Source organism: Fundulus heteroclitus, chromosome 23, assembly GCF_011125445.2.
Source record: "Fundulus heteroclitus isolate FHET01 chromosome 23, MU-UCD_Fhet_4.1, whole genome shotgun sequence".
In the NCBI taxonomy this organism is placed as follows: domain Eukaryota; kingdom Metazoa; phylum Chordata; class Actinopteri; order Cyprinodontiformes; family Fundulidae; genus Fundulus; species Fundulus heteroclitus.
The window spans coordinates 9,360,929-9,505,107 of record NC_046383.1 but is presented as its reverse complement, the minus strand read 5'-3'; the positions used below and the strand labels follow the sequence as shown (position 1 = coordinate 9,505,107).

Sequence of the window (144,179 nt, the reverse complement as noted above, 5' to 3'; positions counted from 1 at the left end):
AGCTCAGTTTAATTAAAACTCACACTACATTTCATCAGCATTACATAATGTTCATTACCGTCATTCTTTCCTTCACTGTCACACCAGTTAATATTCATGAATGTTTCCTCTAAGACTAGAGGAGATCGCTCCTTCCAGGCAGTAGCGCCAAGGCGCTGGAACGATCTCCCGCTCTCACAACCTTCTCGTGATTCTGTGAATGCTTTTAAGAGCAAACTTAAAACGTAGTGTTTTTGTAAAGCTATTTAACAACTCCAGTGAAAAAAAAGAAAAGAAACAAAAGGGGAAAAAAGAAACAAGGGGTAGGGTTATAACAACTCCAGTGTGTCGGCTGTTGTCCTATGACTATAATATCTAACTCTACTTCTGTAGTGATGGTTTTATTTTTCCTCTGATGTTTAATTGTTTTATCTAATTGTGCCACTAAAACATCAATTTAGATATTACTGTAAACAATATACCCTGTGATTGACTGGGGGTCTGTCTAGCCCATTGACTGCTGGAGATATAGACACCAGACCCCCAGCAATTGGCTAGATGGATGGATGTAAAGAATATATACGTTGCACCCTCTGGCTCAGCAGTGTTTTCCGCCTTATTGCTGCTATGTATAAGTCCATCATCATTATAAATGTCTTTACAGATAACAGTGACCCCCAAAAGGTGAGGTCATGCTGTTTAAAAGTAGAGACTGGCTTGGATGTGTCATCCAAAGTAGTAATATTACTCTGTACGAATGGAGATCTGCAAATACATGTAGGAAATGCATGTGGGTCATCTGGTAACTAACCCAACTATAAATACTTGAAGCGCAACTGACCATTCATGTTAGATTACGATTTGACTAAATTTAGGTAACAGTTGTGTGGAATGGAAAAATGCATAATCATCTGTTGTAATAGTTTAATCTTATATAATAAATCACAAAACTCTTTCAAATATTATTAGTATTATTATTATTAATGACTTGGTCCAGAAATCCTTTTCCCAAAAATAGAAATCTCTTTGGTAACAGTAAAAAACTCAATAATATTGAGTTTCGAGAGACTGCAAGCTCATTAGCCACATAAAAGCTTCAAGAGCATCTACTTAAAGAAGGGAAGACAAAGCCTTCTCTAGGTGTGTTACTATTTCGATCTTCATTCATAGAGGAAGACTGGAAGACAAAGGGAAAATCTTTTGTTCAGGAAGCTTAGTGAATCCCGGACCCTCTTGGTAATGTCGGTGAAATCGAAATTTTAAAAACTTCTACAGATAAGAGAAGCAAAAGTACAACTGCAATCCTTCCTGGTTGATGACTCCTGAGAGAGCTGACATTGCAGCAGATTGCAGCTTGTTGTCACCACGAATCACAATGTCTCTATGCTGCAGCACCTTTTGTCAGTATTACAAAACTGTTTGGTCTTCCCTTTCAGAGCAAATTCTCTTCACATCCAAAATATTACATATTTATGTGGATAACATATGAATATATATATATATATATATATATATATATATATATATATATATATATATATATATAAACATAACAGCAAAAAGGCTTAAATCGTAAGCAACCACACTTTCGTTCAGTTCTTTCTGAAAGTATTTCGAAAGAACTGAATGTCAATCCTGGTGGCTCGCACTAGAGCAACCTGTAGTAGGTGCGCTGCTGTTTTTAAGGACATGGTGGTCTGTCCTCCTAACATAATGTGTGTCTGTCCTCCTCTCCCCCTGACACGAGGATTCCTGTGGATAGCCAAAGGTCAGTAAATGTTAGACTATTAAATGGACACGCGATCATAAGTGTCAAAAACTCAACCACACAATAACCAGGGCACACTTTCATCAAAACACAGAGACATTTGGAAAGTATACACCAGCTCACTACAGATCCAGAATGTCAGGCGATGGAAATACGAAAGCAGAATGTAGAAGCTGAAATGTTGTTGTTTTTATAGAAAAACATCACAAGAGGTGTCTTAAAATGCTTAAATATGTATAAAACATGTGTGCTCAGAATCATTATCCAATATATGACAAAATATCTCTTGGATGAATAACGTGATCCATAAACTGTGACTTTTTGTGGCATTAGACAACGGGAATGCAATTTACATAGCTCTAAAGAAGACAACAGATGACACTAGTTTTGATAAGAAGCTCAAAAGTTACCTAATTGTCACCTTATTTGCATAAAAGTGACAGAACATATCACCGCCGTGCCTTTTCGTTGTCGGTTTGTTTGGTTCAGGAGGAGCACAAAATGATCCTTAAAGTACATTTGAATTGGCAAAGTGGAGTCTCATTAATCTTTGTTTTCTTGGCAGATAAGTCTGGTTTAGAATCATGTTGGTTTTTAATGTTGATGGTGATGTTTTTTGTATTTAATGAGAAAAACAGAATAAAAGAAGTTAAAATAAAAGTATTACAGCAGGGATTACTTTCATTTGAAGATTATCAAGACTTGCAATACTATTAATTCACACACCTTAAAATCTCATTTTGAAACTCAAGAAACCACCAAATTAAATGTAATTTATTGAGATTTTGTGTGATAGATCAACTCAAAGCAGATGCTCCAGAAGGCCTCAAACTGGGGTGGAGGTTCACCTTTCAGCAGGATAACAACTCTAAACATAAAACCCCAACTTCATGGTAATAGAACATACATGTTCTTGAATGGCTTAGAGACAAATAAAACTGAGGATATTTGGCACAATTTGAAAACTGATGTTAACAGATGCTCACTGTCCTGACAGGCAGAGCTTGAGTTATTTTTGAAAAGACAATTTCAGTCCCTTTATCTGAAAGCTGTTTGCCAAGCAAGGCAAAACCAACTTTATTTACAAAGCACTTTAAAAACAGCAGGCACTGACCAAAGTGCTAAACAAAAATAATGAGACATTCATCAATAGGCTCGCAACTGTAACTGCTGCAAAAGGTGTTTTCCAATGTATTCAATCAGGAGGCTGAATAGACATGCAGAATGCATTGAGATATTTATTTTTCAAGAGTTAAAAAATAATGTAGAATTTTCCTTCCACTTCCCAATCATGCAATAATTTGTGTAAGACGTTCAGTAAAAAAAGAAAGAAAAGAAAAGCGAAGAATCCTAATATTTGTACCTACTGAGTCAAAATTATGCATTGTAAATGTTTATTATTTTTTGTATTTTACAAACCTCAGTTAAAGCATCTTTTTTCAACTTAATTCCAATAATTTTGTTCCAGTGAAAGGGGGCCCTTTGTTTCAGTTTCAGTTTCAAAACAAGGCAAGGCAAGGCAAACTTATTTGTATAGCACAATTCAGTACAAGGACAAAGCAAAGTGCTTTGCAGGATTAAACAGGAAAATAAAAACAATATAAAAGCAAGTTGAAATAAAAATGTAGAACAACTGAAACAAAAAAAACATGGGAAAATGAAAACTAAAAGCAAATATTAATGATTTTAAAAACATTTGCTCTACAAACATAAACTAATGATGTTTCAGTTAACAGTTTAACCAGAAAAGTCAAAGGCAGTCCTAAACTAATGTGTTTTTAATCTTGATTTAAAGGAACTCAGGCTTTCAGCACTTTTGCAGTTTTCTGGAAGTTTGTTCCAGATAAGTGTAGCATAGGAACTAAATGCTGCTTCTCCATGTTTGGTTCTGATTCTGGTTCTGCAGGGTAGGCTGGAGCCAGAAGACCTGAGTGGTCTGGAGGGTTGATGCCCTGATAACAAGTCTGTGATGTATTTAGGTGCTAAGCCATTCAGGGATTTATAGACTAACAGAAGGATTTTAAAGTCTATTCTCTGAGATACAGGGAGCCAGAGGAAGGACTTTAGAACTGAGGTCCATGTGCTCTACTTTCTTAGTCTTAGTGAGGACGCGGGCAGCAGCGTTCTGGATCAGCTGCAGCTGTCTGATCCACTTTTTAGGCAGACCTGTGAAAACACCGTTGCAGTAATCAGTTCTACTAAAGATAAACGCATGGATTAATTTTTCCAGATCCTGCTGAGACATCAGTCCTTAAATCCCGGAAATGTTCTTCAGGTGTTAGAAGGTCGACCTGGTAATTGTCTTTAGATACTTTTGGAGGTTCAGTCCATTACTACACCCGGTAGTAACATGTTCAAACTATTTGATTTATTCTTCAGTTACATATGACAACTGTAAAAATAAATTATGTGTAATAAATTTATGCCAGATACCTTTAGTAAATAATCTTTCCCTTCAGTATCACAGATCTGTGGTTATTTCATTTTACTTTTATTTTTTGATAATTGTAAGAATCTGGAAAACATTCCTACGGTAGCTTCATGGTCACAGCACCCCAGCAGCCTTTCGTGTCAAAAACAACTGTTTCAATTGAGGTAAACTGCCTTGCAAGGAAGCCTTTTTGTCACAAAGCCAAAACAGATTGCAGGCCCCCATGCCTCAGTGGACCCCTCATTTCGTCACTGCTGTCAAAGGCAAATAGTGATAGGAGAACCCAGGCTTTAGACAGCTGCTGACAGAGATCAGTGCTCAAGGCTGACACCCAGTCGTGTTTAATTCAAAGACCTTTGTAAGAGCGCTGCCTCAAAGTCTGAGGGCTTTAACAAGTTTGAAAACTTCTCAGCCTTCAATTGGGACTATTTTTTTGCCACAGTCTTTGTCTTGCTTGGTGATCTGGTGAGATGCCTTAAATGAAGTGTGGGTGCTTTTAAAATCCTTTTCGGCATTTTAGCATGACTCATTGTATTATCAGCTTCTGCTCACACATTCACACCCGTGGGCTTGCTGCTATTTCATACATATTCAGTAGACAGTGTCTGTGTTTTTAGTGATACACTGCATTGAAAAGCATTTGGCCCCTTAAAGTTTGTAAGCATTTCTGTTTTTTATGTCATTCTTATATGTTTTCTTTCAAACTAAGTTCAATATCAGACGATGAAAGAAAAGAAAACACATCACATCATGCTCTGATTAAAAGAAATTCACGAACAGAAGAGAAAAAAAAGTCGGTGCCATCTACATCTATCAGTCTAGAAAAGGTTACAAACTTCTGTAATGGTCTGGGAAGTCAACAAACCACAGTGAGAGCCATTATCACAAATGGAGTAAACATGGAGCAGCAGTGAACCCTTCTGTGAGTCTACCAAATTCCTCCAAAAGTGCACTGACTAATCCAGGAAATCACAAAACATCCAAATCAATGTAGACATCAGTTGCATCAGTGTGATGGACTGAGATTTAAAATATTTTTTTTAATACTAATAATGTCTCAGAGCCATTTAAAGAGGTCAAATTAACTGAATAAAGTTTAAAAACCCACCTACTTTACAAGAGATAAAAGGGAATTGAAATTAGCAGATCAAAGCAGTTTGGCAAAAAAGGGGGAAAAAAAAATAGAAATCACTTAACAAAATAAACCAAAAAACACTAACAGAATATGATTAAGCAAAGTAAATTAAAAACTCATATGTTAAATAAAATAAACAACATTTAGGGCAATAAGCCCCCCCCCACCCCAACCTATCGGCACTTCCTGTCTGTAGTAAAGCTGAACATCTGGGTGCATCTGTCAGTGACCTCCTGCAGATGTCCAGAGGGACCCATCAGCATTGGGAAAATCAATAATGACTTTTAAGAATAACATGTTTTTATTTGCCTTCACCAATGACTTGCACTGTAATACAATAAAAAAAAAAAATAATAAATTTTCTCTGATGCTGTTGCTTAAAACTGTATGAGCTAATCTGGTTAATTTAAAGATTGCTGGGAAGCAGCAAATTTTAACAATCTTAAAAAAAAATTAGTAAATGTCACGCACATAAATTATAATTACATTGATCATGAGAAAACTGACTTTACACCCTGTTGACATTTGATTACCTATACCGCAGATCTCAGCTTCCTAGCCTCTCCTCAGTAATCTCACTTATTACCGTAATTTGTTGGCAGTTGACTCCTAAAATTATGTATTTGAAAAAGAAAAAAGAAAAAGATTATATTGTAATACCTCAGATCCTAAACTGCTGTTATATGTTAATTGATTTTCCCACAATTTATTAGAGCAAAACTGAATTCTCAGCTCAATGAGGATATTGATCAGTGGTATTCCATGAGCTGAGAAAGACAGAGAGGCCAGTCTGATGAAACATGATGTCAGTGGGACGCAATTACATCTGTCTGTCAAACACTAAAGACATTAACACAGATAACCTAACATCTTGATCCTTTTTTGGATCAATATCTCCATATTGATATGTATTAATTTGCTTTTATGTATTATTTTATACACAGTGATAGTGAGCGTTAGTTTGTTAATGAGCGATGTGGCTCTCTATACAGGGTGCCATGTTCTGGGAGTAATGGGCTCGACACACGGAACGCAACAGCGCTGTTGGATCGCCATGGTTTACAAGGATGAAACGTGAGAAGATTTTTCTGGAATCGACTGAAATCTTGCTTTTATGTCTAACTCCACAAAAGAAAAATACAACCAGGTTCATATATCATTTGATAGGGGACCTCACGGCTGATCCACATAAATGGCTGTAGTGCCATGCGGCTGCAACAAAAGTAGAACATTTTTCTTCTTTCCTGTGTCTCATCGCAAGTCGCTTGTCTACGTGTTTGAGCTCAAAATTTAACAAGCACGAATCTTGCCGGTTGCTTGGCTGGATGAGGTCAATCTATTGTCCTCATCTTCTAAGTTCCAAAGGAAATGAATGAAGAGGGAGCAACGTTGCTCCCTCTGTGTCGAGCCCGTACGGGTGGGAGTATAACGGCAGTGTTTTCTGTTCCATATGTAAACATTGTTTGAGCACAGTAAGAAAATGGGATCAAATCGGATACACCATGATTGGGTACTGATTGACAATTCACCAAATCAGAATGATTCCCAGCTTCCAGTGTGGTGTTGGAGTCATTAAACGAACCTTGACAGCATTTGATCATCTTTTTCGAGTCTTAAATTTAATGTCAAACCACAATCTTAGACCATACATATGTGTGTGTGTGTGTGTGTATGTATATATATATATATATATTCAGGTATATTATATATATATATATTATATATATATATATATATATATATATATATATATATATATATATATATATATATATATAATATACCTTTCTTATCTATTTATATAGTTATTTTATTTATGTTGTTAACGGACCATGAGTCCGGAATAAAGTTTTATCTATCTATCTATCTATCTATCTATCTATCTATCTATCTATCTATCTATCTATCTATCTATCTATCTATCTATCTATCTATCTATCTATCTATCTATCTATCTATCTATCTATCTATCTATCTATCTATCTATCCATCTATCTATCTATCTATCTATCTATCTATCTATCTATCTATCTATCTATCTATCTATCTATCTATCTATCTATCTATCTATGCTCTAAAACTTTTTTTTCCCCCCATCACGTCATTCTTGTATTTTTTTAACACTTAATGCAATTTGGTTATTTTTGGGCTACAGCAAAATATCAACAAATTGTTATTGGGAAGCCTTGTGATAAACTGCAGATCTCTCCAGGGTGTACCCTGCCTCTCGCCCACTGATTGCTGGACATAGGCACAATCCCTCCCACAACCCTGCATGGATAAGCAGGTGTAGAAAATGGATGGACAGATGGATGTTATCAGGAAAGTGGGAAACCAATATTGTGATGTGATTTTTCTTTTGTCCATACCTAACACCCCTAATTAAACAAGCAGGCTATTTAGGACTTAGAGGACTTCTAAAAGGCAGATGGCTGCATTGTATTTTTATATAATTTTATCAGCATATAATTTATAAATTTCAGCATAATTAAATTTTCAGAAAATATATTTATTTTCATTGTTATGCTGACAGCACTCAGATCTGTCTTCAACTAAAGGGTAACTATATTAATACCATTGTGTTTGGACCAAGAGGTAACCACAGTGCTTCCAAGTTCTTATCTGGATAACCTGGAGCCTTCTGCTAAGTTATACTTTAAACATTTGAAGGTGACATTTGACTAGAGATTTTACTTTTGAAAAACAGATTTATTTACTTGTGTACCAATCATTTTTTAACAGTTGTTTAAAATGGAAGGATTTTTATCTTTAAAAAAAGACGCTTAACGGGTGATCCTGTACAAGATATTTGAATTTGTCCAACTACAAAATAACCATTCAACCATTAGAGCACACATCAGTTTTATTGGTAAAATGCAAAAAAACAAACTGAGAACAAAAACATCTGGAAAACAAACCACCATGAATTTTTTAATTAGGTCCAAACACCAGGGGCTGCCCCGTTGACAGGATGCTCCATCGGATCGGCTGTAGGCTTTGATGAACCACTGAGAGTCAGACACATCGCTCTCATCTCTCCGAGACATCTAATTAAAGCTGAGATGTGCGACCACTTGCTGAGATGAATGACATGTTTCTACTTAAGCCTGAAAGGCAGTTCAGGCTTGGAGTTTCCTAGAACGTAAAGAGAAAACATACTCCAGAGAAGGTTTGCCATCAATTTTACTCTGCACGTCATGCAGTTAGGCTTTGATAATACAGTAGGTGTGGTAGGTGGGACTCTTTTCTATACTATACTGGCTGTAAATAATAGATTTTTTTTTACCGCAGAGTTGCCTTTTTCAGAAACACATCGGGGAGTTATTCCCAGCTGAAGGCGCCTTACACCGCTGACTTTCACTAATTATATCCCGAGACACACGGCATGGATAGTCCAACTGCATGTTGTTCCTGGTCGCCCCCCCCCCCCCCCCCCCCCCCAAATAACAATGAGAAATTACAGGCTGTTAGAGAAATCACAGCCTGTTGAGCCAATAATAAGAACGAGCCATTTGTGGCATGCTGTGTCATTCATTTCATGTCATTTCTCATCATTACTAAGGTCTGCAGCACACAATCACTCAGTCATTATGTGAGCAGGAAAGTGTCTCTGAAAGCCACCGAACAACCCAGGATGCTAGAGTTGAGGGTGGCGGTTATTTATGTAATGAGACCTTAATTTTTTTAGGAGATCTTCACTGTTATTTTAGCCTCAACCTGTTTTCAGGGAGCCTTGGTATTTGTGTGGACTCTGCTAGAGCTGGTGGGGGAAATACTGAGAGCAGGTGGAGGCAGTTCTACTTTGAATAGAGTCATGTAATTATTTTCTATTGCCCTGTGTTTCTAAAAAAAAAATCTCTTGATATAATCACTGTTGTATTTTTATTTAATTTTTCATGAATCCTGCACCTGTTGAAGCAACACTGTTCAATTAAAGGGGTGTATTTGGTCTTAGCTTTAGTCCAGAAAAACAACACATATTGATAGTGCTAACAAAAAATCTTAGTCTTTTTTCCCCCCATTCTGTCAAAGCCAATAAGTTACTTTAAGGCTCACTTATCAATTATCCTTAAATATTAGGCATTCAGGCTACATGTTTATTGTGAGTTATTTTTGGGAAATTATTTTCATCACTCCTCGCCTCTCGCCCATTGACAGCTGGAGATAGGCACCAGCACTCCTCGCGACCCCACAAGGGATAGACGTGTTAGAAAAACAGATGGATGGATGGATTTTCATCACTTTGCCGTGTAGATTACGAAAGCTGTTAGTGAAATAAGTTAAACCCATTTCGCTTCTGAAAGCGGAACTATTTTTAGAAAGTAGCAACTAATGTGAATATTTCACAAAAAAATATGCCGTTTTACATCTGAACTATGTATGTGAATAATTGCTGACTGTTTGCAACAAACATCATGCTCACCGTCATGATCATATTTAAATCAGGGAAACCTTGTGCTCCAAGCCAAGTGATCTGCAAGCTGTTTTTTTTTTTTTTTTTTTTGGACACTGGGACCGTTCAACAGGAGAAGTATACGTTCAAATACAGGCCTCACTGGCGTGTTGGTTTGGTGAAACAATGTGGAGAAGGCTCTGCCTTAGACCAACTGGAATAATATTGGAGAAAATGGTGACATTTCTTTTGCAATTCTGCACAAAGTTTGGTTTATTTTGATGCTCTGGATTGGAAAGAACTGATACGGATCAGATGGCTATCAGACAGTTTGGACTTCTTTTGAACAGGGCTACGCCAGAAACTGAATTGCACTACAGAAGCGTTCAGTATCTCATCAGCATGGCACTTTTTAGGGTGCCTTTTAACTCTCAGTCTGACCTTGTCACTAAATAATAACTTTGCTGTATAATTAAACGTTAATTATATCACATTTTAGAAGTATAACCTTTTGACTCCACACTAAAACTGGTAGGAAATACTTGAAGCAGTAAAACGAATCAGAGGTAACTCCCAGCTACTACAGAAGTGCTCTTGATGAATCCACACAAAGCTCAGAAGGTTGCATTTTAACCTAGCAGTGCCGTGGCATGAATCTGAAGCAACATGTTATTGTAGTTGAATCACCTGTTCCAGGCTAAATGGAGGTGAAAATACCTGACATTTTCCTCCCACTTGACGCCTTGGTAGCTGGCATGTGGTGTTACAGGGAAATGTCACAGCAAGCGGCGACAGTGTGTGAGCTCTTTGACACGAGATGCAAACCCACACTGCAGCTGTGCGTGATGTTTTTTTTTCATGGTGTCATATGTTGTGACTGTTCAGGGACATGACAGCCCATTCATTGTCCAATCTCAACGCACTGAAGGTAATACATATATATATAAGAAGGTTGCTTCAAATCACAAAAAAAACAGTTTTTTAGTGACGTGACAGACATTCTAAACATCAAGAAAGGTGACGCTGTTGTCTTTGTGACACAGAGTGTCTAGCATTGGAGCAGATTCAGGAGAGCAGAAGAAAATAGTTTTTTTTCAAACGATCCATCACATCTAGGAGACAAGATCTAGCTATGGTGACAAATCATCAGGATTGGTCTGTGTTTTAGGTCAACAGAGACACATGATATCTGGTAGTATAATCTAGCCTCACAACACTAATGAAAATAATTTAATTTAAACTTTTTATTTTAACTACACTTTTCCTTTCTTCATAGTCACCAGCAATGAGACATACACAAATTATCTTATTCAGCCTTTATGTTAATTTATGTTGTATACCATGAGTTGCCAGCTGACAACTGTTCCAAACTTTAAAAAAAAAAGCATTTTGACAGAGAAATGTGGCTGTTTCTATGTAGTCACCGTGCCCACACAGACACATACATGTTTGTGTTAAAGCTATTGGTAATCATGTTCAGAAACACTTTTTGTTATACTGGGTAAAATCGTCCTTCCGTCCTGAAAGTAGTAAATACATTATGTATTCACAAAAAGGAAGTTAATAAAATTCCCTGTGGGAGCTGCAGGCCTGAAAAATCTCTTCCTTTTGGGCCAAAGAGCGGGGATTTGTCATAATTTTGTTCCTGCTCTCATTCTCCTCTGTCCCTCAAGTTCTGGGGGCATCTCCTTATCTATTGGTTTTCCCACATGCCAATCATTCTGACGTGCTCACGTAACCCCAGCGTCCGTGCTCTTTCCTTCCTGGCTTCCACTTGCTGGCTGTGCATGCACACTTCTAGTGTTTATGTATCTTATTAGCTTAGCTGCTAGGTTAGCAGTTCGCCATTCATTTTAGCTCCACTGTTCTCACCGTATACTTTGAACATGACTGAGAGTCGCAAGAAGAGAACCGCGAAATAAGACCAGAGTGGATTTGGGAGATTTTTTTCACACAATCCCCCTGAAGAGTGAAAGAGCAAGGTAGGACGGTGTTGTGCATGTGCAGTTATTCAAAAACCCGACCTTCAACCTGAGCTTTAATGCTAACAGGCTCTACCCTGCCAAAGGAGCTGAATTCAGTGTATCAGTGATAACTGAGACACAAACCCAAAAGCCCTCCAAGTCCCAATTTTTAATATAAACTTACCACCACACTGACAAATACAGATTTGTACCAAATTAATGCACATCTATCGTACTAGTCTGTCACCGTACAGGCGTCAAACTGTCAAATAATATGTTTGTCACATTTTTTATGTGCTACATTTTTTGTGCTACTAACACTCAGACTGAAATGCTGTGTAAGCAGAACTGCAGGTCAGCTACGATTCCTGAACTTGCTGGCGGGATGGAATAGAGCTTGGAAAAGTTGGAAGCTCAGCTTTGGCAGAATGACAACAGATTTGGCTGTTTAGAATCGCAATTGAGGAGATCCAGTGAGACTTTAAGGCAAACAGGGGCGAAAAAAAGAGTCTGCCTGCTCGAAAACAAATGCTAATATCAGAATCTGGATTCCCCGTTTGGCCTTAAAAGGCTGAATATCTTAATTTCTCCTGGATGATATGTAAACAAGATGCTCTGTGACATCTGTGACCTGGAACAGAGCTCTACTGAACTGCCTGATAATGTTCCATCACTATCAATGACTTTGGCTGCAAGTGCTATCTGCACAGCTCACAGACCTACACTAACAAACACCCGCAGGCACACACACAATCTAAATTAACACACACCACTTTTGCTGTGCTTTTTTTTCTTTACTCAGCTTGCCTCCTATTTTAGCTGTAGTGTCAGAACTTAAGGTCTCTGATCTGACCTTAAGTTGTAGCTTCAAGGACTTTGTTTATGTATGAATAGAAACAACGAAGCTTTAAAATGTTGGTGATGAAGCTTGTTACAGTGAAACTAAAGAATTCTAGTCAAGTATTTACTTGGCTTAATGTAATGCTTGTGATGAAGCTTGTTCCAGTGAAACAACAAAACAAGTTATTCTAGTTGTAGCCATTCCAAGTAATTTTGGAGTGGTGCTCCAGCCACAGGTGTTTCCCATCCCCGCCAATTAAGAGGAGCATTTAAGGTGACTGGAGAGGGATGGAAGGCATTAGCATTAGCTCTTGTGTCGTACATATGTGGGAATATTTGGAAAATTAACATGAACATTCAGTGGGTCTTCAGTGCTCTTTCAGTGCTCTTTCTGAGCAGTACCTGACCAGATCCTAGCTCCTAGTTCTTCCATGGTTCCATGTTCTCTTCGGGTAATTCTCTGTATTCTTCTCTCAGGTACATCCTCACCAAAGTCTGGTTCTCTGAAACTCCTCCTGAAGATCACCAATTCCGCAGTCAGTTCTGAGTCCCAAGAGCCCTCCAGGCACTCCAATCGACCGCTGCTCTTCTGTTCCCACTGGTGTCCTTGGCTATGATCTCTACCAGGCCTGGAGGCAATTCCTCCACGTTGGAGGTCTCCAGCTGCACTTCACCCACAACACCAGCACAGACTGCTACTTGCCAGCCACCTCCATTTCACCATAGACAATCCTCTCTGTAGGTCTGTCTCTGCTACATCATCTTGCCTTCCTACTTGTTGCCTCAGCTCACCACCATCATTTCCCAGAGTCTCCAACCAGAGCTATTCCAGTCAGCCAGTTCCCTGTTCCATCCTCTCCATCTGTCCATTACTCATCTTTTAATAAATCCTTAGAACACTACACTGCCATCCCTGTGTTTGTTGCTTCTGGGTCAATCATGGAAATTTCAAACATGACAAATTGGATTGTTCCTTAATTTGGCGATGAAGGAGAGAGAGTGGGTCTGTCGATGGTGACGTTTGGAGTATGTGAAACCATTAAATAACATAACATATTTGCTCAATCAGTTGGACGTGAACAGAACGTAGCAAGAGGATGTGAAATCTGGGGTAGAGGGCCATTTTTGATACGGTACTACTTGACGAATCACTCCTCAGCAGCATTTCTTTGTGTGTCCGCTCAGTTGACATGGCAAATCTTGAGTTACTAAACTAACTTTAGCTGTTAGCCTCGAGTAGCAGAAGCTAGTGTGTGAGTCACATGACACGTGGAATCCTGACCAGATTGCGCTGACTTTAACTGAACTAAGAGATTAACGAATCAGCTAATAGATTTATCCGACTTAGTTTGTTCACACAAATGACTCATTCGTTTGAACGAAACACTAGCGGGAAACAGAGGCAGATGCAGAAGTGACTGCCTGAGAGAGAGGAGCTATCTATTTCTGTCAAGCACAAATAACTGACCTCTTCAGGTAAGTAGTTACTCAAAACAAATGACAGGTAACACATTTTATTTATTTTATTTACTTCCATTTCTCAATAGAATAAAAGATATTAACATCCGTGAACCAGACCGCATGTTATTTACTAATAGAGCCGCCATCTAAAATGTGGTATGGAGGGAGTGGAGAGAAATGCGAGAGAGTGACTTGGAGCAGAGCTGTGTGTGTGGAAAAAGAGAGAAACAACAGCAGATAAAGAAATAAAAGGAAAAAAAAAGTCAAAACAAATTTAGTCTTTCACTGAATAACTTGATCAGATATTTTCCAGTTCTGATTCTGATGTTAATGATTAACCACTTGTTAAAAGGCAATTTTTTGAGTAGGGAATTCTAATTATGCCACTATTCAAGAATCTTTATTGTCACAATGTTACTGTAAAGAATATTTTTGAAACACACACCAGCTCAGTATGTAAACAGATAACATATAACACAACAAGACATAATAATGCCACACAATTTTTTTATATATATAAAAAATGAAATTAGTTGCACTGACCAAACACACTTCTTGAGAAATTAAAATATGCAAATAGTCTTTAGTATTTGATAAGATTTGTATCCGAGTACAAAAAGTCCAATATCAGTCCCTTTGCAAATGAAATGAATTACTGTGCTGTTGCATAAATTAATCACTCAACACTCCCTCAATGATACACACGCAGTAAATTCTGTGTGTAAATTCATTTACAGAAATGTGCAATCAGACATTCCCAGAGAAATTAGTGTGCAAATAGGCATATTAGTATTAATATTAGTATAATTGGTAAACACACATATTGTAATGCAGTTTTGGAAAGGTCAACTGTCTGTTGTTCAGCACACTGTTTACATGTTTAGATTCTATCTCTACATTTGACAACTTCACTGTAACTTAGCCAACCCCCAAGAAATTGCTATTGAGAAATCTTTATTGTCCCCCCCAAAAATGAAAGGGAATTTTCTGAAAAGAAGATCAAATTTAAAAGCGACCTACTTCCACTGTGGGAGAACTTAAACGTGAGTCTCACCCTTTGAGAAAGACTTCAGTTCATTGTGTGAAACTGCAGGAGCAGCTTTATAGAGATAGATAGATATGAAAGCTTTATGTCAAGGTGAAACAGAATGACAAATGGATGAGCAGAAAGGATGGAGCTGACCCCCTTTTCATTGTTGTCAGCTCAATCTCTCTTCATCAAAGACTTGCCCAGGCAGTCAGCTAGTATTAGTGTGTAATTTCCAGGCCTGCCAAACAGGTTTGCAGTTATTTGGGACCACGGTCACCTGAAAAAAACAGAATTATTCTGTGTCACAATGGCGTAAAATACTCACCATTTAAGATGGTTTGTGCTGTGACTATGGATTTCAGTCTCTCCATTTACTTTTTCATTAAAGATTTTAATGCAAAAGGCAAAAATTAAACATAGAGACAATTAGACACTTGCCCGTCTATTACAGCAGCCCCAAATAAGTTTTTACCGAAGTATTGGCTCAATTTCAAATATATTTAATTATTTTTCAGGTCAATATAAAGCACTTGACACACATGGATGCTCAGTGCAGGCTGCCCTTCTCAGAAACTCACCTAACTTAAGAGGGTTGAATCCTGACATGCTGCTACTATTCTAATGCAATGTGCTTGCCTCTGTAATGTTCTCCCTCTGTCTCTGGAATGCTTTTCTTTCCTCTGTTTTTTGTTTTGTTTATATACAGCACTTTGAATCTCCTTGTCACCGAAAAGTGCTTCATAAATAAACTTGCCTTGCCTCCAGCAACGGCACAGTGTAAAACAAGTCGGACCGCAAAATTCAACATTAATATTTAAAGGCAACTCTAAACAAATAGGTTTTTAACCTTGATTTAAAGGAACTCAGGGTTTCAGCATTTTTACAGTTCCCTAGGAGTTTATTTCAGATAAGTGGAGCATAAAAACTAAATGCTGCTTCTCCGTGTTTGGTTATGGTTCTGGGTATGCAGAAGTATTGGGTGTGTCACTAATACCAGCTTTATAGCCTGAGCTCTATGTTCACAATAATCAATGGGAGAGGATCGTTCTTTTTAGAGTTATATTGTAAAAAAAAACACACAGATTCCCTTACCAATAAAGTTCTATTCGAAACATTTGTGCCTATATATCTAAGTCTGCCAGAATACTGACAAGCTCAGTAGGCTAAATCCTCATGAGGCTCCTTGATATTGGTGCCGGCCCACCAATGTTTGTTTAAATGACGAACATCTAAAATCGCTGTGCACATGTCTAACACCTATCCAGATGTCTTTATCAATTCTGATGGCTCGCACTTGAGCAACCTGCAATTGGTGCACTGCTGTTTTTAAAGGACATGAAGTCCCATCCTCTTAGCCGCATTCTGAGTGTGTGGGTGACACTTGGGTGAAAATCCAAACCAAAGAAGTTGAGGCATTCACCAACCACATCAACTCAGTGGACAGCAACAAAAGGTTTACCAGAGAGGATACCGAGAACAACATGCTGCCTTTTCTGGACTGTGCGGTACACATTGAGGAAGATGGAAGCACAAACTCTCTGTTATCAGAACTCTTTGTTTCTCCTCTGTGACAGAAAGAATGTTGTCAGACCGATAACTCAAAGAACATGAGCACATCAGGAAATTACTGCAAGCTTGTGGTTACCCGAAATGGGCCTTTGTCAAAACAGCCAATAAAGCTGGCAGAAGAAACAACACTGCCTCGAACACAGAGAAGAAAACAAAGACGCAAAACATTTTCATTCCACATGTGTCAGCAGTTTCTGAGAAACTCAGGAGAATTTTCTCCAAACACAACATACCAGTAAATTTCAAACCTAATAAAACTCTCAGACAAAAACTGGTTCATCTCAAAGACAGAACACCCAAACCACAACTGAGCGGCGTTGTGTCTGAGGTCCAATGCAGCGAGGACTTCTCAGACTCATACATTGGAGAAACTAAACAACAGCTACATAAACACCTGGAGCAGCACAGGAGGACCAGCAGCTGGGGACCAGATTCAACAGTCCATTTGTACCTCAAGAACAAAGGAGACACTTTTGACAACAATGATGTCCAGATTGTTTGAGAGAAGGGTGAAAGAAGCCATCTTGGTCAAAAGAGAAAAGCCATTACTAACCAGAGGGGGAAGATTGCACTTCCAACTCCCTAGTGTTTACAGCTCGGTCCTCCACTATATTCCAAAGATCGTAAATGGCTTGTAGTTGTACAGTGCTTCAACTAGTCCAACGACCCCAAAGCACTTTCCATTACAGTCAGTCATTCACACATTCACACCCGGATGATGGTGAGCTAGGTTGGAGAATTTGTCCAGTTAAACATTGATTAGACTCATATTGAAACAGCTGATCACAACACCAACATAGAAATCAGCACCTCCCTGACAGCATTACATTTTTTACTCAACTGTATGGCCAAGTCTATAACAAGAGCCACACATGACATCAGCGGCGTGTGATGTGCCGGACCCCAAAGCTCCGTCTTTGTCACGCAGGGAAGCTCCACTTCAGCCAGAGTTTTCAGAATCATTAATTTTTAGAGACATAAAATAGCGTTTTTGAGTGGATGAAAGGTGTAACTGCATAACAATGTGTCCGTTTTCCCAGATATCCGGCTACGTGTGGGCTAGGCCTCAATTACAACTCCTACACTGCAGTGTTTAGATATTAAACAACTCAAAAAGATCTGAACATTTGATAATCAAATGTTGACAGTCTTTTTCAAAAACTTCTAAACAACAGCACTGAATGTTTTCTGTTTATTTTACAGTTGTATATTGATTTTATTAGGTGGCAAAACCAAATTAAGTTCTATACTTGGCATTTTTTGAAATCCAAAGGGAGTGTTACCTTAATCCAAGTAGTGAATATTTTAACATACTTTGTTCAATCTGGAATAAATGAATATATGCTTACATGTGTTTACATATGTGTGCATGTAAAACAGTTCAGTCTTAAGTAATAATCAAAAGCCAGATATTAATTTGGAATGACAAAAATTTTATCTTTTCTTAACACTACTTAAAGTAAAAACAAAAACGATAAGGTTGAAAACCGAACATTTTCCTGACAACGATTAAAGCAGAACTGTATTTGTTTGGCCTTGAGGCTAATGTGCACCTCTCAGATTCAGCAGTCCCTGTGCCTCTGAATAAGAAGGCACCTTTAATCCTCTGTAGGCAAATCAATACATGAAAGCATGTGAATCTGTGAACTCATGACCCTTTTTAAAGCATTTCCAGCTCATTTTTCACTGTGAAATTGCACGATGTCATCATATGTTCAGTATGTAAAATTTCCACGAGAACAAAATTCATGAAACTGCAGTGAAAAGCCAAATGAATTTCATAGCATTGCTCTTAACCTTGCAGCAAGATAAAGTGGCACTTACACAGCGAACACAATCAGCTTTCTGGCAACCCTTCAGAGAGGAACACTCTTATCTGAGGCATCCACCAGAGACCAGCTGCATATGATCACACTATCAGGTAACTGTTCAATGGTTAGATTTTATTGCCATATGACATGAGCAGACAGGGGATGCCGAGGCGTTCTGGTGATCCTTGGGGAGTGACTTGCTGCAGTGAGGAAAATGGTGACTGAGAAAGCATTGCAACATTTTGAAATGTGAATAATTCACTTGCAAAGCAATGCAAACAATTTCTCCCATGAACACATATAACCAAACATATAAACAACCCACAGACCAATACAGCAGCCTCTAATGGATTAATGGAACAATATAAGAACAATCTTGTGCAGAGTGTTTGAAGATGACTCAGGTTTTCAGGGGGAGATTCTATATCTCCCATTTATTTCCACTGTATCTAGGGTAAAAGAAAATAAGCATTTATCCTGAAGTCTCTTAAATAGGTAGTATATTTGACATTACTCTGGATTGTGTAAAGCCCATTCAAATTTGGAAATATTGTCAGTGTTATGTTTAAGTCCCCCACTTTAAACTCCTCTGCTGTTCATATTTTCTGTTGACTTTCGCCGGTATAAACTTTGAATAACAGGCCTGCTTTTAGCCAACTGTGGAATCAAATGGGGTAAATTCTGTTGTCAAAGTAATATTTCACGAATGAAAAGTTATTGAGCATTTTTTATTCCAAGAAAACCCCCAAAAACCATGCATGATGGTCAATCATTAACAGGTTTTAAGCTTAAAAAAACACAGCAGACTGTTTGCTGGATTTTATTAAACATCGGTAGATATTACACTCCTCATCCCTGGAGTAATTTTAACTGTGTTCTGGAGTTTAAATGTTGTAAAAGAGTTGTAAATGCAAAATAAGTTATAAATGTAAAACACCAGGTTGTAATTTCAAATAAAGTTTTCATTCATTTATCCTCTGCAACAAATTCAGCAAAACCAGAAATTTGCATCTCTTTTATACTTGTTGTAGTTATATCTTTGTATAGAGTTTGCAGGGATGCACACATGTAATGATAAATGGCTTGTACAGCACTTTCTCAAGTCTGCTGACCCTGAAGTGCTTTACACTACATCATCCATAGCTCAACACCCTGACGGTGGTGAACTATGTTAATAGCCACAGCTGCCCTGGTGCAGACTGACGGAGGCTAGGCTGCCATACATCAGCACCTCCAGGGCCCTCCGACCACCACCAGCAGGTAATTTGGGTGAAGTATCTTACCCAAGGACTCAACAACTGAGATGCTGGGAGCAAGGGATCAAACCAGCAACCCGCCAATTGCAGGACAAACTCCCTAACTCCTGCGCAACTGTCACCATGTAATAGATTGACTGACTACTTTTATGGATGAAAATGCCTATTTATTATTTTCAGACTTTCTTTACTTCCAAAAGCAAATGCTGATCTCTCCCTTAAGCTGTAGACTAGGAAGGAGAAGTGAACTGGGCAACCATTTACATAGACACCATGGCAGTACAAATGCAGGCAACAAACATCCCAGAGGAGACAGAGGTTTAAGCGTAATTAGGCGTGTAGACACACTGAATGTTCAAGTTAATTTTACAAATATTCCCACATATGTACGGAACAAGTTGGAAGAATCCAGTAGAGGACTATGACGTCATGGCTGAGATGAAGTAAATTTAAAACAAACATGTTGACATTATTTTTTTTAATATATATTGCAATAAATGACCTACTCTACGTTGCCGGATATAGTACAGTTGGTCCAACAGTGCCCAGTTTTGTATCTATAAACGTCATTACCTGACCAACTGCCCAGGATTTTATACACAGAAGACACACAAAAAAAGACAAGTCATGAGATGGTATAAATGTTTCTACAGGGACTTTCACCTGAGGTGTTTGATTTTGAGGCGTCAAAGAACCTGTTTGTTCATGACAATGATATTGGTGGGTATCTAGCAAGCCTCAAAAGCTGTAAATGTGACTTGCTGTAAGGAAAGGATTTGTCTCTAAAGCCTGCTGCAGCTGTAAAGCTTGGCAAGTTACATTGCAGAGTTATTTAGCCAGTAGATTTAGCTGTTAATGAATTTATTGGCAAACTGAGCTTTAAATAGTTCCTCGGCCCACCAATAAGTCAACATTATATAAGATTTCTAACCACAGAGTAATCATGTGTTGATGTTGTGGGATGAAGTTACGTTGTACTTTCAAACAATCTCAGATTGCCATTTTGATGCTTTCTGCCTTATACCTCATTTTTTTCTGAGTTTATTCTAAATGCAAAGCATTCACACTTAAATACATTTTCCCTCCAATAAAGACTTTCCACTTATTCCACTGAAATAATCCCAGGCTGTACAGTGGCACCATTGGTAGCACTGCTGCCTTACACCAAGGGGGTATGAATTCAAATCTTTTCTATATGAAGTTTGCATGTTCTCCCTGTGCATGCATGGGTTCTCTCTGGGTACTCAAGCTTCCTCCTACAGTCCAAAAACATGACTGCTATGTTAAATGGTCTCTCCTTAGGCATGATTGTGTGTCTATGTGATGGACTGGCAACCCAGGTTTTCCCCCTTCTCTCACCCCATGACCACTGGAGATAGGCATGTAACCTTTCATGGATAAGCAGGTATACTAGATGGGTGAATGGAAGTATTCCTAAGTAAATCTGAAGGTTTCTATTACACCCTCTGGCATAGACCTAAAACTGACTTTTAAGATTCTTTTTACCCAAGTGTAACGATGAACACTATCAGCAATTGAACACTATCATAATTTACCACGAGCCAAAGCACAGCCTTCAAAACCCTATTGATTTTTGTCAGAGGAACTACTTTAAGTCTTATTGACTACTGCAGATAAAGTGCAGAGTGAAACGTATGTTTCCATCATGAGGTGCCTTTCAACGAGATGGATATTAGAAGTGTTTCATTAACGGTAATGGAGCTGAGGTTGTGAAGTAACGGTGCAGCCAAGACTGATTGCTCTGTAGGGCTATGAAAGGTTTCCTGTTTTGACTCAAACTAATTTTATTTCGCTATTGAGGGCGCAATAATTCATGAACATCCAACCATAACATTCCCAGGACAGGAGATTGATGTGTTTGAGACTTAACTTGCTGGAAAGGGGGGTTAAAGACTCATTGCCTTCCAGCAAAAAACGAAGGGAAGGGATGGAAAAAAAAATACAGAACAAAATAAGATGACCTTTAATATCATACTGAATCTGCTTTTGAATTCCCCTGAGTCATTCATATTGTGTTTGTGTTTTTGCTGCCCGGCAGCAGAAATGCCGCCTTCCCAGGAATGAGTTTGGGAGTGTATATAAAAGAACCAAGATTATGAGATTTTGCTGCTTTTGGCAAAAACTAAAGAAGGCAATTTGTCACCTGATGCTGCAGGGTTTATTCACACCATTTGAAAATCTTTTCTTTGAGGCTTGTGTGTATTTTATTCCAATTCAATTTTCTAATATATGCCATCTTTCGTTGATGTTACACTGTCTTGTGTATCTGTGAATGAAGTTATAGATCTATCAATCTATAACTTTAGATATTACACTGGCAGATAAACAGGGAGAGACTTCCGGTCATGCCATGCTGCAGGCAACAGAATAAAAGCTAGGCTTCGTCCACTGAATGTAATATTCAAGCAGAAAAAACTGCATGTCTTTGTGACTTGTTACGGCCCCTGGCCTCTGGAGGCTGTGCAGGCTTCGTTATGCAAATTCAGCTGTGTTACAACACCTACCTGATTGGCTGCCGGGAGGCTGCAGAGGAGCTGAAACCTCATTGGACCAGCAGAGGACTGCCACGCCAATCAGACTGCAGAGACCCACCTGCACCAGTATAAAAGACTCCAGAACTCATTCCTTCTTTGGGGACAGCTAGTAGGAAGTGGCTTTTGTTAAACTGGTCCCCCACCGTTGGTGGTTTCAATTGTTTTGGGCCCATTTTGAATTAGTTGTGCTTCCTAGTTTGGTTAAACACATAGTAATTTAATTTACACTAAGCACTGTTAAGATTATCAGACCTTTATTTTGTGTTAAACTGGGTTGTATTGTTTTGTGTTTGTTAAAACCCGTCATTTTTGTAATAAATCACCTTTTTATTATACTAATTTCTCTGGACACATTTTTATGTTGCCGCCCCTGAACCTCTAGACCTTGGGGTGCGTAACAGACTCTTTTGACAAAAACAATATAGCATCATCTGTCAGAAGCAAAGGCCCAAACAAACAGGACCAAATTAAGGACAAAGGATACATTTTGAAATGGCTATTGCAACCTTGGATGGGGCCGCAGATGCTGACCTACATGAACCCGCATCTAAAATAATGGAAATAATGAGAAAACATCATTCGGATGGCTGCACTAAAACCAAGGATTTCTTGTCATGTTTCGATACCTCTATTACAGTGCTGGGAGACAAATGATGACACTAGAATACAGCACTTTGAATTGTGTTGTTACTGAAATGTGCTATATAAATAAACTTGCCTTGCCTAGAAAACAGGACCAGAGAGGCGACCCTCCACTTCTGGTAGAGGAAGAGGGTCCTGCCGCTGGTCCTGTTTTCTAGTGTTGGAGAGGCGGAGGGTTGCCTTAGTGCCAATGAAGAGGCACCACAAATGTGTTCTTCACTACCTACTTCATAGTGAGATGGATCTGTAGAAATAGGAAGAGCTGGAACAAGTTAAGAATATATCGTCTGACTGAAAGACGCAAAGGATGGGATGTCAAAACATTTGTGATGGAGCTACTCCAAAATGCTTTCTGACTTCCACGTAAACTTAACATAAATTTTGAGAGGGCACATCAAACCCTTGCTGCAAAACCCAAGAATCCAGACATTTCCCACGCTCACTGTTCATCAGGTTCACAAACTATTCTGTTAGAGAAAACATCCTACGACAGGCCTGGGCTCAGGGAAAAGTTCTGTTTGAAGGAGATCAGATTTTCTTTGACCATGGTTACTCTCCGGAGTTAGAGATGAAGAGAGCATTAGTGCAGGCTGCAATTAAACAATTAAAACAATAAATAAAACAATACATAAAACAAAATGCCTATACCCTGCACAACTTAAGGTATTGATGGATAACAGGGAGAAGACCTACCTGACTACTGTTCTTCCTGCTCTTCAGGAGCTGGATGTCCACATAAAGGTGAAGGAAAGTGAGTGGACAGAGGCAGAGCTACAAAAACACCACAAGCAGATGACAGGGAAAAAGCCCAGAAAGCTCTTACACACTGAGATCAATGCCTTCTTGAGCGCAGATGATTGAATTCTATATACACTAAGTTTATGTTATTGTGCAAAACATTATTAGTTAGGAGAAACTATTAAATTTTGTGGGTTATTTTGATCTTGTGTGGATGAAACATCTGGCTGGTGCTTCCCAACGTTCATAGTAGCAACTCACCACTCTACGTGAGAGGTGAGAGCGGTGTCAACACAGTGTGAGTTTTTTGATGGAGGACTGCTCACCATCCTTCACCGAGGCTACAACGGGGACTACTTAAGTCAGGTTTGAAAGTAGTACCTAAATAAGACTGCTTAACCCTTTACTGCTATCCTAGACATACTTTGGACCTTGTGCTGACATATGGCATTGTTTGTGACGAATTAACATTATTTCCTCACAACCCTGTCCTATCCGATAATTTTTATTAACCTTTGAGTTCAATTTAACTGAGTTCTCCACCACCAAAAGAAGGTTTCATTATAGTAGATCTTTATCAGATAATAATGTATCAAACTTTAAAGAGTCTGCTCCCCTTTTAATTTCCTCAGTATCACAGAAAAACACAGCAGAAAGCAGAAATTGTATTTTTCCCCTTCAAAATGTATGCTTTTGTTGATTGTGTTACTTCCTCGTTGCATTTTGCATTAGACAATGTAGCCACCTTGAAAAAGAAGCAAAATTTTCACAGGAAGTTGGCTCCTTAGTTGGATTTAGAGCTGCGTACTTTGAAGTACAACTTTACAAAGTTGGAGAGAAAATGGCACTCCTAAGTGTGTGTAAATTTGCTATCTGCCTCTCAGCCTGTTCGGACGCTTTTTTCTCTGCTCTCTGCTTGCTTGCATTTTCCTGCCTTTTACTTTTTATCTCCTTTTTATCTCCTAACCTAAACCACAGAAAGTTGGATTTAGTTTTTATTTATTTATTTTCTTTTTATTTTCTTTTACTTATTTTTTGATTTGGATTTTGAAAAGATGCCTTCCTTCAACACAATGGACTTTGACAAGCTTTTACAGAAGATAGCTGTTATGGAACTGAAAATCTGTCGACTTGAAGTGAATTATGATGTAAACGCCGCGAATGGAAATGATACGACCCTGCCCGTGATTCCGAGCGGTGACCACCAGCCCAGCGACTCAGCGAACAAACAGTTCCCTGAGGAAAATGAGAATCCCTGGACCACTCTGGGTGCAAGACCAAAGGACCAACGAACCCCACGCCTAGACAAAGAAAACTGGCCGAGACTACAGAGAGATGTCCCAGGACAAGTAAAACAACAGCGGGCTGTTCCCACAACAAATGATAGGAGTAAACCTGCTGGAAATGCTGGAATTCCTTTACGAAACAGATTCGCTCCGCTCCAAAATGTGACCCAGGAGGACAAAAACCAGAGGTATGTCAACGATTTTCGTTCTAAGACATCAGAGAAAAGACATGCCACAGGGCCAAGGACCCTGATATTATGCAATGGTTCTGTAAGGGGGATTAAACATTTCTGTAACAAGAAAAATACAGAGGTGTTGATTTATAACGATGGGAACTGTGGCCTGGTGTCTGATTTAACAGACATCCTTCAGACAGACCTTCCAAGGATCTTGAGAAAACGTCCGACCTTGGAAAACCTCATAATACAAGCTGAAGCCCTGAAGGACGTCAACCGGATAAGAAAATCAGAAGTATTAAAAGAGGATTACATTTGTTTGTTGAAACTTGTTGATGGCCTGAATGTCAAGGTTCTTCTTAGCGGGCCTCACCCACCCGCTAACTGCGGAGACGAGATTTTTTCCAGAATTCTGATGCTAAACAAATGGCTGGAAAAAACATGCAAAGAAACAACTGTAACCTTCATAGACAACTTTAACATATTTTGGGAAAGAAGACATCTGTTCAACAGAGATCGTTTCTCTCTAAATAGGTCAGGTGCAAAACGGCTGATTTCAAACATCTTCTATTCTGTGAACCATGCGTCATCAGCTTTGTCCCAAAACAAGGAACATCCAGTGCCAAAACAAAAGATAAGCCCAGTGCAGCCCGAACAAGCCAAGATAAAGATGGCCAGAAAGATGACACAGAATGAGGCGTTGTCAGAGCTACAGGACGATTCATCCCAGATCTCAGCAGGACAACGAAAGGACCAAGAACCTCCATCTTCACAAACACCGGTCCAGACTGGACCCGCCTCCCCTTCTTCTCCACAAAGCCCAGAAGTTCCTTTTCTGGAATTTTCTCATAACATGAACAAAGTATTTAAGATTGGCCTACAGATGACATCCTCTCCACATAGCCATTCTGCTGTGAATAAACCAGGATTCTCCAAAGGCCTCAGAGCCTCAGATCCTTCTCCTCCGCGTATCACAGAACACTCTGGTACTGAGGAACTCCAAATTACTTCGCTGTGATACAGATTGGGCCCTGGCCACACGTTTATCAGACATGAGAGTTCCCAGCATCAGCCGGGGCCTTTCGCCGGAGATTATGGAATATCTGTGATAATACGTGGCAGAAATAAGAAAAACAAAAGGATAAACAGGAACAAATACTTAAAAATCATAAACTGTCAGATGCAACCTGTCACAGAGACATCATCAACCACTAAGTCATATAAACTGGGTTTATTAAATATTAGATCTCTGTCAGGAAAATCCCTTTTAATTAATGACTTCATTATTGACAATGATCTTGATGTAATGTTTTTAACAGAAACATGGCTGCATGAATTTAGTGAAGCAGCTATACTGATGGAGTCGACTCCTCCAAACTACAATTTTCTTTGTGAAAGCAGACAGCAAAGGAAAGGTGGAGGAGTAGCAACATTGTTTAATGATTCACTAAAGTGTAAAAAGGTGTTTTTAGGAAAATTTGACTCTTTTGAACATTTGGCTCTCCAGGTAAAGGGCCCGGTACGAACTATGTTTCTGAATGTGTACAGGCCTCCTAAGTCCACATCAAACTTTTTTAATGATTTTAGTGACCTGCTGTCTGTGATATGTGTTGATTATGACTGTTTAATTATTGTTGGAGACTTCAACTTTCACGTTGACAACCCTGAAGACAGAAGTGCAAAAGAACTGTGTGACACACTTAGAAACTTTGGTTTAAGTCAACACGTTAAACAGCCAACACACAAACAGGGACATATTTTAGACTTAATCATCACTAAAGGTCTAAAGATTTCACAGGTCAATGTAACTGATGTTGCCTTATCCGATCACTTTTCTGTTACCTTTGAAAGCATAATTACCAGCGACTCATTTAGCCAAAGGGACATCGTAAGAAAACGCACCTTTAAGGACAATGCCGCGGAAACTTTTATTCAAGCTTACTCTGCTACTTCAACCTTGGGCTGGAACTCAGTAGATGAGCTAGTAGATAACTTTCAGTCTAAAGTCTCAGACATCATTGACTGCATTGCTCCAGTTAAAGTGAAAGTTGTTTCCGGGAAGAAAAAATCTCCTTGGAGAAATGCTCCAGCAGTTAGAAGTGAAAAAAGGGAATGTCGAAAAGCTGAACGCAGGTGGAGAAAGAATAGACTCCTAGTTCACTACGACATCTATAAAGAGAGACTTTACAGATATAACTTACAACTGAAAAATGCAAGAGAATCTTTCTTCTCTGAGATCATCAAGAAAAACATTAATAATGCTCGTGTCTTATTTTCCACAGTTGACAGGCTAACAAATCCTCCTGTGTCCGTGACTTCCGAACTCCACTCCACCAGGGCCTGCAACGAATTTGCTAACTTCTTTACTGAAAAAATCCTAAAAATTAGAGGATCACTTTGTACCAGAGGTGGGGACTCGAGTCACATGACTTAGACTCGAGTCAGACTTGAGTCGTTAAAATCACGACTTGAGACTTGACTTGAAAAAATGCTCAAAGACTCGGACTTGACTTTGACTTTCATGCCATTGACTTCGGACTTGACTCGACTTGAAGCTGTTTACTTCAAAAGACTTGATATTTTTTACTCAAAGTCTTAAAATTTAAAACACATTATTTATAAAGTGGCGTCATTAATTAATTTCACTCATTCTGTATCAATATGCACAGACCGTCACTATGTTTTTCCTCTCTCCTTATGTATGTATGTGTACGTAGATGCAGCAGAACCAATCAAATGTACAGGATTTGGACGTTTAAAAAAACGCGGCGAAGCTACAGGGCTCAGGGAACGAAATAACCGCTCGAATATGCTTCTGCGAGTAATTTCTTTTGGCTACGTAGGTTATGAACTTTCGAATAAAAAACGAACTGCAACTTGTAAAACATGCAAGAAGAGAATATCGGATGGAGATGCCACGACGTCCAACTTTGTCCGGCATTTAAAGCTTCACAAAGATCGGTAGGTGGCACTTTTCTTTTGATGTAAGATAGTTGACTTTAACTAACTTCGTGTTAGCATGTGTACTCCCGGTTAAATTGGTGATGATTTACATAAATCCGGTCCTTCAAATGCCTCCACAAATAATGTGCACCGTGTTAGCTCAGTAAGCCGGTGGATAGTGAGCGGGGCTCCGGAACAGAAAGCCGGCTGCGCCACCGAGAGGCTGCGGCTGCGTACAGTTCCGTACCAACTCGCGGACTTTTTCACAAAAAATGCCGCCAAACTCGCTGGAAACCACTCATCTACCGAGTCGTATAGTGCATGACCGCCAACGCCTGCTGGAATTATGGTCATGCAGTGTTTTTGGACTTGTAACCACTTCTACGCTCGACTGTTTACGCTGCTTTGGAGCGCTCCGCTCTCAAGACCCAGAGGCCTAGGAGGCCGCGGCCACTTCCGGCAACTCGCGCCGGAGTAGAGTGAAGAGGAAGCGGCTGAGCCGGCCAAGGAAGCGCGGCTGCCGTGGAGGGCTAGCAGCTAAGCTAAAGGCTAACCCATTTAGATCGCCGCTTCCATCCATCTTGCTCTCCTACGTACGCTCACTGGACAACAAAACGGACCATCTACAACTCGAGCTCTCTGCAAAGAGGGAGTTTAGAGACTGCTGCACTCTCATCCTGACAGAAACATGGCTTTCATCGTCCACACCTGATAGCGCCGTTAGCCTGGAGGGGCTAGCCACCTTCTGCGCCGATCGTTGATATATTTGTTTTGTTTCTTATGTCACTCATGTCACTTATGTCACTCAAAACATGGACACATAAAAATACATGTTCACTCAGTGATCAGGTCAGAGAAAAGAGGAAAAAACTGCTGTTATAGTTTTTTGTATTGTGCTGTGGAAATGTCAGCATTTTTGTCTTTTTTTATTGAATATCAAGTTTAACAGAACTGCGCAGTAAAGTGGTCCAATTTAAAAATGTTTTTTATACTTTGTGTTCAGCTACACATGTTCTATCATTTGAGATAAATACATATTTTAAAAAGAACAAATGGTCTATTATTTGAATTTTATGTATAATTGCGAATTATATATCCATCCATCCATCCATTTTCCAAACCGCTTATTCCCTCATGGGGTCGCGGGGATTGCTGGTGCCTATTTCCAGCGTTCACTGGGCGAGAGGCAGGGTACACCCTGGACAGGTTGCCAGTCTGTCGCAGGGCAACACAGAGAGACAAACAGGACAAACAACCATTCTCACACACACTCAAACCTAAGGACAATTTGGAGAAGCCAATTAACCTAACAGTCATGTTTTTGGACTGTGGGAGGAAGCCGGAGTACCCGGAGAGAACCCACGCATGCACAGGGAGAACATGCAAACTCCATGCAGAAAGACCCAGGGGTGTACTCGAACCCAGGACCTTCTTGCTGCAAGGCAACAGCGCTACCCACTGCGCCACTGTGCAGCCCGAATTATATATAAAAAAAAATATAAAAAAAAAAAATAAGAACGACTCGAAATGACTTGAAATTAAAGGTTCCTGACTTGAGACTTGACTCGACTTTACCTGTCTTTACTTGAGACTTGACTCGACTTTACCTGTCTTTACTTGAGACTTGACTCGGACTTGAGGACAGAGACTTGAGACTTACTTGAGACTTGCAACACAGTGACTTGGTCACACCTCTGCTTTGTACTACCATATCAACACCAGAACCAATGCTTTATTCAGCTGGAACTATTTCTGACAAAATGTCCCATTTCAGCGAAATAAACCACAAAAGCTTAGAGCAGATCATTCAGCAGCTAAGTTCCTCCTCCAGCTGCCTTGATGTTCTACCCACAGCTTTCTTTAAAAAAGTTTTTCCTGGCATAGCGTCTGATTTGACTCAGATAATAAACGCGTCCCTTCTGTCAGGTGTTTTCCCCCAGTCCCTAAAAACAGCAATTATCAAACCACTGCTGAAAAAGAACAATTTAGACAAACTTCTACTCCAGAACTACAGGCCCATCTCAAACCTCCCCTTTATCAGTAAAATTATTGAAAAAGCTGTATTTCCACAATTAAACACCTTTTTAACAACGACCAGCCGCTTTGACGTATTCCAGTCAGGTTTCCGCGCTCACCACAGTACAGAGACCGCCCTTATCAAGGTGTTTAATGACATCCATATAAATACAGACTGTGGAAGAACCACCGTGCTGGTACTATTGGACCTTAGTGCAGCATTTGATACTGTTGATCACTCCATTCTGTTAGAGCGCCTGGAGAACTGGGTCGGCCTCTCTGCTACAGCTCTCCACTGGTTTAAATCCTACTTAAAGGACAGGGACTTTTTTGTATCAGTAGGTAACTTTACATCGAAGATTACAAAAATCACATGTGGGGTTCCCCAAGGGTCCATCCTGGGTCCCCTCCTCTTCAATATCTACATGCTCCCTCTAGCCCAGATAATAAAAAATAACAACATCAGCTACCATAACTATGCAGACGACACACAGCTCTACATCACCATGTCACCAGGTGACTATGAACCAATTCAAGCACTGAGTAAATGCCTAGAAGAAATCAATGCATGGATGTGTCAAAATTTTCTTCAGTTGAACAAAAACAAAACAGAGGTAATAATATTTGGACCAATAGAGGAGAGATCAAAAGTTAGGTCACAGCTTCAGTCGCTTCAGCTAAAAACCACTGATCAGGCCCGAAATCTGGGAGTAGTGATGGACTCAGACCTGAACCTCCAAAAGCATCTAAAGACAATTACAAGGTCAGCTTTCTACCACCTGAAGAACATTTCTAGGATTAAAGGACTGATGTCTCAGCAGGATCTGGAAAAACTAATCCATGCGTTTATTTTTAGTAGAATTGATTACTGCAACGGTGTTTTTACGGGTCTGCCTAAAAAGTGGATCAGACAGCTGCAGCTGATCCAGAACGCTGCTGCCCGCGTCCTCACTAAGACTAAGAAAGTAGAGCACATAACACCAGTTCTAAAGTCCTTACACTGGCTCCCTGTATCTCAGAGAATAGACTTTAAAATACTTCTGTTAGTCTATAAATCTCTAAATGGCTTAGCACCTAAATACATCACAGACTTGTTATCAGCGTATAAACCCTCCAGACCACTCAGGTCTTCTGGCTCCAGCCTACTCTGCATACCTAGAACCAGAACTAAACAAGGAGAAGCAGCATTTAGTTCCTATGCTCCACTTATCTGGAACAAACTTCCAGAAAACTGTAAAAGTGCAGAAAGCCTGAGTTCCTTTAAATCGAGATTAAAAACACATTTGTTTAGAATTGCCTTTGAATGTTCAAGTTAAAATGTTTTACTGTTTTCAAATGTTCTTTTTTGTTTCTACACTATCCCTACTTGCTTTTATTCTGTTTTATTTTCCAATATTTTAATCATGTAAAGCACTTTGCATTGTCTCTGTACTGAATTGTGCTATATAAATAAATTTGCCTTGCCTTGCCTTGCCTTGCCTTAAGTAATATGAAAGTACAGGCTACTGTTGTATAAAAAGAGCATATTTTTCATCATCCTATTTTTTTTTAGTTCAGTTGCCAAATTTACACACAGTCATAACTCTGTTAATTCATTCATTCCTTCATCTCTAAGTATTACTGACTTTATTTGATTCTTTTAAAAATAAAATAGATTTTACTAAACATAAAATCATTGCCATCCTCCCAAACATGATTACTTAATTAGGCTGGTTTAAATTTTATTTGTTTGACAGTTTGTTCATGTAAATAATAAATGTTCTTCAAACTCCAGGATTACTTGTGGAGTACCACAGTGTTGAGTGCCTTCGTTCTCTATTATATGCTTCCGATTGGTAAAATTATTTGACAGTACGGGATTAATTTCTGCTGTTTTGCTGATGACACTCAGTTATATTTGTCCAGAAATTCTTACAAATCCAATCAATTACTTACAGGCAGGTTTTGATGACGTCAAAACCTGGATGATTTTAAAATCTATGCTTTTATATTCTGACAAGACAAAAGTTGTCATCTTTGGACCAAAATCTTAAAAAAAAAAAAAAAACTTCTTAATTAATCACTTACTCTGTATGACATTAAATTGGCCTGTGGTAATAAAGTACTTTTATATTTGAATCCCATATTAAGTAGGTTTCTAGGGTTCCCCTTTTTCACCTCTGGAATATTGTAATTATTTACTATCAGAAAACCTACAGATTGCTGTTCAAAGCCTCCAGCTGATCCAAATGCTGCAGCAAAAGTTCTGATGAAAATTGAAAACAAAGATCATATTTCTCCAATTTTAGCTTCCCTGAATTGGCTTCCTGTGAAATCAAGAATATATTAAAAAATGATCCTTCTCACATATAAAGCCCTTAATAATCAAGCTCCATCATATATCAGAGCTCTGATTACCCCGTATGTTCCTAACAGAGCACTTTGCTCTCAGACTTCAGGTCTGCTGGTGGTTCCTAGAGTCTCTAAAAGTAGAATGGGAGGCAGATCCTTTAGCTACCAGGCTCCTCTCCTGTGGAACCAACTCCCAGTTTTGGTCCGTGAGGAAGACACCCTGTCTACTTTTAAGACTAGGCTTAAAGCTTTCCTTTTTGACAAAGCTTCTAGTTAGAGTGGCTTAGCTGACCCCGAGCTATCTCTGTAGTTGTGCTGCTACAGGCTTAGGCTGCTGGAGGACATCAAGATCTATTTCTCTCACTCTGCTGAGTTGGTGCTCTATAATTAAACTGAATTGAATTACAAGTGACCAGTGAAAAAGGTTGTTCTGTAAATTAAAATTCACATCCAATGTGTGAGTGCTTCCTTGGAAACACCTCAAGACCCTCTTCCTTCCTGATGCAGACTTTTCCACATTTTAAAACTGGTAAGTATTCAGTTTGTGACAGATTCCTAAAATTCCATGACAGGTTATGTCGGTTGCTATTTTGGTGCCAACACAAACATACATGTGACTTGTCTTATTAGCTTTGAAACCACTGGTGCATTTCTCTCCCCTCTCTGGAGAAACCAGCACTGACACCATACAGCATATACTTTAACATGCTATGTTATTCTATAGAGCTATCAGCTTCCCTGCCTTGGGCAGCTAGTGATTGTAGTACCCAGGAGCTTGTGCACGAAGGTGCTTGAAGCAGAGGATGTACTGTCATTCCCCCGGGCTCTTTTGAAGGTGTTGATTTTCCACTTCTGCCAGTGCAAGAAAAGCAAGGTCTTTTCCCACATGCCATCTGGCTATAGACTAACACCTGCCAGTCGTCCTCAGCCTTTCTCTAGTAAATTATTGCTCTTTGGCTCAGCTACCCTCTATATCCATTTCTTTTAGACCATCAGACCCATAAGGAGTTGAATCCTGTTTCTCATTTTGAGAACCTCACTAAGGATGGTAAAATCATTTATACTGTCCTGAAGTTTTTTGCACTGAAAAAAGTTGATGTATTTTGTTAGGATTTAATATGATACTAAAGTAATTGTAAAGTGAATGGAAAGCGATACAATATGAATATTGATTGTGATTCTATGGTTTCTTTGTTCAGACTGGTCCATAAACTGATTCCTTTCACAGAAACACAGTGCTCCATCACTTTTCATTTCAAATGTGGGTAATATATATATATATATATATATATATATATATATATATATGATCGTTGATAACTGATAAGCAGAAGAGAACAGTCCCTGATCGATGTGGCGAGGCCATCCCGAGCGATGGAAACATCAGGGGAAAAAAGAGAAACTGGAGGAATAGCAAGGTCTCAGGGAAGAACTAGAAAGAGCCTGGAAGGTGAAGACAACAGTAGTGTCCATGGTCATCGGGGCAGTAACCCCCACTCTGGAGAAGTGGCTCCATCAGATACCTGGAGAAACATCAGACATCTCAGTCCAGAAGAGCGCAATCTTAGGAACAGCCAAGATCCTAAGAAGAATCCTCAAGCTCCCAGGCCTCTGGTGAGAGATGGAGAGGCACCCACCTGCTCAGGAGTATGAGAGGAGGGTGAGAGAGCAGGTTTTAGATAGATAGATAGATAGATAGATAGATAGATAGATAGATAGATAGATAGATAGATAGATAGATAGATAGATAGATAGATAGATAGATAGATAGATAGATAGATAGATAGATAGATAGATAGATAGATAGATAGATAGATAGATAGATAGATAGATAGATAGATAGATAGATTTAAATACCATTCCCTCGTTTGTGTCCTGTCATTTCACCCTGTCTCTGATCACCTTTGTCCAACAGATCTCCTCTGTTTTCCACCTTGTCACTCCTCCTCAGCTGATCAGTGTGTTTCCCTCACTTATATGTCACCCTTGCTGCAGATTTCTGTAACGATTACAGTAAGCTCACTATGACTACTTTTAATGAAAGCTGTTATGCGCAGTCTTAATGGAGACTTCAACTTAAGACCGTCTGCATAAATGCATGCTTTCTACCTTAAAGTTTCTTCTGAAAAGCAGCCCCCAGCATTTGTTTGATACAATTTAAAGTGAAGGAAGCTTCATAAAAAGGTTAATGGCTTTAGGTTATCGTATTTTCTTTAAAGGATAATACATTGCTTCAGACGGGAAAGAAAAAACATGGTTACTATGGAGCAACTGTAGAGATCCACAGCTCAGCGGGAGGAATATGTTGACAAGATAACTATTAGTCATACACGCCGCAAATCTGGCCATAAGAAGCCCTGTTTGAGCTTTGCTAAAAGTACCGAAATTACACATGAGGGATTGCTGCAAAGCCATGGACAATGCAGACGACTGTCCCTGTGGCTCTACGCTTCTTTTGGAGGAGTGAATGTTGCTTGTCAAGACTTGATGCAATCAACTGGGTTCCCCTACATAGGACATTTTTTTGACTAATATGTATAATCTCACCCAATCTGTATAATCTGATTGAATATGACTTTGGAAAGTGCCTTGAGATGACATGTTTCATGAATTGGCGCTATATAAATAAAATTGAATTGAATTGAATTGGTGAACACAGAAAACATGTGGATGAAGGTGTTCTGTTCAGAGGAGAAAACAGTGTTTTAGTTTACACACAACATGGCCTTTGTGGTTTAATATTGACACAACCCACCACTTTGAGTAAACCGTGCCTGCGGGGCAACTGGTGGTGGCAGCAAAATGCTTTAGGAGGGTTCTTCTGTAGGGACATGAAAACCTTTTAAAGGGTGCAAAATACTGTGGCAGATGTTCACCTTACAACAGGACTAAGATCTCAAACATACAGCCAATAAAATGGATTAGATCAAAGCATACCAATGTGTTTGAATGACCTAATGTCCAGAACTAAATCCAACTGGGAATCTGTGACAAGTCTTGAAAAATGTTTCTCAATCTGACTGAGTTTGGGCTAGTACTTTGCAAAAAAAGGAATTGAATTTCAGTTGGTAGTTATGTAAAGCTTGTAAAGTTTTCATATGTTTATTTGTTAAATCTTCCACTTAACAATTTTGTTCTACTTTTATTGGTCTATCACAAGAAATGCATAAATATCTGTGGTTTTAACAAGACACATTTGTAGAAAGTTTAAAAAAGATTATTATTTTTTTGCAAAGGCACTTAAATCTCCAAACCTATTGATATTTAACATGTTGCTTTTTTAATCCATTTTGTTTATCTCAAAACTATATGTTTAAGAAAAATCATCAAAAAAGGCATGTGTTTCTTATAATTTCTCAATGATGTTATTTTTTATTGAGTTTGACATACAGTTTATTTTGATCCATTTTACATTGCAGGGCAAAGAGAAGCATTAACATGTCAGATGTCTTTTTTTTCAGCAGCTGCTCCAATGAAAAAGCTAGACATTTTTAGCCTGATCTTAAATTTTACAAACAACCATTGAAGCCAGTCTTGTCTATATAGATGACAACTAACATGTGGCACTGTGACAGTCCTTGGCACATTAGTTTAGCAGGAAACTATCCCACGATGGAAACTTCTGTAGAAGAGAAGCAATCCTTGAAGGTTTAAATGTCTAAGATTGAAATGTTTTATGCACTTTTTGTATGTTTGATAGGATCGCTCTTGCATATTTTGCTCAGCATAGATTTCATTATTCCTTTAATGGATTCTTCCTACCAGCGAGCTTCCCACAAGTATCTGAGTCCCTCTGCTCTTCACGCTGTGTTGTCGTAATGGGTCTTTGCAATATGAAGGTAATCCTTAACAAAACACAGGCAAGTTAAATCTGTGTGAATGTGTCCTTCTCTTTCCCTCTGAATGGCATTCTGTTCAGGGTGGACTGTAAGAAGATCTATTTACTTATTACCTTTTCTGCATATGCCAACCATCAAGTCCACAGGGCATGTATGATGGCTATTCTGTGAAAGAAAGTTTATAAATGGTGCAAAAGGAAAAAGGTAGTCTGGAAATTCTTATAATTTGCATATTTTCTGCTATACTAATTGTTCAAGTTACTAATAAATGACCATGTTAATCACCCGTAAATAGCCTCTCTTTGTTTTCTGCATTTAGCGAAACAACCTCATTTTAACCTGTCGGATTTGCCCACTGTGAGCTCTCATGAATGGATTTCTGAAAACAAACAGACATTAATTGTGGCCCTCTGAAGAATGGCTCTAATCCTTTGTGGTTTTACACTTTACAAGCCGTTTGAATGTATGGCGTGTAAGTGGTAAATACGCTTGTCAGCAACAGCCTTTTGACTCATTTTGAATAAAACTGTAAGAACATGGTTGAATTTCCACTGGTGGAACCCCACGCTTTTTGAATGTCTTAAATAATTATTTTACCTTAGTTTTTTATATTACTTATGCATACAACCATTGTAACTGACCATGATAACATGCTGTACTTGCATTCTTAACACAACTAAGATGTGAAACATTGGAGGACTAAACAAATGTCATTACTAATAAAACTGCATTTTATGCAGCAGATTAACCTTTTTACATTGTGTCTTTGAAACAAGGTGCAATTAATTAAAAGCGCCAAAAAGATCCAATCTATCATATTTTAGAAGCACTTCTATGCCTGAATCATGCATTGCACAGAATTAAGCGGCTTAAGAAGAAGAAAAACATCCCTCTGGAAGCAATCAAGTGCTACACTGAAACTGATTTAAAAAGTATTTAACGTCCAAATAAAAATGCTTTAGCAAATTGAGAAAATCTGAAGAAATATTGTTAAATATGAATGAAAAGGTTATCTGAAAAGTAAAGAACCTCTGGCTTTGCTGAAACTAAATATGAAAAAACGAGGAATGACTCAAGTCTTTTGCAAAATAAAAATACAAAAATAATTACCAAAGATAACATATTGGTTTGTGAACGTCAGTGGTTAAAATGTTTGCATTAGGAAAATGGAGTTGTTTTCTTTGTTTTATTGAGGTCACACAAACTGAATAATTTATGCTATTCCCTGCAGAAATATTAAAACCCCTAAACCTCCAAGATTTTTAAAGCCCCAACCATAAAATTAAATGTAATTTATTGAGATTACGTGTGATACTCCAACACATAGCAGTCCATAATTTTGAAAAGGTAGAAAGATTACTCAGTTTAAAAAAAACATTTATATAAAAAAATCTGGAGACTTTGGATTCAGGTACAGCTTTTGGAAGTATAAGTCTTCAACACATTTGAAAATGTCCATCCATTCTTCTTTGCAAAATAGGCTAAGCTCAGTGAGATTGACTAATGAGCATCTGTGAACTTCAGTTTTCAAAATTCTCTCGGCTTCTCAATTGGATTTAGATCTAGACTTAGAGCTACTCTAAATGATAAACATTCTCAGAATATTTGGCTGTGTTCAGGACAAAGAAAGGTGACATGTTGAAACATGGAGTGACCAGGCCACACTGGTGGTTTGGCCACAGGTTGGTCTTTCGAGGTGAAGGATTTTTCACCCGCCTCATCACCGGAGGTTGAGAGAGGCTTGCCGGTGCTGTCAAGGCAGTGGAGGACGGTTTCTGAGCAGTAATCAGAAGCATCACTGCTAACATGGGCTAGCTACTGTTAATAGCCGCTATTCACCCTAAGGATGCAGCACTAAGTTTTAAAGCCCCATTGTGCAAGATTTACACACTGGCTTAAAGAATTACAAACGACCTCACCGTCAAGTGCAAAATAACTACTATGGGAGCCGTGGAGGGTCATAAACGTGAAAATGTGCACATGTCCTCATTGTGTTTGGTACCAAGCTACTGCTAATAGCTACGGTCATCATGTTAAATGGTTTTTGGCACTCTTGCCAAGTCCGCTTGTTTTTTCTAAAGCAACTTTGGGGTCAGATAGATAACACCCGTATCACTAACAAGTTTGCCCCTTTTCAGCTACTGAAATCAGAAATAGCGTCACAACATGGCGCCTCCCAGTGGATGCACCGACACCTATGTATTTATAAATTTATAAAATACTAATTCTTTTTTTTTTTAAACTACTAATTCTAAGTTATGAGAACGCTTTCATTTTTGATGTGATGTTATTAGGCTTGGTCAGAATATGTATTTATAAAAGCAATACTTAATTTTCACTAATTAAAAGCCAAATTAGTTACACATTGTTCCCTTAGGACAAATATTGATTGATTGAATGAATGATTACATTTTTTTTTAAATATTGCAGAACTTATCAAGTTCAGATGGAAATGTAAAATAACTGCACTGTAACATTAAAGCAGCACCCTTAGGACCGGTTTACTGTAAACAGAGTTGACTTTGGGGTGAGAATCTACTCTTAAGTAGAGTTGGTAGCACTGTGGCCCTGTGACCAGATACAAGGTCTTGGAGTCTTTCACATGGAGTTTGCATGTTTTTCCAGTGCATGTATCCGTTCTTTCTGGGTACTTTAGCTTCATTCAACGGATCTTTGGAAGTTTGTCCTCTGTGTTTCTGAGTTGCCCTGTGATGGACTGGTAACCTGCACAAGTTGTACTCTGCCTCTCCCCAAATGGCCTTTGGAGATAGGCACCAATCCCACTGCGACCCTGCAAGGAGATGGATGGATGGATGGATGGATGGATGGATGGATGGATGGATGGATGGATGGATGGATGGATGGATGTGGATGAAAGGTTTAAACAACTTGACAATGGTGATAAAACACAATAACCTTTAAAAAACAATCTAAAATTCACAAACTATTAACAATAAAAAAGTCTTTGTCTCATCACTTCCTGACAATCTCTCTACTTGGTCAGAAGCCTGGTGCAGACATTATGGAGACTTCCTAAAACACATGTTTCATTGCTAAATTATTTTTTTTAATTTGTTGTCTGGAATGTTTATCAAGGACAAAATATGAGACCAGAGCAATTTTCAGCCTATTTTCATTTTGTTGGAAGAACAAAATGACCCTCAGTATTTTTATCCAAGTATTTCTTTTCAGACATTTTAAAATAAAAAAGATATTTTCTATAGACCATGTTTATGAGTGCCAACTCTTCTTTACAAATACCTTCTCTGTAAATTTTCCCCTGTACAATTTAATTTTATGTAAGTTAGGAATTTAGAAACTCAAAATAAGCATTGTGACCTAAAACCTGAAAAAGAAATATTAAAAGCCCGTCCGTCCGTCCGTCCGTCCGTCCGTCTTCTTCCGCTTATCCGGGGTCGGGTCGCGGGGGTAGCAGCTTCAGTAGGGAGGCCCTAAAAAAGGCCTGAATATTAAAAGCATTTTTTTTATTGGTTGCATGTGTTTAGAAATCTGCACAAAGCTTTGCAGCGGGTAGTTAAATGAGCTGGCCAATATGAGACCCCAGGTTATAGATTTACATGAGTTTAGATACTGGAACAAGCACACGGTGGGACGAGATAGGCCTGTCAATTCAAAGAGAAAGCTTAGCCCTCTCAGAACCATCCACTTGTGTCAGCCTCTTTTTCTCTGCGACAACAGAAAGAAGAAGCTGGAGCTATTCAGCTGAGCAGAGGCAGCAGCATTCACTCAGTGAGTGGATTTCTTCTGTTTACATCGTCGCTGGTGGAGACATGCCCTGCTGCTGCATATCGCTCTTATCCAGACTGCGTTGCACTGACACATATCGGTTCACATGTGAGCTGCCTGGTACACTGCCTTACAGCCACAATCCCATTTCAAGCTCCATGCTTTATCACCTTGATGACCTGTAATTTATCTCGCTTCAATGCAAGCTCCTGTGGGAGGAAAAATCCCTGCTCAGAGTCTTTGTGTGGGTTTGTTCGCCTTCCTTCCAATGAATTCAGCATCGCTCCTTTTTCTGCTTCTGCATCACAAGATGTGGATATTAAGTGTTCATCCCTTACAGCGGCTTATCTTAAAGGCTGGACTTTGATCCAGATCGGGACCGAACAGCGAATCAACTCAGACCCAGTCCACAATCTCTGCCAACGCTCAGCCGGCTGTCGTGTGGGAGAAGCCAGGATGCTTTAACCCTTGACATGTCGCACCCACAGGGCTGCGTATTGGTTTTGTTTGTGTGTTTGTGCATGTGTGCCTTACCTCGTCTCACTGCAGAGTGTGAAGGAAAGGTGTATCCTCACAGCTGGAGCTTATCATGGCCCAATCAGGAGTACCTTACATAGGACATGATTAATCTTGATCTTCAAGTGGTAATCAGGCCTCCTCCAACCTCATTAATGTATTTTTTCCTATGTTCAAAGCTTACCTTCTTAAATTAAACCATTATCCAGTCCTTATTTTGTCTGGGACTCCAGTCCTCTGCCTCCTTGTTTCTGAAGTTCATTGCAGAACTTATCTAAGGATCCCCACCACTAGTTTCCTAGCCACTCCTCTGGATCCGCTGCATGGTCACTTCCACAATCTACTATAACCACTGACCTGCCTTTCCACCCTCCAAAGTTCAACCATCCAGTCTTCCCTTGGAAAGAAAGAAGAATCATTATCAATCTGGACCGTACACCTCAGCCTCTGAGGGTATTGTTACCTCACCTTTGTGACAATAGTATTACTTCCACTTTTTCTCCACATTCATCATTAGCGATTAGATACCAGTTCCATCACTGACCACCAACCTATCCTGTTAAGTGTTGTCCTGAAATCATCCCCTGATCCTGATACAAGCATTGATTTATTCTTGCCTGTCAATAAACCATTTAAGCCTCTCACTGATGTCCATAGTTGTTGCATGCACGAGGGTCACATGTGCAAACAACATTACATTAATAATTATACAGTAAAAAAAGGACTTTGTTTATGAAGCAGAAGAACAACTCTTTCCATACATTTTTGCCCACTCATGATTAATTAGAATCCCAAAGAGATAACGTTATGTGCCAAATCACCATCCAGTCATATCGAAACAGATATATAACATCTTGAGTTAATTTAGCACCTGAATTAAAACCACTGTAAGCAAAGACCCTCAGTTAGTTTGCCAAAAATTTTAAAAGTCAAATCTGCCTAGTCATTGATATAGTTCACACATGATTAATAAAATGGCAAAGGTCTTTTTTGTAACATTATAGCAGCTAGCTAAACTTGTTTTTTTTTTTGTGCCTTTAAAGAAAGGCTTAAATTGTATATATTTTCCATATGATTAGATCATTTCCTAAGGTATTTCCTTTTTAAAATGCAAAATTCACAAGTTAAACATTTCTGGCAAAATTAGAGAGCTCATTTACCCTTGCTGTTCAAAATTATAGCATCATAGGCTCAGAAAAAAAATGTCAACATAACATGCTATTTCTATTGCTTCTAAGTTGTAATTAAATATACTAAACGTTTTTTCATCACTAATTGTTGCAATCTTTACCCTATCTTAAAATCAGACTGAAATTCACATAACAGTTTCCTTCTGACTTTCCAATAGATCCACTGAGAATAATGGACATCAATAACACGGATGCTTAGACTCAAGTTAAAAAAAAAAAAAAAAAACTCCCTGTGGGAAAATCAAGATTTACAACTTGGCCCTCTACCAGCTCTATGTTTATAGTTCTACGTCCTACCTACGCTAGCTGCCAGATCACCTCGACAAACTGCCACTTATGACTCAAGGGCCAACTGACTGGAGCAGAAATTCCCCATTAGCATGTAGCTACAAGGAGCTTCTTTGCAAAAAGAAATCAATGGATTCTGGCTCATTGTATTCTCCAGGTACACTCAAGGGCAAAGCTCTCACAGAGACACAAACAAAGTCCCACAAAGGAGCAATATTTTGTTCTCAAATGCTGATGTTTTCCATTCAGATTTCAGGGGCTCTCTGCAGGAGCTAGTTTCTTAGCTGGTTATAGAATGAGCAGTATTCTGAAAAGACATTAAAAATGTAAGTTGTATGCACTATACGAGTTCGCATTACAGAATCATGATAGAAATGGGAATATAAATAAAGCATGAGAGTGGGTTTAAATGTTTTCCTTCAAGCTCAACCAATCAGATTTTGAATCTCCAGCTCAAGATGTGATTACATTGCATTGCATCTTCTTTCTGCGGCCCCAGTGTGGTCCTTTTTTTATCTCTAAGAACTTTGCTGCCTCAAAAAAAAAAGTGTGGGTTTCATCTTTTACTCCTTATAATGATTTCTATGTAACAATTCCATATGAAAAATGCCTTAGGAAAAAAAACATGTTTCTTACAAAACTAATAACAGAAATTCAAACTTCACTGAACCACAAAGAAAAAAAAAACAATAATGTGAACAAATGTTATAGACCATATTCTAAGCATGCAATGTAATTTACCTCCAGCTTTAATATTACTGAGGAATATTCGTTTCTAACTTTGAAGTGTTTAGCATAACAAAATTGAATCCATGATGTTTAATACTTTTCTCTTAAGTGAAGTTCCTGTAATGTGAGTACTGGTGCCAACTGCTTGCAGTGAAACACTGTTACGTTTTGTTTGTAGCAGAGTGTCACTGCAATTGGCATATATACTTTATTCTTATAAAAAAATCATGTAGAAATATAGAGACAGAGCACTGAGAACTTATAATTTATGTTCTAATAGAATGTACTTTTAACCCAGGTCAAAATTGTCCACTTTGATGCAAGAAGCAGATTGAAAGCCTTGATGTATTATATAACATTATGCATGCATAATCTATGTTTTAAACTATTATGCCTTTCTTTATATTTGATATCCAATGACCTTGGCTTTCTTTTAAAAATGTATAAAGACTCCCTATCAGTAGTTCTTGTATGATTTTGAGCCTGACTATGACAGCATATCATAGAGGATGTGCTTAAAAATATAGGAAAGTTGGAGAGGGAGATGACGATCAAGTTCTGTCAAAACCCGAAACGTCAAGCAAAGACCTAACACAACCCAATAGATGCTATTTTTTTTGCAACCACCTTATTAATTATAAAATTCTTTGTTGGTCGAACAAGAGTTGTGTTTACATTCTCAGCAAAAAAACAAACTTGATTCCAGTGAAGGTTGGACCTTGCTAGTGATGCCCTTTGTTGTCCGTCATCGTTTTGAAAGACAGGGCTTCAAGATGTTGTCATGGAGAGAAAGAGGCCTGATGTCGTAACCTTTTGTGGTCAATGTTGTGTTGTTACCTTCAAGTAATTACCCTTCACAAACACTGGAGTGATTTATGGAGGGTTCTCAACCAGGAACATGTGGGCTGTTGTCTCCAGGTCAGAGAGGTCAGTCTCTGCCTCAGACAAAGGACTTCAAGCATTCCGCTGTCTTGTCCTCTAATGATAGTAGGACGGAGCAAGACATGGTGGATGGATTGGGGTCTCACCTGCAGTAATGTGGTTGTTGATCATATCTGCTGAGGAGAAGAAGCCAAACCTAACTTCTGGATTCGCCAGTCACTCTACGTTTGAACCCTCGTAGTCATAATATCATGGCTGACAGAGCGGGATCCAGATACAATTTGGCTGTGCTCAGATTCCTCCATGAAGCTAATTGCAGAGCTGCTGCTTCTCTGCCTATAAAGTAGGTTGATGTGGTTGAGAGGCCTCCCTTTGGATGTTTTCTAAGCAGTTTTCTCAGGAAGTAGACCACCTGACATACCCATCGCTCTCATAGGGACTATATCCTCATAGGGACTATATCCTTTCAGGTCTTTCAGAAGATCTTCCAGAGATTTCCTTTAGACATTTCCAATAAAAGATAAATATTTTTTCTAAAACTGTGTTATAGTTGGAGATTGTCTCTATTTATCAAGAACATTGATAAATAGAGACAAATCACCTGTTTTAATCGGCTGCTAATTTAACTTTTTTTTAAATTTGGTCTTAGCTATATTTTTAAAAACGGTTTACCACAAGTTTGTAAAACTAAATGAAAATGTCAAAAGGAAATCTCTGGAAGATCTTCTGAAAAACTGAAAACTGTTGATCAAGTAAGGATTCTTTAAAGCAAAGTGTAAAGAAATGAGCGACCCATAATTTAATGGTATTAAGTTAAAATGACGCAGACAAAGACTTGCTACTTTCAGTAGTATTTTATTAAATTTGTATGAAATTAATCACATTAACTGTCCTAAAATTCTTGTTGTTTACCATCACATAAAACAATCATCAGTCAACATTTTGGATCATAAATCTGTCATGGTGCATTTTAAACCCATTTCAAAGTTTTGTTTTATGCCTAGCTGCTTTAATACTTAATGATGGTTCAATTGAAATAACCTAAAAGATCATTCCCTTTACCAGTTCATTCATATCTAAATCATCTTTTTCTTGCTGTATTGTACTTAGAAATCCTCTTTTTCTCTAGCAAGAAGCTTCAGTTTTTAACCAGTACTGTGCTAATCTGTTTTTCCCATTATAATAAATTCATCTGAAAGTCATCTATGATCTGAAATAATATTTCTCATTTTTCATATGGGTTTGTTTCCATTTCTTTCAGTATCTTCCAAAGTTTGTAGGTTTTAAATCATTCATTTGTCTCTAAAAAGTTAGAAAATTAGTTGGAAACCACCGAGACCATGGTTCAGGGTGGTTGAAGGAGGGTGTCAGAATTGGAGACCCGGCTCCGTGCTGTTGAAAAACCAGCTGATAGCCGCTCTTTTGCTAGCGCGGAGCCGCATAGAGTAACTTCACGTAGCGAACCTAAAGCAGTAGCACCCGAGCAGCCTGGTAACCAGGCTGGCTGGGTGACAGTTCGTAGGAAGCATAGCTCTAGATTACAGACCCCAGATCACCACCAACCCATCTGCGTTTCTAATAAATTTTCCCCTCTGAGCGACAATCTCGCCGAGGAGCTGACCTTAATCATTGGCAGCTCCATAATAAGAAATGTGGCACTAAAGAAACCAGGGACCATAGTTAAATGCCTACCAGGGGCCAAAACAGGCGACATAGAATCCTACCTAAAACTACTGGCTAAGGATAAGCGTAAATACCGCAAAATTGTTATTCACGCTGGCGGTAATGACACCCGGTCACGCCGATCAGAGGTCACCAAAGTTGGTGTTGCTTCGGTTTGTGAGTTTGCTAAAACTATGTCGGACTCTGTAATTTTCTCTGGTCCCCTGCCTGATCTGACCAGTGATGACATGTTTAGCCGCATGTCATCATTCAACCGCTGGTTGTCTAGGTGGTGTCCAGAAAACGACGTGGGCTACATTGATAACTGGAGAACTTTCTGGGGAAAACCTGGTCTGATCCGGAGAGACGGCATCCATCCTACTTTGGATGGTGCAGCTCTTCTTTCTAGAAATCTGGCCGGATTTATTAGTTCTCCTAAACGCTGACAACCCAGGGTCCAGACCAGGAAGCAGAGCCGTAGTTTAACACACCTCTCTGCAGCTTCTGTACTGTTACCCACCCATTATCCTATTGAGACGGTGTCTTTCCCACGGCCAAAACTTAACAGATCAAAAACTGATCTAAAAGGAACAAATCATAAAAACCTAATAAAAATCAATATGGTTCACCTTGAACCTAAAAATAAAATAATAAAATGTGGTCTATTAAATATAAGGTCTCTCCCTCCAAAGACTTTGTTAGTTAATGAATTAATTTCTGATAATCAGATTGATTTGTTTTGTCTCACAGAAACCTGGCTACAAGAGGACTACGTTAGTATAAATGAGTCAACCCCCTCCAGTTATTCAAATTTCCACATTCCCAGATCTGTGGGAAGAGGAGGAGGAGTGGCAACTATCTTTCAGTCTGATTTATTAATTAGTCCCAGGCCAACTAATAATTACAGTTCTTTTGAACATTTAACCCTCAGTTTCCCTCATCCAAACTGCAAAGCAATAAAACCTCTTCTGTTTGTTGTTTTGTATCGTCCACCAGGCCCTTACACTCAGTTTTTGGATGAGTTGTCAGATTTCTTATCTGATTTGGTGTTAAATACTGATAAGGTTATTATAGTGGGTGATTTTAACATCCATGTTGACACTGAATGTGATAACCTTAGTGTAGCCTTTAAAACTATCCTAGATTCAATTGGTTTTGCTCAAAATGTGCATAAACCGACGCACTGTCGGCTCCATACTTTAGACCTTGTGCTGACATATGGCATTGATTGTGAAGAATTAACAGTATTTCCTCACAACCCTGTCCTGTCTGATCATTTTTTAATAACATTTGAGTTTAATCTAACTGAATTCTCCACCCCCAAAAGAGGGTTCCATTATAGTAGATTTTTATCGGATAATGCTGTATCAAAACTTAAAGAGTCTGTCCCCTTCTTAATATCCTCAGTATTGCAGAAATGCCCTGTAGATGGCAGCATTGCTGTTTCTTCCCATTCACAAATCGATACCTTTGCTAACAATGTGACTTCCTCATTGCGTTCTGCATTAGACAATGTAGCTCCCTTGAAAAAGAAGGTGATTATTCACAGGAAGCTGGCTCCTTGGTTTAATTCAGAGCTGCGTTCCTTGAAGCGCAATGTTAGGAAATTGGAGAGAAAATGGCGCTCTACACACCAAGAGGAATCCTACTTAATCTGGAGGGACAGACTATTGTTGTATAACAAGACCCTCTGCAGAGTTAAAGCAGCATATTTTTCATCATTAATTGAAGAGAATAAAAATAATCCTAGATTTCTCTTTAGTACAGTTGCCAAACTTACCCAGAGCCACAGCTCTGTTGATCCATCCATTCCCTTAGCTCTCAGTAGTAATGATTTTATGGGATTCTTCATAAATAAAATTGATGCCATTAAAAATAAAATAATTGGCATCCTCCCAAACATGATTACCTCGTCCTCAGTAAGTGAGGCAGCATTGGAGGAATCTTTAGAATCTGCGCAGTGTTTGAACTGTTTAGAAGCAGTAGAGCTTTCTGAGCTATCTAAAATTTTAGCTTCATCTAAACCTTCTACCTGTATGTTAGACCCAATCCCAACCAAGTTGTTTAAGGACATATTCCCTTTGATCAGTGGCACTATTTTAGACATGATTAATCTATCCTTAGTAAATGGATATGTACCACAGGTTTTGAAAGTAGCTGTTATTAAACCTTTACTTAAGAAACCTTCTCTTGATCAAGATGAGTTAGTAAATTACAGACCTATATCTAATCTTCTTTTCTTATCTAAAATTCTTGAGAAAGTAGTTGCTAATCAACTTTGTGAACATTTACAAAGTAATGACCTACTTGAGGAGTTTCAGTCAGGCTTCAGAGCTCATCATAGCACTGAAACAGCTCTGGTGAAGGTCACTAATGATATTCTCATGGCCTCAGATAATGGACTTGTGTCTATACTTGTCCTGTTAGATCTCAGTGCTGCGTTTGATACAGTTGATCACAATATTCTCCTACAAAGACTTGAACATACTGTAGGGATTAAGGGGAAAGCATTAGGCTGGTTTAAATCTTATCTGTCAGACAGATTCCAATTTGTTCATGTTAATAATAAATCTTCCTCAAACTCTAGGGTCACTTGTGGAGTACCACAGGGTTCAGTCCTTGGACCAATTCTCTTTACTATATATATGCTTCCGATAGGCAAAATTATCAGACAGCATGGGATTAATTTCCACTGTTATGCTGATGATACTCAGCTATATTTATCCATAAATCCTGATGAATCCAATCAATTACTTCGACTGCAGTCATGTCTTGATGACATCAAAAGCTGGATGACTTTAAATTTCCTGCATCTAAATTCTGACAAGACCGAAGTTTTAATCTTTGGGCCAGAGTCCTCAAAAAATAAACTTCTTAACCAATCACTTAATCTGGGTGGCATTAAACTGGCCTCTGGTAATAAAGTAAAAAATCTTGGTGTTATTTTTGACCAAGACATGTCATTTAAATCCCATATTAAACAGGTTTCCAGAGTTTCCTTTTTTCACCTCCGGAATATCGCCAAAATTAGAAACATTCTGTCCAGGAGTGATGCTGAAAAACTGGTCCATGCATTTGTTACTTCAAGGCTGGACTATTGTAATTCTTTACTATCAGGAATTCCACAAAATGCAGTTCAAAGCCTTCAGCTGATCCAAAATGCTGCAGCAAGAGTTCTGATGAAAATCAACAAGAGGGATCATATTTCTCCAATTTTAGCTTCCCTTCATTGGCTTCCTGTTAAATCAAGAATAGAATTTAAAATTCTTCTTCTAACGTATAAAGCCCTTCATAATCAAACTCCATCATATATCAGAGCTCTGATTACCCCGTATGTTCCTAACAGAGCACTTCGCTCTCAGACCGCAGGTCTGCTGGTGGTTCCTAGAGTCTCTAAAAGTAGAATGGGAGGCAGATCCTTTAGCTATCAGGCTCCTCTCCTGTGGAACCAACTCCCAGTTTTGGTCCGTGAGGCAGACACCCTGTCTACTTTTAAGACTAGGCTTAAAACTTTTCTTTTTGACAAAAATTATAACTAGTGACTCATGTTACTCTCAGCCACCTTTATAGTTTTACTGCTATAGGCTTAGGTTACTGGAGTATATCAGGATCTAATTTTCTCACTATATTGAGTTCTACTGTTCTTCAATTATGCATTATGTGTTGTCATTTCTGCTTTAACTTTCTGTTCTCTCTCTTTTCTCTTCATAGTAGGTACACCTGGTCTGGCGTTCTGTTAACTGTGACATCATCCAGAGAAGACGGCTCACCCACTACTACCATCTAATGTAGAACAGATTACTAGATCAATGTGTGCTTCTGTGCTTTTTTGTCTCTCTTGTTGTGTCTGTTCTGTCTTCTGTAACCCCAGTCGGTCGAGGCAGATGACCGTTCATACTGAGCCCGGTTCTGCCGGAGGTTTTTTTTTCCCGTTAATGGGTGGTTTTTCTTCCCACTGTCGCTTCATGCTTGCTCAGTATGAGGGATTGCAGCAAAGCCATGTACAATGCAGACGACTCTTCCTGTGGCTCTACGCTTCCCCAGGAGTGAATGCTGCTTGTCGGGACTTTGATGCAATCAACTGGTTTCCTTATATAGGACATTTTTGACCAATCTGTATAATCTGACCCAATCTGTATAATATGATTGAACTTGACTTTGTAAAGTGCCTTGAGATGACATGTTTCATGATTTGGCGCTATATAAATAAAATTGAATTGAATTGAATTGAATTGAATTCACATTTAGCCACACTTGGACACACATTTGCAAGATGGTTTGATTATGTCACCTTGATAATCTGTAAAATCCATAAAAGCCATTGCGAACAACCTTTGAAAACAGATCTAGCCCTGTGTTGATGTATCTTATTCCCTCCACTCATCCGTCTCGCCTGCTGCCCAGCTCTGCAGCGCCGTCATTGATTGATTCATTCATCTATTCACCCCTTATAGAAGCTGCCGCACTTTGATTTGTTGTTGACGAAGTTTCCACACGGTCAACTCAACAACAGTTTACATCATATATGTATTTATAGACGATTTGACTTGTGAATTCAGATGTTTGATAAGAAAATCCTTCTTTTTTATTGCTCATGCTATCTAATTATGCTGCAAAGATCTGATTTTTACTTTAATCCAAAACTGCCACATCACATAAATTTAGACTCAGCTTTTGTTTTTTCCACAAAGGATGAAGCGATTAAATTACAGCCATTTGTTCTACCATCAGTCTTCCATTGCGGTGGCAGCTACCTCATTGGCAAGCATTCTCTGAACAGTTCCTGCTTTGTCATGAGAGAATAGGGCAGAAAATGCATTGATGGATTTTTTTTTCTGCCTTCATGTTAATGTATTCTGAGGCACCGGGGTGTTATGGTACTTCCCTGCTCCTCATTGCTCCTCCCCTCCCCGTCGTCTCTGTTGCTCCTCATCACCTTCCAATATATTGCTCTATCTGCAAAGACAAATAAAACCAGGCGGGTTTCTGCTGTGTTCTTGTTGCCAGATTCCCTTCCAATGTGGATGGGGCTCACAGTGGGATTATGTCATGATTGCCCAAAACAATCAAACCCTGTAGATTGAAGTGGTGCATCATCATAACCTTGAAAGACCTTCACTGGAAGAGAGAAAGGAGTCAAGAGGGCCTCTGTGTCATAACTGTGCAGACAGCAGCCCCTGTTGATCGTGGAGAGAAATAAACAAGTGCATTATCAGAACCAGCATCAGCTTTATTTGCCAGGCATGTTTACGCATACGAGGAATTTGACTCTGGATTGTACAATACTCACTGTGTGCTCACTTCTACAATAACACAATAATGCAGCTTTAAAGATCAAACCTGCAGTATAGAAAACACATATGAACACACTATAAACAAGTGGACAAATTGAGTCCTGCCTGACCTGTTTGAATTTCTCCCTTCTGGGAGCAATTAGAGGCACCACAATAAAAGCTTCTTTCCTCAAGCTGTGCTGATTTTAAACAAAAAGACTCTACAGTGACTGTTAGAAGCACTTTTGGCTTTTTGTTTTATTTTATTTATTAGGGTTTTAGTATTTACATTTTCTTTTTATGTGCCCCTCTTGTCATATTAGATTGGTAGACTACGGTTTTCGTCCCTTTGTCTGTGTAAATGTCAAACGTGCGCTTGCATCTCTTTTCCGAATATGATTTTTTTTTATGCTGCAAATAGCAAGTAGACTGAATCTGAATCAATAATGCAATGTTGCAATGAGCAGAGTGCAAAGGATGCAGGAGTAAATATTATTTCAATTGTTACATGTCGGAGGTGATGTACAGGTGCACATACACATACAAACATGCATGTTCACAGTGTGATGAGTGCAGAGAATGGGAATGCTCGTTTGGGTGTTTTAAATGGTGTTATGTTCATGAGTAATGTGGATTTGGTATACAGTATATGCAATATGACAATATGAACAGCAAAAATGACCCGCACTTTTTTGTCAGAGTCAGTTGTTCATTAGTGTTGGCTTGTGGAAAGAAACTGTTCCTGAGTCTATTGGTATTGGCCTACAGTGCTCTGTCGCGGTTTCTAGAGGGGAGAAGTTGGAACATGCTGTAGCTAGGTTTAGATGGGTCCGCAGTGATGTATCCTGCCCATTTCCCGACTTTGGAAATGTTTGGCACCGATTATCTTTTCTGCAGTACTGACTCTCCATTGCAGTCTAGCCCTTTCCCTTTTGGTGGTAAATCCAAACCAGACAGGCTGGATGATGGCTGTGTAGAAGTGGATCAGCATCTCCAAAGGCAGGTTGAGCTTCCTGAGCTGTCGTTGGTGTAGAGGGAGAGGAGCAGTGGGGAGAGCACACACCCCTGGGGGGCATCATTTCTAATAGTCTGGATGCTGGATAAGTTCTCCAACCTGACCTGCTGACTCCTGTTGGTCAAGACGTTTGTGGTCCACTGACAGGTGGAGGCTGGCACGGTGAACTGGGTGAGTCTGGTGCTGAAGATGATGTTGGTAAACGCCGAGCTGAAGTTCATAAACAGGATCCTTCAATATGTTCTGGGGTGTCAAGGTGCTGGTGGATGTAGTGCAGTCCTAAATTGACTGCATCACCCGCTGACCTGTTAGCCATGCAGGCAAAATGCAGAGACTCCAGCAAAGGTCCTGTGACGTCCTTCAGAAAGGCCAACACCAGTTACAGATGAAAGGGGGATCGGTCTGTAATCATTTAGGGTTTTGGGGGGTCAGGATGACTGTAGAGCATTTGAAGCAGGAGGGAACTCCACATAGCTCCATTGATCTATTGAAGATTGTGTGAAAATGGGGGCCAGCTGGTCTGTGAAGATTTTCTGACAGGGTGGTGCCACACCGTCAGGGCCAAGAGCCTTCCTGATCTTCTTCCTCTGGAACAGCAGGCTCACATCCTCTCCACAGATCACGGGTGCAGGCGGGGGGTCGGAGAGGAGCTTGTGGGAGTGTGGCAGTCAGGGAAGGTGGCTGTTTGAAGATAGCATCTGAGGGGTGTGAATTTGGGCTTTTCAAACATACACTGTAAAAAATTTTTTACTGAAGAACTTTGGTAAGAAATGCAGTAAAAACTGTTGTATATTTTGCGGTGGAAATGTAAACCAGTTTACAGAGCCACCTGTATATTTTACGTTATAAAACTGTGGACTGGTTGTTATCTTTACATTTTTAAATGTATATTTAACATCTTTTTTTTCTTATATTTTTTTTGGATTTTATTGTAGCACTAGTGGTTCTTGTTATTGAAAGTAGACTGAGAGAGAGGGGGAACACATGCCGCAAAGGGCCACAGGCGGGAACGGAGCCTGGGTCAGCTGAGGACTAAGACCTCTGTACGTGGGCTGTACACGCTACCTAAGCACCCTAACCAGCGCACCCTAAATGTTACTTTTAAATACTTAGTGATTAGTGCCATGATGACACTTTTTTTAAATCATAATTTCTGAATTTAAAAGTAAAAATTAGGGTGCACTGGTGTTTATAACAACTATAGCAACTTTAGGTTTAAGGAAAGTATATTTTATGTAATCTGTTGATAACAACTGGTTATTCAGCTCTTCATGATTTGAGTAAACAAAACAAGTCAGAAGCATTTGGAATTAGTCATAATATACTGCTAATTAATTACCAGTATGTTGAAAGAAGACACAATAAAGTAATTTTAATAGAAACATCTCATTCTTGCTCTTGTTTTTTAGAAGAGAATCAAATCAAAAAACAAATTACAATCTTATTTACAGCACCCTCCACAAATATTAGAACTCTGGTAAAGATACATGAAAAGCTTTAGATCAGTTGCATAAAATCAAAATGACAACTTTTAGAAAATGTCAACCTCTATTTTGAGAATGAAATACCCACATAGTAAAGGAGTTGGTGACAAAATTATCAATTCATAAATTCTACATATATGCTTTTCTATGTTGAGCGAAATGCCTTGGTTTTTTTAATTAATAACCCATGATGGCCTTTTTCTCTGGTATATAAACATGATATGACATAGGTACAATTGAGGAGGACATTGATTTAAAAAAGGCATTCAAAATAAAATTTAATGGGTAAAAATAATAAAATCCAGCTATTGTCAACAATCTACACATTTCTTTCTTTTCTGCTTTTTTTTTTTTTTTTTTTTTTTGGCACATAAAATCAAGAATCACAACGTTCCTCGCAGCTTTTATTTTGAAGAGTCTCAGTTGGTTCGACTACTTCCGGGGTTCTTCGTGTTTCCAACTTGTGCGGCTGGAGTGTGCTGGGGTTGCATCTTCGAGATAAATAACCATGTCTATTGAAGTGGAATCTGCAGAGTAAGTTGTTTGTGAAATAATAGTGACCTTCTACGTGTTTTATTAAAGTGTGCAGGGTGATAAGTATGTATTAAATAATGATATTTAGCCCGAGGCCTCTCCCATCCTGAGCTGCTGAACGCCAGCGTTAGCGTCCAAAGCTAGCATGCTAACTATTTCAGCCACTAGCTTCCGCGAGCAGAATCTTTTGCTAATTAAAATGCTGGGATGGATTTTAAACTGTTAACTTGTTTCGCATATACTATAGTAAATACTTATATGTTTATTACTTATCATGCATAAGAAATCTGCAAAGAAAATGAAGCTAACGTTAGCATCAGTTGGCGTTTCGCTTCTTCAAACATAAATGTCAAATTTGAGCAAGTTTGTCGATTTAAATAAAATACTAAGCGGCATGTGTTCAGTTTAGCTCAAATATGTAGGTAGATTGTGTAATATGATATGTTCTCCACTCACTGTATGTCTCTCTTAAATAGAAAGATGCAATATTCTGTAAAGAAATGCTCGTCAATCAACGTTGGTTTAAATAAACAGCAATTCGTGGGACCTTTTGTTTTTACGAAAAGGATTCGTTAACGAAGAGTTGTTCTCCCTATATATGAGTTTAAAATCCCTACATTTATTTTGGTGATGATATTAAATGTGAAGTTAAAGATGTGTGTCCGGTTGATCATCATGCAGTGTTGGGCATTTTAGCTAAACAGCCTGAAGAGTTGTTTGTGGAAACAAACAATTTAATCTCAGAGAGACTTAAATTGGCGTTCAAATCCTACAATGATCACAACTTACAAAATAAGACTGTTACAGCGGTTTAAAAATTCTCGGGTAAGCTATGCCCCTTAAATTACATCAAAACCCATGAAGAGTTGTGACCCAGGATCACAGAGGACGAGGAAATAAAAAAAAAAAAAGATTTTAGATATTATCATGGAATAAACATCTCTTGATTTTGCTTTATTGTCCTCTAAATGTGTTTAGAGCCTCTTTGGTATGTCCTGTACATATTCAGTACTAACAAAACTACAAATACGAAATATTCAGAAAATGTTTGGGGATTTGTCTACCTTTTTATTGCTAAGAATAAAAGTCATGTTGACTTATGATAGTCCTATTATTAAACCATAGAGTCTAGTTTCTTAAAGTAAAATGTTGACTAACTGTATGCCTTAATGGACTAGATAGAAACTGTTTTTAAACTGTAAAAACCTTTTTCTGCTTGTCTGTTTCTTTTTGTCGGCGAAGCTTGTCTTATTTAACAAATCACCTTATTTCAGTTACCTTAGATAATCTTTCTGGAGACAAATGGAATGAAGTGCCGTAATAATATCGACCAAAACATTCGAAGTATACTGAAAAACAAGGGCATATATTCCAACTTGTGGCTTAATGTCACATAAGTAGGGATGGTATTGTTAAGGATTTATCGATACTTCTCCTCTTAACGATACTCCTTATCGATTCGGTATGTCATCGGTTCCATTATCTATCTATACTTATTATTGTTATTTTTTATCAAACAAAGGGGTAAAAAACAAATAATGATCACTAACTGGTTTATTTGAAAACATTTGGAACAAAAGAAAACAAAAGTACAAAATAGATATTTTTATAGAAATCGAACAATAAAAACATAAAAATAACTTTATGTATAAACAAAAGGCTAAAACACTATCTGGAATAAAAAGTATGTCGTAGGAGACAAGACAGAAAATGATTTAAAACGCTCTAAAGATGCTCACAACAAAAAAGAACTATAAAATATAGCTGTATCCAAACTACATTTATACATGTTTTTTTGTTTTGTTTTTTTATCAATTTTAACCAAAATATGGCAGAGGCACCCACAGTGGATGGGGTGAATAAATGACGGAGGTTGTGTGTGAATCAGTTACAGGGAAAGGATCTTTTTACTGTAAGTGCAACAGTTTCAAAGAAAAATAAATTACCAGCTAAAGATTATGTTTAGAATATATTTACATCTCGCTTTGTAATCTAGTGGCAGCTTTGCTCGTGTGTGACTCGTTTTCAAAGGGAAACAGACGAGTCGGTCTCGTCTCTCTGACTTCAGCGAAGCGAGGCTGACCGACTGACCGCCTGTCAGAGCTGTCGAAGAGGGGGGGAGGAGGGGCTCACAGCTGCACTCGCAGTTTTCTGAAGAGACGGTAAACTCAGAGCGATCGGTGCTTTTGCTTGTTGCCAAAGTCTCAAACAAGACAGAAAAAAAACACTAGATCCATTGTCGCTTTTGAATAAAATGATCACTAGAGCGGCCTGAAAATGTGCAAAATAGTTGGCAGCAGTGCTGATGAACGTAAGCAAAGCGAGCATGTGACGTTAGCCCCTCCCATCAGTCCCCCTGCCGTGTTTCTTAAGGTGGAGAAGATCAGCAAAACAATGTTGTTTGGGTTGGAGTCTCCCTGAAAAATGTAGTGCGAATGCAACATTAATAATACCGTTAAGGCTGAAGCTTGCCAGTCTGTGAGGACCGACCGTCCAGCGTGGCCCAGGGGCCGTTTTCATACCGGGTTTCGGTACCCATCCCTACACATAAGTTCAGCATCCATATCTAAAATGCTGGTGTAATCATAGGAGAGGGACATTTCCTTCAGCTACACTGTCCTGCTAACTCCCAGGCGGCCCGTTGGAAGGGACCTTCCCTTCTTTCATCTGAGTTGACTGTCTGCCTGCCTGCTGTCTCACCTGTACAACCTTTGTCTTCTCAGCGTGGTCCGTCTGATTATGCAGTATTTGAAGGAAAACAACCTGCATCGGACCCTGGCCACGCTGCAGGAGGAGACCACGGTGTCTCTAAACACGGTGGACAGCATCGATAGCTTTGTGGCAGACATCAACAGTGGCCACTGGGATACTGTCCTGCAAGCCATCCAGTCCCTCAAGCTGCCAGATAAGACCCTGATCGACCTTTATGAACAGGTGAGTTTATGTTTTCTAATGTGTTACATTAACTCACCACTTCGTTTCTTTGCTCATTTTGATAAATTACAAATGCTCACATTTTTAGTGCATTACCATACCAAGTCCTAATTTATTTATTTATTATGCCAGAGGAAAGGGACTTACTAACTGTGGTATCCGTGTCCTGACCAGGTTGTCTTGGAGCTTATCGAGCTGAGAGAGCTGGGAGCTGCCCGTTCGCTCCTTAGACAGACGGATCCCATGATCATGCTGAAACAGACGCAGCCAGAGAGATACATCCACCTGGAGAACCTGCTGGCTCGCTCCTACTTCGATCCCAGAGAGGTGAGTCCAAAGCAGGATGCTGCCTTCTTTTATCCCTGCAGTGTTTGGATGCTGTCAGCAGACACTAGTGGCAGAGTTTTTAGATTTGCAAACATAATACTAAAAGACAATTTATCAATAAAAAAAATGACAAAGTATATCTCCTCTCTTTATCCAGCACTGTCTTGCAGAAATGTTCTTTATAGTCATATCTTTTCACATCCATCTGTCCATGAGCGTTTTCAACTTATTGTCCATCATGCCACCCATATGTCTGCCCATTCACCCCCCTGTCTGTCTGACCTTCAATCCATAAGCATGTCTGCCTCTCTGTCCATCCTTCCACACAGTTATCCATCCCTCCACCATCTTGTTTATTCATCCAGCTATTCACTGATATACGTCTGGATAGCTTTCCATATATCGTTCCAATTCACCCGTCCAATACATACGTCCCTCTTTATAACTAACCATCCTCCCTACCTTACAGTCTGTTTGCTAAATGCATTTAGCTACCTACTCTTCATAGTAGGTACACCTGGTCTGGCGTTCTGTTAACTGTGACATCATCCAGAGAAGACGGCTCACCCGCTACTACCATCTAATGTAGAACAGATTACTGGATCAATGTGTGCTTCTGTGCTTTTTTGTCTCTCTTGTTGTGTCTCTGCTCTGTCTTCTGTAACCCCAGTCGGTCGAGGCAGATGACCGTTCATACTGAGCCCGGTTCTGCCGGAGGTTTTTCCTTCCCGGTAATGGGGAGTTTTTCTTTCCACTGTCGCTTCATGCTTGCTCAGTATGAGGAATTGCTGCAAAGCCATGTACAATGCAGATGACTCTTCCTGTGGCTCTACGCTTCCCCAGGAGTGAATGCTGCTTGTCGGGACTTTGATGCAATCAACTGGTTTCCTTATATAGGAAATGTTTGACCAATCTGTATAATCTGACTCAATCTGTATAATATGATTGAACTTGACTTTGTAAAGTGCCTTGAGATGACATGTTTCATGATTAGGCGCTATATAAATAAAATTGAATTGAATTTATTTATTAGGATTTATATGAACACTTTATAAATTGGCGACAAAATAAACGTGTGGAAACTGTGGGAATTAGCAGCAAACATAACTTGTGTGGATTGTGTCCAGGCTTACCCAGATGGCAGCAGCAAAGAGAAGCGGCGAGCAGCCATCGCTCAGGCCCTAGCAGGAGAAGTCAGCGTGGTGCCGCCCTCCCGTCTCATGGCGCTGCTGGGACAAGTCAGTCACCTTAGAGCCTTCAGGGGCCTTGGAGAGCCTGTCACACGCAGAAATTGTTTCTACTTTGCTGACGTTTCACAACTCTTTGTTTTCTTTCTTCAGTCTCTGAAGTGGCAGCAGCACCAGGGTCTCCTGCCCCCCGGTATGACCATCGACTTGTTCAGGGGTAAAGCGGCTGTGAAAGACGTGGAGGAGGAGCGCTTCCCCACTCAGTTGAGCAGGCACATAAAGGTACGCACGCTGTCTGAAATCGGACCTGCAGAACCGCCTAGAACGGCCCCTCGCTCATCCAAACTGTCCGTCTGGCCAAGCTGTGGTGTAACTTTGTTCTTTCTCTCTCCGCAGTTTGGACAGAAATCTCACGTAGAGTGTTCTCGGTTCTCCCCCGACGGCCAGTATCTCGTCACGGGCTCCGTGGACGGATTCATTGAAGTCTGGAACTTCACCACTGGGAAAATCAGGAAGGTAAAAAATTATCTTCAGAAACATTAGTGGAATAAATAAAACGCACATTTTTTGCACCTGTTCTACAAAAGATGTTTCTTGACGAGGCTTGGTGTGTTTGTTGTGCAGGATCTGAAATACCAGGCTCAGGATAACTTCATGATGATGGATGACGCTGTGCTGTGCATGTGCTTCAGCCGTGACACGGAGATGTTGGCAACCGGAGCGCAGGATGGAAAGATTAAGGTCACTCATCGTTCTTATGTTGTGTTTCAGGGTTTTTAAAACAGTCCAACTCTGACTTTGCTATTCCCTATTGTTATAGAATGTATTTGTTTTTGTAATAGAACATTAAAACTTTATGTTTAGGTTTTCTGCCTGTCTCAATAAGTTTTGAGCCATCGTTAAAAACCTTTCATGTAGGTGTGGAAGATCCAGAGCGGTCAGTGTCTGAGGAGATTTGAACGCGCCCACAGCAAAGGAGTAACATGTGTGAGTTTCTGTAAAGACACCAGCCAGCTGCTCAGCGCCTCCTTCGATCAGACCATCAGGTAAACTCTCATCTTCCACATTTCTTATTCTCCCCAAACTCTTGAAAAAATGAATAAAGGCGCTGGCTGAACACACGTGCTCAACTCCTTTATCTTTTGTTTTTGTTTTGCACAAGAATCCATGGGCTGAAATCGGGTAAGTCGCTAAAGGAGTTCCGTGGCCACGCCTCGTTCGTCAACGAAGCCACTTTCACCCCAGACGGGCATCACATCATCAGCGCCTCCTCAGATGGAACAGTCAAAGTGAGATATTGTTAACAGTTTCTATGAAAAATTGGGAGATTTAATTATTTTTTTCAGGTGATTATATGTATGGCAAAAGAAAAATAATAGTTTAGAAAATGTGGGAAAAATGTTTAATACATTTTTTAATATACAGTGTCATCCATCCAGTTAGCTTCCTGCTCCAATCAGACACCTTTTTTCATGCTGTTTTTTTTATATAAAAGGTGTTCATCCATGTGTATTCTGTCCATTTATCCATCACTTTGCTCCATATGCGTCCACCGTTCCATCAATTTATGTCCAACCTTAGTGATTTATTTTTCCACCCATCCATTTTTGTTTTTTGTTTTTCAGTTTTGCAACTCCCCCCCTCTTTTCCTTAAATTGTACAAGGATGAAACTTGTATATTCCTGTTCTACCCAAACCAATTTTCCACCAGAGCCACATTTGCCCAGGACCTCTCACAACATGCACACATGGTAGGTGCCTTGCCAATGGGGGCACACCAACACGTGGTGGGAAGCTGGAATTGTACCCACTACTGTTTGATAGTAAAGCAGTTATTCTTTCCGCTCAGCCCCTGCTTCCTCATTGTGGCTACCTGCCCATCCATTTACTCCCGAATCCTTTTGCCCACTTCACAGGTTCCATTCCTCCAACATGAGCGCTGTCAAAATATAATCCATAAATCCATTTTAAATATTTGTAGTTATTTGTTAAGAAACGGGATATAAAGCTGGGAGAAGTTGAGTCTGAAAAAGCACGGCAGGCTTTCCTAACCTGCATCACCCAGGCCATCCTACTCCGTACTTACGAACTCCTTGTATTTGTTTGTTTTAAGGTGTGGAACGTGAAGACCACAGAGTGCACCAGCACTTTTAAGCCTCTTGGTACATCGGCCGGCACAGACATCACCGTCAACAACGTCCTGCTGCTGCCCAAGAACCCGGAGCACTTTGTGGTTTGTAACCGCTCCAATACAGTGGTCATCATGAACATGCAGGGACAGGTCAGTCTGAGCTCAAAATGTCTGTGTTTTAGTATTTTTGAGTTGTGTTTCTACATGTGAGCGTTTTGCTTTTCGTTGTTGTGTGTGTGTGAGTGCAGATTGTGAGGAGTTTCAGCTCCGGTAAGAGAGAAGGCGGTGACTTTGTGTGCTGCACCCTGTCGCCCCGCGGCGAGTGGATCTACTGCGTAGGTGAAGACTTTGTGCTCTACTGCTTCAGCACCGTCACAGGCAAACTGGAGAGAACGCTGACGGTACGACGCCGCACGCTAACACACATCAAAGAGTCCAGAAATATCCCTGCAACCACAGCTTCTGTCAGGCTACTATTCACACAGCTTCTGGAGACGATCTGACCCACTCATGTAGCCACCCCCAACTCAGCCCAAGTCAAACGGGCTCAAATCTTTACTCTTGCTCATTTCTGCTTCCTCTCCCTAATTTATAGTTAGAATGTTCAGCTACTGGCTGATATACTCCATTCACTTTAAGGCAAAGAGATAATTGTTACACTCTTCCCCTGTCACTAGTCATAATGTTACGCCTGATCAGTGTATAAAGAAAATGGGTTAAAATATGTTTTTTCAAGTGTTGTATCCATTCCTTAGTGTACTCTTAAAGTTCATCTATATTTCCATCTGTGTTACGGCCGGGCTAGATAATCATTACCGTATTTTTCGGACTATAAGGCACACATAAAAATCCTTAAGTCTTCTCAAAAATTGACGATGTGCCTTATAATCCGATGTGCCTTATATATCATTGAAGTTGTGCTTAATGACCGATTTTTATGCACTACAATGTGCTCAAAAGTCTATTCAAAAGTGTAAGTACCACTTTGATAAGCAGCGAAGCCGGTCTGCTCAATGAATATTCAGAGCATTACGGTACACTGTGTCACTACCTGATAGGACCAAGAATTTTTATTGTCTTTAGAAACCGGCTCAGATCGCAGACACAACAAGACATAATGTTTCCAAACCTTTCCTTTTCTTCCCGAAATCAGTGTGTCGCATTGACCAACAACACTTCCTGAGAAGCTTAAAGTGTGCAGATAGTCCTTAGCATCTGATAAGAGTCATTTTCAAGTCAAAAAGTCAGATAGCAGTGCCTTTACAGGCCTGGTTGTGCAGTTGGTTTTATTCACTCTGGCACATAGTAAATGCTGCGCCATGAATTAAGATTTTTTTAAGTTGCAGAACTGTGCAGTCTGCATGGATGTCCAAACATTCCCTGAGAAACTGAAGTGTGGAAATAGACATTAGAACGTGAGAGACGGTGTAAATAATTCTCATTGGATCACGAACTTGTGGGGCCAGTGGTGTGTTTGTAACACGTAACAGACTTTGGGCTGGACTGGTGGTCTGTTGATTCTCAGCAGGGGGCTTTTAGAAAGAAGCTGTTTTTAAGTCTGTTAGTTTTTGTTTTAATGTTTCTGAATCTTTTCCCTGATGGAAGAGAGTCAAACGTTGAATTGACTGGGTGGTTGGCATCTGTGGCGATACGTCTGGTCCTTTTTCTGGCCTCCTGCAGCATAAATCATGTTATCCCACGATCCTCTATGCTGACCTTCCTCTCCTGTGCTTTGTAGCCACCGTACCAATCTGTCACAACCAAGAGGCAATACCTGCAGACTAATTAAGTCGCTGATCTAACCACGTACAGCTTCTGTGCTCTAATTAAAAGCCTTTTGTCATCATTCATATATCGGGGAACACAGAAAAATAATGAGCTACTACAGGCAACAAATGCGGCCGCGTAAACCGCCAGGGAGAGTCGATCCTGCAGGATCCAGCGTAGGTGCAACCAAAGATCCTCTAGAAAGACGAGCGCAGAGTAAACGCTCACCTGAAAACGGAGAAATAAGAAATACAGCCAGTGTCATAAAAAGTTGTCTCTTTACTTCTGTTTGCCTTTAATGTGTGTGATTTTTGCAGGTTTTAGTTTAAAACTTGAACTCTGCTGTGTAGGAAGCCATAATAGTTTTGGCTGTTGCTCTCATCCTGCTGCTCTCTTCCTCAGGTCCACGAGAAGGACGTGATCGGCATCGCCCACCACCCCCACCAGAACCTGATCGCCACTTACAGCGAGGACGGGCTACTGAAACTCTGGAGACCTTGAAGCATCCTCAAGAGAGGAACCTGGACATTTCTTCCCATTTTTATTCTTTTTTTTTTTCTTTTTTTTCTTTTTTTTTTTTGGTCATTTTTCTGCTCTGGTGAATTCTTTCCCAGGTTCAAATGGACTTCTAATGCTTAGATGTACAGGAGGACCATCAGTCTTTCACACTCAGAGTAACACAGAAGTAGGTGATTAAAACAGAGTGTACAGTTTTTTTTAAGTTGTTTTTTGTATCATTAAAATTTGACAGCTTATGGCATTTTAACGTAGTCTGTGGGACTTTTGTTCGTTATTAGACAAGGACATGTTTCAAAGTCGGTGCCTCATTTGAATAACATCTACCAATAAAATATGTAACGAAATGCGGGTTATAAATCTGTCTGCAAAGCTACTGAAATAATGCAGAAAGTAGAAAATTAGTCATTAGTGAAACCAACCAGAGTTCAAACAAAAGCTCCTGATTTTTCATTTTCACTCACTGGTAAAAAGAAAACCTGCCTGACCTTTAAAGATCTTGGATGGATTTATTTTGGGTCCGTCAGAAAAATGGACAAGTTTTGTTTTCAGAATCTCACGTTTGTAATTTAATTTCAATGAAACTATTTGGTCTTTTCATTTTTATTCTTCAGATGACTTCGGCCCTCTTTTTCTTTTTCTATCACAGATGTTGTGTAACAGCTGGACAGGAACTCCTCACATTAAAACAAAGTTTTGATCGCTTCAGTTTTTCCATTTGTTCAGAACAAGAGTTCCAACGGAGACAGTAGGAGGACTTTCAGTATGAATTTAGGACATTCCTCCCAACTTTCTTAACGCATCGGATGATCTGTTAAAAAAAATCTACAAATGTCACGTGTAACATTTTTCTGTATGCCATTAAAGCCATCTAAGCTGAACAGTAAATTCTGAAATGATTTGATGTTATAATCAAGTAACGACCCTGGTAGACGGCGTTATGGAATGCATTTCTGTTAAGTGTTTAAAACAAATCATATTCTAATCCGGGCTTTGCCCCGTGTGTGCTGGAAGAAAGGGACTCCACATTCAGCAGCTTTTCCCGAGGAGGCGGCCGGCTGGAATTTAAACCCAAAACAAACCGGTCGACTGGCTCTTAATGCTGCTGCTCTGCAGGGAGGAGAATCAGGTTGTTCAGCAACAGCTTCAAAATAAAAGCATGAGTTGTACCAGCAGGGGTGTCTTTGAGCTTTTAATGCTTGTAAAAGAATAGAAACTCTCGATCATTTCAGTTTGATGTGAGATTGCTTCGATGTATATCAAACGTACAGGTTTGTTATGATTAATAGATGGCTTGTCTAATTATTCAGTCTTTATCAAACCAAATCTAGCAAATGGAAAGTACAAATTAGATCTGTTTGGTCACATTGCTTGGACTTTATTTCCCTTCAAAAGCACATTTCTCACAGCCAAGACTGTATTAAGAAGACAATGTGGTGCCCCCACTATACCTCAAAGCCCCCCCCCCCCCCCCCTTACCAGTAATTTACTATTTACTAACTTACACAACTACATGTAGGCATATGAGCAATATTCAAATATCTCATTTTAAAATGTTGAAATAAAAAAAATCTTGATTTATCATTTATTATTATTGTGACATCAGTGTTCACAAAACGAATAATGCATGGTCTTTCAACAATTTCAAGTAAATAATATAACAATTTATGAAACATATATTTTTAAAGCATTTGTCATGTGGTGCCCACCCCACCCCCCATGGTTGGTGCCCCTGGGCACTGGCCCACTGGCCCTTATGGATAATCCGGCCCTGCTCACGGCTACTATACCTCTCCTGGGGATTGTTCTGGCTTGCCTGCAGAAGGAAGCGGTTTCCGCTGGTGGCAGCTTGACGGAGTCGCAGAGCTGCCGGTCAGGAAGGTTGAATGAGTGTTGGGTTTTGCTCAGTGCGTGAAGGCTTTCCTCTGCAGAGGCGTGCCATGGCAGGATTCCTTCCCATCACTCTGTTATTTTCAGCGTCTGGCCTCTTTGTCCTCGTTTGTGGCCGCCCGGCTGATTTCACATCAACGGTCCAACCTGCTGCGGCTTCTGGTGCAGATTTTGCCACAAAGAGCCTTTTTCTTTCTGCGAGGACGTCCAATGCCACAGAGGTTCCCTCCACAGAATTCACAACCAGCTCCAGAAAGTCAACAGCTGAAACCACAACAGAGCGCCTGACGGGGACGGGAGGTCGCAAACCTGCGAGAAAGGTCCCTGAGACGGAAAAAGATGATAAAGGTCCTCTGGAAATAGGTGAGGTCTGATCAGTTTTGTTAAAACTTTTCTCAGTGCATTGGAATCAGTATTCAAACACAAAGTGTGACTGCTAATGACTATTATTAGTTTATTATCTCTTTACAATATGTCTATTAAACATGCACCCCTAGAAGCAGCGTTATTTACTGCTGAGGGGACAAATGTTATTGCTCTAGTTTAACATGCTTTTAATTTGAAGCTGGGATGCAACAAACTCTGCTCTGTAGAGCTTTGGGGGAATAGATGCATGAGTTTGCTAAAACTTCAACCTTGAGTGGCTGTCCGTGTTGAAAAAAAGTCTAAAAAGGGAAGTCTTCTGCCTTTCTGAAGTCTGTGTCCAGGCTTTGGGGGGTAGGAGGATCACCGCTCCTCTGTTTGTGCAGCGAGACTTTGCAGCTACATGTTTTTTTTTGCTGATGAAACCCAGATGGCCTTTGTAATGACAGGCTGGGTAAATGGGGGAAAATCACACTTTTTCTACCAGTTATTTAGTGTCTCAGATGGCCTAGAAAGAAGGCTGATTTTGTGTCTATCGCTTTTTTTTTCCTAATCTTTTTTTTTTTTTTTTCCGAATGTCTTGGATAACTCTGCTGAAAAGTCCTGATGATCCATTTTCAGTCTCCTGATGGAGGGAACTGCATGTCAATGCAAAATGTCCCAGTATTTCCTAATACCTTCCATTCAAACAATCTTTAAGGGACCTTTGTAAGAGAAAGGGGCCCGCAGCATCACAGATCCTCCACCGTACTTTTTTTTTCTTTTTTTTTGGCATGTTTGTTATTAAAAAAAAAACTTTATCTTAGTCTCATTTGACCAAAGCACATGGTTACATTTTCAGAAGGAAAAATAATAAGCTGTTTAGATAGTAAATAGAAAGAAGTTGCATAGAATACGGCATTAACTCGGTGAAATATACTTTAACAACAATGTAAAAAAAAAAAAACTCATAATGGTAAATAAATGTCCACCTTTATGCGTATCATTTCTCAAAGGGTATTTGTACCAAATTTACTGAGGAAAGTCTTGTTAAATGTTTTGCCTTATTTTTATAGCAAAGAGGTCCACAAGGAGTCTTAAGGTAGCAAAGAAGCTCAAAAATGCCCCGAAGAAGTCAAAAGTCATTCTCAAGAAGCCAAAGGTTACTAAAACACCAAAACTGCAAATCAAAAAGGGCACGCATCGCCAGTCAGCTGCCAAAGAGACTGCCCCACGTACGTATGTAGAGTAGCCCTGAAATATACAGTATGCCCATCAGACAAGGACCAAAATTCAGTGGCAAATAAGTCTCGCTGCTTTTGTTTGTCAAGTGGGTTTTACCTTTCTGCCAATTTAAGCTCAAGTCTTAAATTGTTGTATGGAATAAAACTATTTACCTGCTGAAATTCAAACTGATCTGGTCACAAGATGAACAGCAAACCCAAACAAGAAAGCAGCAGATGACCTATTAGCGAAATTCTTTCTGAAAACCCTAATTTCTTCAAGGGCATATATCATCATTTTCACAACTTTTTATTTTCCACCGTGTTTGGGCTTGCATCTTTGTATATTTATGTTGCAATTTCAAATAATTTGTCATTCAAATAAAAAAAAGCACGAAAGAAAATAAGGCAGAGGAGAGCCCTTTAGAAAATCAGCTCCTTTTTTTTCTGTCACCAATAAGCAGTCGCGCTGCCATTTGGCGTTCTCTCATAAATAATATTTTTTCATGAAATCAAATTTCTGATTACTGTAAATGATTCCTAGATTTTGCCGTTAATTCAATTCAATTTTATTTATATAGCGCAAATTCATGAAACATGTCATGTCAAGGCACTTTACAAAGTCAAATTCTATCAGATTATACAAATTGGTCAGAAAGTTTCCTCTCTAAGGAAACCCAGCAGGTTGCATCAGTTCTTGACAAGCAGCATTCACTCTTCCTGAAAGAGCGTAGAGCCACAGTGGACAGTTGTCTGCATTGTTGATGTCTTTGCAGCAATCCCTCATACTGAGCATGCATGAAGCGACAGTGGAGAGGAAAACTCCCCTTTAACACTGAAGAAAACCTCCAGCAGAACAAGAACCAGGCTCAGTGTGAACGCTCATCTGCCTCGACCCACTGGGGGTTAGAGAAGACAGAGCAGAGACACAGAAAGCACAGAAGCTCACATTGATCCAGGAATCTGTTCTACTAAGTTCATCCATGTGTTTGTCACCTCTTATTTTAGTGAGCGTGACTCAAAAGGCTCTTTTTGTGTCATAAATGGCCATAAAACATGATGATATATGCCCTTAGCCTAATCCCCACCACAGAGCTGATGTGTGACATACTGTATACTTTAACTTCTTGATGCGATCTTTTTTGGCGAAACCTGCTGTTTTCAGTCTGAAGAGCCTTTTTTCTGGCACAAACATCAGCCTGAAAGCCGATTCTCAAAGAGGAAAACTTGGCACAAAGTAGACGGATCAGCTGGACGATGTTTCTCTGTCTCACGTGTCGGATTGTTTCTAAAAAGGCATCACTTGTTAAATGCTGTTCGTGTCTAAAAACGTTTTGGTTCCCCTTTTGTCCGATTTCTACAGTTTTCGGTGTTATGGGCTTTTTATGACTCAAATTTATTAGAGCACACAATAATTATGTTAAAATTTTTGGAAATGCTTTGTTTTTGATAGCTTTTGTGGCTAATCAGAATCTGACTCCCCCCCCACACTTGTGTTTGTGTTAATGCATAAAAGGGAAACAAAATGTGAAACTACGCTGAGAGAAAGACAAGAAAATAAATGAGTTTCAGTTGTTTAGGGATTGGGAAATAGTCTTGCTCTACGCTCCTCCATATTACCTCATTATGGTAATGGTAAAGGGGGAATAATTGCTTTGCTTACTACTATTCAAAAGCTTTTACTATAAACTCAGTTTTTTTTTGCTTATTTATTTTGGATTTTGTGGTATTTATCAGCTGAGTTGTGAACTGCTTCATTGAAGTATATTGACTGAGAAAATGTCCGTTCTCTGCCAGGTTTCTCTGGCTCGGCTTCAGTGGTTCCAGCTGGTATTTGTGGTTTGGCAGAAATCCAAAGGTCAGCAGCACCAAACAGCCATTTTTAGTCACAAGAAGCCGACGAGATCCCGCAGGACTACAGGGCAAAGCGGAGGCAGGGTTTTAGCAGTCATCTCCACTGTTCCTGACACTATTTAGCAGCTCGGGGATCTCCCTAACGGGGACCTTTCCAGCTGAGCTGAATGCTGCTAACAATGAAAAGCCTGTCTCAGTCTTCAGTGCAGCAGCAAAAGATGCTGGATGGCATAAAAAAACGTGGCTATTTCGTTGATTGCTCTGTCTCTTTTGGGTCAACATGGAAAAATAAGATCGATAAAATAAACTGGACAGATAGCCACAATATGTTTCTTAAATATTTTAATAACTTTAGACATTGTAATGTATTTATTTCATATACTTATTTGGGCTGTCACTGTATTCTGGAAGCTTGCTCGGGGACCCAGAGTGGCAGTCTGAGGGTTCGAATCCTGGAACATGCAGCACTCTAACCACTTGGCCACCACTCTCCAAAAGTAGCTGTGATGCACCTAAACGTCTTGAGTGTGTCCAGCTCTATATTTAATTTCAGTGTTCTCCATTTTCAGGTCTCAGATTGCCGCAAAACGGTCTCACAGCAATGTTTTGTTTGGTGGTTAATGGTTGTAAAGTGCCATGATCCCGCGGCTGCAAACCAAGCCCACAGTATTACAACCAATGAGTGAGAACTTTGAGGTAATAGTTTGTTTGGTTTCCTATAAACTTTACAGGCTGTGCTGCGATGGCGCAGGGTAGTGAGCACGACATGTACAGAGGATTTAGTCCTCGACGCGGCTGACCCGGGTTCGATTCCGGGCTGAGGTCCTTTGCCACATGCCACCCCCCCCTCTCAAACCCCCTTTCCTGTCAGCCTACTTTGTAAAAATGAGCCACTAGTGCTACAAAAAAAACACAGAAAAACAGTATAAAAACATCTTTATTTTCTTCTCTTCTCACTAGAAGAACAAGTTCGAGCTGTCCTGCTCTTTCTGTAGGTGCAATTTGCTAATCTGAAACGATCTGCTGTTTTCTTTTTTTGTTTTGTTTTTTAGCTTTGAGCAAACTGACAAGTCCTCTCAGTAAACCTTTTTTTTTTTTCATTTTACTTGTCTGGATTAAAAAAAAAAACAAAGTGAAGTCTGAGTGGAAGATTTTGATTGTTTATCAGGGTTTTTTCTGGGTTCCAGGTGAATTTGATGGGAGGATTAGCAGCCGACTTAAATGTTGGTCAATAATCTTCCTCGCTGTAGATCAATGGATTTCAAGTGGCTTTAAACCCCTTACAGCTTTATGGGCAGTGGAAGCGGAACATCATAGATCATTTTCTTTCCTCCTTGGCATTTATGGAAGAAGAAACCTGAATTCTCTGGAGGTGCCCATAGAAGTGGTCAGACAGAAGATAATCTGTCAATCTGATGTTTCTGATTAGAAGGACCAGGCTACTGCTAAGACTTATTGATATGGAAGCAGTGAATCTAAGTTTGCTTCTGTAATAATACTAAATAATGACTGTTTATGTGAGGATGAATTTCCCTGATAAGATCAGAGTATTTATGTCATGTTACTCATACTATACCACATAAAACTGTAAATAAAGCAGCAGGCCTTGTGCTTTTACCACACTACTACTAACAGAGCCGGCCTCTTTCCTCTGAATGTCAGGACTGGTTTCTTACCGTCCCTTTTTTGCATCTTGCATGCTTTTCAGAGCTAAACGCTCTCACTGTTTCTGTTTTTGTTCATATGTTCTATGTTATATGGATGTGTCAGTGTCTGGGTCATACAGTGTATATAAAGTATTATAAAAGTTTTCATTTAGATGTTTTGCAGTGAGGTCCAAAAGGTGATGCATCCTACAGGCAGGCGTATTAACAGACAATCAGCAAGTTTGAGAAGCAAACACATTTTATACAATATTAATGCAATATACAATATTCATCCAACCAATTTAAAGAGAATGTATTAAAGAAAATCAATGTTGCTAATTCCGATTTGGTGAACACCACATTCCTTATTAAATTTATTAGATTAGCTTGTCAAACCCTTTTGGATGGCCTATAAACACATCAGATCAGTGTTAAAGTCCTTTGCATCCACCACTCTCACTATATTTTCTCAAGTCCTGTCAAGAAGATGGATGTTAGATTGGATTGAAATGATGCATAAAGATCTGTTGACTGTCAGAATGTCCTCCTCTGGGTCTGGAGTCACTGAGGGTGAAAGACACTCAGCTGAGGGCTTCATCCTACAAGCGGCGAGGCCTCGGACCTCACCGTGGCCGGCTCAACATCCAGGCAAATATCACACTTTTCCATTCTTCTACCTACAGATTCGACCCCATTTTACGTTTTTATTGGTCTTCTTTTGTTCCAGTCTGGGATAGAAGATGGAGATATCTACGATGGGGCTTGGTGTGCTCGGTACAGAGACAAGAACCAGTGGCTGGAAGTTGATGCCCAAAGGCTGACCCGGTTTATCGGGGTCATCCTTCAGGGACGCAACTCCATCTGGAGGTCAGTGCTGGTGTGAAAAATAGATGATGGTCAGGGAGTTTTTACTGTTAGGATTTTTTTAATGGTGTGAGCTTCATGTAATACATATGAAATATATTCAATTCTATTCTATTTATATAGCCCCAATTTACAACACGTCATCTCAAGGCATTTTACAAAGTCTAAATCAATCAAATCCTCCAGACAGGTTGGTCAGAAAGTTTCCCATCTAAGGAAACCCAGCAGGTTGCATCAAGTCTCTCCAAGCAGCAATCACTCCTCCTGAAAGAGCGTAGAGCCACAGTGGACAGTCGTCTGCATTGTTGATGGCTTTGCAGCAATCCCTCATACTGAGCAAGCATGAAGCGACAGTAGAGAGGAAAACTCCCCTTTAACAGGGAGGAAAACCTCCAGCAGAACCAGAACCAGGCTCAGTATGAACGGTCATCTGCCTCGACCCACTGGAGCTTAGAGGAGACAGAGCAGAGACACAGAAAGCACAGAAGCTCACACTGATCCAGGAATCCTTTATTAGCACAACATATTACCTCCTTATAAAACTCTTAAAAGTACCAAAGCATTTTAGTTTTTGTAAACGGTATCTCTGTCTTGGTTTGTTTTTGTGAAGCCCAGAAAACTTATGGATGGAACATCCAAATATAAAAATGTGCATTTTAATGTTCTTGCATCGTTTCTGTGCCTGCCACACTTGAAATGATTCTCTTTATTCCCATCTGTTGTACTTGCATGCAGCTGGGATATGGTGCACACGTACAAGGTTCAGTTCAGTAACGACACGCTGCTCTGGAAGCCTTGCATGAATGGGAGCAAAGAGGCTGTGAGTAGTGAACATCTGATTTTTATGTATTTATTTTTACAAGCTTTTCCATCTTCCACGTTTTAGAGTAGCCAACACCCAGCACCGTCCTTCTGCTGCAGATATTTGAAGGAAACCAAGACACAGAAACTCCCGTCCTCGCCCTTTTCGACACTCCCACAGTGGCACGCTACATTCGGATCAACCCACAGACGTGGTTTCAGAACGGGACGGATGGAGACGTCTGCCTCAGGGCTGAGGTGTTGGGATGCGCACTTCCAGGTACAAAGAAAAGAAACGGCTGAAAAACTAAGTTTACCTGAATGAACTCTCTCTGTGTTTGGTTGTGGTTACGTAAAATTATTTTGTATTCAAAAGTATTGACCTTTTCACATTTTGTCACCTCAGCGCCTCAAACTTCAGGGTATTTTTCACACATTTAGTGAGGGCAGAAGAGGAAGTGGGAGGAAAGCGAATCATGGTTTTTAAACAAATACAAATTTGACAAGTGGGCATTTGTATGCAGAACAACTTTCCCTGCACATAAAGCTCTTTTAGTCTGTCATATCAGATGGAGGGCACCTGTTTACACCCATTTTCAAATCGTACCAAATATACTCTTGATTAGGTTTACATGGAGGCCGTTCTAGCCTATCCAGCCTCTTACAGGTTTTCCTCCAGGATTTTCAACTGCTTAGCTCTATCCATCTTTCCATCATCAACTCAGACCAGCTTTCCTTTCCCCCGCTGAAGAAAAGCATCCCCACAGCAAGACATGTCTACCCCCATGTTGCACAGTAGGAATGCTGTGTTCAGGGAGATGTGCTTTGTTTTTTTTCACCACACAAAATGTTTTGCTCTATGCCAAAAAGTTCAGTTTTGGTGCTAGAAGACTATTTCCCACATGGATTGTGCCTCTTTGATTAACACTCCCCTTGCCTAGCCTGTCAGTTTCTGCTGTTGTTGGTTTGCAGTTTCCATTTTCAGGTAATGAATTCGGCATAACTCTGAGATTTTGGCATATTGCTTATAAACGAACCCTTTTTTTCTATTCTTCTCCAGAACCTATGAGGCCTTCATAGAATAACTGAATTTAAACTGAGATTAAATTACACAAATTCAGACTTTGTTTACTAATTGAAAGACCTTTTCTAAACCTTATTTAACCAAGTAAAATGTTTACTAACCCGTGAGCCTGCACAGATAAGCAGGTATATATAATGGAGGGATGATTACTAACCTGAGCAATGACCAATTGGTTGTGTTGGATTTTTTAGGTGTTATTGGAGTAAAGGGGACATATGCACACAAGACATAACTTCCAGTTCCTATCAAGTGATCTATCATATTAAAGCTTTTAAAAAAAGGGTTGAAAAGCAAAGTAACCATCTTCTTTCCCATTCCACAGATCCCAGTAATGTCTATGCATGGCAGACAGAGCCAACAGAGTCAAAGGACAAACTGAACTTCAGGCACCACAACTATAAGGAGATGAGAAAGGTCGACCAATCACAGAAAACTATCCAGTAATTAGGAATAGAGTAAAAGTTTTATTCAGTCAACTTCACTGTGGTGTTCGCTCATGTTCTTATCGTTAGAAAGCTCATGTGAGTGTCTAAAACTGACCAGAGAGCGAGTTTTTTTTTCACTTTTTCATCATCTTCACTTCGCTGGCTGTTTGCAGACGTCGTCCAGAATCTGTTACTCTGCAGCGTTTTGTTCATGTTAAGTGAAAGTTGTTTTATTGCTTGGTGTACCGTTTTCTGTTGAATTTCTTTTGGGTCTCTGTCATATAAAAGCAGAGAAATCAGACCTTTAAAACATGAAGGAGTCAGATGTTTTCGGAGGAGAAGGGGGGTGGAGCTGCTTTTTGAGAACAGCGGGATGAACGGAGCTGCAGGAACTGGAGAGGGATGAAGAGGCGCACCATAAAGCTCTGGAAAAGAGTGGCTGAAGCGAGGCTAAGACGAGAGGTTTAGCTCAGTGAGCCTGCTGCTCAGTTTGCTTTCAAACTCGGAAAGGGCACCACGGATGCAATTTTTATTTTTTAGAGATCCTTCAGAGCAGCACGGAGAAGGTCAGGAAGGGCCGAGCTGTGTCTGAGTGGAGCTAGAAAAGTTTGACCGGGTGGCCGGAGAGGAACTGCGGTACTTGATGATGTGGCAGAAAGATATGAGGATACAGGATGTGTGACGAGACCCAGACAGCAGGGAGATGTGCCGTCAGAGTTATCGACGGGTTCAAGGCAGCGGTGGGGTTAAACCAAGGATCAGATCTGAGCCCTTTCTTGTCTGCAGAGGTGATGGATGGGTGGACAGGTGAGGTCAGACAGGAGGCTCCATGATCCATGTTGTTGGCAGATGACGTTATAAACAGTGGTGAAAGTAAGGAGCAGGAAAATCTCAGAGAAGTCATGAACATGGTGAAACAGGACCTGGAGGTGGTTGTTGTAACATTTGAAGAGGCAAAGGATGGAGATGGAGGCACGTGATCCGCAGCTGCGACCCCGGAGGGAAGAAGCCAAATGAAGAGGAAGAAGACCTTTGAAAAATTAAATCTATGAAGGTTTCTTAGAAGAGAACTAAGAAGGAATAGTGTAAACTTTAATGCAACAAAATGTAAATGCAATGTTCAAACAATTTACATTCCTCCTGGTTTCGCTGGCATTTACAATAAAAAAAACGCCTTGCACCTTGGTACTGGGAAAGGTTTGCAGATAAAGCAGATGTTGTCCACAGCATGATATTCCAGTGACATACTTCCTGTCAAACACATTATATACGACATCCCAGTTATGCTAATTCATCATTTTAACTCGTCTGGTTAAACAATGTCTCTAGGATAATGTTTGAAGCTGATCATTGGAAAACTTTTTATTTCTTTTTTGCAACTTCTATGTTAAATCTAGATGTTTCATCCTGATTCGCTGCCCTTTTTGTTGGTAGTGTATTTAAATTTTCTCTTTCTCTCAGCCAGTAAGAAATTTGATGAGTAGTAGAAATAAAGTTTTATAGAAAAAGAATTGATTCTGACTTACAAGGTAACTTTATTGAATTTGATTGTGGTTTAAATCCTTTTTGGGGGTTTAAAACACCGTTAGCTGAGCTAAAAAGTGGATGTCTCATTTTGATTTTCCAGCGCTCAGCTAAAATCCCAATATATGAATTGTGACTTAAATAATGAGAGCACAGACAAAAGCAGCTGAAATGAGCCTCAACGATAAAGTGACTGGGCTCAGATATAGAAGTTAGGTGAGAAGCTCTTTTATTTGAGGGGCAATGTGGAGAGGAGCAGCTGCTAACCTTCATTGAGAGGTTGAATTGGTTCAGGCAGAGAACAGGATGCCTCCCTTTGGGGGTTTTGGAGGGTTCTGGATACAACATCCCTTCTATAAAAAGTGGTGAATGAAGGATACAACTATTATCCATAACTCATTTGGCTTTATATCAGTCAAATTTACAATTATTTCTTTGCCTTTCCAGTTGATGAAGTCTGTGCATGATGAGTGCCCCGACATCACCCGCATCTACAGCATCGGGAAGAGCTACAAGGATCTGAAGCTCTACGTCATGGAGATCTCAGACAATCCTGGAAAGCATGAACTGGGTAAGTTCACTGGGACAAAATCACCTGCGCAATATGTAACAAATGATTTTTCCCCCCAAAATATACTCCAGATGCTCTAGAATAGAATAGAAATCCATCCTGTCTTGACATTTTGCCAGCGAAAGTCAAAAAAGGTTTCATCTATATTGCAGTGCTCATCCTTCCAGAATTCAGAGCCCTGCAGCTCCTCTCTGATCCGATTAAATAAATCATGGAGAAATAATCACAGAGCAGCCTGGAGGTTCAGGAGTGAACTTCTACCCTAACTAACAGAAAGTCAAGCAGCTCGGACTGGAGTTCCTCAAAGTTTGCTCTGAGATGTACAAATGTTTTCCTTGGCCCGTTTAGCTCGGCACACATGGCAGCAGGGGGAGGGGGGGAGATTTTCCCACCAAAAAAAACATGGCAGAGAAGGCATCAGAGTCGAGCTGAGGGGGGCTGATTAAATACTCGGTCTCTAAATACATACATTTTTGAGCTCAATCTTGAGTTTTCACATTTTTACAGGGACAGAAGGAAAAAAAATAGCCGCTGTTCAGCTTGTTTAAGGCAATCACAAAAATCTATTAAAAAACATAAAATGCCACACAGTGGTATTACCTAATGTAAAGACTGCAGGTAATTTGTAGTATTTGGAAGTAGATCTGAGTCTTTTTATGGTAGAGACATATTAATGATCTAATAGCACTAGTCCTTATTTACTCTAAAACACATTTTAAAACACTTTGCTTGTTTTAAAATGGTCCTCTGAATGCCTTCTGCAAAAACGTTGCTTTGCGTGAGTTCTGCTCTTTGTGCTGAGTTTTGCCACGCTCACCGCAAAGACAGAACTAAAAGTAAGTGAAATTTTCTTGAAATCATTGTAATTTTCCTTGATTAGAACAGGTAAATAAGACCATTTGGAAGAAGATTTTTGCACTTAAAATAGGAACAATTCATCTTCATCGTCTTATTTCAAGTGCAGGATGTCTAATTATGTTATTTTAGAGAGGAATTGTTCCTGTTTTAAGTGCAAAAATCTCATTCTGTTGGCAAATAGTCTTATCTACCTGCTCAAATCAAGGAAAAATACACTAACTTCAAGAATTTTTTTACTTATTTTTAGTTCCCTTTTTGCAGTGCTTTTCCCATTTTCAGAAGACAGAACCGAGCTCTGTGAGATGTTCAAAGCTTGGGATGCTGTTGTATAACCTAGCCCTACTATGAATGTCTTGGTAACTTCATGTCTGACCTGCAGGGAGATGCTTCATAGGTCCAGGTCCTTGAAACAAAACATAAAGAACTTCGATGTGGCTTTACTCTCAGAAAGCTCTTTTTGCATGTATGCACCTTGAACGGCCCTAATTGGACACCTAATAGTTTTAAACAGAGACTGTAAGTAACCAGCAGTGTTAGAGTAGAGATGCCTGCGTTTTGTTTTAGGGAGGATGTGTGGGATTGATGAGATACTTGGTAGTGTGCTGTATGCATGCATGGCCAAGAAAGGAAAATCACATTTATTTATGCAATACGCCTTTATTAAAAACCTTAAAAAGGATGTTAATCTTCTAAGTTTAAGGAATATATTAGAAAATGTATTGTTTTTAAACTGATTTATAACGTAACATGTTATATTGCTCTCTCTCTCCTCTTTCACCCTTTTGGCATTTTGTTTCATCTGTTTCTCTCCTTTTTCTCCGCTTCTATCTTCCTACTTTTGTGTCCATTTAACATGAAACAGTCCAAGCATAAATTCTAATAAAGCTTCTAGCACATATAAATCAAGCGGAGCACTATGACGAAAGCAGTAAGGCTCCACTCGTGAAAGTAAAATCTGTTGGGCTCCTTTTTGGCATTAGGACAACAATTCTTTTTGCCACATAGCCAGACGTGACACCAAAAAACTGATTTAGAAAAAGTAAATGTGTGTTTTGGGGCTCCCTGCAGGAGAGCCAGAGTTCCGGTATGTTGCGGGGATGCATGGGAACGAGGTGCTGGGTCGAGAGCTTTTGCTCAACCTTATGCAGTACATGTGCCAAGAATACAAACGAGGAAACCAGCGAATCGTCCGCCTGGTCAAAGAGACTCGGATCCACCTGCTGCCCTCCATGAACCCCGACGGATACGAGATGGCCTTCCAGAAGGTGCCAGAAAACCCCGTTAAGATCTATTATCCCGTTCTGAGCTCAAAAAGCGGTGATCGCAGAACCGACCCATTTTCTTTTACACCCACAGGGCTCGGAGCTGGCAGGCTGGGCTCTAGGACGCTACAGCTACGAAGGCATCGACATGAACCACAACTTTGCTGATCTCAACTCAGTGATGTGGACCGCCATCGAGCTGGAGACAGACCGGTCCAAACTCATCAACCACTACTTCCCCATCCCAGAACAGTACACGTCTGAGGAGGCTTTTGTAAGGAGTACAGACAAACAAACCTGCAAAGGATGACATGAAATTCAACATCACGTTAAATGTAATTAGAGCAAGATTAATCGGATCATTTTCTGACTGCTGGTGCTGAACCACTTTACAACCTTCTAAAGAAACCGTTGATGAACTTTTGAGGAAATGCATGTCTTCAGTCAGTTTAGTTCATGAGGCAGAAACCGTGTCTGCTTTTAGGACGAGGCATAAAACTTTCACTTTGATGAAGCTTATAGTTAGAACAGCTTCCCTCTGCTTTTTCTATTCATTCTACCAGGAGTGTAACAATACATCAATCCACATGGATACATTGAGTAAATAAGTAACGATGCTCAGCATCGGCTGAGCTACTGCTGACAACAACTTCATGTTCTCCTACTGTAAATGATAAGCGTGGCACTGTCTTTCAGTGTGTAAACCTGTTTCTCTTCCAGACTGTTGGCTGAGCTTATTCTGTGACCAACTATATGAGCTCGCTTTCCTCCTCCAGACTTATAAACTGGTTCAGAGCTTATCTGCTTCTGTGTTAATGTCCTAGATGATGCCACAAAAGGAGCTATTACTGCTATTGCCCTTTTACTTGTTATCTTTCATAGAAAGTACTCCTGGATCAGTGGTTCTATGTTCTTTTTTCTGTGTCTCTGCTCTGTCTTCTCAAACCCTCTGTCATGGTAGATGGCCCTTCACACTGAGCCTGGTTCTGGTTCTGCTGGAGGTTTTCCTCCATGTTAAAGGGGAGTTTTCCTCTCCACTGTCACTTCATGCATGCTCACACTGCAAAAACCGAACTAAAATAAGTAGAATTTTCTTAAAATTAAGGTATTTGTCCTTAATTTGAGCAGGTTAATAAGATGATCTGCCAATGGAATAAGATTTGTTTCACTTAAGATAGGAACAATTCATCTCCATCATCTTATTTCAAGTGCAGGATGTCTAATTATCTTATTTTAGGGGTCATAATACTCATTCCACTGGCAAATGATCTTATTTAACTGCTCAAATCTAGGACAAAAACACTAATATTTAAGAATTAGTAACGGATCGGTTACTTATTTTTATATCCGTTTTTGCAGTGCAGTATGAGGGATTGCTGCAAAGCCATCATCAATACAGACGACTGTCCACTGTGGCTCTATGCTCATCCAGGAGGAGTGAATGCTGCAAGTCAATGACTCAAGGCAATCTGCTGAGTTTCCTTACACAGAAATCGTTTTGTCAATCTCAGTTTTATTTATAAAGCACAAAAGTGCTGTACTGTTTTCATAAAACCATCATTTAATTAAGCACATTTGAATAAAACAACGGTAAATAAGAACAAATAGATCAGGTAGTTAACAAAGTCAGACCTCATTGAAATGAAATCTAAATGAGTTTTCAGGAGTGATTTAAAATGTTCCAAACTTTGGGCAGATCTTATATTGAGGGGTAAGCTGTTCCATATATTAGGTGCAGTAACGGCAAATGCTTTTAAATCTGGTTCTGGGAACTAGTTCATTGTTTGATCGTAGTGTTCTGGAAATATAGCGGTCAGGCAGAAGGTCTCGGAGCTGAGCGGGGCCTAAGCCACTTAAAACTTTAAAAAACAATAAAAAAAATTTAAAATCAATGCGATAAGATACAGGCAGCCAACGCAGAGAAGCCAATACTGGGGTTATATGTTCACACTTCTGGGTTCTGGTTAAGAATCGAGCTGCAGCGTTTTGAATCATTTGGAGACGGCGTAGAAAGGATTGGTCCATGTTTTTATATAATGAGTTGCAGTAGTCTAAGCGTGTGGTAATGAAGGCGTGGATCATTTTCTTAAAGTCTTTAGTGCAGAAGCTAGTAGGCCCAGAAGAAAGAAGCTTGATTTCACAACACTTATCTAGCTTCAAACAACTAAGATTCCCAACAGTAGGTTGATAAATTGAGTGATAAATTCATTGTAACCACTTTTTAAACAACCTGTCTGGATAATTTGTTTGAATTGACTCTGTAAAGTGCCTTGAGATGACGTGTTGTTAATTGGCACAATATATATAAACTAAATTTAATTTAATTTAAATCTGCTGTGTTGACTAATCAAGGCCTGAAATCTGAAATGTGGACATGTACATAAAATATTAGTTTTTAGCCAAATTGTCTTTGAATTGTCAGATTAAAATCTTCCTGTTTTTAAAATGGCTACTTATTTCCACTTCTAAACATGTAATCCTATCAGATTTATAACACTGAGAGGTGTAATCCTAGGCTACGGTGACAGCCTGCAGTTGCTGAAAAATCTTTTTGACTCAAATCTTTCTCTTTAATATTAGGTTGCACCCGAGACCCGAGCTGTGATCAGCTGGATGCAGAACATCCCGTTCGTTCTGGGTGCAAACCTCCACGGAGGAGAGCTTGTCGTCACTTACCCGTTTGACATGACCCGGGACTGGGCACCTCGCGAACACACGCCCACCCCCGATGAGAGCTTCTTCCGCTGGCTTGCTGCGGCGTACGCCAGCACCAACCAGGTCCCTCTCACTTCTCACTGCTGAAGTTGATAACTAAAACGAAGGAGCGACGTAAATATTTCCCTCATGTGATCTTACCAGGCGATGTCCAACCCAGACCGGAGGCCGTGCCACAACAAGGACTTCCTCAGATACAACAACATCATCAACGGGGCCGACTGGCACAACGTGCCTGGAAGTAAGAACCCATGTTTGAGTTTGCTTCAAAGATGAAATCCATGAAAATGAGAGCAGCCAAACATTAAACTTGAGTGGGAGATGCAGGACCTTTTATGCATTTTTACTCAAGCAGAACAAAAAAGTAGTCATCCAAAAATGACTAAAGTGGGAGTAAAACAGGATTAGGTAAAACTGCTCCTTAAGTACTGAGTGATTGTTAAATCAAAACATCTGATTTAATTTCTAAACAGTTTTTTTTAATATTACAATGAAAGTTAGTAAAAAGTAAAGTGTGAGAGACTAGCAACCAGCCCAGGGTGCACCCTGCCTCTGGCCCAGTGTCCCACGGAGATGGACATCAGTTTCTCTTGAGTCATTAAAGGTTGTTGTGGCCCAGCTTTGACATCTCCAAAAATCCACAAGGGCCACAGATGCACTTCGGACGAGTAATTTACACAGGCAAAGATAAATTAATTTACCAGGTAAAGTCGCTTAGTTTGTGGTTTATTTCTCTTTTGCAAGCAAGCAAACAGAAATTGACAAACATTTTCCTCCCTGCTTCTCTTGCGCTGATAAAAAAAAAAAACCTACGCCCACCCAGATGCATGCTGGTCCTACTACTGACAGCCTATTTATAAACTTAATCCAGCCAAATTGCTCATAACTAACCAGAAGCAAAGAAAACTAAATAACCAACACATAATCTCAAAACAAATATCAAACAATAAAGTAAAATAAATAACTTTAACTAGATAATACACACAAAAAAAATACAAATTTAATTAATAACAAAAAATAATTGGCTCCTACAAAAGTTTTTATTAATCTGAGACACCACAGCCTTCTGGTAGAGGTAAACCTTTGCAGGGTGTTTAAACTTCTGCTGGGAGTTAACAGAACAGGAGTTTTAAAGAAAAAAAACTGGTAAAAGTCCGATAAATAAAATCTCCTCCACTGTAAAAAGATTTAAATAATATTAGAGCTGTGAATGAGAGCTCTGGGCCTGACGTAGGAAGTAAATGGATTTCATCACCACTTTCAAGCTGAGATTTTAACTGGAGGATTTGGAAAGTCAGAATTTGGATGGTTAATGTCAAAGGCTGAACGAAACATTTGCTGCTTTTATTTACTTGACAGTTTTGCACAGCAGCCTAATAGAAAGTAGGAAGATGAGGCGATTCAACTTTTTTTTTTAAATACTACTGGAATGCTCATCACTATTTCTCATTATAGCTAATCACTGGTAAACTCATTTGTAATGAATGGGCGTATTACTTGTTTGGGCACTTTGAGATGATGTTCTTCAGACTGTCAGAGAACTGACAGAGCAACATACGCTGGGAAAAATACTCTGATTAGAAAGTAAATGTGCTGAGGCGTCATGTTTGTTTGTTCCTGCAGGTATGAATGATTTCAGCTACCTGCACACCAACTGCTTCGAGGTGACCGTGGAGTTGTCCTGCGACAAGTTTCCTCACGCCAGCGAACTTCCCATCGAGTGGGAGAACAACAGAGAGTCTCTGCTGGTCTACATGGAGCAGGTCAAAAAACGACAAATATCACAAATTTTCCCAGCAGATTCCTATCCTACAAACTGTACTTTTAAAAAGGGGGAGTTATGCTGCTATAAACGTAGTGCTGAGTGTCCAATGGGCTGTTTTGTTGCTTTAGTGCATGGTTGTATCAGTCGTGGTCCAAAATTATGGAGATGGAGCCTAATCAGAGCCATAAAGTTTATTTATTGGAATCTACAAAAGGAATGTGAGTTTTAAATTAGATAGGATGCCGAAAAAACAAAAACAAAAACTATCTAAAACTGACTGTTGAGAACATTTGCTAGAACTACAGACACCAGTCATGAAGAAGAAACTTTCCATGGTCTTCATCACTGCATCAAAGACCCTTTTGGGAGTGAAATCCTGGTTTTAAATTTAGACTAAACCTCAAAATCTCAAGAAGACACAAGGTATGTTTCCTTTAAAGGGAACAACAAATGTCTGTGATTACATATATTACAAATCTGCTCAAGCCATGCTGATGGGAAACAGAACGGCGCTTTTTCATCATCATGATCGATTCTGACGGAATTATATCTGGTCAGGTTTTAAAGCTGCATTTACAAAACAGATACAAACAGAATAAAAAGGTGCCAGGAGGTCAGATTTGATAGTTGTGGTAGTTTTAAACATAAACCAAGGCCATATCATAGCACATTTATTTCTTCAGTGACCAGAGAATTTGTTTTGCATGACAAAAATCCAAGATTTTCTACTTCTAAGCCACACTGAAGGCAGCATGCTTTGATTTGAGTGTGTACCTCTGACCAAGTATGGTCAGAGTACCTACCACACTGTAAAAACGGATCTAAAATAAGTAAAATGTTCTTAAAATGTGTGTTTTTGTCCTAGATTTGAGCAGGTAAATAATTTTATCTGCCAATGGAATGAGTATTTTGACCCCTAAAATAAGATAATTAGACATCCTGCACTTGAAATAAGATGATGGCGATGAGTTTTTCCTGTTTTAGTGCAAAAGTCTTATTCCATTGGCAGATAATCTTATTTACCTGCTCAAAATCAAGGACAGATGCACTCATTTTAAGAATATATCACTTGTTTTTGCAGTGCAGATGTCAGAGAAAAAAAAGCATAATTTATACGTCGACTTTACATTCTGAAACAGAAGGCGTCTCCCAGTGTGTTGTTTTCAGGACTCTAGCGTGCAGGAAACTGTAAATCTCATCATGAATGTCCAGGTCCATCGTGGAATCAAGGGAGTGATCCGTGACAAAGACACCGAAGCGGGCATAGCAGACGCCATCATCAAAGTTGAAGACATCGATCATCACATCAGATCAGGTGCAGTTTATTTTTTAAACGGCGTCTTCCAGAGTTATTACAGTACTTTCTGCCTGCAGGTCAGCATTTAGGTGTCTCCTAGAACGCTTCACAAGGTTGGAGCTTACAACGAGACATTTCCTCTTCACATGATCTATCTAGCCCAAACTCAGACACCTGGGTCCTCAGTTATGCTCTGTTTTGTTCAGCAAACACAGTTTTGATTAAGAAATTTGAGTTGATTTACAATCAGTACATTTGAAAATCAGTACATTTTTAAAAAAGCCTTGTTGGCATTGCTGTGTTAAATAATACATAGCTCAAAACAAAACAAAAAACCCTAAACAAACACGTTTTAATCGTAGTATATCATCCAGTTAAACTTCTGGAGTATGGATCTGGTCAGTTCAGTTCAGCGGAGGTGGTTGTCATTCAGCGTCGGCTGTTCTGTTGGAAGTGAAATCAACGACAGGTGCACTAAAGGGTCAGAAACACGAATGGTCCTGCAGGTGGAGACATTTTTCCCCTCATCTCTTTTGACTGCTTTGCGGCGGTTCTGCCTCCGGCCAGCATCTCTACTGGTAGCATGAGGCGATACCTGGACCCTACAGAGGCAGCACAGGCAGTCCAACTCCAAGAGGATGGCAAATCAACACGGCCATTGCCAGGTTCCCCGGCTCTCGCAGCACAGCCTCAATAGCATGGAGGAGATTCCAGGAGACAGAAAGTCCCTCTAGGAGGTCTGGTGTCTTCTCTTTACCAGGAGGAACAGGGAAGAGTACTGACAGAGCTCTACATTGTGACCTCCAGCAGGCCACTGGTGTGAATCTCTCTGACCAAAGCAACAGACTTGAGGGTGGCCTGAGGACCCGAAGCTTGACATTTGAGCACATTCTTGGGAATTCTTCTTTTATTAAAGGCGTCCTGATATTTTAAAGTTTGTTATGACCCGCAACTCAACAAGGTTCCTAAGGCCTTTGGAGGAGAAATGGGCCCACAGCATCACACCTCCTCCTCCTCCGTACTTTAGTCAGAATAGGCAGCTCTTCGACGTAGTCCTCGTTTGTTTAATACTAAACCCAAACCTCAAATTCGGTCCATCTGACCAAAGCACTTGTTCCAGTTGAAGTCCAGGTAACCCTTTAGGAAACTGGGCAATTACATTTTAGGTGGTTGGACTACAAATATTTGCCGTAACTGTAGTTCAAGAGAAATGGGGCGCTGAGTGATGCCAAATTCAACACCTATGGGAAACAGGCAGTCATGGGTTTTTAAAAAGATGGATTTTCTACATTGTCCAGGGTGAAACTATACAACCACAATAAAATATAAAGCTTTTAAAGATATCTTCAGCAGGGATGTGGTATGTGAGTGTTTAACGTCTGGGTTCGTTTCAGAGAATATATATATATATATATATATATATATATATATATATATATATATATATATATATATATATATATATATATATATATATATATATACACACATATAGAAGTGATGATAAAATCTTCACATGCGGTCTTCTCTGCTGCAGCGGCTGATGGCGACTACTGGCGTCTGCTGAATCCAGGCGAGTACCGCGTGACGGTCAGCGCCGAAGGTTACATCTCCTCATCCCGCACGTGTGACGTCATGTACGACCACTTCCCCACAATCTGCGACTTCAACCTCACAAGGATACCCAGGCGGAGAGTAAAGGACATTTTGGCAAAGGTGGGGAAGCTTCCCAAAGACCTGCAGCTGAGGCTGCGGCAGCTACGCACCAGGAAACTCCGCGTCACCACCAAGGCCATCAACCAGCGGCGTGCGGCCGCCGCCAAACGGGCAAAACGGGTGTGAGAACAAAGCAGGGCTTGGGTCAGAGACACCAAAACTCACTGGATTTAGCCTAGTTTGTATTTTTCAATGGATATTTATCAGAACAGAGCAGGTAGGAACCATTTTTAAACCTGTGCTGTGGAGCAGCACTATATAACTTTAAGAATGGAGATAAATCACTGATATTTGTGTTTATATATATATAAAAAATGAAGGGATCCAGTATATCAGAATGCATTAAATGAATCTTTATTATACAGCTGAAATTTTACTTTACAATAATAAAAAAAAAAAAAATCAGACACTGCTATGTTTTCTGTTTATTTAAGAATAGTGAGCTTCCACTTGACACCGTTTCTCAGCTTTGGTGCTGTTGGGATCTCAGGATCTAGAAAAGGAAAAATTACTGATTAGAAATTAGCTTTTTCTACGACCTGCAGATCTGACCGAGGCAAAAACTATGATGTTTGAATTTCTATATGTTTCAAGATTTTTACAGCATTTTTTGCAACATTACAGACATGAGTACAAAATATTCACCTATTCATTATCTGTATTTCTTTGTAACAAATCATTAAAAAACCTCAACGCTCTTTTAATTCAGCCGAGGTAACGAGCCTTTACTGTTTATCGTTTAACGTAAAATTTAGAAATGTCTGGATTGGATTAAATGCAGACCCTTCACAACACAGATTGTGATCATCAAACCTTCATTTCTAAAAAAAACTCAAAAGGTAGGAATTTCAATACTTTATCTAAACCAAACCTGAATCATGAAATGTGGGTCCATTTTCTAACCCCGATTTAAATAGATCTGAAATGGTCTGTAAATCTGTTAGTAGCTCAAATAATTGATCAATATGTGGCACCAGATATGAAGTTGTGATGCGACAAAGCAAAAATAAAGGTCATCATCTAAATAGAAATCAATGTAAGCTTTGTTTTCCCAAGACATTCAGGTCTGGGCACTAAAACCCTTTCTTATACTTGATTTTTATTTTTCTACACTCATCCAGACTTGGACAATGATTTCACAAGCATCCTGTCCTTAAAAAGACAACTAAATTAAATCGAAACTGGGAATTTATGCATTACTTTAAAGGCCAAATGGGTTAAGAAACGGAGATAAAAAGGAAGAAACCCTAATCTAACACCACAAACTGTCCTGACCTTGTTGTGACGCTGCAGGTTTCTGCTGCTGGAAAGAAGCCATGATGCTGTTTGCTGTGGAGTTTGGACCGGTAACCTTTAGAGTAAAAAATAAAACATTAGTGAAATATATGAAAACAAATCTACCTTCTAATTATCATTTTTACAGGCCTAGCTGCTTTTTGCTGGATAATTTACCTTTAACCAGAAGTAAGCATAGAAACACTAAATACTAAAGCAACTGCATTAATAATTTATTCTATTGGACATGAATGCAAATACTTAGAAGGGAAAAGAATCAACATCATATTTTTGATTTTTGGAAACAACTTGTTGAGTATTTGAGCAAATTATTTAGGTGCCTGGATTCTATCATTTGGTTTTTACCACTAAATTTCTGAAGTCAAACTTTTGGTGAAACCTTCAATCAACTTCAGTTTTCTGGTGCCTGACAGAAGTAGAGCTTTGTTTTACAGCCAGACATGTGTAGAGGGAGCCAGTATAAAGGGAGCCTTTTAAAGTGATCTGTAGGTGTTTTATTTACCGGGGCGTTGCTGCTCAGCAGGCCTTCAGGCCACACCTCAGGAAGAGCTCCCTCCATCGTCTGCAGCGTTCCTTCGTAGGCCTGCTGCAGCTTCTCGGCCTGTTTCTCAAACTGGAACAGCACCAAGGCCTTGAGGAGGCTGTGGATCTCCTCTGTGGAGGGTGGAGGCACACATTCAGATTTTCTTGTTAAATCAACAGCATAAGACCCTGTTTTACAGAGTTAGCAGCTTTTTTTACCCCAGCTTGTACAATCTAGACTAAATTACAACATGAACAGCACCACTATTTCTTTTTGGAGGTTCGTGAATATTTGCTCAGGTTAAATTTAAGACTTGCCCTATGAAAAATAAGTCAGGGCACTTATCAAATTGATGTTAAGTATGGCTTTGTCGACTTAAGTTGCTGTTTTTCAGCTCTGGCGTGTGATTTCAGCACTTTTAAATCTCAAATAGCAACTTCTACGCCTTTGTACAGTACAAAGTAGACATAATTTCACTGACAGCAGGTTTGACCCAGTCCACGAAAGCCCCATTTTCAAGCCAAGCCACGATAACTTTGGGTTGTGCAATTCTGCCGCAGCAGGTGTCGGATAAGTAATACAATCAATGAAATGAAACATTTTAAAAGGACAAAGCAATAGATGACACAATGTAATTTGACACAAGAAAAGAGGGTCAAAACTTTTAAAGCTTAAAATTTGGAGCTCTCTACAAGATACCAAAACAATAACCAGAAACTGCAAGATTTTACTCAGCTAAATAAAAAAATAAAAAAAATAAAAAAACTATTCATCCTCCCAAACCATTTTGTTCATGTTAAAATACAGCAATTAACTCTTATATTAATGACAGCAATCTAAAAGCATCAATAACAGAAGCTCATTTCAGATTCTGGCATAACTTCAAGGAATGAAACAAAAAGTAGTGCTGCACCAGAACAGTAGATTTCCCCCCCGATTGGTTCTGACCGGCAGCTCAACCAATATTTATTTGACCGGTTTGTTAAATGCATCAAAACTGAAAATTCACTTTTTTTTCTGTCTATGAAAGCCTCACCAAGCTGTCTCTATTTGATGAATGTTGTTTTTGAATTTCTATGAAAATCTGATTGGGGCATACGCTCAGATGCATAAATGGGGTTAATCTTGTAATCTTTTCATTTCCTGGTGGATTCAGAACCGTTACCCCGATCGAGGAGCCTGCAGCATGGCTTTCCTTTTATGATGAATATTTGTGGCATTTAGATAAAACAAAAACCAGAATCGTCAGGTCAGACATAAAAAAAAAAAAAAACGGAAATTGGCTGATCGGTACGTTTTCAGTCAATAAAAGGACATCTGCTTTTTTCATTAGTACAGAATTACTCGGAACCTTCGCAGGCTACATTTAAAGCAGGACAACGGGTAAAAGGACGAGAAAAATCACAGTTTAGCCTTGTGTTCGTACCTCTCATCTTGTCTATGGTGGTGATGATTTCACTCAGGGCGTGCATTAGGGCTCTGTCCTCCATCGGGCTTCCTTCCTTCAGACTCAGCTTCTTTCGCTCCGCTTTCCGGCGGTTCTTTGACGACCTTCTGCAAGAGAAATCCAGACAATGAAACCAGAAATACAAAAAAAAGCATGACGATAATTTTCTATTTTTGCTAGGTTTGTGTCTCTTACGAGGAGATCCGGGAGTTACTCTGGGAGTATTTAGAAGCGGTCATCACGCTGCTGGCCTCAGAGTAAAGCTCGGCATCAGGGCAGTCTGGACCTTCTTCGTCTAACAAGGAACAGGATAGAATATCACTTTCTGATGGTATGAAATGTGGAATCAATGAAAATCATGGAATATTTATCAGACATTTTCTCACCAAGCATTTCCAGTCTGGCCTTTTCTTTCTGCTCCCGAACCACAGCCAAACGGCTCCTGTGTCGGGTGAAGGTTGCGATCTGAGCCTCCAGGAACCCGGTTTGAGTGCTCACAGCTGTGGAGAATAAGAGTCACGATGTTTCTCCAATATACCGCGTCTTTTGACCTACTTTACTTTTCTGAAACACCACGGGGCGGTGACTGTTGCCTTTCATCTTACCTTCTAACAGAGCAGGTTTCAGGTTGGTCTCACTGATATCCTGTCTGTTGTGCATGTAAATCTTGAGCAATAAAACAAACATTTTAACACCCTACATCTCAAAAACATTTTTTTTTTTTTTTTTTACTATGACAGAAAAAGGAAAGGTGAGTTTGTCAACAGACCAGTCTGAGCGCCTCCTCCCAGAATGCACCAGTGATTAGAGCCAAGATGGCTTCCTCACAGTCCTGATGGGAATAAAAACATAGGTGTTTATGATGAGACCCTATAACAGCAGCTTTGGACAGGCAGCCATTTTTAGCTGGGTGTGATGGTGATTTTATTTAAATGTTAATAAACTATAATGGTCTAAAATCAATCATGTGATACAACAGAAGTCATTTTATTTCATTTTCTGTTGAATAAAGCCTTACTTTGGCGTACTGGTCCAACAGCAAAGCCGCCTCTGTATACCGCCTCTGCTCATTGAGCCTCTCTGTGACACAAAAAAATAATTCTTGATTATTTATGTGAACCATTATTGCTCTAACAGGAGTTCTTTAGACAGCAAACATCCAATTGATTTTAAAAAACAAGGATTTAGATGCACAAGTTTGAATGGATTGTGAATTTTCTCCACTATACAAAGTTATAGTTCTACATACAGGATGGTCATTTGACCTTTCCTCTTATCAGAAATAGCAGATCTATTTTAAAATAGGTGCTTTTCTGGTACTTAACCAGCTTAAGCCATTCAAGAAGCTTAATGTTGGGCTGCTTTATTCATTTCAAAGTTCCAGTTTGAATGTCTGCCCGCGATGGTTGTCAAACATACAGACGCACCAAAGCTGGTTTTAGTTCTGTTCCTTATGTCTTAAAGAATCTTACATTTGTTCTCAGTGGGGAGTTTGTGATGATGTACAATAATAATAAAAGCCATAGAAAACATCATGCAGCCCTATAAGAAACCAACACATTTTGAAGGAATTGTTATTTAATCAGGCCAAGGATAGGTTACCATGAGTTTATAACTTTGACCTTCTCTGGATAAGAAAATCCCCGATAAATTCAAACCTCCATCCCATTCTTGTTTTTAAAAGCTGTAATCTGAGTAATATGAAGAACACGTGAAACTGATCAATAAAAGCTCAAATTGACATGAGATTCCCACTAATGATACTCGTACTTCCTGTTGGCCAACACGGTGTCATGCTCACCTGCCAGGTCTCTGGCCAGCAGGGCCAACTGGTCCGGCGGCAGCGGGATCTGCTGCGCCACACAGATGGCGTTCCTCCAACTGGAGCAGCTCGTGAAAGCCTGCAGCGCCCTGGCTGGCTCGCCACACCGCCACAGCAACAAGCCGGCCTGCTCGGCCTGCTGCTGCTCCACCAGGTGCTCGGCGTACGCACAGCTCAGAAGCTGAAGGCAAAAGGGAGCAGAATCTAGTCAGGACTGACTCCCTATCGTAGGAAAATCCAACCTGACGAGGAGACGGGACGCTCGGATGAGAGCAGCTCACCTTGTACTGAGGACTACCAGCTGGGTACAACCTCAGAGCGTCACTGTAGAGTTTCTGCTCCTTCACCAGCTGCACAAGCTCGATAAAATGTTCCTCTCCTGAGTAAAACAAACACACATAGCTGTGACTTAACCCGCAAACAGAATAGGGAACACGTTTCCAAATTAAAACTGTTGATTAAAAGGCGTACAGACCAGACTTGCTGAGATGGACCAAGGCCTTTCTGTAGCGCTTTAGGTGTTTGTCGATGGCGTAGCGCTGGTAGTTTGGCTCCAGGCTCTTCAGCATGTTCAGGAAAGGAAGGTACTCTTTGGGGTCCTGAGAGGACGGAGAAGAAAACGCTAAAGGAAACCTCATTTCTAAAAGCACAGATTTTCAACAGCATCACTATTATAAAACAAACATTTAAGCCCTATTTGTATGGGATTAGCTTTAGCTAGGTATCACATGTGATTTGTAATAAATACAGAGGTTGTCTGTGTTTTTAATCCTGTGCCATGTAAGTAATTTGTAATTTAAAAGTTCCCCCGCATATTACCTATTATATTCTTTGGACCATAAGGCTCACCGGATCATAAGGCGCACTTAATATTCTCCCCAAGTGTGTAATATCCCTGTTCTGTTTCTAACATAAGGCCAAAATAAACAGAACTTTTATGTTAACTTAATTTACTTGGTTAATTGTTGCTAGCGCGTAATCCGGGTGGAGGGATGCCTTACATGAATGCACTTCTAGTTTAGACATTACAGTCAGGCAGTCTTATAGACAGCTCAGGGGTCGTCAGGTAGTGACACAGTGTACAGTAATGTTCTGAACATCGGAGCGGCTTTGTAGCTAACCAAAGTCATACCTACACATTTTAACAAATTTTTGAGCACATTGTACCACATAAAATCAGTCACTAAGCACAATGGTGATCAGAAGTAAGAGGCGCCATAAATGTTTGAGAAAATGTAAGGATTTCAAGTGCTCCTTATAGTCCTAAAAATATATTTTGCTGAACTCAGCGGTCCTGTGATAATACTAATCCAATGCGAATCGGCATCTCTGTGATTTGGACAGAAATGGGTGGGATCCGATGCGTGAATAGACAGTTTTTGTGTCCTGGGCGCATTTTTATTTGCTTTTGGTAAAGACTGGACGCTGCAGTGGGTTGTGGTGGGTCAGCAAAACCCCCTCAGAAAAAAAAGCCCAAAACAAGCCCAATTAAGCAATCCCCCACACTGCAACACAGAGCTCGTCTCTATACTAAAGCATGCATCTAATGTTGCATTTCGACTTTTTCTGTCAGGGAGATTGTCGGGGAGAATGAAACAGGACAGATGTTAACCGGCTGTCTGTGACGCAGCAGCAGCAGCAGCAGCAGCAGCAGCGTGAGGCTGCACAGTGCGACAGACGGGAGAAGCCCAAATAAGCGACTGCACGCTCAAAAACAAGCCCTGAACTTTAAAAAAGAGAGAGAGAGCCCAAAGTCCCGTATAAGTGGAGTTGGCAGCACTGCTTCTGTTACACAGCTGCTCCACATTAACACTAAGCAGCAGAAATGTCCGTAAATTTCATCAAATCTCAGGCTGCGGTTATCCAGTGTGAATGCACCATTTAAAAAGCTGACGTAGGGGGCTCATTTATTTATTATTTAGTTATTATTTATGACATGAGGTCTCTAGGTAAAACTAATCCCGTACAAATAAAACTATAGTGTGTTTTTGCCACTGTCCCGCCTGAATTTCTTATCTTTCCTCTTTTCCAATACCCTAAAAACTTTGTTCACATAACAATCTAACAATAAGCATTTCATTGAGCTTGAAATTCTCAGGCTGCTGCAGTGAGTCTTTCTTTAAATATATATTTTTTTTATATAAGATTTATAGGTCAATGCTGGTTTTTGTTTGACCTCAACTAAATAAAGTCACTGCAACATTATTATCTAAAATAAATTCTCATAACGGAGATGATTACATGAAAAGATTTGAAAAACACAATAAAACCCATAAATGATCTTAATTGTGATCTATAACTATAACTAATATGAGCATATATCATCTGTCAGCTCCAGTGAACAGGAGTTAATGTCTGCGGTGACGCCTCGTACCTTCTGTGATCTTTCAGCCACCATGAGAACGAGGTCAAAGTCGTAGGTGCCGAGCGAGTGTTCGTACAGATCGTTGACATTGACGAGGAAGAGGAGGTACTTCAGCGCCTCTTCAGCGCTCACAGCTCCTGGAGCTTCAGGAGGGTTTTCTATACGCACACAAACACAGGGCATTAGGGCGAAATAATGCTTTTTTTCTTTCTTTTTCTGCACATGTTGCATCTCTTGGATATCATCAGTAAGCACGGCTCACCTCGCAGCTCATGCACTTTCTGCAGAGCAGTCTCGAGCTCGGGAACAGTCTTCTTCACGTGGGCCGTCAGTATGGACAGACAGAACCTTAAAAGAGGGAACATGTGACCAGGATGCTACAAGAACAGAGATCAGACATCACATTTCCAGCAGATTTCGCTCCTAATCTCTTTATTCGGCCTAATTCCTCTAAAGCAGAATTTGATTTGATCAAATATGAAAATATGAAGTATTTTAACAATATTTAGGCCATCCCCATTTGGCCTGCCTGTCGATCTCCCTCTGACCACAAACATCAACAGATTGATGCAAAGCGAAACGTCACTGACTTGTTTGGGTCCATTGACTCCATGGCTTTCCGTAGCGCATCGCAAACAACGTCCACCTTTTTCAGGCCTGAGACGGACTGAGTCTGCGATGGGCAGCTCTCAGGGCGGGGATACATGGTGCAGGTCGTGTCCTCCTCTCTGCACACAACAGCGGAGCAGAAAACTCTCAGAACACAGACCTGTTGTTCTTCCCAGTAACGAGTAACTTCCTCTTTAAACCTGACAACTTACTTGAGCTCAGTGAGGAAGAGGTTAACGTGGTTGATGGAGTTAAGCTGTGTGATGAAGGTTTCAATGTTTTCCAGGAAAATCTGGAGAAGAAAAACAAAATAAAATAAAAAACAGCATTGGCATTAATATAATTTTATACATTTTTATTTGTCTTCTTAAGTCATTACCAGCACACTATGATGCTTTCATTTTTTTTCTAAATTTATGCTCAGGTTTAAGGTTCTGACACATTTTCCATTTTGTATTTTTTAAACCCCAAAAACACTAATATGATAAGAAATTGATAAATTTCTTATCTTAAGTACCATATCTTCATAAGGCGCAATAAATATTCTTATTATTAAATATTTTTCCCAGGTGTGTAATATAACTCCGCCCCTCCACGTACACAGCTCTAAATAAGCTTTGCACAGCTAAATAAACAAACAGCCACTTAAATCATGATTAAATTTAAATTTATGATTTTTTAATCATATAATATTGCAGAAAATAGGCTTAACTTTTGTTTACCTAGTATTTGAGAGTTACCAGGGATCTTTATTTACATCTTCCTAAAATCCACACCTACCTTTGGATTGTGATCATAAATGAGGTTCAGGTTGATCCGTAACTTCCTCATACACTCAAAGGCGTCCCTGAATCTCAAGCTGTAAAAAAACAAAAAAAAAAAAAAAAAAAAACATCAATAATGTGAAACAGCTAGATAAAAAACTATGAAAACCCATTAACATCTAGCTGCTCTATGCTGCTATAGGCTTAGGCTGCTGGAGGACATCAGGGTCTATCACTCGGCTAAGTTGTCCTACTGTTGTCCAATTTGCATTGTCTGTTATTATTTTAACTTTTTGTTCTGTCTTTTATCTCTTCATAGAAGGTACACCTAGTCTGGCGTTCTGTTAACTGTGACATCATCCAGAGAGGCAGATCATCCACTATTATCATATAACATAGAAAGGATTCCTGGATCAATGTGAGCTTCTGTGCTTTCTGTGTCTCTGCTCTGTCTTCTCTAACCCCCAGTGGGTCGAGGCAGATGAGCGTTCACACTGAGCCTGGTTCTGGTTCTGCTGGAGGTTTTCCTCCCTGTTAAAGGGGAGTTTTCCTCTCCACTGTCGCTTCATGCATGCTCAGTATGAGGGATTGCTGCAAAGCCATCAACAATGCAGACGACTGTCCACTGTGGCTCTACGCTCTTTCAGGAGGAGTGAATGCTGCTTGGAGAGACTTGATGCAACCTGCTGGGTTTCCTTAGAGAGGAAACTTTCTGACCAACCAGTATATTCTGTATGATTTGGACTTTGTAAAGTGCCTTGAGATGACGTGTTGTGCATTTGGGCTATACAAATAAAAACTTAATTGAATTAAGGGCCCTGGGGCACACTGACATGAGCCAGGAGGAAAGTGTTTTTGACCAGTTCGATAAAGATTCGGGGGGGGAGTCTTCACAAGAAGACTTTCATTTCTCAGTTAAGCGATAAGCAACACAGCGAAATCTAACTGGAAGGAAATTAAACTCACCCATCCAGCCACTTCCTTAACTGAGCCAGAACAAGAGCTCTGTGATGCATGGTCTCCAGATTTCCCCGAGGCATCTGAGAAAATTTAAATAAATCGATGAATCATACTGAGTGTAACAGTTCTAGATTCTGAAGTTCTGGCTGTACCTTTGTGTCTTACATGTTTCACATGACAAAAGCCGCAGAAAGGCATATCTGTAGGACAGCAGGAGTTGTCTCTCAGCATAAGCTGTAAATAAATGTGCTGACCTGAAGGATCACCCTGGTGTCCTGAGGAACAACGGTGACGAGCCTGGATCCTCTTTCCACTCGCCGCAGCGTCTCGTCATTCTGACCTCCATCGGAGGACAAAGCCACCTGCAGACCTGGAGCAACAGTTTTTACTTTTCTGGTCTCATAAGTGCATAATCTGCAGGATGAGAACCGTTTCTGGTGTTCCGCGGCGTTTATTCGTCTCCATCTCACCTTTCAGTGTGAGCGTGCTCAGCTGGAGGCAGCGGCAGGTGTGAGAGTGTGTGGTGATGAGCAGGAAGTCATCGCAAACAGCAAAGGAACTAACATTGGATGCGAGCTGAGGACAAGGAAGACAAAAAAAGAAAAGAGGTTAGTAACTTCATACTGAAAAACAAAACAAAAAAAAACATTTAAATTCTGCACCTCTGTGTCTCCAGCATACAGGTGGGATCTGTCTGTGAGGCCAAGCAGGTATTCCTGCAAACACAAAGCAAAAGGAAGGAAAAACATTAAGAGCAACACAGTTTTCAGCCCCAGATCTTATAATTTTTCAGAATCTAATTTCCTACTAGTCTCAGTCTGTTTTAGTCCAGGATTTTAAGTACATATAAACTTTGCTGTGAATTTATGGCGGATGTTTCTAAGGTGGTCAGATTATAATTGTAGACATAGAAGATAATGGATGAATGGATGGAGGTCATTAGGTCACTCAGCTTGTACCATTTAAGACGGTGGACACACAATGGAAATCAACCATGGCTGTAGTTGGGTGCATTTACACTTGTTTATTCAAAATGTTAATTAATGCACGTCCCTCACCAGCATATGAAAAAACAAGGGAATCAGATGGTTAAATGGAGAGGCAGATTAGTAAATGGATGGAAGGACCCCCATTCCAAAATTGAATGGGGGGGCAAAAAAAAGGGTTAAAGATATTTTTCATTTTGTTTTTCTGTACTTATTCAAATCTGGAAGAATTTTCAAGGGTGTCAGTGGTGTGCTAACTTATTATGTATGAATAAATACCAAATGAATATTTAAAAAAAGAAAAAAAAAAGTCATTGTTTTACCGTTCCACTGATGCAGCAGAGAGCCGTCTGGATGCAGGGAACAGGAAAGTTGATGCTGACGCCGCTGGAGTCAAGCCACTCTTCCACTGACAGCTCAGGAGAATCTGCACGAAGCCAAATAAAAGATAACAAAGATAGAAGTTTCTAAAGCAAGCTTCAGCGTGTCATAAAAATCCATAAAAATTAAAAATACTTTTTTTATTCCCCAGTGGGGAAATTTAATTATCACAGCAGCAAGAGTAAAAAAAAAGTGCCCATCTAGGAAGATAACATGCATAAATAATAATAATATAAATAAAATAAAATAAAATAAAAACACTTTAGGGCTTTAGTTTATAAACTATCTGCATCACTGAAACATAGGGCTGAATGATGATTCAATAACAATATATATCGATCGATAGACGTGTGGTTCAATAGAAAAGAAAAAGTTCAACAGAAGAACAGTTTTCCTTCCTTTTTCCATTCCAGCCAATCATGTCGGTTAATATTACAGTCATTACATCCTCCCAACCAATCAAACGCAGACCCAGGAACGCTCCTTCACCAACCTTCAAAGAGTTCAGAGAGCACGTGTCTTTTTTTTTCTTTTTTTAAGACTTACAGTTTTGGTAAAAAAGTTCAATTCTTTATTTAAAAATAGGTCATAAAGAAACAGCAGAAACAGCCCGGGCTGCACTTAAAATACATGTTTTTTTAAATGTTTGATAATTATTGACATCGATCAATATGATTACTATTTTATCTATACGCTTTTTTTTTTTCCTATATCGCCTAGCCCTACTGGAACAGGACCACCAAAACCAGAAGCACCAGATTATGTTTTGTTTCCTCACCCCAGAGAAGCCTCTTTATTTGTCCGTCCTCCAGCTGTAGAGCCATCGTTCCAGTTTGGGAGCTGTAGACCGTGCTGATCACAACACCGTCAACCTCCAGCTGAGATCTGAGGCAGGAAACATCAAGAAAAGGAAAGAAAAATCACCCTAATGGTTAAAAATATGTTTATTCTAACTGCTCTGTACGACAAACAGAAGACCGAGGGAACAGAGGGAGGAGGTAAAGCCTGCAGACCTAACAGCCAGGGTGTCAGGGGCGTCCTGACCGGGATGAAGCATCAACAGTACGGACGTGTTGGGCAGGATACCGGGAGCGACGGCGAAGAACAGCTCCTCCTGCAGCCACAGCAGCTGCCGCAGGGCCAGGGCATCGTCCTGAGGCGCCGTCACTCTGCAGCACATCAAGTTAAAACCAAAAGTCGCCGTCTTTTCTCCAAGGCTGAATGAGGTACAGATTGCAAGGGGCAGAAATGTGTGGGTGCAATCACCAACAGCAAGGTTCCTTTAACTACCTGAAAGTCTTCTGGAGGAGAAGAGGACGAGACAAAATTCTGAACCCATCTGCTGTTCTGTCCAAATCTTCTTTTGAAACTGGATCAACAGAAAAAAAAAATGTCAGAGGAATAAATTGCCAACCAGGAAGAAAAAAAATAGGTCAAACAAAACAGATGAAGTTCAGAAACAGACGCTGACAGAGAACTCCCGTCTATAAACTTATTGTCTGTAGATCTTTTATTGTTTAAAGCACAAGTGTCCAAACTTTTTGGCTCCTGGGCCGAAATGTTCAAATTAAAAGCACTCGAGGACGAAAAAAAGAAGAAGAAAAGAAGCAAACAATTGCTGTTTTTTGTTTTGTTTTACCTGATCATTTTAAATAAACAAATTAGACTATCTGTACTTTGCCATTTTTAATAAATGATATCCAATCAGATTTTAATGCACCAAAATCTGCATTTAAGCAAGAGATTGGTTAGGCGTACCCTTTTACTATGAAATTAAAGAGCATTAAAAATGTGAAGACAACTTTTTTGTGTTATACTTAACATTCAATTGTGACATCTTAACTTAACTCATTACAGCCCCTGAACACAATAATTCCTTCTAAACGCGTTATAAAAGACTGAATCCAAAATAAAAACTGTGATGTCATCGAGGGTTTGTAACTTACCTTTTCCAAACACCGAGATCCGCCCACTGGAGGTGAAAACTGCAATCTGATTGGTCCTTGTGGGCTGACAAAGGAAAGTCACCTGGTTGACCGGCGACTCCAACTGCAGCTCGAACGAACACATTGGAGGAGGAACCCCGCTCTGCCTGAAGGTTGTCACCAGGACTTTTTCTGTCAAAGGTTCATTCAATATTAAACTGATGTTGGAGAAACAGCAAACGTTACTGATGAAAATCTTCTTCCTGTTCACCTCCGTCAATCACAGCCACGCTGGCATCGTCAGTGTTATCCAGTCCAGGGCTTCGCTCTGTTGTCCAGCCCCAGTCATAGGTGACAGTCGTCCAGTTCTGGGCCACCATATGGAGCCGTAGAGGCCGTTCAGGATCCCAGCAGAAGCAGACGGGAGCTTTGTCTCCGTCGAAGTCCAGGCTCTGTTTCAGGTACCAGTGGTAGTTCCCCACCGTCCAGAGCTGGACTGCGGGAAGAGGAAACAGAATAATATCACAGATGTTGAAAAGTGGCAAAAACCTAGTTGCATAAGTGTGCAGAACCTTAAAATTTTAGTTAGCAGATTCGACCTTTCTCAGCCTTCTTCTGTTCAATCATAATCGTGGTAACCTGACATAAGTTTCAGCTGTCCTAGTGGGATCTTCCTCACGTTTGCACGAACATTATAAAGAGTCCAAAGCTCTCATTGCAAAGGTATCAGTCAGGACAAGCATATAAAAATGTTCCGAGTAGGACAGACATCTGCAAATGGCAAAAATCTGAGCCTGCAGCTGCATTACAAAGACTACTGGGTGTGCTATAATTAGGGCTGTGCATAAAAATCAATACGAAGATTAATATTGATGTTTTAAAAAATTATTTAATATCAATATTCTGGCTTTCAATATCAATATACCTCCCAACCCCTAGGGGGCTGTATTACAGCGCAACATTACCGTTCATAACGAGGAAGTGCATGTGAGACGAATTTGCGGAATGGCCGACAGGATTTTAGAAGCGCCTAGGTCCCTAAAATCAGACGTTTGGGCACATTTTTAGTTTCTGTGATACGTTAAATGCATTGAACCAAATGCACTTTATTTTCCTGTTAATATATCAGTGTTCAATAAATTGAACATAAATATAATATTTGGCTGGTTTTGTTGATTGAATGACTTTGAGCATTAATTTGAAAGTAATAAATATCGATATTGGAGTCAAATCAAATCAAGCTGAGCTGTATAGAGAATCGTATCGAATCGGCTAATCCTAGATGATAGCCAGCCCTAGTTATAATGGGAAAAGGGTCTCCTGTTTTTTCCTGCTCAGGAGTAGGGTTTCAATCTAGAAGCCTTCTTTTGCAAAATAAATATCCAGGCCTGGCTGTAATCAATCAAACACAATCTGTCAATCTCTCTCAACACTTAAAACAGTAGTGATATATGTTTTTTTATGTCCAGGAAGAACATGTCTGTCTGTGCTGTGCTTACTGTAATTCTTGACTTTTCTATCCGCCCCAGCAGCCAAGTCCTCCAACCAAACAGCCAAAACAGAGGAGTCGCTGTTCCACAGCAGCTCCTTCACCTACAGACACACACGCCACAATAATTATTCAACAACTTCAATTCTTGTTAATCCAAAGTTATTTTTTTCATTTCTATGAAAATGAATAAGTCAAAACATGCCTTGACTTGGTCTTTACTGAATGGTAATGTGAAGTCTCCGTGCAGCAGTCCGTTCTTCTCCATGAACACAACACTGTGTTTGTTGGGGTGGTGCTGAGAGCTCGCAATCAGGCTCCCCGAGGGTCTGAAACAACACCGGAAGCTTTAAAACTCACTTATACTTCTGGAAATGAAATACAGAAGGAGAAGCTGATGCTGTTTTATATTTTATCCATTTTGTTTTTCATTTATAAAATAAAAATTGACAACCTAAAGTTATAGCAAACAGGCTTAAATCGGAGGCAACCAGCCTTTCGTCCAGTTCTTTCTGAAATCGTTTTGACACCTATCCCTAAAGTTATGTACTGTAACCTGAATTTGCGATATTTAAGGAGATGCTGCTGGAGTTCTCACTTCCAGCAAAGTGCTTGCTCCAGGCCGTTGATGGGCTCACTGGTGGCCTGCAGAACACCCTCTCTGTTCCACACGCGGACTTTTCTCGCTCCGGTCTGGGTACAGATGGCACTGACAGCAAAAAGCTGACCATCTCCCCGCCACGTGACTCTGGGCCTGCGGTCGTCCCAGGCCACGGCTGGCTGCACATCCTGTGAGTAAACATTTAAATCGGACAGGAAAAAGTTTTGATTTTCTTCATTAAATCTTGGTTGTAAAGCAGGTCTGAAGTCTGAGTGCGTCATCACTGACCTGGATCTTCTTCTGTGCAGCCTGCTTTCCCTCTGAGCCGTGAAACTGAGTCTCCTTCTTCCCCCAACCCACTGTGATGAATTTCCCTACAAAACAGACCAAGTCGATTAAACACTTTTCAATTAGCAATGTTCATAGCAAACACAATATATTTCCAATAATTAATAAACTCTTAACACTCCTGTCCGAGACACTTTAAACTGAAGTAAGGGTACCTTCACCAAAATCATCCTGGTGGATTCCAACCTCAGTGACTGGCTCAAAATCTTTGGTCATCATGATAATAGTCTCCTGTCCTGTAAACAAAGATAAAAATAGATTTAGTCATTTATGGCACTGTGAGTCAGTGAGTGAATGAGGATCTTTTAGGCTGCGGTAAAAGGAATAAAGTCTGAAAATACAAACATGCGTCCTGTACTTATGCAGAACTCAAACAATCACAGTGTTGTGTTCATGGAGAAGAACTCCAAAGATTCTTTGAATCTTCAAACGCAGAACTCAAAATTCTCAAATCCAATTGCAGAATTTCCAAGACAGTGCAGAAACTCTGGTTTTGACAAAGTTTGGTGTCTGACATGTCCGTCACACACTGACCCGTTGTTAGGATGACGAGCTCTTCATCGGGACTCCAGCTCATAGACGTAAGGCCACTGTCCACGCTGCCAACGCACTCCAACTGTGGAGCAAACGGCCTTTTAATCTGGCTTCTCTTTAACCGTAATCCTCCGAGCGGTGGACTGGAAAAAGATGGGTGAAAACGAAAACAGCTCTTCACCCACCTGGCTGGTGTTGAGGTTGAAGAGAACAACATCGCCGCCTGCTGTGGCCAAACATGCAGACTGAAGCTCTGCTAGGTCCTGCAGTCCCACCACCACCCCGCTGCCGTCCTCCGGGAGGTAACCGTCGGCTGTTAGCGAAGCTTCACTGACAACCTGGAGGGAAAAAAAAAACAAGAAAAATATTGAGTCTGATCAAAGAAACCCCTGCCGTCTGAAAATATACAGTAACGAGGAGTACCGCACCTCGCCAGACTGTGGGTTGTACTCTGTGACGGAGAACTGAGAGGCGATGAGCAGTGAGCCGGTGTCAGACCTCACAGAGAAACACTGCGGGGTGCCAGGGCCCTGCAGCTCTGAGCTCCGCAGGCTCTTCAGCAGCTTCAGGTTCCTCATTTTGCCTCAAAGGGTCCTGAAGGCCAAAGAAAACCTGAAACAACGTCAGTGCAACATGTTAAACACTGAAACCTGCTTTTATCTAATCACATTAATCCAGCAACGAAGCACAACGAATAATACAAATCTGGCAAAGCTACTTTAATGAATTTGTTTCTAACTTTGTCTGCTGCACGCGACAAAAACGAACAAGCTTAGATAACCAAGTTCTTCCTTACTTTACCTGCTACAAGAACCAGCACACAGTTTGTCAGAAGTGCAGCAGATAGAAAGAGGAGTGCCTGGGGAGCTACTGTTGTCAACAGTAAAGAGTACGTATAGCTGCAGATCATCGGCATAATGATGAAAGGTAACATTAAATGAACACAAACGTGTACCAACAGGAAGAAGATAGAATATAGCAGTATTGCATTACTGATTTCGCCTGTTATATGAGGCTATACCAATTGTAAATGTCTCTCATTATCTTCAAAAATAAAAAAAAGCTCCAAATCCCTCAATCAGTCTAATTATCAGAGATAACTCTATGAAAGACGTCCAGATGGGCTTGAAATGATTGTCTTCCTGTGTTAGAATTGGTTAATTAATCAGGTATTAATTAATCCCCCAGAGATAACTAGTTCTGAAGCAAAGCACAGCATAGAAAAGAAAAGAAAACGAGCTACAGGTCCTCTGCTTTCATCAAAGTTCTTGGTTTTACTAATGCCCCCGTGTTTTCTGTCGACTTGGTTATTATGCATGCACAGGCACCAAGGTCATCTCCTCCAGTGAAATGTGTACCAGGATTTTATTTCTGCCAATGAAAAGCTTGCTCCATGCTGTTAGTTGGTAGATGTGAGTAGAGACAGAGAGATCTGGCCTGATTCTCTGCGACAAGAAGAGCAGCTAAGGAGCCGCTTCAGCCCAATAAAAACACACCAAAAGCTTAAAGTCTGCAGCAAGGGCAAGGATAGAGAGCAAAGACTTGGTGCCAACAGTGTAAGAATTATCATGCAGTCCCTATTTGGGGTTACATCTTCCCAATTCTGCAAAGAGGTATTCTTCATAAGATGGAGAACATCACAGACGACCCGAAGCATCCTCTTCACCAGGCCGCAGTACAACAACAGGGTCTTCTTCAGCCTGAAGCTTCCTCAGACCTGCTGAGAGACAGGAGACCCTTCCTGCCCGCTGGGTCAGCATCGACAGCAACTCTCTGAAGGAACCTGCGTCAGTTTCAACAGGAAACTCACTCTGGGATTAATGGAGTATTTTTTTTTAAACTTCATTGAGTTGAATATCCAGCTTTACAGAGCGAATTATATACAGTAAGTCTAATTAGTCAACCCCTTAAATGTTGAATCTTAATATAACAATGATTTTTCTTTTCAAATCAAGCCTCCGAAGCGTCATAAAATAAAGCCAAACAAACATCATGTCACTGTCGAACTTGTTTCCTGACTGGTGGAGGTAAAAGCTTTATTTTTTTTCTTTTTCTTTTTTACAACTAGCTTACTTTAGCAGCCTAATGTGTTTCAATTCAACGCTGCCATGTGCTATGTCGACGGGTTTCTTATGTCACTGAAAATGAAAGAAATAAGATAACCCCATCTAAAACTGATGAAAGTGGAAGTGCCATATTAAAGGCAAGAAACGACTCGGTTTCAGAACGATGCCAACATGCATCGTTCTGTCCGAAAATGGAACTTGGTGTGTTAGCTTAAGCCGGGTTGGGTGCAGATGCTACACCCGACTAAAAATAACAGCTTTACTCTCATAACATCAAAAACAAAAATGCAAATCTCACCGTCAAGATGTAACTTGAGAAAAACTACTTTCCCGGCTATCGAGCATCAGCACCACAACAACAAACATGTGGTTCTGTCCCAGATTTCCCCTTTCACCCCCGACTCATTCTGATGACGCTGCTGCGTTGTCGCCCCCTAACGACACGGAGCGGCACTACACCACTGAGCGTGGCCGAATTGTCCTTCAATTAGGTGTTTTACAAAGGAAAATAATGTCTTTACTAACAGACAGGCATTGATTTCAGCATCATTCAAAATACTCCTCAGCTGAATGAGTAAGAAGGAAATAAGAGAAGCCCAATTTTAACAGCCAGAAATTATCCATCAAAATCGTCTGGAATGCATGTTCACACAAGTTTGTCTGATTTGATTTATTTTTTATATGGGTCACTGTATGTTAGCCGTGGGTTTTTTAGTGTGTTGTCTTCTTTTCAATACTTGTATATTTGATTTACCTGAATTGAGCCTTATTATTAATAATATAATATTTATACAAAGTGCTGAACAGTTACAAGGAGATAAAAGACAAAATACTCCTCAGCTGAACGAGAAGTAGAAAACAGTACAGATAAAAACCATGAGGACAGAATAAACATGTGGGTCTTTAACATAGCTTTAAAAACACCAACAGAACCTGCTTGCCTGATGTCCTGAGGGAGTTTTTTTTTCACAGGAAACGGGCATGAAAAGAGAAGCCACACTCAGCAGCAGGTTTTCTTCGCACTTTAGGAAATTTGAGAAGGCTAGTGCCTTGAGATCTGAGAGCTCGAGGAGGGATATGCAAATGCAAAAGGTCCAAAAGGTAAGAAGGTACCAACCCGTTTAAGGCCTTGTAGGTGAACAACAGCAAGTGTGCTTGAGCATGACAAGGCAGCCAGTGAAGGGATGGCAACACTGGGGTGATGTGCTCATATTTCCCACTTTCAGCAGCCACATTCAGGACCCCTTTAAACGTTTTCTTGGTAACCCAGAGGAATGGGACAATGTGTAAGGACACAAATGGACGGATAAGAATCTCAGCATTTTGAAAGGATAAAATCTGCCTAATTTTAGCAATGTCTCTAAGATGATAAAAGGCAGGCTTTGTCACCTCCTTCAAATGAGGCTCCAAAGTGAGCACAGGGTCAAACCACACTCCCAAATTCTTAATCTTATCCCTACATTTTATCATGTTGTCATCATTATTAAGATTTAAAGATGGGTGTAGCCGTTTCTGAGGTCAGATTAACATTAAATCTGTCTTATCTGTGTTAAGAAGCAGGAAGTTATTAGAGCACCAGCCCCTAATGGCTGATAGACAGGCCTCTAGTTTTGACAAGTGAGCACTGTTGTCAACAGTAAAAGGTACGTATAGCTGCAGATCATCCGCATACCGATGAAAGGTAACATTAAATGAATGCCAAAGTGTAGCAGGAAGAAGATAGAGAGAAAATAGCAGTGGACCAACCACAGATCCTTGAGGGACCGTGCCTCACAGCACAAGACACAGAGTATATTAATACTGAACAAATTGCACACTTTAAAATAAACTTTTTTTTCCCACCTGAATAAGAAATCCAAAAATAAGAAGCAAGTTGTAAAAATAATGATACTAGTCATTTAAAAGGTGCTTTTCAGGCTATACAAGGATACCTTACATAAGTAACATCAATGCAAATAAAACATAGTAGTGTAGGAATTCTAATTCTAAATACAGGAACTTTTTATATGATCAAAAACAAAATAATATAAAAGTGCGTATAAGATCAACAAATAGGATAGTTTATTTTTAATTATTTTCATTAATTTCTAATAATGCTTATAAATACCATAACCATACATAGAGGTCAATGAAAATTATAAAAAAAAATGAATAGTTTAACTAATAAATACAGTGCTGTGAAAAGTATTTGCTACATTACTGATTTCTCACGTTTTCACTTTTTTGTCAGACTTAAATTTTTTTATCAGACAAAAACAATAAGAGTAAATACATGATGTAAGACGGTTCGTCAAATAAAAATAAATAAATAAAAAAAGGGGTGGGGGGCTTCTTAAAAACAACCTGTCACTGTTTCCGATTCCCCCCTAAAGTGATTTTGACGGATCTCCTTCAGCCATAATAAAATGTTTAAAGACCGTTCCCTTCTCCCTTGTCATGTCCTGTATGATAGGTGAGCTGTTTTAGTCCTAAGACACTCATATTAACATGCCAAAATATACTTATAATAAAATATCCACGGTATTTGCATCAATAACGGTGATCATAGGTGGTTATTTATGCAAGAGCAGCAACTGGATGAGTTTAAATGGAAAACTTTCTCAAAGTGTTTCCGAATTGGTGAAAACAAATCCTCTTCGCAACAAATCATAATTTACCTCGGAAATGTCTCCAAAGTGAATTCACTTTAAAGCGCAGCCTTATTCTGAAAAGACGCTGAGTTTGAAGGCTTGCGCAGGCTTTTAATTTGTAAGGATCACAGGAAGTAGCGTCAGTTCGCCCTTTTTGTGTTTTGACAGCTGTGTCGCGGTCCGCGGACAACAGGTGGAACGCGCAGAGGCTCGAACACCTGAGCTGGAGTAAATACGCGATGACAGAAGAAGATCAACAATGGTAAAACTCTTTTTACCGCATTTCTCTTTTATTTTAGCTTCTTATTTGTTTCCAGACAAGGCGGCAGGCAGACCGCGGCGATCCTCGACCCTCACCGAAACGAATCATTTACCTTTTTATTGCGCGTTGTAGGCTGCGTAAATTTTACCCTGGGGATTTTAAGATTCTTGTCTCTGATTGCGTCTTTTTCTCAATTAGAATTAATTTCAAATAAGCTCGAGTGGTTGGCGTCAGCTTGAAATACGTCACATCTGACCTATTAGAGAGCAATAACAATAAAAAAAACAAGGCAAATAAAACGGGGTTGGGTGAAATGTAAATACATTTAAGATAAGTGTTTCTGCTCACATAATATACAAGATAATTAAATAAACAAGTATGTACCTATGTATACTTTGGCTTGTTAATATTGTTATCCTGTAATTATTGTCTTTTTAAACTGATATATTTTGTTGGCCTGCTACTATTTGTCTCATTTAAATCTATATAGTTGTATATCCTCATTGATATTGTTCTTTTTTTTTCTTAAACGTACAGCTGCTGGTTGGAGACAGACTTTATCTGTTTTGCCTTGCTGAATCTTTAGTTTTACTTCTCCTGTCCCTCGATTTCTGAAGTTCCCATCCTTCTTCCTTGTGTTGTTCCTGGTTTTCAGGGCCAAACACTGATTTATATATGTGTCTTATTATAGTTAGTAATAGTGGACTGTGTTGTCTACACTATGTGTTGGTTGTGGGAGTTGCTTAGAGCTGCCCACACAGCGCTTTGAATAATAATCCACTTGGATTCTTTTTTACATTTTGTCAATTTTGACACAGATGTCCGATCTGTTTTCTTGTCATAAGTCTGCAGAAAGTAACACACAATTGTGAAGTGGAAGGAGAATGTGTCTTGTATGTGTATTTTTCTGCTTCCACTCTGATATTCCTAAAGAAAATCAGCTGCCTTGAGAAGTCACCTGTACATGTGCCAAAAACCCGGCATTGCACCTCACCCTGAACACACCATCCACACGGTGAAACACGGTGTTGGCAGCAGCATCATGAAACCAGGGTGGAAGCTCACTTTACAGTAGCACAGTGACACTAAACATACAGCCAGAGGTAAAATAGGATGGTTAAGAACAAAGCATAGTCTTGTGGCTCAGTCAAAGTTCAAGCCCAAATCCAGGTGAGAACCTGTGGCAAGACTTTAACTTGCTATTCACAGACACTCTCTGTCTGATCTAAGCTGTGGATGTTCTGAAAAGAGGAGGGGACAAATAAAAAATAAAAATAAAATCAGTTTCAAGATGTGCAAAGCTGGTAGAGACTAACTTCAAAATCCTTGCAGCTGTTATAGCAGTAAATAGTGACTACACAGTTTTTTTTTTCCTTTATGCTTTTACTTCACAGTTATGCTCTACTTGAGCATTATGTGACTTAAAATCCCAATTAAAGCCACTGAGGTCTGTGGATTTTACCTGGATAGAAATGTGAAAACGTTCAAGGGATATGAATAATTTTGCAAGACATTGCAGTTTCATGTTGAGTCACAACAAATCTCACATTATTTTTGGGGAACATGTTATTATGATGAGTCCTGGCAGTTGTCATTATCCAGAAATGACAAGATGAGAAAGACGCAAAGAATTTCCACTTGTGACATAACAAACTAGCCTTAATCGCCTTGAGGAGGATTAACTAAACATTGAAGGGCCTTTTGGCGTTTTGAAAAGGATAGTTTTAATTTTATATGACTAGCTGTGAAACTATATATAAAATAAAAAAACACAAGATAATGGAAGTAAGACCTGAATTTTTTTTTAACATAACTGGCTCTTTATCTTCTATCCTGTAACATTTAAGCATATGCCTTATAAGTAGCCCAGGACAATGCGGCTGTTTGCAGAATTTCATTTGGACTTCCGTCCAATATTTCTCACCACAATAACTTATAGGGAGAAAATATAAAAAAAGTAGGAGGACATCTTCATTTCCATTCTGCAAATAAATTACTTTGAGTGTGGATTCTACAACTAATTGTGGACACATGGGGTTACTGGTGGAGCTGGTAGTAGCTCTGAATGAAGCTGTTTCCTTTCATCTGGGAAAAAGAAATCTTAGTTACTTTTTTGATGAACTAGACTGAAGCTGGTGAAAAACGTTTTAGGAGAAACAACTGTCACAGCTGGACAGAAAATAGGCGGGGGGGGGGGGGTTTCTTGGGGAATAACTTTAATTTCTGGGAATAAATGTATCATAGAAGGGAATATGAGATCAGAAACATCTGTTCACTATTGGATACATTGGACTCATCTTTACCAGGTCAGGCACAGCTATTTTCCATTATGTTCCATAATATTTCCCCTTCTTTTTTTATTATTATTCTGTATAATCTTAATTATTAGATCTTTTCCAAGCATTCCTTTTACATATTGTCCTCCTCCTGTCTGGGGAACTCATGGCAGAAGCTTCCCCGCACCTCCTTTGTTGTAATGACCACAGTTAAAGCCCATCTTCTACCAGCTGCCCAGCAAAAGCATTGCACCCACTTGTTCACACATTCCTTTAAACATCCACGCATTCGTGTGAAAACAGTGAGCAGAGCTGTGCAGCGTTGTAGTGCGTTTCTATTAAGGAGTTTGGCTCAAGGCAGCTTTTGTCTGGAATTGAGGAAGAAAGTCGAACAGCAGATTTCGCCAGAAGATCCCAAAAAATTTGAGTCTACAACTGAAGAGGAACTAAAGGGTGCAGATGAAACCTCAGCTGGCGAAGATATAAGTAAATTCCTTATAATGAGGTGGAAAGCTTTCCAGCTGATATTTAGCAGATGACTCCAGCCCTTGAGACACTCGTCTGTGGGGTACAGGAAGTTTGGAAATTATCTTGTCACTTCCAGTGAAGCTGCTCCAGCACAAAAGCGTTGACAGGAAAAATGTTTAAGCTGAGTATGCAAAGAAGATGCAATTATTGCCACAATTATTTTTAGCCCAGTCTCTCCTATGTGAATTCAACCAGCTAAGCAAGTTCAGCTGAAGAACACCAAGCATCTTGAAAAGAGAACGATGAGGTCTGAGTAAGTTTATGTGACATAAGAAATTTGATCTTGCTTTTTTTTTTTCATCCTGTATTTTTCAGCGGTAACCACTCCCCTGCATGCGATAGACTACAACACTTGATCACTATAGTAAATAAAGTCGTTCTCATTGTTTCAGTGTTGCTTTCCATTTAGAGTGTCACTCCGCCCTGCTGTGTTTCCTTCGTCGCTTATTTCTGATCTACGTCCGGTAGATTTTGATGACAGCTGGTGGCTCACCTCTGACACAGAAGGATTAGAGACGCCTCATCAGACGCCTCACCATCTAACCTCGCTCATCAGGACTCTAATTGCCTTCCCACTTTAGTCACGGTATTAGTCACTTCTTGTGTTCGAGTTATATCGAAACCAACAAACCTAAAGCACCATATTTGCTATTAGTGAACCGTTTCAAAAACAGTGATCTGGCTATAGATTAAGTTCCAACTTTAGAAACCTGGTCAGCATTGACAGTGCTCTGATGACGATTTTTATTACTGGAAGAGTAGGTTTCTGGCTCTTAAGGATGTTTGGGCTCTATGAATACAAGGATGAAGGTTTCCTTGTGTTCAAACCAGTTTGTGTTTGGCCTACACCTTTGGTTGCGTTCAGATGAGGAGGAAACACGTGGTAAGGCGATATGGTTTTGCAACATTCCTGCCAGACATGCAGATATGTTGAACAAGATTAGCTCTCTCTCTTTACTCCTTCCTCATTCCTTACCCATCCTGTCTGACTGCAGTGAACGCCTCACTTATGTCTGGCTTTGCTCAGGCTGCTACCGCATTCCAGTCAGCTCCCGAAGCTCAGCAATACATGGAATGATTGACTTTGTGCTGGCTTTATGATTTATTTTTCTTCAAACATCACAGCAAGATTTTGGAGGTTATTTAGTATTAGAGAAGAAAATATGATTATTTAATAATATTAAATGAATAAAGCAAAATCAGAACATGTGACCGTGCAGCTTTCAAGGCAATAGGTTAAAGGAGACACATTATGCTTTTCAGTTTTTCCTTTTCACATTGAAATCATTCAATTGTGGTCTATATAAAGTGCAACTGCAATTCCTTTGTCTTAATTCCTCGTTATTGTCGCTCCACAGCACAGGTGCATCTGAGAGCAACTGGTTTTGGTGCTGTCTCTTTAAATTCAAAGGAGTCAGTTCACACCCTGCCCCCCTCCAGGTCACAGAGCATTCCACTTTACCCCGTTCAGCCATTTTTGTAGTCTGCTGGGGGGGCAGTATAATGAATTGTGTGGGTTAATTAACCAAATAACAGAATATTTTCACTTATTCACTTGTAGCTTCAGCATCCTTTAGCTGGGTCTACAAAATCACTCAGAAAAATAAAATCAATCTGTCTGTCTGTCTGCATGCAAAGACCTTTATTAGATATTATTTTGGGACTATTACACCTTCAACGGAAGGCAAAACACATAGAAAGGAAGATAAAAGATGAGACAAGATGCTAAGAGGTAGAAAGGGTGACAAAAATAGAATAGAGGACAAAGAGTACAATATAACATTCTCAGAGTCTGTTTCTAGACCTGCAAAGAGATATATAAAAAGAACAGCTAAACCAACCGATAAAGTATTACAGGTACAAACAACCAATGCCTTGATACTATCACTGAAAAATAAGTAGTATCATTTAATACAAGATGTATAAAGTGACAGCTAAAGCTAATAATAGGGGTTTTCTGTATAGAAGTGAATCTGTAAGTATCTGTAGGTGTTTGCGAGAGTGTACTTGTGTATGTAAGGTTCATCCATGAAAAAAGTGCTCAATATTGGTCGTGAAAACATTTATTAATAGCTGGTACTCTGTGATTCTGAACATTGGCTGTAGGACATATTTTTCACCATGGATAAAAGAAAATACACAACTTTACAGCCCGTGCCTGTTTATCTCTGTTTAGAGATTAAAACGTAATTTATTAATATAGATTTATTTCCTTGCGCCAGTTGTAAAGCATCTGTAAAAATTTTAATTTAGCTTAGAAGTTATGCATAGGCGTTCTGCTTAGACATAATAGTATGCAGCTTTGGTGTGATACCTGTGGTTGTTGAAAATGTGCTTTTTTTTGTCCCACTGATTACACAAGCAGTCTCTTAAGCAGAGTTTTCTTTTAAATTCACATCTGCGACTCTGATGCTAAAGGCGTGCATCCGTCACAGGGGAAGCCTGTGACGGATGTACTTTTGGGATAACTTGGGAGCTGTGTTTGTCAAAATACATTCACTTTAGTTTTTCTTCATGTTTTATAAACAAAACTATCTTGAATCATTTATTTTTACTGACAGAAAATTAGGACTGACTTTAAATCTTCTTTTGTTTTCGTCCACCAGAAAATCCAGACAGTCGCTATGCAGTTGGAAGAGGATGCGATGTCCCACCAGGCTTTTGTTTCCTGTGAAAAGAAAACTTCAGTCACCTCAGTGCTCTGTCTTCATTGGCCCCTTTTAGTGTCCCGTACAGCTTTCCACCGTGTCGTCTGATTGGTCCTTCCGATCCCCGTGAGGACAGATCTGCCAATCGGTGCCGGATTTGGTGAGTGCAGCTTCCTCTCCTGAACAGCTGCTGCAGTCAGTCATCTTATTCAGCAGCAGGAGTGTGTGTGTGGCCACCCACTTCTCTCCCCCCCCCTCTATTTCCTCTACAAAATACCCATCCCACCCTCTTTTCCACTCCCATCCCCCGCTCCTTGCAGACTGAGTTTTTCCCCCCCTAACTCACACCCTGTGGTAAATACACACTCACACACTCCTGCCACATGAGGCCTGAGCAGCAGCCCGCTGTCTGTGAGTCACTGGAGAAAGTTACACTGCTGTGTTTGTGTTTTGCATGCAGCAGCAGCAGCAGCAGCAGCAGCAGCAGCAGCGGCGTCTCTCCTCTGCAGCTCATTCTGCCGGTCAGCATTCTGCGAACAACAGGGTAAAGAGGGGAGATCTCAGTTCCCCGCAGCTGGATCAGGATTTGGCAGAAGGTAATGACGGGCTCCTCACCTCTGAATGTTTAGAACGGTGACTGGTAAACAGCATGCTATGGTCAGGATGATTGTGGTGACGTCTGGTGACTGTTGGTACAGCTTCTGCACTCTGGATGCTTTTCTATTTCAATATTTGAGATTTGACTTTTTTTTTTGCCTTTTCTGATTTATACCTTACTGTATTTTTGTGATTTATAACTTACTGTTTTTTTTCTCATGAGCTATATTTCAAACTCTGTGGAAATTGTTTGTTCCCCACACTTGGATACTCAATATTTGAGTTAAGATAATATTTTTAAATGTACAACAACAGTATTGATTAAATCTAACAAAGTATTTGTTTGTTGCTCAGCTATATCCCAAATCAAGCAGTGCATGCTACCTTTGCTTTTTTAATGTGCACATGTTGCTTAACTGAGTTTGTGAAGCAAATCTACGAAGATTGTGACTTGAGAGAATCTAACACATTTTAATGTCCTAATAATGATTATTGTTTTGATCATTAAATGCGTTTAAGAGTGAACAAAAATCTCCAATAGCAGCAAACTGACTAAAAGTAGCCACTGAAGTTGCACATGTTTTATGTGATGTACTGTTAACCCATAAACTTTTAATTGTAAATGTTGATTGAATAATCCATATGCTTCATAATACCAAGAGTGAATGGTTTTTAAAACCCGATTTGCACCATTGTTGCACTTTGCAATATGCAGAAGGGATTTAGGGACCTAAAAGTTGGTGAGCCTCAGGGCGTCTTTTTCTGCTATCATTGCCTAAACTCTGTTAAACGTGGCGCATATGTTGCCTATGTTATGAGCTGATAAGCCTTTTTCCTAATATATTCCTGGTATAAACTATTTGATTTAATTTGCATCGTTGTGATTATTTTAACAGTCAAATTAGATACAAAAGTTGGATGCTTGAATTATACTGTTATTTGGGAAGGAGCTTGTTATTACAGGATCAGTTAAAACGATTCAGATTCTCTGTGAAGTAATGGCAGAACTTCGTGTTTAGTTCAGGTAGTCTGAGCGAACAAAACCACAGATAATCCAGCTAAACCACATAATAGCCGTGCTGTGATGGCGGAGGCAGCATTTATCAGCCTGTAAGCAGCTCGTCAGCCTCCTGGTGGCACAACAAGTGGTGCTTAAGCTAAGGGTATCCATGACAATACCTCCCCACTGTCTGCATGTTTGTGGCAAGTAAGCAGTAAACAATGACCTGCTATGTGCTGCCGTCTGCCGGTTTATTCACTTAGAAGTGTCTGTTACCAATTTGTTATCCATAGAAGTCGTGATGGTGTTAAGAATAGATTAAATAATTGTTCCATTCTCGCAAATGTTGGTGTGTTGTAATCCTGCAGATATCTTTCTAAAACACTTTTACCCTCTTAAAAATGAACTTTCTTCTAATTTTGTGAAACTTTTCTTTCTTTTCTCTTCTACTGGAAGCAGTAGCTGAATGATGGAAAGTGTATTTAATATCACAAACTACGTAGCTGTCTTAGTGATATGTTCAGTAGATGTGAAGCAGATGTTGTGATACCATGGTCTGTCGGTTTTGGAATATTTCTTGTCTCCAAAAATAATGAAGACCAAGCATACAGCTGTTTCATATTTTGTGTTAAATATGCTGCTTTTGATATGGGCTGCTGAGACAACACAGCTGTGAAACCACAGAAGAAATGCTGACAAAGAATGCGAGCCCAGTTTTTGCATCATAAGCTGTACTTTCATGTTATTTCCTGAGAAATAGTCAGCAATCTGCCCTTTTAGAGCATCAAGATCAACATTAACGTACAGCAATTTTAAGTCTTTATGTAAGACATCCTGGCCAACAAAATTACAAATTTTTAATTCAGACCTTTGAAAAGCCAAAAGCATGTGGTTTTAGAGGTGTTGTAGGAATCTTTATTCGTTATTTATTTTTACTTTTTAAGTCCAAACCCAATACTACATTGAAGTTAATAAATGCAGTGGCTTGTATATATTGTTGCTCCAAAACCCATGTTTAGATCTGAAGAAGCCGTTTGGATGTACTGTAAGGGGAAACATCGTCAAGAAACAAGACAAGAAGTGGAGTTGCCTTAGGCAGGCTTGAAAACCTAGTAGCTTTAAATTTCAATAAAAACAAAACATTTTTTCTGTACTTCCTGGTCTACATTGGGATTTTGTTCACTATCAAGTGACTTAATTCACTAATAAGTAATTTTCTAGATACTGCAGTCCTTCTCAAAGATTTTGTTCTTGACAGTGATTGTCTTAATATTCTGCTCCAACATAAGTTAATGAGGCAACAGGACACACACACTTTTGTGAATAATTGCTTACATCTATATCCCGCTCCTCCTCATCATTTACTTTTTTTCTGATAGGGGTTTTCTATTTTGGAAAATGATCCAAGCTCACTTTGTCAAAGTGTCAGTACACTCAACCATATGGTCACTGGAGTCTCAAACTGACTCAGGAGACTCTCTTATTATATTTTCATTACTCAGATAACAACGTGTAAAGGTTTTATGAGGATCTTTTCTTTTTAAGGATCATTAGGTACCAAGTAAATCATTTGATCTATTTTTAAATTGTTAAAAGCAGCAATAAAACATGTAATAAGTCACTCAAAACTGCATATAATTATTTATTTTTTTCCCTTGACAGTGATCTCCATCATGGAGGTTCCCAGTAGACTACCACCGTCCCCCGTCAAACTTCACAAATCGGCTTCATCTCCGTCTCCGCGTTTAGGAGCAATAAGGAGGAAAAAACCATTCGATGAAAATTTACAGGCAGGTGAAAATAACAAGAACAACGTTTTTGATGAAGAGGAGAAGACAGAAGATTCTGTGTTGACAAACTCACCGACGGATTCCTCAGAACTTGTTAATACAGGTCCTCCTCGAATAAGTATTAGACTTCCCTCGCAGGACAGTTCATCGGAGGAGAGTTATATATCAGAGGAGACGCTGACAGAGGAAGCCAAAAACAAGAATGAAGAGGAGGAAGCAGCAGCGCAGGAGAGGAAAGCTCAGAGACAGAGGATGGCTATAGAAGAGCTTGTCCAGTCAGAGAAGAGTTACCTCAGAATGCTGAAGATTTGCACTGTAAATATTAGGAACAGCCTGCAGAACCTCCAGGTAAGAATAAACTGCATGTTGCAATGTGTGTTACATGTTTGTAAAGAATTGTTGCTAAAGATACCCAGAAAATGTCTGGTAAACTTAGGTGGTCCAGATCTGGGACTGTTTAAACCAAAATCTTTTGGTTTAAACAGTCTTTTTTCTTTTCTTCCTGAAAGCTTAAAGCAAAAATCGATAATTTTAAATGCTAATAGGTGCAAAAAAATAATTAGAATCACGTAAATAATCAAGTACACAAAATAATGGCAATTTCAAATTAAACATATTGAGCAGCTTGCAGTTTAGAAGGCAAGAGGCACAAACACATACTATGTCTGCATAAAACCTTTTTTACTCCAAGATGTTGCTATAAGACATATTTTGTTACAGTTGCCTTTCAGGATTTATTTCTTGTCATGGCAAGTGTTTAATGTATAAGTCATCAGCAGAAAATTTAATTGTGTGGTTAAAATAAATTAACTTATAGCTCCTATAGAAATCTGGCTCTAATATTTGTCCTGTGGGATCCAATCACACTGGAAACGCACACAAGACAGATTAAGCCCAGCTTGCTTAAAGCCACCTTTGGCAGTGAATGCATTCCATCCTGTGGCCCATTGAATGAACTAACATCTTCTCTCATTTTCCATCGTGTAAAATGCATGATTGGACCTTTAATTTTAGGCCTATTTCTGATTGGCCGGTCCCTTCCAAGGGTAGAAAAAGTATTTTTACCAAACAACAGCACTTTTTAGAAGATTTTTTTATTTTTTTATTTGCAGTTTGGCATCAGACTGCGACATAAAACAGAGTCTGCCTTCCCAAAGGTATATAATGACATAGCTATATCTGTTGATGGTAGATGCCCTGTAGTCTTGGTGCTGCTGAACCTTTGATACTGTCAATCATTCTGTCCTTCTGTCTCGTTAAAGCCACATTAGTGTTCATGGTTCAACGCTTAAATAGTTCACATCCTGTCTGACAGACAGGCCTTTCACAGTTATGATGCATAATGTGACATCTCTCAGTGTTCCTCTGTCATGTGGGGTGCCACAGATTTCCATTCTTGGCCCCCTTCTTTTTTCTTTTGATCTACTGCCCCTCGGCACTACTTTGTTTTCCACTGTTATGCAAATGATCTTCAGATTTACTTGTCCTTTAAACCAAGAAACAGTCACATTCAACACCCCCTTTTTGATGGTATCTCTGCAGTAAAGCAGTACTTAAACCAACATTTCCTGTTTTTTAAATGAACAAAAGACCAAATACATTTTGTTCGTTGAGAATGCCACCTATGACGTCAGTGCTCTGACTTAAATTTAGTCACATGGTTAGAAATCCAAGAGTGATTTTAGAATTTTTTTTTTTCAAATTCAGATGATTCAGTAGTCAAATCAAGCTTTAAAACATTTTATCCCAGATTTCTAGTAATTATTTATTCTTTAAACTTTTATTTGTTTTATTAGTTTCTGGATGATTTTCCTGAAGCACTTTGGCTATCTAGTCGGCTTTTGAATGGGCTATATAAAGAAATAAATCAAATTAAATCAATGTTTTACCAGGTGTAAAAAAGGCGATTTAGCAAATTTATCTGAACTAGTCAATTTGTATGCTGTTACTCCTAGTTGAATTCATAAACTCCAATCACTCATCCCATGTGGAAATCAACAACAAATGACCCACTATCCAGCGATTTAGACTCTCCTTTTTATATTTTGGCCTGGAAATGATAGATCAGAATGATTACTTACTGAATTAAGGAACCCAGAAACATTTTTTGCTTAATGTAGCGAATAGATCATTAAACCAAAGTGGACTGGTCTTCAAATTGATTAAATTTTAATGCAGATTCACATTAGGAGATATGCCGTATTTTGACAATTTATGAAAGGCTGTTTATTATTACTTCCCACAACTGCTTTATTACCTCTTGTTTCCATAACTGCTTTATTACATCTTGATCAATTATTTTTTAACAGTGGAGCTGTCTCTAAATTTACTGTATCAGAGTACTAAGGGTCCTGCAGTCTTGTTGCAATTTGTTTTGTTCAAATGTTCAATACATTTGTTCAAATGTATTGAAATGGGAGGGCAATAGCTTGATTTTAAAATTTGCAAAATTGTAAAAAACTTTGTTTTGTAGTTTTGTTTGCTGAATCCTGCAGTTCTGCTGTAACTTTACAATTAGTTCAGCCTTTCAATTATGCTGAGGTGCTGCTTATTACTGCAAAACAGAAATGTATTAACCCTGTATTAATTGAATGCAGCCTTATAAAACGTAATATTAGGCTTTTATGCTGATGGATGAGCCTGAAAATGACGTCTGGAGAAACAGGGTAAAAGAGAAGGAACAGAAGAGGAAAATACCTTGCAGTGCTTGTTAATGTATAAAATTATCTGGTGGATTCTTTACTTTCATTGAAGATTTGTCTAATGGGAACAGAAATATGGGAGAAATTTGTGAGAAAGGTATTTCAACTAGAATGGACGAAAGATGGAAAGAGACAGGGCAGAGGCAGCAAAGAGAAGGAGAGCTGGAAAGAAAGCAGAACAGCCACATAAACACTGTCTTTGTACGGCAGATAAGGCTGATTGTTTTCTCCAGAAATATGCACATTCTTCTGTTTACCCCCAGTGTTTGTGCCCACGCTGCTTTCATTTGAATAAAATGGAGAGGGACAAACTGATTTTTCTTTCAGCTGCAACTAACAAACAGAAAAATCCCAGACTATTATATAGTGTCAGCCATGTTTATTGGCATCCCTGATAAGGACGTGTGAAAATCAACTCTTTTTCAAACATTCTGTGAAACATAATTTTTCTGCTCATATAGGATAATTTTTGCTTATTGTTGACTCATTCTCTTTAAAAAAATTTTACCATATTGTGATATCAGTTAAAAAAATAAAGAAAAAATAAAAGATTCAAGTTTTTGTAACATGACCTTAATGACCACGGTGAAAGACGTCATGCAGTCAGTGGAAAATGTTCATGACATCACGCTCACCAGATTAGGATTGTGCAATAATACAGTCTGAACAGTGAAGCATACAAGCTGTTCTTCCACACCTTCACGGTAGTCTACACTTGGAGTATTCATCTTGATAACAGCTAAAGAACAAAGTAGACAAACTAGTCTTCTGCAGACTCAACAGACGTTAAACAGAAATATAAGTGCTCATCTGGAGGAAAGAAAACCTCAACAAATACATGTTTTTACCTCCATCTGTTCTAGGCTCACTTTGGTTTTATTTGAAAGTGACAGTTAATATACTTTTGACAGAAGAAAGCCAAGGAAGGATTCATTGTTTTTATAACCTTTCTTAAATAAAAATCCGAGAAGTATGGGATGCATTTTATTGCCCTAAGAAGTCATTTAATTAGTAAATAAAGTTAATCTTTCTGTAATCTCTGTATGAGTACAGCTGTCTTAATGATCTCAGAGGATTGTTAGAGAACATTAGTGAAAAAACAGCATCATGAAGATGAAGGAACACAGCAGACAGATGGAGAAAGTTTAATGCTTGATTAGATTACAATACAATAACCCAAGCTTTGACCATCTCATGGAGCGCAGTTTGATCTGTCAGCCAAAAACAGATTTAGCTTAGTGATCCTGCAAAACTAAAAAGGCATGACCATCCACCTTAACCGTCAGGTTGGGCAGCGTAAGATCCAAAAAGGCCCAGCCACACAAATCTGGCTATTGTGAAAAAGCTTCATCAAGAAAGTCCTTGATGAATAAAACCCTGTTTGCAGTTTGAAACAAGCCGTGTGTGAGAGACAGCAACCGTGGAAGAAGGTCTTCTGGTCCCATGAGACGAAAATCAAACTTGTGGGCCAGCATCTTAAATGTTGTGTGTTGGAAAAAAACTAGCACATCACCCTGGGTGTTTTACTCCCACAGTGATTTTAAGGATCCTTTGGTTCAGCGGGGACAGGGAACCTGATTCTGCTGAGTTAATGCGAAGAGAGCAAAGTAGCACTGAAATGTATTCAGTTTGACCAGCTCTTATTGGGTCCGTTACATACAAGGCTATTCCATGTCGGTTTTGACATACGTCTCAGAATCAGTCGGTTTTTGAGATTTATCTTAAGGGGAAAATATTGTTGCCTCTATCAAAACGAAAGAAAGTTGTGATCCACAGTGCACAGTGTTTCTTACATCTGCAGAGAGAGAGTGGGAGAAGTCAATTAGCATTTTATGTGTTTGTAATCGCTTTCCATCTCATATGCACCAAAGCCTCCACCGCCCAACCTGGACAGCCTGTTTCTCTACATAGACGAGGTGATGGACGTGTCTAGCCGCCTCCTCGCCATGTTGGACCAGCAGCAGCTCAAGCCTGAAAACTCAGACTCTCTAGAATCCCTCTGTAAGTCATCCAAGTCCTTATTATCCTCCGTTAATCAATATTCAAACACGATTCTGTTCAGATTACAATCAGGCTCTTCTTCATTTTTATGAAGGTTTTGATTGCTAGATGAATTGTGTCACTAAATAAATATTTATACTTATTTGATACGGGGTTTTAAAGTTATTGTGAAATGCATTAAGCACAAAGTTATCTAACCGTGTCCGTTGGCTTTGTCTTTGCTCTCTTTGGTATTCTTGTATGTGAAGTATTGGTGTATTTATGCATCTTTTTCCCCCTGGCAGGTGTTTCATTCCTCAGCCTCTCCTCGGATATTGAAGCAGCATACAAAGAATACTTGTGGAACTACAACCAGATCTCGTCAGTGGAGAACAGCTACAAACAGAAAGAGGCCCTTTGGAATGAAATCGTTAAAATAGTAAAGTCCTCAGCGTGAGTTTTAGATGTTTTATTTCGCCGGCCATTGTGAAACCACCATGCAGTCGTTTTTGCTTGACTTCATAATTGTGTCATAAGTCATATAATTTTTCTTTGTTTTTTTCCCACCCCAGGCCTGAAGTCAATGCCACCTCTCTGAGTTTTTTCTTGGTGATGCCGGTTCAGCGGATTGCCCGGTATCCTCTCCTCCTTCAGACCATCCAGAAGCACACTGAGTCCTCTCACCCAGCGTACGCCCTCCTGGAGCAAACTGCTCACACGTCTGTTGCCATAAATTGTCGTATCAATGAGTACAAACGCTTTCGAGAAGTGGGTAAGAGCTTCTGCCACACAAGACATACAGTGCACTGCAAAATTATTCATTGCCCATAAAATTTTCACATTTTGTCACTTTACAACCACAAACTTCGGTGTATTTTATTGGGATTTTATGTGATACACCAACAAAAAGTAACAAATGTTAAGCCATTCTTTGCAAAATAGCTCAAGACAGTCCGGTGAGATTGGACAAAGACATTTTTGAACAATAATTCTTGCACAAATTTTAAATTGGATTCAGGTCCTAATTTTGACCGAGGCATTCTTACAAATGGTTTCATGGGTATGGTGTCATATAAAGCAGTGGCTCTTAGTGTCAGTCCTAGTGGATGCCATGCTTGTTTTAGATGTTTTTCCTGTCCCTAACACCTGAATCAAATAACCGCTTCATTACAAGCCCATTGGAGAATTGTTGAAATGCTGAGAAGGAAATGTTTCTAGCTTATACACAATTTATTGTCCATGACATAAAATCCCATCGCATACGCTGGAATTTGTAGTTGTTCAGTGACAAAATGCAAAGGTGTTCAAGGCGTATGGATACCATTGTAACGTACTGTAAATTGGAGAAAAAGTAGAGTGAAAAGTTAGTCTGGTTTAATTTAAAATGGTTATGAAGTAAACGTCGCATCTGAGATCTTGTTTCCAATATTTCGTAGCTGAAAAATACAAGAAGACGGAAAACCTGACTATTATCGACAAGATCAACAGGCTTAACACGCACAGCATTGCAAAGAAGACCGCCAGGTTCAGTCAGCACATCAAACACGAGACTGGAATGGCACCGAAGGTAGGAACCGACAAAGACGAATCACGGTCCTACATTATGTTTCAGAGAGAAGAGCCCAACCCACAAGGATGAATGGAGCAACAGAGTACTTTTTTTTTCAGAACAAATAGCCTCTGATCAGTAAAATACATCTCAGTGCTCACCTTATCACCTCAGTGGTTAATGATCCACAAGAAAAAGGCATGAGCTGACCTGCTGTTGAACCTACTTTACCGTGGTTTGCTGTTTTCCGGGGTATGCATTTTCATTTTCATTTACGTTTAGTAAATAAATAAACTTAATTTATATGGCCCCTGTTACAGGTCACAAACCACAAAGTGCTTAACAATAAAAGCAGGCATAAAAAAACTAAAACATAAAGAAAATATTTAACCCCATGCGTGTAACATACAGCCTAAAACAAGTTAGAAGTCAGTCTGCATGAATGCATTTTCAGCTGCTTTTTACAAGCATCATCAGAATTTATCTTAGCGCAAATACGGAGGCAATAGGTCTAAAGGATTTGTCTCCTCTGGTCTTACAATGGCTTCATGATTCCACTAACAACCTTTGACTGGAAGCTCTTACTGGTTGAGAAGAGCTGTAGGAAGGTCAGGGATATTGGCCGGGGGCCGACTGCATAGGGCTCTAAAGCGAGGTCTAACATTTTGAAATTAGTTAAAACTAGAGTTTGCTGGTTAAAAGCCTTGCAGCAGCATTCTGTACCGACAGAAGACTGTCAAGATGGTTCTTATTGCCTGTGCAAATTTACAGTTATCCGGATCATTGCAACAGCAAACAGACTTAAATTGGAACCAACCAGACTCTCGTTCAGTTCTTTCTAAAAACATTTCAACACCTATCCAGGAGTCTTTGTCAACGGAGGCCCATCCTCATAGGTGCATTCTCTGTCAGATGCATTTTTGGATAGGCGTTGAAACGTTTTCAGAAAGAACTGATCGAAAGACCAGTTGCCTCTGATTTAAACCTTCTCATTCAAACACATAAAAAATATGTCAGAATAATCAAGATAAAATGAAACAAAAACACAAATGATCGTCTCTAATCCAGCTTTTGAGAGATTCTTGGTTCTCAGGGGTGATTAACTGGTGTTTCTGTCTTTAAGTATCATTGTTAGATGCTACTAATAAAGTTTATCAAGGGGGACAACTTTTAGTATTCGGTTGGCTTAAAAGAGCAGTCGAGCTAAATATCATCACAGATTTCACATTTTAACTCGCGTAAAAGAATCAAACTAATTTAGAATCTGTTGATTTTAAATTTATAAGGTTGAGTTAGTGCAGCAGTAATAAATGCTCAAGGGCTCCATCACAAAGCTGAAAGAAGATGAGCTTGGTATTACTTTGCAGAGCAGCCTTAAAGGAAAAGGAAATTAAACTAACACCTTGTGTGTTTCAGCTGATGTTCCCACAAACAAAGTATTTTTAGAGACATTAGTAATCAGACACACCCTGTAGGCGGAGACTTAGGTTGGGAAAGCTCTTTACACACCAGAGTTACTAAAATACTCCTGGCATGTTCACAAGGAAACTAAAGTCTTTCAAAAGTCTTTATGATTGACTCAAGATTATGTAACTGCATGCAATGTTGTCCTATATCTATGACAAAGTTGGGATTCTATTGCTTACAATCCGATGTTAGTTGTTTATTCACCAGCCTTATACCAGCATACATGTTTAAATTGACTACATGGGACCCTGGTCCTTTGGCTACAACACAAGGTCAAATCAAATGTCTTCACACATGTTGCTGTGTGTTGTGGCCAGATAGCTTTATGCTGGTCTCATCTATTCAAAGGAAGTTGTTACAGAAGTCTGAGATGTAACTTTTTGGTGTATTTATTTATTTTTTTGCAATTATGCCATTATGATATTAGTTGAAAAGGGTCTCCAAATTAAAATAATATGATTTATTGCAATCATTTTTTAGAAAAATGTATAGTCTAGCTAAATGCGTTATTGTGACAGGCCTTGAAGGACATTAATTTTACAAATAGTCATAATCTATACTCCTAATCATACTGTTATACCGTGGCGCAGCAGTTAGGGAGCTAGTCCTGTAACCGGCGGGTTTCCGGTGCGATCCCCCGGTCCGACCGTCTCAGTCTTTGTGTCCTTGGGCAAGATGCTTCACCTGCATTGCCTGCTGGCGGTGGTCAGAGGGCCCGGGGGCGCCGATGTATGGCAGCCTCGCTTCTGTCAGTCTCCCCCAGAGCAGCTGTGGCAACAATGTAGCTCACCACCGCCAGCATGTGAATGTGTGAATGACATTAAACACTTTGGCTGAATGCAAAGCCCCTGTTGCTGTAGGACGCCGTTTGGTCAGCAGCTCTGTGGTTTCTGGCAGGTCACAACTCGCCGTGTCTCGCTACAAGACTGGCCACAGCTCTGAGCACAGATCCAATAGGATGATCCTTTAAAGCCTGAAGCAGTCGAAGAGCTGTCTTCACACGGCACATTAATGCATACATTATTCTCCAAAAAAGCTACACCAATTATTTTCTGCATCGTTTTGCTCATAGATTAATATTTATGCATGAAATCTGCATACATGTGAATTTATTAACTGTAAATCATGTCTCTCTGGTGTGTACAATAGCTGTTTCCTCATTATTAGCAACCTCCCTCGCATTCCCTCTACCGCCAGAAACTAAAGTATGCAGGAAAGCAAGTTTGTTTGAAGCTGCGCACATTTCCACCAGCCATTCATTATTAATTAAGGTGAACTTTTGTGTCGGAAAGGGCATGCTCTACGCTTTTGTCTGTACACACCCTTTGTAAACGAGGTCTTAGATTATTTTTTATGAAGTGCTAACACATAAAACCTTAACATGGAATGAAGGTGTCCTTTTGGTTAACCATGACTGTATTTCTCCCTGTGCATTACGTTGCAGCTGGTGGACGAAGAGTTTGATGCCCTTGCAGGTTTCTTTAACATTCTGGAGTATGCGATCCTGGTGCTTCTGGAAAATGTGGAAACATACCTGTTCCACCTGCAGGTATTTCTATTATAAAATGCCAATAACAGAAGAAAAGTGTAATTGCTTTTCAGCTCTAACCCTATGTCCTTCATAACAATTAAGGTAATTATCATAATGAGAAACACTGAGGCATGAGGCTTAACATATTAGTCACACACTGGCTTTCCTGCAGTGGATCCTGGACATAATAAACATCCCATTATTTGTCAGGAATGTTGTTTGCCCTTGACCAAACCTAGCTGCCAATTAGAAAATTGATGTAAAACACGTGTTTCTTTGTTTACTTTCACACTGCAGGGTCATCAGATTCCCAACACATATTTCCTCTTCTTCCAGACAGTTTTATCTCATTTCTGATTTTCCATTTAAAACATAATTATTTGAAAACCCCTCACAGGTTACTTCATATTTTAGATTTGTCTTTTCTTTATAACTAAGTATTTAGTTTACACATAACTTCTAATATTACAACCCTTTTATTTTCTCAAATGTGACAATAATAGATGGACATAAGTTGTATAGATGTGTTGTTGAACAAGGAAACAGTTTTAGTTCAAGGTGGCGGAGCGACACACATTCGTTTCTGCAGCTCAGACTGATTCAAATACCAACGCTTTTCAGTCCATTAGTGGTGACTGCAGAGGTTGAATATAAATGAACATTTCCTTGCTGCTGGTTGAGTCACACTGAGTAAACCCAGGAGCTAATTTGAGGTCAAACACAACATCCTCTGTTTTCAAGTCTTTTTCAAGTGTTTTCTTTTAGCCTTGTTTCACATTTCCTCGCTGCTTTAGCTGTTCTGTTTTTGTCTTTCCTTGTCATTCTCTGTTTTGCATGCATTTTAGCAAAAAATATCATTCTAATAATAAGCTATGATTGCGTTCAAAGTGCTGTTTCTTCTTTCTTCTCAAATATAGACCACTTACTGTATGTTACCTCAGCAACTACACAAACATTCAGTGTTTTGCTACATAAACATACTTAAATAACCCAAGAAGCTTCTCAAACATCTAAAATAGGATGTTTAACGCTTACTTGTTGGTCTGCAGACCTTCCTGGAATGTAAGACGGAAGAGTTTGACTTCGACATGGATGGCGAAAAGGCCCCTATTTGCTACAAGGAGATCAATACCGCCCTCAGACAGTGGATCCTTCCAATGTTTGTAAGTCACGTCTGTTGTGGACTCTCAAATAAAGTAGCTGAAAAACTAATAGAAAATTGTAATTCAATTGAAATTATTGCAATAAATAAACCATCCAGTCTGAACGTTTTAATTATTTCAAGAAAGAAACGTTTTCTAATGTTTGACATCAACTTTCACTTCTGTCATCTTTTCTTACAGGAAAAAAGGATGAGGGCCCTAATTCACAAGCCCCTCTGTGAACTCCGCGATCTTCTGGTGGGCCCGAAGAACCTGATTAAAAAGAGACTCCACAAGCTGCTCGACTACGAAGTGCTAGAAGGCAAATCCAAACTGAGTTATGAGGAACAGGCTGTGGCCGACGCATACAAGTAATGAAAGACAAATAAGATTGGGTGAATCCACCAGCTGATGGCCACAAATGCTGAACTGTTTTGCAGATAAAGTACATTAAGATTAAGCTAAACTGTAAATAGTGACAAGAAGACGGAACCAGTCAAGCTTAGAGTAAAAAAAAACTAGTTCTTCTCCAGAGCTATGGCACCCAGAAGCCATTTGGCTTCATTGTGGAAATAAAATAATTTGATTCAGCCTGAAACATCTTAATCATTAGCAAAATTGTTTGTGTAAGAATTCCCCCTTTTCTCAGTTTTGCCAAATTTTTTGGGTTGACATACAGTTGAAACTATATTATTTACACACATTGCAAAAAATGACAGATAAACCGTTTTGTCACTATGGTATTTAATGAGGCTAAACCTTTACTGTTTGAGGTCTGGTTGGATTTACAAAATTATCTTAATTTGCTAAATATCAGAATATCGATGGAGAAAATTTTTTGATGGCCGACCATCAATTTTGTTTGTTCTTAAGCCACATTGTTAACAATTTGATGGTGTGCTTTGTGTCATTGTCCTTTTGTAAGGCCTGTTTGTGCCCAAACTTTAAGTTTTAGTAGCTTTAGTATTTGAAGTTCATGTTCTGTGCTCATGAGCCCATCATGGAAAAAGAAAGATAAAGTTTACCCGCCCCTCCTGCATTAAAACACAACATGAACTTCCAACCCTTTACTCCACAGTTAGGATGGTGATCACAGCTTTGTAAGCGTCCCCCTCAATCCTTTAATTTTAACAACGGTCACTTCAGTTTTCATCAGCTCACTGGGCATATCTACAAAAAATGTAGGTCTTTACCTCAAAGTGCAAAGTCAAACTGTAATCTGGCTTTTTATCTGGCTTCCTCCTCTCGTGGTAGCCTTTTTATACAATATCTCGTTTCCGCTGTAGATTTTTATTTATATTTTAGGTTTTAAAATGTCAGCATTTCTCTGCTGTGCTGTCAGATGGGTGCTGAAGTAACATTTCGACATTTTCCAGATTTTAATGCAAAATATCTTCCCCCTCTCTCCTTCCTGCCAGGACCATCAACACATTGCTCGTCAATGAACTCCCTCGCTTCAACGGCCTAGCGCTGCAGATGATCTGGAGGATGCTGGGGACTTTCAGCTGCTTGCATAGGGACCTCGCTGCAGACATGGAGCAGCTCTTTCAGAGCTTTGCGCAACAGGTACAAACTAAAGAGCTGACGCTGTTAATGAAACAAATGCTTGATAGTTTGTGTAAAATTATTTCATGATGATCTCTTTTCCATCCGTTTCCATGCAGCTGCCTCACAGCTCTTTCCACCCCAAGGAGTTCCAGGAGTGGGTGGAGTCTGCAGTGCTTGAAGGAGCAAGGAAGTTGGAGACCCTATGCCGAAGTGTGGAGGAAACCCTTAATGGTCCAGTTGTCCAGGTTGAGTAGGAATAATAATGTTTTACTCGATGGTTTTCTGAGTTGCTGACAAAAAGCATTCAGTTTTATTTTTGTTATCATATTCAGACTAATGCAGCTCAGCAACATAGCCGCTTCTCCAATACAGCTGAAACTTAAACTGTTGAGGTCAGAAGTCTACATACATTCCTCATATGTATGAAGGCGCATTAATTTTTAGAGGCTGGAATGAACTGAATAATATAGAAATCTCCTTTGGTGTCCTTCAGCGGGGAAATTCAGGTGTAGCGGCAGCAAAGTAAAGATGTGCAAAGTTATAGCACCTGCAAAATGCAGGTTCACACAAAGGTAAAAATCTAAAAACAAAAGATAAGAATAAGAGACTGTAAAGTAAAGGCGAATTTACAACATAAGAAAAAGGACTACAGTTATTAGAAATTGCATATTTAGATTAAAGAAATGTGCAACGGAGTAGAGAGATTTAAAAAAAGCACACCATTTGCATGTCTATTTGTGCGTAAAAAAGAACAGACTATTAACAAGAAATAAAAAAAACATGCATACAATAAATGAAATGTAAACAGTTATCGAGTTTAGTATGATTGGAAAAATCAATAAGATGCAATGCAATGAATGCAATTGCAACACATTTTTAAAACAAGAATATTCTTGTTTTAAGAGAAAAGTTTGTCTTCTCACTATTAGAGGAATGTCTTGACAGCAATCACTTGGAGCAATACTAGCATTCCCAAAAAAATGGTCAAACTTGTTGAAGATGAATGGAATAAAATGTAAAAACTACTTTCAAATTTTTTTGTTAAATCGATGACTAGATTCCATTTGTTTCTGTTAAATTCAATATATGTTTTATTGTCCCTAAGGAAAAACTTGTTTTGGGTAATTGAAGCTGCAGGAAAAGTAGATACGGGGAAAATATTGTGCAATTTAATGATTAAATATCAACAGTAAAAGGCTGTTCAACATAAAATATAAGTCATTCCAATATACCTTTATAAATTATAAATGACAATTGAAGAATTAAAAGAAAAAAGAAGGCAGCTTGCTTTCTAGATCACATTTTGTTGAGTTAAAGTCAATTAGATCAGTTGTTTAGCATTTGTAATGACACAGTAGACAAAGGAACTTTTAAATGTATTCAATTTGCATTTTGCCTGCCTGTATCTTTTGCCATGGAATCCTGCACAGATAAGCGGGCATAAATAATTGATTGATGGATGGATCTTTTGCCTGAAGTTAAGCAGCTCATAACCATAATAGAGAACATGCATTGGAGATTCAGTATAGCTGGACGGAGGAGTGGTTTGATTTGGTTTGGTTCCATTTTACATTTCACAAAGAGGACCAAAACCTGAAGAAAACATCATGCAGTTACAACAAATACTCATATCCAGCTGCCCAGTATGAGCTGCAAGCAAATACCGCAAGCTGTGTCAACATTTAACAATTCACCTATCTTTAATTCTCATTTGCATTATTGTATCTGAAACAGAAGTTTCCCCTTGTAAGAACTCAAGTATAGCCATCAACAAAAGTATTTCTACATGCAAAGACAGTATTTTTTAAATAAGTGCAAATGCAAACCACAGAATAACTATGTTTGGAGTTATTGGAATCTTCCTATCCTATTATGGATAGGAAGAAAATTGATTAATTGATAATTAGTTTAAAGATCCTACCTGCCTATTAAATAGTAAAACATCTTGCTATAAGGAAGACAGTGAGCCCTCAGTCTTTTCCCCTGCTCATGAGATGAATGAAGCAGTACAGAGAAATGTACGGAAAGTACATTTTGCTGCCATGGTTACCCAGCCAACAAGTGAAGATTTGAAGATTTAGTCTGTAAATTAAATATGACGCCACCTCCTCTCTTTGGGCTTCTGGTTATTCTAGTTGCTAATCATCTGAAAGTGAACCGCACAAAGGTTCCCCTGCGAGTGAACCGAGACGTTTTCAGAACGAGCACCATTTGCTTATGTGGTTCAGATGAGATATGAAAGGATCCCAAACAAAACTGATTATTTAAGAAAGGGATAAGTGGTCCGTTTAATGCGCCCGGGATGAAAAAACCAGTTTCCATAATTATTACAAATCACATGTGGTCCCTAAGTAAAAATAATCCAGTGCAAATAGGGCTATAGACACACAATTAGATGTTCCAACAGGGTAATGACACCAAACCCATATCAAATTTGTAGAATATGTTTAAAAGATGAATACATGGAAGGATACCAGCTAATTTAAACAAACAAACAAACAAACAAACCAATTTTGTGAAGTAGATCTGTCAGATATCCTGCCAGAACCAAAACGCAATCATGCCAATGGCTATAAAAAGTATGTAAGATGCATCATACAAATTAATTCAAATACTAGTTAAGTACATTTTTTTAATCTGTCTGTATCATTTTGAGTGGATTAGAGAAATTGTACAACTCAAACATGTGCAGCCATTTTTTTTTTTTATTTGAAATTACTGCACTTATATAATAACTCTGACCTGGATAACCTCTTTTAAAACAATCTAAAACACCAAACTGAATGGCATTAATGCCTACGATGAGTGTATGTAAACTTCTGACCACATCTGTCAAGATGTTTCTTTTCGCTACCAAGCTGGCATCAGTCATGCCCTTTGTACTGGAACATTTCATTGTGAGCTGAGGGACAGGAATGCCAGCTACAGCTTTCGTTGGAGATGATTTTTATCTGACATCAAAAGAAGCTCCAAACTTCAAAGTGCTCCTCTCTTGTATGTGGTAATTGCATATTTTTCTTAAAGTAATTATCCCAAAAAGAAAAGAAAAAATGCGACCTTCATGTAGTCACAGCTGTCTGTATTTCCTGCTGTACGACATAATGATCTAATTAAAACTGGTCAAGCAACCTGCACAAAAACGCATTCTAAGAGTGGAATGTACACTCGCGTCATGTTTTGTTTTGAAACTTGAAAGAAATGTACCTTGAAAACAAATCTCTGTCCAACACGTTCAGCCTGAGGAATCTGTCGAGTCACGGGGCATCCAGAGCCATGATGTTGGTAACTTTAGGTCGCTGATGTGGAGGAAAGGAGTCCGAATGTGCTCCTAATTGTTCCGCTAATTTTTTAACGACTTCCAGCATGTTCACATGCTCACATATTTATATAGACTCATCTATTGTCAGGAACTGTAAAAGCCTCATGTAATAGTAATGGTAATCAATGTATTTAAATCTTTCTAAATGCCTGTTGTGGAAACATTTATTGATGTATGTAACTCTGATCACATCTTCTCTGGGTGCACCTGCATAACTTTCTCGTGTGAAAGAAGCTCACATGCTTACAGATTTGCTCTTTTGTTTCCACATCCAAGGACACAGAGAGGAGTTGAGTTAGATAGGAACTGGATCGTACCAGTGAGTGCACTCCTCTGAAGATTACTCCCACTTTCCTCGTTAACCCAGAATGTATAAAAGTTTAGGCAAGGCAAGGCAAAGCTAATTTGTATAGCACATTTCAGTACAAAGACAATGCAAAGTGCTTTAGATGATTAAAACATAGGAAAATAAAACAGAATAAAAGCAAGTTGGAATAAAAAGTAGAATCAAAGTAAAACATGGAAAATAGAAACTAAAAGCAAATATTAAAAACAGTTGGACTACAAAGTTGAACTAATGATGTTTCAGTCATGTTATGCTTTTAGGCCCATACGTTTCATCATTAAATCAAACTTTCCACCCTGGGGAACAGACTGGCCCTGGAAACAGTTTAGTGTGCCTTTTTCCTCTCGCTATGTTTCCTGACTGCGTTGGAGGACAGAGAATTAAATAACTTACAAGATGCATCCCTTGCTTCCATGAGTTGTATGCTCACTTAATTGATAATTGTTAATATCCACTACAGGCATAAATGTTGCCTCACTAAATGAATGTCTTAATTTTTTTATTCATTCATTGTCTGTGTGTGCGTGTTTTCCTTTCCTCTTCCTTTCCAGCCTCTGAGCCCGTCCTCTCAGCGCCGTCTGAAGCAGCTAACAGATAAGCACGGCTCCGATAAGATCTTCCAGGTTACAAACACGGTGGTGGGCACCCGGGACCTGGACCTGAGCCTGAGTAGGGGGGAGCTGGTGGCCATGATCAGTGAGAGCGACACCCGCGGAGACAAACGGAGATGGCTGGTTGATTCAGGAGGTGAAAACTATTTTCTCATTATGAAAAGGCTCATAGATTCTGGACAGAGACAGCAAACAGCTAGACGTTGTTCCTCTGGGTATTAAGTTTGAGCCAGATCAGACATTTTACAGGTAAGATTGTATTTAGTGATTGAAGTCAATTTAATCGGAGATGTCAAAAGCTTTCAAACAGGGATGGCTGACTTGAAGATGAGAAAAATTATGCAGTTAAGCTGATCAAATAATCTCGTTGTGAAAAGGAGCACAGTTGGTCGATAAATTTTAAAGAGATTAATTTAAGCTTTTGTAGTTCTGTGTTCCGGGATCTTGCAGCTTTTCCTAAATGTGCTATTCTGCTGCCATCTACTGGCTGACTTTACTTATTACACTAATGCTTTGCTTTTGTCATAAAAAAACGCTATTTGAATATCCAAGTTAGTGTGTGAAAATATTTACAATTAAGAACTTTGTCTTGTAACTGATTTGGCTTTTAAAAAAATAGTTCTTTCATATTATTATAAAAATCTAGGCCATCAGCGAGAAAAAAACAAACAGAAAAGGTAAAATCTGACCACCTTTTGGGTAATCTGAAGATGAAAACCTTTCTGATAATAGATAACGATAAACATTTTTTTCTGTTATTAATGTTATGATGAATTATCAATTAAAGATTATACATTTTCAAGCAACTATGCTTTAAACCGTAATAAAAGTAAAACCGATGTTTAAGTTTCTCTATAGAAGAGATTGTATAAATTAAGACATTTAATAAACAAAACCCCTTCTATTTTAGTATTTAGTTGTCCAGGTGGATCCTTTTATTGTCAACCTGTGTGTTTTCAGGAAGAAGAGGTTATGTTCCTTCCGCAAAACTCATTCGCTACCGCCAAGCAGTGGAGGACCCGCCCCCCTCTCCATTCCCTCCCATGCCGGGAGACGTGAAACCCAGGAGGCACTCCTGTAACCCAGATCCCAACGCCATCCATCTCACAAGTCAGCCTTTATTCCAGGTAATTCATAACTTCACTAATATTTAAGGATTCCTCAAACCTCATTTGCAGTTACTTGTTTTTGGTTTGTTTTCTTGCATATTGCCCCGTTTCCTTTTTTTTGGGTGGGGATAAATGCCTGCAACTGGAGTTAAGAAAAATGTAAATGAAGCTAGAGGAAAAAAATTAAAGATTGAAAGACACTCAAACATGCACAAGCAGGACAAAATCATGTCAAGCAGAGGTTCTCAAACATTTCGCGGCCAGGGACCCCTTAGCAGCAGTAACATTTTTCCAAGGACCCTTTTAGATTCCTCATGCTGATAGTATTTTTTAACTTGCCTTTTGTACTGTTATATACATATATATATATATATATATATATATATAAATATATATATATATATATATATATATATATATACATATATATATATATATATATATATATATATATATACCCCAACCCGTGGTTTGTGGACCCCAGTTTGGGGGTTGCTGATGTAAAGAACACCTAGCAAGTCAATGAAAATTGCATTGGCCAAGTAGTATAGTTAGTTACACTGCAAAAATGGATCTAACAATAAGTGACATTTTCTTGAAATTAGTGTATTTGTCCCTGATTTGAGGAGCTAAATACGATGATCTGCCAATGGAATGAGTATTTTTACCCCTAAAATAAGATAATTAGACATAATGCACTTGGAATAAGATGATGGAGATAAATTGTTCTTATATTAAGTTCAAAAATCTTATTCCATTGGCAAATCAAGAAAAAATACACAAATTTCAAGAAAATCTTACTTACTATTAGTTCCCTTTTTTGCAGTGTATATGGATATCTAAAACTCAGTCATATGACGAAGATTTATTTGCCATCTTTGTCCATAAAGAGGAGGGAAGTCAGGACAAAGGGGAATTAACTTGGAGAACGTACATACTGGCACACCACTAGTCTGAGTCTGTGGTAGCTGATGAAATGGAGATTGAGCAAACGGAAGGGAAAAATATAGACACGAAAGTGTACAAATAAGAACGTCCATGAAAGCCATAAATATTTTCATGAACTTAAAACACACATGAGGGACCAACGTGAAAGAAAACAGCTTTAAATTTTATAATACTGTAATATTCACCCAGCTGTTTAACCGTATAACTTTTACCACCTTCTAATCTCTTACCCTACCCTGTTACTTTCAGTTGGCACATTACCGCCACAAAACAGTCTTATTCCTGTAATAATTAACTGCAACAAAGGACGGCGTCAGCTTCTGCCGTTTCATACGACGCGTATAGTACTGCAGATTCTGTTGTAGAAAAGAATTCCTTCAAACACCCTCATTATGTTGAAAACGTGATCTCTAAGGTCAAGCCTCTGTTTGACAAAGCTTGGGCAGGCTTTTGAATTATCTGTGTTGTCCCTGTCTAGAATTGTAGGTTTTCTGGCACCAAACATAAAAATGACACATGCCCTTTAATTCATTTCTATTCCATATTTTATTAGTCTAGCTGCAAATTGTTCAGCTTAATGTAAGTAATGCTTGAGACATTGGTGTTTGTGTTCAACCAAAGGAAAATAGGTTTAGCTTAGATTTTAAAAACCTAGATTTAGGTTTTGATGGATCGTAGCTCAGTGTTTTATTTGTTCAGGGTTTGGTTTTCGACACAGGCGCATCTTTATTATTTTACTGATTGAAATCTGAATTTATCTTAAAGCAACCAGCGAGTAACTTCTGGACTGGGTTGGTTATGTTTGGCAATTTATAAACTCAAGATAGAAGAATGGTTTAAGCATTTATAAATTAGACCCATTACGGCTTTAAGATCAAAATGTTTTGACACCAAAATCTGAAAGGCTTTTTAATTTTCGAAATGGAACAATCTTCACCCATCTTCTGCCTTCTCTTGTGACTGGTCTCTGCGATGAAAGCATCAGTCCTTCATAAGCTCCACTGTGCTCTTTGCTAGTTATAAATCCTTCTTCGTGAGGATCAACATAAGTATATTTTATTAATATCATTATTATTTTGCATCCAAATCTAGTTCCATTTCACGCGAGAGGGCTGCTAAGTAGGAGTTGAGGTTATATTATGTCAGTGATTGCATAGAGAGGGTTGCGTTATTAATGGAAGCATCCATAATTAGCTGTTTAACCTTGTAAGTCTATTGCCCGTTAATTTATTCGACGCAGAGCTGCAGGCGGAGATAAAGCTCCTCTCTCCTCATGTGTGCATGTTGTCTGATTGATTTACATTGGCGAGCACGTGAGTGTGAGAGATGGAGTGTCAGGGTACTCGATTTGGGGGGGGGGCTGTTTATGGGAGTGTATACATGAGTGATTCGGGTTAGTCTGTGTTTGTGTGGATGCAGGGAGTCGTGCACGTGTGACTGAGATACGTCGTGCCTGTAAAAATGAATAATTACTCCAGTGACCTATGCTAGTGGATGTTTTTCCCCCCTTCCAGCACTCCTGCATCCTCCATAAGCAGGAGTGTGCTCAAAACACTAAACCTTCACACCTCCGCCCTGACCATGGCGCAGACATCCAGACTGCTTGCCTGGTCCCAAACGTTAGAGATTCAGACAACCTTGTGACGTATTTAAACCGAGGCAAAAGGCTGTTCCTAAAAGACAAGCTGTCGAAACATTGTTGGGTTTCACTGCAGACTTATCTGTTAGAAAAGTGAGAGATCTTTATGTTACATCCCTGTGAATGTACGTTGAATATATAAATCTAAAGCATGCAGTTCTAACATGTAATCACAATTAAAAGCATACATTTGTTTATGGTTGAAGTATCTTACTTACAGTAAGAGGCAAAATCTTAATTTTGAGAGGTCAGAAAATGGATGGATGGATGGATGGATGGGAGAAAGTCTATTTAAAGAGTCAAGATAACAGCAACTCAGAGCAGGGTCCTTTCAATTTGAATGTTTCCTAACCTAAAATGATGCAAACTTTGAATAGTAACAGTTTAAGAATCTGGAATGAAACAGATGTTCTCTACGTCAAACATGACCTGTCCTCTTCAGTTTCTTATTCGCTCATTTTGTTTACTAGATTAGAGCTTGGGCACTGCAAGCAACGGCTGATTGGTTTTGAAATACTGTAACACTTTCCTGCCTGAATTCATCCACAGTTGTAGGAAAACATCAATACGTTTTTGTATTTGCTGCCATGCTGAATTAAGTAGATTAGATTAGTTAATTTAAACAGGGCACAGATAAAAGGTATAAATTGGGTATTTGCTATTAAATACCTAATATTTAATAGCAAATAAATGTGTGAAATATTAGTGAAATATGTGTGACTGGACATGACTCAGACCCTTTAGAATGATAACAAGGTTCATGCAGTTCAACGCTTAGTATGTGTGAAATATGCATCATCCAGCATAACTTGGATACATACACCTCCTTGGTTGAATCAAGATTACAAGCAGTTTAAAGCACATTCACCACAGTACATCCCATTAAAAGTATATATATATATATATATATATATATATATATATACATATATATATATATATATATATATATATATATATATATATATATATATATATATATATATATATATATATATTACAAGCAGATATGTATCTCATTAAACTGGACTATGTGTTCTGATGAGGCTCATTTGTCAGAATAAAAGTACCTTTTGAATATACCTTCAAATAGGTATTAAACATAGTTTAATTTAGCCCACATTCCTGTATTATTTTTCAATTGGTCTAATCAATGTTTTTTTTAACAAATGAAATGTGTTTTAATTAGCTTTAAGCAGAATATCATCAAAACTAGCAGGAACGAAGGCTTGAAAAGACCAGTCTGTGTAATTAATCCATATAATGTGTTTAACTTGGTGAATAGGGTCGTTGAAGTAATTAGAACTTTCAATAATATAAACATTTATGGAAATCTACATGTAATGGATGGAAATTGCATGCAATGGCGGCGTGCACACGCATGCGGCGGCAAGTAGCTCTCCTGCTTTTACTGATTGCATCTTATAGGAGAGACATTCCTAATTCTGTACTCTTGGGGAAAAAAATTAATTGGGAAAAATTATCCAATATGTTTACCAAAACGTATATATATATATATATATATATATATATATATATATATATATATATATATATATATATATATATATATATATATATATATATATATATATATATATATATATATATATATTTAGTTGTTTTTTTTCTGATTCTGTAAACGGCAGTCACAGCTACTACTAATAACAATATAAGACTTCTCTAATTTTTACCTTCCTGATAAATAAATTATCCATTTAATAAGAAATATTTTACTTGTTAAATCTATAGGCAAAAAAACCCTGCTAGCCAAAATTTTCTTGTTTTACTTAATCCATTTTTGAAAAGTTTAGGGCAGAAGTAGCAGAATCCTCTCTTACAAGGAAGGGCAGTCCTGCAGGGTAATGTCATGCATGATTCATAATTAATAATTGTATTTTATTGTTTAGTGTTTCTTGTGCTTTTCTTAATTGTAAACAATAGGTGGCATTTAGATTTACAAACATTTAAAGTTTAGTTTTCTGTAGCCTGCACATTAGATGATAGTTTTGGGGTTGGGAGAAATAACAGCCCATTACTTAGCTACAAATGTTACACATTCTGTTATATGCACAAATATTCACATCTACATGTCTACCGGACGTGATGCACTAAAAACAAGGCACGATGTCTCTTAATTTGTTGACTGAATAAAGCTCAATTAAATTGGAAGATACTTATGTGATGTACAGGGGCATCAAAAAAGCTAATTTATTTATTAAGTTACTGCTATCTGAACCACCTTTGCTCTATGTGTAAAAGTAATTGTCCCCTCACCTTGTTAAATCATAAATGTGATTAAGCTTTTATTTTGGTCCAGTTTTATGAGCTATAAACCCAGGTATTAATACTGCCTGTATAAAGCGATTTCTTAATTAGAACCTGTCTGGGAACATGAAGTAAGCTAAGGATCCTAAAAAGCAACCCATCATGCTCTGATCTGATAAAACTCAAGATGATTTCACATTCAACTCATGTTTTATATGCCAGAAAAAAAAAAAAAAAACTGGCTAATGAGACCGCAACCAGCCGATCAACATAGGTCAGCCTAATTTTTCTTAAACTTGCATCATATTTTAGGTGGTGGCCACAAATTACAAAGCTAATACCAAATCCTCACTTCCACACAACAAGGATTTATTTTTGATCTTGCCTATTTCTTCCCCAGATTTAAAAGCAGTAATGTGTTTGCCGTTTCGAAACATGACAATTTTGGTGCTTTTTCAGCGGTTGTCATGAGTCGACCAAGTTCCTGCGTTAGCTTTACTATAATTTTCCGGACTTTTTCTTCCCCCGAGATTCAGCTACATAAAATATCTGTCTCTCTTTTCAACATGAACCTTTCTCAGCCCACAGACATTGTACCTTTACTTTTTTTTTTTCTTCACGTCTTTCTCTGCCTGGCAAAATCCTAATTAAATGCTAATTGGCGCGGACTGTCGGGGCCGGACCGATGTCGCAGCCGAGAGGTGAGCTGCTGGGAAAGGTTTGTTAATGACATGGAGCGGCCACCTAAACTCTGCTATTAGTGCTGGTGGGACGCTCTGTCATACCAACACGAGGCTCATTAGGAAGCTTTCACTCTGTGTATGTCTGAGCGTGAGGTGACGAGCTGGGATTTGTCAAGACATAACTAGTGGGCTTAACCTTTCCAGAGAATATCACAATGACGAATTATAGAAAGTGTGCGCTTTTTCTCCCGCTTACTCTTTTCTCTGACTCTTTTTGCAAAGAGCTTTTTCACGCAAAATTGGCAATAACAACAACAAAAAAAAGACAACAAAAACAGAGCCGCAGAAAATCAGTGCTGCAGTATATAGTAAATATGGTATACTTGTAAAGCTTTTTTTTATATATATCAGAAGAATAAAATTAAAAGTCATCCAATTCTCACACTTTCTCAAATTAATGCAGCATTTTTTCCTGAAGACAAGGACTGACTCTCTTAGTGTAAAAGCAGTAACACTGAGACAACAAGATAGTTTCTGTTTGTTTAACGTTTTTTATTGCTACCAATAAACTGTAGTCGTACAATACAAACACATTTTTTGTTAAAATGAAACATAAACAATACTTCTTCTTCTTCTTATTATTATTATTATATTGCCTTATAAAAAAACAACTTTGTCTACAGGGAACTATTCCAGTTTAACCCCTTTTTTGACCTTTACAGGTGTATAAATCTAGGTAAATTTGCTGCACAGTTTTAAAAAAAGACAAATATCGCATATATACACCCTCCTCCACACTTACTGGCTCCCCTGATAACGATGTGTAAAAAGCCTTGATGTAATTTAAGCACCACAGATTGTCCACCATAATTAACAGTGGACTTAAGTGGCTTTCTCACATTGTTATTCTTTGTTTTGTGACCATGTGTTGCCCATAAGCTCGATCTTAGTTTCATTCGAACAGAGCACACATTACAGTGAATGGCTCTCACTCCCCCCCCCCCCCCCCCCCATTTTTAGTCGAAAAGTATATTACTGCAATTTACAGATTCTTACTTGGTGTGCCAGTAATTGTTCAGGTCACTGTAACAGCAAGAACTTGATAATAATGGACTCTCACATTCAAATCAGGGAGTGAGTGAGAGACATGATAGCCTTCATTGGAGTCCCTTAAATACAAAAGGCACATTTAAGAATTGCTTGTAAGTTTTGTAATTTAGGTCTTTTTATGTTGGAGAAAAAAGACTAAAAGCTAAGACTGAATGTCCTCTTTGGATGTAAGACAATTGTTAAAGTTTGTGTCAAACATTTCCTTTGGGAACACAGACACGTGGAGGGTTTTAAATCCGGCTTTTCTGTTTTTTCTCTCTTTAAGGTGGTCGCTGCTTACGACTTCACTGCGAGGGGAAGCCATGAAGTATCTGTCAACGTCGGTGAGCCTGTCCGGGTTCTGGAGTCCCACGATAAACGAGGGAATCCTGAGTGGAGCCTGGTGGAGGCCAGAGGTCAGAGAGGCTACGTTCCCTCCAATTACCTCACCAGGATTCCCCTCGTCACAGGGTCACTGGCCCCTCCCTTCTACTAGGAAGAGAGTAGGAAAACAGCACGTTGTTATGAAAAAAAAAAACTGTTAAGTAAATTATTTATGTCAAAATAGATTTTTAATCACATGTAAGAATAAATATGAGCTTGTTTAAATGAATGACCGGCAAGGTTTAAAGGTTTATCCTCACAGCCTTCCATAAACGATTAGAAAGTTTTTGAAAATCAGAAGAAGAAATTGATTTCAAAAACTTCAGTTAACTTTCAAACTTGAGTTTGACATAACTTGATTTACAAATATGTTGTTTCTTTTTCATGACCAAAACGCCAAAGTCCAGCAGAATGTAAACAAGCGTTTACAGCAGAAATGTAAATGTCTATGGCAAGTTTAAGTGTTTTGACTCGTTTAGCCTTACGTACTCGTTTTAAAATGTGTAAAATATTGTATTGTTTCTATTTATTTTTGTTGTCAAAGAAATTGCCGTCGCACTAAATCTCACACACTGTAGCTAAACACCAGACTCCGGCTTTTGAAAGTGAAGATACTGGAAAGGTCCAGGCTCAAGTAGCCAAAATATGTGCAATAGGAAACATTGATCCAGTGCCTCTATTTTAGGGATTCTTCAATGTAGATTTTTTTTTTTTTTGTTTTTGTTTTACTATTCTCAAGTTTTTAGATGTGACACTGGATAAAAATGAAGGATGTTGCAGCTGCTCTAGGGTTGACTCATGTCTTGCTCATGGGGACTAAGGAAGGGTAGAGGCATACCGTGAATGTAGCATGAAGGACAATCTTGAAGGTATACTGGAAAAAACTCTTGAGGTACTTATTAGTACCATAGGGTGGTTTGGATGTGCCCGTCGGATCTGAAGGAAAAGAGGGAATATTGGGTCTAACCTTGACTCATTTCCCATGATCCTTAGCAGGAAACAACACAGAAATTGAGAAGGATAGACAGCAGAGTGTTCTCATTAGAGGCTCTCTGTGTCAGTGGCAGAACTACAACAGCGAGACACTGAGAGCAAACAGTGCTTGTGTTCATCCTGTTTGATATGAACCCGTGCTGACAGGTGATAGTCTCCTCCTCCTCACCTGGAACCAGGGGCGGCACGGTATCAAGACTGACAGGTACACAACGTTCTCATCATCTCAGACTTTGTAATGGGATGTAAATGCAAAGTAACTCAGGGGTTGAGTTGAAGGGAGACAGAGAAAGACGGAGCTGAAAATGAGTCGAGGGAAAAAGAGATTTCTTCTCAGGCAGGGTTTTTAGGAGGGGATTTGTTACCATTGTTTTACGTAATCCCCTCAGCTCCCGATGCAGCAAAAGAAAGCCATTTTTGGACAGATTTTACTGAACAAGTTTTATAAAATACATATCAGACAGGACATAGGCGACTTGCTACAGTGTTCAAACACACTTGATAATGGTTGTTGCCATGAATACAGTTTTAATCAGTGTTTTTTTTTATATTTTGGTAATGTTAAGACATTGCATGATGGAGTCATATGTAGTTTGTCAAGTTTTGAGGCCAAAGGTGATTTAGTTTTAGCAGATTCTTATAGTTGTGCAAAAAAAGATGTCAGATTTAATTTTTGACATATAATTCAATCTTTGCAAAAAGAAGATCTTAAAAAAAGGATTTTGCAAAACCGTTTACCTTCTTTTCTGTACCAATAAAAAAAACAATCTAAACAAATTGTAGCTTTTTTGTATGTAAACATAAATATTTTCCATTATTAATTTTGGGAATGAATAATTCACTGCTGATTATTCTATGTATGCATCATACATACTTTAGAAATATTTAAGCGTGTGGAGTTTGCCACCATGTAGCCAAAAAGAAAATAATGCAGAGATAATCTCTTAAAATGAAACGCCTTTAGATATAGTTTTGCACTAACACCCTGCAGCCAACATCCTAACCAGACTTTGTGTGCCTCAAATCTCCTGATGAGCTGCGTTTGCTGCTGTGGATGTGGAGCACAGGGAGCTCCGGTGGCTCTGAGTCCGAGCCGCTCAGCTGGGTCTCGTCTCTCTCCTTCAGTTTGAATGTCAGATTGGAGCAAAGCAGCAGGAGGCGCAGGAAAGGCAAGTTCAAATGATACTTAGAAAAATGCTGCCGTAGCAAACGTCCCCAAGGTTAGTAAGAAGAACATGGAAATATCTCAACCTCTAAGGACATTAACTGCTTTCAGCTCTTTAAAGGCCATTATAAGAAGAAAGCTGAATATATTCTAACATGTTTAAGTCATGCAGATGACAAATAAGCTTGGTGTGTGGTAAACCTGGGCAAGCATGTGGCTGTATATTACATACTGAAGACATCTGGGACCACCAGTCCTTGAGGACATTCAGGGATTATGCCGTGAAAAAGCTGTTGCTTTTGCATACATCCATCACTAGAGGAAGGATGCGACTTATACGGTCTGTGTCTAATCTCTGAAGTAGACAGAGTAACTGGAGAATATGGGTTTGTTTGCTTTTGATATTAACATCATTACCGTTGTCAGTATTTATCCTGACATGACCTAAGAGCAAAACTGGAGCAGATTCAGCAATTTTCGTTAATACGTTCGGTGTTTTAATAACAGGCTGTAAAACAAATATGTTTAACCTGCTGATGATGATGCCTTCTAATTTGTACCTCATTTGTCTTTGTAATTTATTATGATGTAATTATGATAAGCCCTGTTGTGTAACTTACTGAATGCTGCAGGGCTGCTCCTCCTGAGATGAAGCATGAAGTCCTTGGAAGTATTGCTAGAGTGATGATGTTAAGCTCAAGCACTAACACATGTATTTACACAGCAGATGGGGGTCTCTGCAGTGCAGCAGCACTGTGCCATGGCAGCTGTGAGCTGGTTGTGAGGCTTCAATAAAACAGCGCTGAAAAACCTCTTCCCTGTGCTTGCATCATTTCACACAAGTGCGAGATCAGAAATCCATATTAGACCAGGATGAAGAGACACCGGGTTTGTTTTTAGTGGTGTTTTGGGTTTCCTGGTAATCTCTCGCTCTACATATTTCTGAGGTGGCACATGACAGAGACCAAATCCTGCAGTCGTTTTAATTATTATTATTATTATTATTATTATTATTAATTATTTTTTTTTTATCTCTGTTGGAAACCAGTCATGGCCGTTTGTAACAGACTGGAAATGTTTGCCGAGTAAACATGGCTAATCACACGTTTCTGAGTCTGCTGGGTGAGGAGGTCTGTTGTCCTCTCTGGTAAGATTGTTTGTACAGCAGCTGCCTCTACATCTTCCACGCTTTATTGAAAAAGACTTGGTGTACTTGCATTATTACCTTTATGTTTTATTGGATTTGTCTGTCTCCAGCAAACCTTCTCTCTAAAATTGACCTAGGAGTTCAACAGCTCAGCCAGCTTGCTTTGCTTCTTGCTTTATTTCTCAGCATATTTCTCAATCCATCCATCCATCCATCCATCCATCCATCCATCCATCCATCCATCCATCCATCCATCCATCCATCCATCCATCCATCCATCCATCCATCCATCCATCCATCCATCCATGTCAAGTCAAGTTTATTTGTGTAGCACATTTCAGCAGCAAGACCTTTTAAAGTGCTTTACATTATAAAAAACATCATAAACACATTGAAACAGTCACTGGTTATGAGACCAGTAACAATCATTAAATTGTTTCAGGTGAAAACATCAATACACTTAAAATCTGTTGTTCAGTGTTTCCCCCCTGCGGTTATAACCTTAGCTAGTGGGAGCATATAAATATTGAATGGAAGGGGTCCTAGGATTGAATTTTGGGGTACCCCACATGTGACTTTTGTCCGCTCTGGTGAGACGTTACCTACTGACACAAAGACGTCCCTGTTCTTTAGGTAGGATTTGAACCAACTGAACCAATTAACCCTCTGATATTTTTTTTATTTTCTCGGCAAATAATTTGGCAAATTCATTGCAGGCCCTGGTAGAGTGGAGCTCTGGTGGTACAAAAACAGGAGGGTTTGTGAGTCTTTAAACTGTGGTGAATAAAATGTTTTTGTTTATGACTTCTGCAAAGAACTTTTCTTTTACATGTTTTACTGATGAGTGAAAGCTTTGCAGCCTCTCCTTGTAGATTTCATAATAGACGTGAAGTCAAGTTTTTTACGCCATTTAGGTTCAACCCTACAACAAAGTCTTCTTTCACATCTCATTAATGGGGCTTTTCTCCATGGAGATTTTTTTCCTCCCAGAGACAAACTTCACTTTAATGGGAGCAATGGAGACGATAATGTTTAAAATCTTAGAATGGAAATTATCTACTAACTCATCTATTGTGTTATAACATAGAAATGAGGTGGAGGAGTACATTTGATTAAAGGTTTCAGCTGTGTTGTCTGTAAAATAATATTTTGTTACAATATATGTTTTGCTAAGTGAGTCGATGGAGGTTGTACTTTCAAACATAACAAAGTAATAATCTGACAGGGCGACATCAATTACAGAGACCAGTTTCCAATAAAGGAAATATTTACACCCTTGCTGATAATCAAATCCAGAATGTGTCCTCAGTTGTGTGTTGCTTGTTTGATATGTTGAGTCAAAGCAAAGTTATCAAGTATAGCGCAGCTTTTTTGTGTCTCTGTCTTTTGGCTTGTCAGCATGGATGTTGAAATCTCCCACAATTATTAAACAGTCATAATCAATGCATATATCAGATAAAAGCTCATTAAAGTAATTGAAGAATTATTTTTTTCACATTTTTGGTTTTTGTAAATAGTGTCAGAGTTTTATCTCACTTTCCAAATATTCGAAAGAGTAAAACTTTCCAGGGAAAACTTTCTTACAGTTTAGTGAATAATGAAATACTGTAGCAACCCCTCCGCCATTCTTATGATTTCTATTTTCACTTAAAAAGTTGTCGATAGGAGGCGTTGTTTCAGTTAGTACAGGTGATTTTTTTTATTGTCATCCAACCATGTTTCAGTTAGAATACAACATCAGTATTATGTTCAGTGATGAAGTCATGGACCAGAAGTCATTTTGCTGATAATGAGCTTATATTTAGTCATAGGGACAGTTCTTCAGTGTGAGGTTGCTTTAGACAGGGGATTAGTCTAAGATTCCTCACTAAAGATAAGAAACATCCTTCCAGATGACGAAACTTCTGAACTCTTTTGGCCTTCAGGAGGCGCGTCCTCCGGTAAGCACTGTGGGTTCCCTGTAGGTGTTGATGGGGTGGAGGGTGGGCGAGGGGGGGCTCCCTCCTCTCTCAGCACCATTTGCAGATGAAGTTCTGGGAGACGGCTGCTTATCGGTTTGTTTTTAAACAGAGTGCATCTGCTAGCTTTGTGCTTGTCCTTCTACAACCTTTGGGACAGTGATGTCATTGTTCACGTCGTCCTGTGTTTGGAGAAATTACCTGTTGTTGTTAACAGCACTGAAAATATTGGCGGTGAAAAGTTTCCCATCTTGATTTAGGCCGACTTCCTTTGTGTCTGAAACGATGATAGCGCTCCCAGAAAATCTTATGATTGTCAATAAAGTTCACGGAGCCGGCAGAGCATTGTTTAGTCAGCCATTTATTAATCATAAGAAGTCTTCTGTAATTCTCATCACCACGTCCAGCTTGTGGTTTTGGGCAACTGATAAACATCTTCATTTTCAGACTTCTGACTGTGCTTAGAAGATGAATAGAATTTCTGATTATTGCTTTGCCAGGTCTTTGGTCCACTATTTATGATGAGATTCAAAATGTTTGGCTGATCCGTGGTTAATGAGGGTATTTTATTT

The 144,179-nt window shown here is 39.3% G+C and overlaps 4 protein-coding genes across 10 annotated transcripts; 3 read left to right on the top strand and 1 right to left on the bottom strand.

The window, feature by feature from the left end:
- Positions 1-53,377: 53,377 nt before the first annotated feature.
- Positions 53,378-63,053, top strand: smu1a (SMU1 DNA replication regulator and spliceosomal factor a). Of its 2 annotated transcripts, XM_036127318.1 has the most exons (12): positions 53,378-53,483; positions 56,207-56,417; positions 56,592-56,744; positions 57,872-57,982; positions 58,085-58,213; positions 58,328-58,447; positions 58,556-58,672; positions 58,850-58,977; positions 59,094-59,220; positions 60,045-60,212; positions 60,311-60,463; positions 62,232-63,053. In XM_036127318.1, exons 1-12 carry the CDS (start codon positions 53,458-53,460, stop codon positions 62,328-62,330), a joined length of 1,542 nt encoding a protein of 513 aa, XP_035983211.1. In that variant the 5' UTR covers positions 53,378-53,457; the 3' UTR covers positions 62,331-63,053. The 2 variants fall into 2 exon arrangements, with proteins under 2 accessions (XP_035983211.1, XP_035983210.1); XM_036127317.1 differs by having other exon boundaries at positions 57,872-58,213.
- A 1,137-nt stretch (positions 63,054-64,190) lies between these two features.
- On the top strand, positions 64,191-84,569 carry LOC105925748 (probable carboxypeptidase X1). Of its 2 annotated transcripts, XM_021316070.2 has the most exons (15): positions 64,191-64,598; positions 65,654-65,812; positions 69,839-69,948; positions 70,028-70,167; positions 70,900-70,984; positions 71,086-71,245; positions 72,372-72,463; positions 74,446-74,569; positions 76,496-76,692; positions 76,784-76,963; positions 79,270-79,467; positions 79,549-79,645; positions 81,028-81,167; positions 82,382-82,484; positions 84,004-84,569. In XM_021316070.2, exons 1-15 carry the CDS (start codon positions 64,232-64,234, stop codon positions 84,306-84,308), a joined length of 2,457 nt encoding a protein of 818 aa, XP_021171745.2. In that variant the 5' UTR covers positions 64,191-64,231; the 3' UTR covers positions 84,309-84,569. The 2 variants fall into 2 exon arrangements, with proteins under 2 accessions (XP_021171745.2, XP_021171746.2); XM_021316071.2 differs by lacking the exon at positions 65,654-65,812 and having other exon boundaries at positions 64,192-64,598.
- Positions 84,570-84,589: 20 nt separating this feature from the next.
- elp1 (elongator complex protein 1) lies at positions 84,590-102,718 on the bottom strand. 2 transcript variants are annotated; one of them, XM_012861729.3, is made up of 36 exons: positions 102,597-102,718; positions 100,661-100,844; positions 100,418-100,570; positions 100,233-100,314; positions 99,854-99,934; positions 99,639-99,724; positions 99,348-99,538; positions 98,955-99,078; positions 98,760-98,853; positions 97,532-97,756; positions 97,282-97,452; positions 96,626-96,704; positions 96,349-96,504; positions 96,114-96,220; positions 95,278-95,381; positions 94,631-94,684; positions 94,439-94,544; positions 94,223-94,338; positions 93,975-94,048; positions 93,025-93,103; positions 92,457-92,536; positions 92,226-92,363; positions 91,898-91,983; positions 91,645-91,793; positions 89,746-89,869; positions 89,552-89,649; positions 89,250-89,451; positions 88,467-88,528; positions 88,218-88,280; positions 88,054-88,114; positions 87,835-87,948; positions 87,644-87,743; positions 87,428-87,555; positions 85,981-86,132; positions 85,458-85,533; positions 84,590-84,675 (listed from the first exon to the last, which is right to left on the bottom strand). In XM_012861729.3, the coding sequence occupies exons 2-36, from the start codon at positions 100,808-100,810 to the stop codon at positions 84,608-84,610; spliced, it is 3,933 nt and encodes a 1,310-aa protein (XP_012717183.2). In that variant the 5' UTR covers positions 100,811-100,844; positions 102,597-102,718; the 3' UTR covers positions 84,590-84,607. The 2 variants fall into 2 exon arrangements, with proteins under 2 accessions (XP_012717183.2, XP_035982954.1); XM_036127061.1 differs by having other exon boundaries at positions 100,661-100,826; positions 102,597-102,712.
- Positions 102,719-105,092: 2,374 nt separating this feature from the next.
- On the top strand, positions 105,093-141,316 carry arhgef37 (Rho guanine nucleotide exchange factor (GEF) 37). Of its 4 annotated transcripts, none has more exons than XM_036127302.1 (16): positions 105,093-105,190; positions 110,601-110,802; positions 111,115-111,238; positions 113,902-114,377; positions 118,603-118,732; positions 119,017-119,164; positions 119,284-119,483; positions 120,148-120,278; positions 123,172-123,276; positions 124,308-124,421; positions 124,602-124,771; positions 125,819-125,966; positions 126,065-126,193; positions 130,165-130,360; positions 131,185-131,351; positions 138,247-141,316. In XM_036127302.1, the coding sequence occupies exons 4-16, from the start codon at positions 113,913-113,915 to the stop codon at positions 138,454-138,456; spliced, it is 2,313 nt and encodes a 770-aa protein (XP_035983195.1). In that variant the 5' UTR covers positions 105,093-105,190; positions 110,601-110,802; positions 111,115-111,238; positions 113,902-113,912; the 3' UTR covers positions 138,457-141,316. The 4 variants fall into 4 exon arrangements, with proteins under 4 accessions (XP_035983195.1, XP_035983196.1, XP_035983197.1 ...); XM_036127303.1 differs by having other exon boundaries at positions 111,112-111,238; XM_036127304.1 differs by having other exon boundaries at positions 111,109-111,238.
- Positions 141,317-144,179: the final 2,863 nt, after the last annotated feature.

What these genes read in the sequence shown, in the direction of transcription:
- smu1a (XM_036127317.1), top strand. Translation starts at nt 53,458, where the DNA reads ATGTCTATTGAAGTGGAATCTGCAGA. An exon ending in ATTGAAGTGGAATCTGCAGA is followed by an intron (nt 53,484 to 56,206) that starts GTAAGTTGTTTG and finishes TTGTCTTCTCAG; the next exon opens with CGTGGTCCGTCTGATTATGC. An exon ending in CCTCAGATGGAACAGTCAAA is followed by an intron (nt 59,221 to 60,044) that starts GTGAGATATTGT and finishes GTTTGTTTTAAG; the next exon opens with GTGTGGAACGTGAAGACCAC.
- LOC105925748 (XM_021316070.2), top strand. Translation starts at nt 64,232, where the DNA reads ATGAGTGTTGGGTTTTGCTCAGTGCGTGAAGGCTTTCCTCTGCAGAGG. An exon ending in GTTGGGATGCGCACTTCCAG is followed by an intron (nt 71,246 to 72,371) that starts GTACAAAGAAAA and finishes CCCATTCCACAG; the next exon opens with ATCCCAGTAATGTCTATGCA. An exon ending in CGATCATCACATCAGATCAG is followed by an intron (nt 82,485 to 84,003) that starts GTGCAGTTTATT and finishes TCTCTGCTGCAG; the next exon opens with CGGCTGATGGCGACTACTGG.
- elp1 (XM_012861729.3), bottom strand. Translation starts at nt 100,810, where the DNA reads ATGAGGAACCTGAAGCTGCTGAAGAGCCTGCGGAGCTCAGAGCTGCAG. An exon ending in ACAACCCACAGTCTGGCGAG is followed by an intron (nt 100,571 to 100,660) that starts GTGCGGTACTCC and finishes TTTTCCCTCCAG; the next exon opens with GTTGTCAGTGAAGCTTCGCT. An exon ending in TGTTGGACCAGTACGCCAAA is followed by an intron (nt 88,281 to 88,466) that starts GTAAGGCTTTAT and finishes TATTCCCATCAG; the next exon opens with GACTGTGAGGAAGCCATCTT.
- arhgef37 (XM_036127302.1), top strand. Translation starts at nt 113,913, where the DNA reads ATGGAGGTTCCCAGTAGACTACCACCGTCCCCCGTCAAACTTCACAAA. An exon ending in TTCAGAGCTTTGCGCAACAG is followed by an intron (nt 125,967 to 126,064) that starts GTACAAACTAAA and finishes GTTTCCATGCAG; the next exon opens with CTGCCTCACAGCTCTTTCCA. An exon ending in CAAGTCAGCCTTTATTCCAG is followed by an intron (nt 131,352 to 138,246) that starts GTAATTCATAAC and finishes TCTCTCTTTAAG; the next exon opens with GTGGTCGCTGCTTACGACTT.